The 144,179-nt window shown below is 39.1% G+C and overlaps 1 protein-coding gene across 1 annotated transcript; it reads right to left on the bottom strand.

Moving 5' to 3' along the window:
* Window positions 1–28,251: 28,251 nt before the first annotated feature.
* Window positions 28,252–128,505, bottom strand: LOC111165557 (uncharacterized). The gene is given in 8 exon segments (XM_089904595.1): window positions 28,252–29,223; window positions 30,038–49,044; window positions 53,157–53,325; window positions 54,507–62,249; window positions 83,501–83,647; window positions 125,658–125,755; window positions 127,825–128,405; window positions 128,407–128,505. Coding segments are annotated over 4 exon segments (795 nt in total). The 5' UTR covers window positions 128,484–128,505; the 3' UTR covers window positions 28,252–29,223; window positions 30,038–49,044; window positions 53,157–53,325; window positions 54,507–62,249; window positions 83,501–83,608.
* Window positions 128,506–144,179: the final 15,674 nt, after the last annotated feature.

The raw sequence follows: 144,179 nt of genomic DNA, 5'->3' as shown, positions 1-144,179 counted from the left end.
GTGTAAGAAAATGGAGAAAAGGGAAAAGAAATTGGAAATCATGTCTCCTTATTTACTCACTTCTAAATTTTATTCATTTCACCCATTTTCCTTCAAATGCAGTTATAATGAATACTTACTTTCTTAATAGTCCCATGCCCTTGTATTTAAGGAGTTGGGAAATTAAATTTACCTTCCAAATCTGCTTATTGAGTTCATGAAAAACATTTTCCTACAGTTTATTAGCAGAAATTTTTATTGCCCTTTAAATATTTTACAGCAAACAAAAGTACTATGAGGAACTTCCTCTTGTAGCCAAGATGGAGAACAGGGAGAAAATTTATCCTCCCATCTTAAACAACTAAGAAATTGGACAAAATCTATGAGACAATGGTTTCTAAGACATTGAACAGCAGGCAAATAAGAACAGTGATCCCTGAGAGGAAACAAAGGAAGTAGGCTCCATAATCACTACTACTTACTACCTGGAGAAGGTATCCAGGTCACAGTACAGGGAGGAGGAACTTGGAGGCGCAGCAGAAGAACCCTTGAGTTGAAGATATGGAGCTGAGAGTCCAGGGATATCAAGGCAACTGGAGTTCACAGTGTAGAGATAAGAAAAGTATATAGAGAAAAAACTCAGAAGAGCTGCAGAGGGCCCCCCTTAAGTATTCAGCAGAGTACTGATCAGTATGTGTGTGAGGAAACTACACAAGGCTGGGGAGAGAACCACCCCAAAGGTTTAGAAGGAACAGTGTCCAGTGGTCACACAGAGCCAGGAATAGTGAATAGTGCCTGTTCCTACCTGTCCGGAGATGGGTGTGGGGATGGGCAGGGCTATAAGGAGTGGAAAGGAGAGATTGTAAAAGGTCATGAGGAAAGTTTTGGAGGTGATGGATATGTTCATTATCTTGATTGTGAAGATGGTTTCATAGCTATACACATATGTAAAAATTTATCAAATTGTATACCTTAAATATGTGCAGCATATTTTATGTGAATTATACCTCAATGAAGCTATTAAAAATACAGCAGTTATATGGTAGAAGTATGGAGTTTCTATAGATAATTGTTTTGCTTTGAATCAATGATTTATGATAAACAGTTCACATAGATGGCCATTAATTCATTGATTTTAAAGTTTTTAATTCAAATGCAAATAATGCACTACATTTAAAAAATTAAACATCCAACTGCTAACAACAAAGAAAAACAAAAAAAATTACATAGCAAAGTAAAACATCGGCAGTGAGACAAGAATAAGCTGGAAGGAAAATGAAAGGTGGGCTGTTTCTGTCCCAGAGAGAACCTTAGGGTGGAAGAAGCTACCCATCTCTCAGCTCCTGGGAATGGGTGAGGTATAAAAATCTGACTCAAGCTGGGTCATCTCTGAAAAAAAAAATCTCAATGTTTTTCACAGATTTTCTCTTTTATGTGAATGGATAGCCCAAATTTATAGACAAGCAGATTGAGAAGCCTGGCTAATTCCCCAAATCACAAGTAGGGATGGAAAAAGGGAGAAATTAAAATTGCATCAATATCCAGTTTAATTTGGTGGGCAAAGTATTTGAACTCATCTGAAACTGCCTCATCTTGGAATTAGCAGGGGTCACCAGAGTGGAGGGGGTCTACAAACACATCTAAAGGACAAAGACTGCCCCAGAATTAGTGGTGAATATATCGACACACTTTTTTGGTGAGGGCAGATGGAGTATGAGGCAGCAGTGGAATCAAGTAGAATATAATTGGAATTACAACAAGTTTCCTAATGGCTTCACTGTAATCTATAGTCACTTCAGGCTGGGGTAGGGGAACAGAGGTATGTATGTGGTTTGGCAATGCTATGCTAGCTATTTTTTCTTTCATTGTTTTTGTATGGTGTTTTCCCACACAGGGCTCATAGCCCTTTACAATATTGAGGCTCCATTCCTTTGTGTTTTTTGAAAAGCCAGTTGTGGAAAGTTTTGATTTCTATTCTTCCAGTGGCTCTATCCAGTACCCACTAAGTATTTGGCCTTCCTTGGGCTGCTCCTAGAAGGCTGACCACAGGCATAGATACCAGATGAAGGATGGTATTTGCCTATGAGAAACAGTGTGGCTAGAAACAAAGGATAGTTTTCAGGAATTCTCTAGGAGACCTCAGTATTATTTTATTTGCTTTCTTTTCTTGAATGATAATCAGAACAAAAATCAGACTGATTATCAGAAATAATTTTATATTGGGGCAGATCAAGAAGAAAAGTTTGACCAAAATTTGGATGGTCAATTTGAATCAACATTTATTGAAGCCTGATATGTGCAAAGCTGTGCTTGGCATTATTGAAGATATACAGGTGGGAAAGATCCAGGCCTCGCTTTCAAGAAGTCAGCAGCCCAACATACAGTAAAGGTAGGAAATCATCCACACACAGCTAATAGGAAGGTTAAAAGACAAAAGTAGTAAAATCATCTACATCCACAATATGCAATTAAGGGATACACAGAAAAATAATTAGATGTAAAACATGATATCAAAAAGAGTAAATATAAGGGAAGAGAATGTGAATTCAGGGTTGTTAAAATGCATTTGAAATTAAGAGATCAACAACTTAAAATAATCACATATATAGAGAGATTGCTATATAAAAACTTCATATAGCAGCCACAAACCAAAAACCTATAATAGATGCACACACAAAAACAAAAAGGAATCCAAACAGAGCACTAAAGACAGTCATCAAATCACAAGAGAATAGAACAAAAGAAGAAGAAAGAAGCAAAAAAACCTACAAAACCACCCCCAAACAATTAACAGGATGGCAATAAGAACATACATACCAACAATTACCTTAAATGTAAATGGACTAAATGCTCCAATCAAAAGACACAGAGCAGCTGAAGGATACAAAAACAAGACTTGTATATATGCTTCTTACAAGATACTCATTTCAAATCTAAAGACACACACAGACTTTAAGTGAGGGGATGGAAACAGGCATTCCATGCAAATAGAAATCAAAAGAAAGCCTGGGTAGCAATACGTATATCAGACAAAAAAGACTTTAAAATAAAGACTGTTATAAGAGATGAGGAAGGGCATTACATAATGATCAAGGGATCAACCGAAGAAAATATATAACAAGTGTAAATATCTATGTACCCAACATAGGAGCACCTAAATACATAAAGCAAATATTAATGGATGTAAAAGGAAAAACTGACAATAACACAATAATAATAGGGGACTTTAACACCTCCCACTTACATCAATGGACAGATCATCCATACAAAAAATCAATAAGGAAACACTGGTCTTAAATGACACATTATCAGATAGACTTAATAGATATATATATACAGAACATTCCATCTGAAAGTAGCACAATACACCTTCTTTTCAAGTGTACATGGAACATCTTCCAGGATAGATCACGTGCTAGGCCACAAAACAAGTCTCAGTAAACTTAAGGAGACTGAAATAATACCAAGCATCCTTTTCAACTACAATGTTATGAGATTAGAAATCAACTACAAGAAAAAAGGTGCAAAAAACACAAACATGTGGAGTCTAAACAATATGCTACTAAACAAGCAATGGATCACTGAAGAAATCAAAGGGGAAATAAAAAAACACCTGGAGAAAAATGAAAACAAATAAAGTGACCAAAATCTATGAGACGCAGAAAAAGCAGTTCTAAGAGGGCTATTTCCCACTACCGGGCATATACCATGAGAAAACCGTAATTCAAAAACAGTCATGTACCACAATGTTTATTGCAGCTGTATTTACAATAGCCAGGACATGGAAGCAACCTAAGAGTCCATTGACCGTTGAATGGATAAAGAAGATGTGGCACATATACACAATGGAATATTAGCCATAAAAAGAAATGAAATTGAGTTATTTGTAGTGAGGTGGATGGAGCTAGAGTCTGTCATTCAGAGTGAAGTAAGTCAGAAAGAGAAAAACAAATATCGTATGCTAACACATATATATGGAATCTAAAAAAAAAAAGGTTCTGAAGAACCTAGGGGCAAGATGGGAATAAAGATGGAGACCTACTAGAGAATGGACTTGAGGACATGGGGAGGGGGAAGGGTAAGCTGTGACAAAGTGAGAGAGTGGCATGGACATATATACACTACCAAACGTAAAACAGATAGCTAGTGGGAAGCAGCCGCATAGCACAGGGAGATCAGCTCGGTGCTTTGTGACCGCCTAGAGGGGGGGGATAGGGAGGGTGGGGTGGAGGGAGATGCAAGAGGGAAGAGATATGGGAACATATGTATATGTATAACTGATTCACTTTGTTATAAAGAAACTAACACACCATTGTAAAGCAATTATACTCCAATAAAGAGGTTAAAAAGAATATAAAAAGGAAATATGAACAGAATGATCACCAGTAATGAATTTGAATCATTAATAACTTTTTAAAAACCCTCAACAAACAAAAGTCCAGGGCCAGATGGCTTCACAGGTGAATTCTCCCAAACATTTATAGATGAGTTAATACCTATCTTTCTCAACCTATTCCAAAAAATTGCAGAGGGAGGAATGCTTCTGAACTCATTCTACAAGGCCAGAATCACCCTGCTACCAAAATCAGATGAAGATATTACAAAAAAAAAATTACAGGCCAATATCACTGGTCAACATAGATACAAAAATCCTCAACATAATATTATCAAACTGAATCCAACAATATATGAAAAGAATCATACACCATGATCAAGTAAGGTTTATACCAGGGATGCAAGGATTTTTCAATAGCCACAAAGTAGAAAAAGATTTGACAAAATTCAACATCCATTCGTGATAAAAACTCTCCAGAAAGTGGGCATAGAGGGAACCTACCTCAACATAATAAAGGCCATATATGAGAAACCCACAGTTAACATCATGCTCCATGGTTAAAAGCTGAAAGCATTTCCTCTAAGATCAGGAACAAGATGAGAATGCCCACTCTCTCTACTTTTTTTTTTTTTTTTTTTTTTGCTGTACGCGGGCCTCTCACTGTTGTGGCCTCTTCCGTTGCAGAGCACAGGCTCTGGACACGCAGGCTCAGCGGCCATGGCTCACAGGCCCAGCCGCTCTGCTGCATGTGGGATCTTCCCAGACCGGGGCATGAACCCATGTCCCCTACATTGGCAGGCAGACTCTCAACCACTGCGCCACCAGGGAAGCCCTCTCCACTTTTATTCAACATAGTATTGGATGTCCTAGCCACAGAAATCAGACAACTAAAGGAAATGAAAGGAATCCAAATTGGTAAGGAAGGAGTAAAACTGTTACTGTTTGCAGATAATGATACTATATGTAGAAAATCCTAAAGACACTACCAGAAAACTACTAGAGCTCATCAATAAATTTGGTAACATTGCAGGATACAAAATTAATACACAGGAATCTGTTGCATTTCTATATACTAACAACAAACTATCAGAAAGAAAATAATAAAACAATCCCATTTACAATCACATCACAAAGAATGAAATACTTAGGGATAAACCTACCTAAGTAGGTAAAAGACCTGTACTAGGAAAACTATTTGACACTGATGAAAGAAATTGAAGACAACACAAACTGACAGAAATATACATCATTTTCATGGTTGGAAGAATTAATATTGTGAAAATGACCATACTACCCAAGGCAATCTAAAATTCAGTGTAATCACTTTCAAAATACTGAGGGCATTTTTCACAGAAATAGAACAAATAATTTAAAAATCTGTATGGAAACACAAAAGACCCGGGATAGCCAAAACAATCTCGAGAAAGAACAGAGCTGGAGGTATCACACTCCCTGATTTCAGACTATACTACAAAGCTACAGTAATCAAAACAGTATAATACCTGCACAAAAACAGACATATAGATCAATGGAATAGAATAGAGAGCGCAGAAATTAACCCACACTCTTATGGTCAGTTAAACTACAACAAAAGAGGCAAGAATATACAATGAAGAAAAGACAGTCTCTTCAATAAGTGGTGCTGGGAAAACTGAACAGCTATGTAAAAGAATGAAATTAGAACATTCTCTAATGCTATATACAGAAATAAACTCAAAGTGGCTTAAAGAACTAAAGGTAAGACCAGAAACCATAAAATTCCTAGAAGAAAACACAGGCAGAACACTCTTTGACATAAATTGTAGCAATATTTTTTTGGATTTATCCTCTAAAGCAAAGGAAATAAAAACAAAAATAAACAAACGGGACCTAATTAATCTGGAAAGCTTTTGCACAGCAAAGGAAACCATCCACAAAATGAAAAAACAACTTACTGAATGGGAGAAAATATTTGCAAATGATAATGATCAATAAGGGGTTAATATCTAAAATATATATGCAGCTCATACAACTCAACATCAAAAAAACAAACAACCTGATTAAAAAATGGGGCAGAAAACCTGAATAGACATTTTTCCAAAGAAGATATACAGATGGCTAATAGGAACATGAAAAAAATGCTCAGCATCGTTAATTATCAGAGAAATGCAAATTAAAACAACAATGAGATATCACCTCACACCTGTTAGAATAGCTATCATCAAAAGGAACACAAATAACAAATGTTGGCAAGGATGTGGAGAAAAGGGAACCCTAGTACATTGTTCGTGGGAATGTAAATTGGTGCAGCAACTGTGGAAAACAGTATGGAGTTTTCTCAAAAAACTAAAAATAGAACTACCATATGATCCAGCAATTCCACTCCTGGGTATATATCCAAAGAAAACAATTACACTAATTCAAAAAGATTCATGCACCCCAATGTTCATAGCAGTACTATTTACAATTGCCAAGGCATGGAAGCAACCCAAGTGTCCATCAGCAGATTAATGGTTAGAGAAGATGTGGTATATATATATGTGTGTGTGTGTATACACACACACACACACACACACACACACACACACACACAGTGGAATACTACTCAGCCATAAAAAAGGAATAAAATGTTGCCATTTGCTACAACATGGATAGACCTGGAGGTTATTATGCTAAGTGAAATAAGTCAGACAAAGACAAATACTGTATGATATCACTTATATGTGGAATCTAAACAGTAAAACAAACTAGTGAATATAACAAAAAAGAAAAACAGACTCACAGATATAAAGAACAAACTAATGGTTACCCGTGGGGAGAGGGAAGGGGGGAAGGGCAAGATATGGGTAAGGGGTTAAGAGGTACAAACTACTATGTATAAAATAAATAAGCTGCAAGGATACAACACAGGGGATATAGCCAATAGGTTATAATAACTATAAATGGAGTATAACTTAAAAAAAATTTTTTAGAAGATGTTGGGGGTAGGAGTTTATTAATTAATTTATTTATTTTTGCTGTGTTGGGTCTTCGTTTCTGTGCGAGGGCTTTCTTTAGTTGTGGCGAGCGGGGGCCACTCTTCATCGCGGTACGCGAGCCTCTCACTATCGCGGCCTCTCTTGTTGCGGAGCACAGGCTCCAGACGCACAGGCTCAGTAGTTGTGGCTCACGGGTCCAGTTGCTCCGCGGCATGCGGGATCCTCCTAGACCAGGGCTCGAACCCGTGTCCCCTGCATTAGCAGCCAGATTCTCAACCACTGTGCCACCAGGGAAGTCCAAACTTTAAAAATTTTTGAATCACTATGTTGTACACCTGAAAAGTAATATTGTACGTCAACTATACCTCAATTTTAAAAAGTCAGAAGCCTGATAAAGAGAAAATGATCAGTAGACAAATGGCTGGAACACAAAACACTGTAAAAGTTGAGACCTAAGAGTGGGTTGGCAGATTTAAGCTGGGGAAGAATTTGGGGTTCTCCCCATGTCTTGCGAGCACCAGGCAAATTGAATTGATCTCTAGGGCTGGCATCACAGACAGACAAAGTCACAAAATGGCTTTCAAGAACAGAGGGCAGCCTGGGTTGCTTGAATCCTGCTGGAACTATGTTGTGGTAGATTATTAAAAATCACACCTTCCTATGTCCATGCTCCTTTGCAATGTAACTCTGCTGCTTTTCCCCTCAAGAGGTGACATTTTTTTCCCTTCCTCTTGTGACTTGTTTTGATCAATAGAATGGTCAAATTTACATCACATGAGTGGGGTTTATTCAATGTAATAAGTACTTCTTAAATCCAGGTCTTCCTGAATCCAGAAAAAAAAACACATTTGTTTAGCCCTTCAATAACTTTAAGGTGTTACTTCCTCTCCTATCCTCCACTGCCAAACATTTGCTGTCTCTCTTGCTTCTGTGTGGGGCCTTGTGATTAGTTCTCATTGCTGGAAGTGCATGGAAGTAAAGGATCACTTTTGGGTTGAGGCATTAAAAATTAAGAGGTGTTGGGCCTTCTCTGTGTTCTTTCCACCTAGCCTCTGTCTGTAAGCAGACGTCCCAGGGTAACGGTGAAGCCATGTGAAGTTAGTTGGGCCCCCCAATGAAAGGAGTTGGATCTCTGGTTTTTGCCTGGAGTGGAGTCCCCTGTCAGCTGGCATTATATGGTGATGTGAGCAAGAAATAAAAATGTATTGCGTCAATTCACTGAGATACTGGGATTGTTTGTAAAAGCAGCTTATATAACCAGTTGTGTGCTGGTAAATGTTTAGCAACTGGATCTCTAAATGAAACAAAATAAAACAAAACAAAAAAAACATTGATTTGTAGAGTTTGCTCTGGTATAAATTTCCATGGTATAAATACTCCCACCATGGCCAATTTCAAGTTACCAAAGTGATGTCACTGAACACAGAGCTGGGAAGGGATGCTAACCATTGGCTCTTGTGAGCCTGTATGAACTAACTCCAGCACACCACTGTGTGTAACTTACCCTGACTAATTTACTCTGCCATCTCCAACTCAGGCTGGGTTTGGTGAGAATCCAGCCAGTCTGTCACATGGAGCTACAGACTGGATAACGCTTGGAGCATCCCACCATCCTGCCAACACTTGCTGACTACATGGGCCTGTGACTTAAGTGTTTAGTCACTGAGATTTGAGGATTGTTTGTTAAAGGAAATTCAATACCTCCTTAGCATCTGGCACAGTGCCTTGCACATGGCAGGCATCAATAAATGTCTACCGAATCAAATTCTTAAAGCTAGGGCTTTACAAAATTTTTGTAGCGTTCAAGCCTCATATCCATTTTTTTGGTATTATTCTTAAGAATGCAGACTAGGAATGTTCAGAGTCCAAATAGTCAAATTAGCCCATATATATATATATATATAAAATCAGATATAACTATATATAGTATATAGCTGATATATATACTAGAATTATATATATCAGATATAACTATATATAATTGTTATATATTAATATAATATATATTATAATTATATAGTTATATATAATAATTTTATTTTCTTCACATTTATTATTGCTAACATGTTCAAAATTAGATATATAGCTATATCATTTTGATACACTCGTGCTTATGATTACTACTCTTTAAAGTTATTTTGCCAATAGCAGACACATATCTTGGCTTACCAGCTGGATCTCAGTACTCTTATCTGTAAAATGAGGGCAATGCTCTCTATCTGTGAGTTGCTGGCACCCCTGGAGCTTGAAAAGGTAGTATTTTTTAAAAAGGAACTTATATAATATGCTCTAAAGTTAATTTTCTAATTTTTTAGTTTCTCCCAGCTATGAGGTTGTTTTGAAAATGGGACCTTAAAATAAACAGAGAAACCAACGAAACTGGTTCCTTGTAACATTGGAAAGTAGCCCAAAGACTTTAAACATATCTTAAGCATGCATAATGCAGAACAGAGGGCAAGTTGATTGTCAAATTCCTGTAGAGGGATTTTTTTTTTTTAGCTATAACTCTTCCAGCAAATGGCATTAGTATTTGAATTTTAAAACACTCCATATATGCCCTTTCTTTCAAGTGTTTTTCTTAATGTGATGTACAACTTTAGAAATGCATGCCATCAACTTAGATATGTATGTTACAGGTTGAAAATTTTCTTCAATTCTGTGTTTGGTCTTGGGACTGATTAAAATGTGAATACTAATGAACCATGGGCTGTATGTAGATTCAGTTATTGAAAGGGGATAAAAGAACATTTCTACAAGAGATCAAACATAAGCTCAAATGGTAACTTTGACCAGAGGCCATGTAAGCCACATAACAAACATCCAAAAAAAAATCCTCTTACACTCCAAAGCAGCAGAAAGTGTAGTTTGTACAGTTTGTTCAAAAATGTCAACTTGAAATTTGAGTCTGTGTTGTCTTTTAAAAGTCTGAAAAAAATGAATTTGAGGGTATTTTCTTACATTTCTGATCCAGAGTCCTAAAACATATAATACTAGTTACTAAGGAAAGAATTACATTAACTTAATAACAGCCATCCTGTAGGAAAGAACAAAATGGAAATGAACTTTGCTTACTCCTTAATATGAGGGCTCAGACTTAGACCAAACTCCTTGCAACTGAGCTGAGTTCAAATGAGAAAAATCTATTTTGCCAAAAGGACTAAATACCTCAAGAACTCGTAAAACTGCTGATTATTTAACTTTGACCCAACTGCCAAACATGCAGGACACTTAAACTTGCTAAAAGCATTTTCAGGGTAAGGAGTAAAATTTGGGGCATCTGAGCTAAGCCTTCCTTGGCTTATGGGTGAAAATCCTCTTTGGTGGCTGCTATCATAATGGCTACAGCTCACCAAGGTCTGCTGGGGTAAAAATTTCTGGGTTTATTATCTCTGCACCCAAGAAGTCTTTGTTTAAACAGCAATTTGGAGTGACAACTAAAAAGGATGGAGAATATTCAGCTTACTCCTTTTGGTCACGTATTATTTTCTTTTATGAATGAAAATGAATTATTTAGCTATTTATACCTTGGTGACACACTATCACTCTGTTTCCAATTATAGGCCTTTTGAACTCACTTATGTTTGCCATTTAGAGGCTTAAAAAGTGTTCTCTGTCAATAGACTTGCACTAAGCACTACGGTCCTTGTAGCATCTACTATAAGGCTGCATGAAGGTCTTGAGCACCTTATTTTACCTAGAACAGTCTTTGAAGCTTCTATAACTAAACCAATCCACACTAAACAGAGTCCTACTGCGCTCCATTACAAAGAAACAAAATGTATTACTGGGAGAAAGGCCATATGCAAAGTGAGAGGGCAAACTCTTTAAAATTGCAAGTTTCTGTATCATTTATGTAGATCAGTAATTGCTTAGAACTAAAAAGGTATGATGTCAGCAATAATATTACTGGTTGCAAGAGTAATAAATGGCTTTTATTTTAAAAAAAGACTCATTTGGACATCAACATTACTCTATCCCATAAACACTAAAGTCAAACATTTGGGAGGTTGTTTTAAAATTTAATGCTAGATGATCTTTTGACCAAACATAGGATCAGAGTCACTACAGCAAAAGGAGTATTCTATTGAAGGCTGTGGACAGACTGTAGGGAAACAGGCTTTCCAGGACACTGGGAAGATGGATACAGAGAATGTCCAGGGACACCTTCACACTCACTCTGTATTTTCCTTTAAATGAGTGTGGGGTCTTGCTGATGCTGAGTTTCCTCAAGAATCTGTTGCCCATCTACCCTCCAGCTTGCCTCTAATATTCTAGGGTATCTCTAAATATTTCCCTCTAAGGGCATACATTTGTGTAAATTCTTCTTCAGTGGTACTGTGGTGTAGTTTTTTTAAAAATGAGTTCCCAAGTCAAAAAAGTAAACAAAACACTTCAACTTTGCATGGTCAGTGTCACCTGCAGCTTCCAAGGGATGTTGGGGCAGAGCTGGAAGGATAGCTTCTCAAGTTATGCTGAACCTGCCTTTGTTCTGTTTGGCCAACTTGCTTCCAAGATGATTCTATGTTCTTCCCTAAATAAACAAGGAGTTTAACCTAATCATATTCTGTGTGTGTGTGTGCACGCACACCCATGCACACTCAAACACATATGGTTTTTTCCAACAGTTGCACTGAAATCTGCAACTGTCATTCAGAACCTTATGTGTATATCATGAATGAGATCTAACATTTGAACATATGGCTAGATTGAGGAGATAAAGGGATGATGGGAGCAATGGGAGGAAATAAATGTATCAGAAAAGCACAAGGATATTATATTGAATTCAAGTTAAAAGGAGGGCACTGTTTTGGATAATAATGACCAACTGAGCACATACATTATTACAACTGCCATAGAACCATAAGAACAAAGAGAAGAGGGAGAAGACCACAGCAGTAAAGGAAGGTGGATGACAGATGGATAAATGGTAACTGACTTAAGAGGCTCAATTCAGCTGAATTCTAAGCCAGCAGTGGGAAAGCCAAGAAACAACCCATTTTGCACTTCAGAATTTCCTAAGAGCTCAGGGATTGGTGGCATATGTAGAAATGGCAGCTAAGGTAAGGCTAAAAAAAGGAGGTTTCATTGAAAATCTGTGTAAGAAGTTAGATCCCAAAGTGTCCCTCCACTCCAAACAGCCAAGACAGATCTTACCTCATCCTAACAAAAGACTGAAGTTTTATTCATTTTAGTGGATGAGAAGGACAGCAAGTTTCTGGACTAGGGGACACCAAGTGCGGCAGATGGAAGAGATACTATAATGAACATAAGGAGAATAAAGGAAATTTTCCACACTAAATGTTGATGCCAGCCTTCTTTTCCCAATCAGATTCCCAAATGCTGGAAAGAGGTGATAGGGTCCTCTCTTGGGAATCTGACCAGTTCAAGGGGGAAAATATATTATCGCTGGGGATTTCCTAATGAAATAGATCAGGCAGATCATCCTATAGTGCTTCCCACAGTTGAAAAACCTACTCATGTAAGCAAAGCTTTATAATGTGTTCAAAGAGTCAAGGTCAGCAGATATGAGAAATATGAAACAAAGTAGACAAAATAACCAAACAGAAAAAAGCAGGAAACAAACTTTGCAGAGAGAAGAAAACTTTTTTTTAAAAAAAGGATTATTTATAGTCTCAGAGAGGTAAGATATTATATCCACAAAACAAGAACAAGATGGTATGAGAAAAGAACATTCAGAATACACAAAGGGTTGAAGAGCTATTGGAAATAAAATTAAAATTCAGTAAAATATTAGGAAGATAAAGTTGAGAAAATCTCTCAGAAAATAGAGCAAAATATACGTGATTAAAAATAAGAGGAAAAAAAGGGCTTCCCTGGTGGCACAGTGGTTGAGAGTCCGCCTGCCGATGCAGGGGACACGGGTTTGTGCCCCAGTCCAGGAAGATCCCACATGCCACGGAGCGGCTAGGCCCGTGAGCCATGGCCGCTGAGCCTGTGCTCCGCAACGGGAGAGGCTACAACAGTGAGAGGCCCGTGTACCGCAAAAAAAAAGAGAAAAAAGATAAGGACCAATTCAGAAGATCTAAATTTGAATAAGCTGAGTTAGTTTTGTAGAAGGAAACTGAGGTAACTTAAATCATTTGCTGAGGTATTCTAATGAGCTCTTAAGTTTCACAAGTTGTTCCTTTTAAAAAGTTTTAGTTTTTTTTCTTATTTATAGCTCAGTTTTGTAAAAGTTGCAGGGGAATGTATATAGTTTAAGAGGCAAATAGTTCCATAAGGCTTATAAAGAAGAGTAAGAGCTGTCTCTCTTTTGCATTCCTGTCTTCCACAAACACAGGGCAAAGAAAAACAGATGAGAAGACATCATCAACAAAATAATTCCAGAACATTTCTCAAAATTGAAAGACTTGAATTTCCAGTTTAAAAGAGCTCATCACAACAGAGAAAAATAGATCCACATCAAGGCAGAGTTTTAATCACTTGAGACAAAGAAAACATCTCTCCAGAGAGCAAGAGAAGAAAAAAAAGTTCTTTCATATAAAGGATCATGAATCATTATGGCATTTTATTTTTCCACAGCAATGCTGGAAGCTAGAAAACAATGGAACAATGCCATCAAAACTTGAAGGAAAAAATAATTTCCCAACTAGAATTCTACATTCAGTGAAACTAGGAGTTAAGTATGAGGGCAAAGTAAAACACCTATAGTCTCAAAAATTTTATCTCCCATGCCCTCTTTCTTGGGAAACTACTGGAGGATGTGCTCATCAAAAAGGACAATAAAATACAAAGAGGAAATACGAGAAAAAGCAATAGGAGAACCAAGTCAAGAAGAAGGCAAAAAAGCACACCTAAGATGGTGGTGAAGGGAGATTCTAGGCTGACAGTATTCAGCAAGCCTAGGGAGCAAGCTGTCCATATTTAAGCAGATCTTGGGAGAGACTTCTCTGAAAAAACAATAAACTGAGAGAATATCTAATGTACTCAAACTTATTGAGAGGAAGGATAGAGAAGAGTCTGGGGATGAAGTACTTGTAGATACCCAGAAAACTAAACAAACAAAAGAGACAAGAAAATTATTCATTCCAGGGAAAACAAAAAGTTACACAGTAAGGAAAAAGTAGTCGTCTTATACTTCATGGCTTGGCTGTGACTAGCTTTTATTACAAAGTCATAATAATTAAACACTGAATATTGCTCCAGTTGAGATTTCTATATGGCTACATTGGGAGAAGAGGTCATGGAAAGTGTACTTGTGTGGGATGGTGAGAGGGCAACTTTTAGCACTGACAAATCAAGAAATAGCAGTGTAAGGATTTTATTTAGAAATATAGAGGTAAATACCCCCCAGAAAAGAAAGAAAGCAGTTGAATGTGGTTGTCTCTGGGGAGTGGGAAATGTTGGGGGAGGGGAGAGTGGAAGGGGAGAGATCAGGGACCTTCTCCATAAGTCTTATAGACCTATTTGCCTCTTAAACTTTGTACATTTCCCCACAACTTTTAGAAAATTAGACTATAAATAAGAAAAAAACAACTAAAACTTTAAGAAAAGGAACGATTTGTAAAACAATTCATAAGAATACCCCAGCAAATGATTTAAGATACTTCAATTTCCTTCCACAGAATTAACACAAGTTATTGGTTTTTATGTGTCCAAATGAGGTGACAAAAATGCCACAGTTTAAGAAGAGTATATGGGAATTGCAGTACCCTAGAATAAATAAAACAAGATTATGTTTTTTTGTTATTTGTCTACTAGATTAACTTTCTAAATGAGAGGTTAATTTAAGATTAATAAGACCCAACGGAAATAAAGTATTAAAAACTACCTATCTTTAATTTCAAATTTTGTGTGAGGTTAAAAAAAATGATATACAGTAAACTGGCTTTCTAGAATACAAACTATGAAAAACTAACTATGAAAAAAACTCTGTTTCTCTCAGCAAATGGCAATAAGCTAATTTCAAGCAGAGAAGAGATTATTAAAGCATTGAATCTAATCCTTGTAGAACACTATACAATTACGGTTAAGGATCATATACATTACTAAGGAATTTCATAATCCTGATGTCTTCTAAATTAAAAATGGAAATAATTTAAATTTAGTGATAAATACATTTTGCTAAATTTTCATTACTTCAAAAATCCATATCCCATGTGGAGCGAATATAGTATTCAATTAGCCAAAATAACCCTTTCCTAAACATTGTGGATTAATTAAAATTTACAGCCTCTGTTAACAGATGATGGTTATCAATTAATAACCTCGTTCTAACAGCACATTCCTGCTAACTTGGCAATAACTAGTCACAAACACAATGAATTATTTCAAGAGTTAAGCATATTTTATGTAAGATCTCTAATTCCAGTTACTATATATGTTCTGGGTTACCTAAGTACATTTGCGTTAAAATCTGAAATTATATGTAAACTATTATTTACCAGATTTGCTTGTAGAAGGCAAGGAAGCTAAATGCCATCAAGTAAAACAGAAATTCACAGGAGACAAAAATAAACTGCATCTGCCATAAAGTTTTGTGTCCTTGCTAGCTAATTCAATCTCAATTTCTACAATTTGTGTATAACAAAGAATTTGTGTGTCCTTGGGAATGTTTTGGAAGACAGAATCAAACAAATTTAAATTAAGATTGTCATCTTCATACATGGAGCTTCGATAAAACTCTGTCCTTGGCCTTTAAAACTCCTACCAAAAGAGATAATGTTTTCATTATCTAGAACACCCTTATTAAGAGGAGGGAAAAAAAGAGGCAGAGTTCTGAAATAGAAAAACTTACAGCAATAGAGTACAATTTAAATCTAGATGTCCAAGAATTTTTTTTTAAAAAAAGGAAATTTCAATAGTACAGTCAGTTCATCAACCAACACTTTTTGAGTTATTCAGAGAGTATCTACCACATTACCATGTGCTTGAGTATAGAATCAAAGACAAAGTCATAGTTCATGTATATCAAAATAAGTTCAGCCTTACTAGTAACAAAATAAATCCAAATTAAACCAAGATACCAATTCTACCTGTCAAATTGGTAAAGATGTAAAAAGCGATATTATCGCGATAACGTAGCAAGGAAATTGGAACCTATGGGCTTGTAAGACTGTTAATTGGCACAACTGTCCCAGAGAGCAATTTGTATTAAAAGATTAGAAATATTTATATCCTTTGAACTCAGTCATACTTCTAAGACTCTTTTTTAAAAGCAAGGTAAACAAATCATTTTTATGTATGTCTCTTTGTATAATTTATAGTACTAAAAATTATTATGTAATGTCTAATAATCAATTGGTTAAGTAAATTATAGGGTAACCATATTACATAGCCAAAAATCATGTTTTAGAATAATGAATGTTATGGGGAAAGGTTTTTTTTTTTTTGTTTAATTGGGGCATAGTTGTTTTACAATGTTGGGTTTGGGGAAAGGTTTGTGATGGATTGTAAGCAAATCCAGACACAAAGCAGTATGTAAAATATGAAAATATATATTCATGGCCAAAGAGAGTGGGAAGATATGCACCAAACTATACTTAGAGTTTGGATTTTTATTTTGCTTTTTCTGCCTCTCCTACATTGAGTGTTACTACTTTTATAACCAGGGAGAAAAAAAAGGTTGCTTTTACTGGAATTATGATCTGTTAAATTTTTAATGTATTTCAATGAAACCAAATTTAAACTAAATGAAAATAGCCTTACAAAATAAATGCGAAGCAAGGGGTAATGAAGTATATGTATGCACTGTCCTGTTTATGTAAATGTGATAAGTAATCCATCAGGCGCTTTCAAATCAAATCCATCAGGCGCTTTCAAATCACAATTTCTTTATAGAGGTGATGGGTCTAAACAAACCAGCTATCTACAGCCGACCAGCACCCGAACCGCCACGGAGAGGGTACTCAGTGTCAGAGCGGCAATTTGCAACCCTGGGATATAGGTATTGTCCTTGTGGGATTCTGACTGAATTTCAATGGATCTTGACCTTATCATGGATTTCATCCATGTAAAGCTGCCCTAATAAATGCAGCCTTCAACTCTGGATGCTTTCTCTAATGTAGCATCATTACTCCCTTTCCTAGCATACATAAAAAAAGAACTCTCAAATATTAGGAGGGTAATAAGTTGATATATCTGAGATACACATATAAAAGGCATTTGTAAATTATATGTGGGGAGTTTATTTTTCATTTGATTTATATAAATGCAATAAACCACAGGATTAAAAAAATTCAAATATGACAGGAGGGTATAATCTGAAAAGGAAGTCATCCTCCTCCCTCCTCAACCCACTTCCCAGAAATAACCACTTTAACATTTTCTTGAGTATGTTTTCAGAAAATATTCATGCACACATACAAATAGTGAATGAGATTGTATTATACACATAACTCTACACCATGCTTTTCTCACTTAGTAATACATCTTTGGTGCTCTCTCACATTAGTTTGTTTAGATTGATCTATCTCATTATTTTGAACAGTTGCATGGATGTATTATTATTCACTTAAGGAATCCCACTTAGTAACTTTAAATATGCACATTGAAACAGTCAACACTGGGCCCTTAAACTGAAACCTCGTGAAGTAAGTCAAAGGAATAGGGAATTAGCTAGGTTATGAGATTACCTCAGTAGGAGGTCAATCTGTTCCCATGGCTGATGAGAAATCAGATATTCTGTGGAATCTCAAGGAGCTCAGAAGTCACTTTTTCCTATTTTCTTCACCCAGGTTCTTGGATTTTTAAATATTACATAAGCTTCACATTGAAGTATAATATACATACAAGAAAAATCTAGGCTCCTTCCACTTTTGAATATAGATGCAAAATTCCTAAAGACAATATTGGTTAAATTAATTTAAAAAGAAACAACAGCAGCAACAACAAAAACAGATCATGTTTACACCAGGAATTAAGGGATGGTTTACAACAAACTAAAGGAAAGAAATCATATATTATTTCAGTTGATGTAGAAAAATAATTTGATTTATTTCAACATTTATTTATGATTTTAAAAAACTAGCAATTTAGGAATAGAAGTGACTTTTCGTACTTCATAAAACTTACCACCAACATTATATTTATCATAGAAAATTTAAATGCATTCCTCTTAAGATCTGGAATAAGACAAAGATGCACACTAAAACTACCACTAATTAATATGGTTCTGGAAATGCTAACCAGAGGCATAGGAAAAGAAAAAGAGATAAGAGGTTAAGTGTTAGAAGGAAATATATGAAACTATTATTACTTTCACATAAGTTCATCTCCCTAGAAAAACCAACAGAATATAAACTATTAAATCTAATAAGTTGAGCAAAGTTGCCAGATAGAAGAACAACCTACAGAAGTCAATGTGTTCTCTACATCAGAAATACCACTGATAAAATAATCTATCTAGTAATTATTTTATCTAAGAATATATAAGACTCAGAGAAAACAAAAATTTTACTGATGATTATGAAAGATGATCTGCATAAAAGAGAAATTCATTTTCTTTGATGTGAAGACAGTATTATAATGATCTCAATTCAATCTAAATTGATTTATAAACTCAATACAATTCCAATCAAAATCCAAGGTGGATTTTTTTTTTTTAGAAATGCAGTATATTTACTCTAACATCTATACAGAAAACAGAGGTCATAAGAAGATAAGCAAACCTCAAAAAAGAAAAATTTAGGGATACACCCTACTCAATAGTAAGATCTTAACATCTACATGATATGCAGCGATGTTCCCTTTCATTTTTCACATAATTTGTGGCTTCTCTTTTTTGTTTGATCAATCTAGCTGGAGACTTTTCAATTTTATTGGTCTTTTCAAAAGCCAGGTTTTGGTTTAATTGATTGTTTCTATTGTTTGTCCATTTTTTTTCTTTCTTTCTTTTTTTTAGATTTATTTATTATTTATTTTATTTATTTATTTACTTATTTTTGGCTGTGTCAGGTCTTAGTTGTGGCACACAGGATCTTCGTTGAGGTGTGCGGGATCTTTCGTTGTGGAGCATGGGCTTCTCTCTAGTTGTAGCGTGCGGGTTTTCTCTTCTCTAGTTGTGGTGTGGGCTCCAGGGCGCCTGGGCTCTGTAGTTGTGACGCACGGGTTCCAGAGCACGTGGGCCCTGTAGTTTGCGGCATGCAGACCCCCTAGGTGAGGCACGCGAGCTCAGTAGTTGTGGCACATGGGCTTAGTTGCCCCGCGGCATGTGGGATCTTAGTTCCCTGACCAGGGATCAAACCTGTGTCCCCTGCATTGGAAGGCAGATTCTTTACACTGGGCCACCAGGGGAGTCCCTGTCCATTTTCTTATTGCATTGCCTTCTGCTCTTTTTTTTCATTGTTATCCTTCTACTTACTATGGGTTTACTTTGCTCTTCTTTTTCTAGCTTCTTAGGTAGAATTTTATATAATTGATGTTGGACCACCATCTTTTCTAAAATAAATATTTAAAGCTATACATTTCCATCTAAGCATTGCTTTTAACTGTATCTCACAAACTTTGATATGCTATATTTTCATTTTCATTCAGTTCAAAATATTTTCTAATTTTCTTTTTCTCCCTGGATTACTTAGATGAGTGCTAATTTCCAAATACTTGATATTTTCCCAAGTATCTGTTGTTTACTTCCAATTTAATTTTGTTATACCAGAAAACATACCCTATATGTTTTCAATCCTTTAAAATATATAGAAACATGTTTTATGGTCCAGAATATGGTCTATCTTGGTGCATGTTCCATGTGTATTTGGAAAGAATGTGTATTATGTTGATGTTGAGTGGAATATTCTATAAATGTCAATTAGGTTAAGTTGGTTGATAGTGTTCTCCAAGTTTTCTATATCCTCATTGATTTTCTGTATTCTTGTTCTATCAATTGCTGAAAGAAAAGTGTTGAAACCAAATCAAGAAAAAAAGTGAAAAGACAAAAATTCCTTGGAATATACAAATATGAAAACTGACTCAAGAAGAAACAGAAAATCTCAAGAATGGTACCTATTAAAGAAATTAAATTCTTAATTTAAAATCATCCCATAAAGAAAACTCCAGGCTCAGATTACTTCAGTAGTGAATTTTATCAAATATTTTTAAAAAGAAATACTACCAATCTTATACAAATTCTTTAAGAAATTAAAGGAGGAAGGAATACTTCCCAACTCATTTTATGAGGTCAACATAACCCTGATATGAATATCAGAAAAAAATATTATAAGAGAAGAAAACTATAGATTAATATCCCTCATGAACATATCTGCAGACATTGTCAACAAAATACTAGAAAGGATTATGCATCTTGACAAAGTAGAGTATATACCAGGAACGTAAAGTTGGTTTAACATTTGAAAAATCATTCAATGTAATTTACCTTATAGACTAAAAAAGATATGCCATAAGATCATCTTAATACATGAAAAAAAAAAAGAGAAAAAGAAAGTATGTTTGTTCTCACAACATCTATTCAACATTGTACTTGAAGTCTTACCCAGGGTAACAGGGCAAGAAATAAAGACATATATATTGAAAAGTAAAACTATCTTCATGCGCTGATAACATGACCATGTTTGTTTAAAAAAATCCTGAGATATCTACAAAAAGCTACAAGACTACTGCAATGGACTGAATATTTGTGACCCCCTCAAATTCATATTGAAATCTCAACCCCCAATGTGATAGTTTTAGAAGGTGGGACCTCTGGGAGGTGATTAGGTCATGTGGGTGGAGCCCTTGTGAAGGAGATTAGTGCCCTTATAAATGAGACCTTAGAGAGCTCATATCCCCTTCCACACAGCAGACAAGGAAGCAGACCCTCACCAGACACCAAATCTGCCAGTGCCTTGATCTTGGATTTCTAAGCCTCTAGAGCGGTAAGAAATAAATTTCTTATATATGTATAACTGAGTCACTTTGCTGTGCAGCAGAAATTAACACAATATTGTAAATCAACTATACTTCAATAAAATTTAAATATATATATATATAAAACAAATAAATTTATTTTGTTTATAAACCAACAGTCTATGGTATTCTGTTATAGCAGCCCAGACAGACTAGGACAAATATGTAAGTTTAGCAATGTCACAGAAAACACAATCAATATATAAAAATCAACTGTATTTCTATGTATGTAGAATTAGAAACTGATATTAAAAAGACCAGTTGCAGTAGCATTGAAAACACATGAAATACTTGGAATAAATTTAACAAAATATGGACAAGATCACTAGTCTTGCAAAATGGAAATCATTGCTGAGAAAAAATTTTAAAGCCCTAAATAAAAGGAAATATCCATACCATGTTCATGGATCAAAAGACTCAACATTGTTAGGATAACAATTCTCTTCAAATATATCTACAGGTTTTATGTAATCTCAATCTAAATCCCACTAGGTTGTTTTGTAAAAAATAAAAGATGATTCTAAAATTTGTATGGAAATGCAAAGGATCTAAAATAACCAAATAAGATTTGAAAAAGGAGAATAAAGTTAATGGACATACACTACTGACTTCAAGTCTTACAGTAAAGCTTCAGTTATCAAGACACTGGAATTGACATGAAGATGGATATACCTATCAACAGAACAGAATAGAAAGCATAGAAATAGACCCACACATATATGGTTAATTGATTTTTTAAAATGAGGACAAGATAATTAACTAGGGCTAGGATAGTCTTTTCAGCAAATGGTGCTCAGAAAAATTGGAAATCTACAAGGAAAAAAATATTTTACCTTTACTACAAACCACACATAAAAATTAACTAGAAATGGATCATAAACCTAAATACAAAAGCTAAAATTATGAATATTCCGTAAGGAAATGCAACAAACATTTTTTTCCCTGACTGTGTGGTAGTCAAAGATTTCTTCAATAAGCCATTAAAAGCATGATAATCTTAAAAGGAAAATGCATAAATTAAATGTCAAAATTAAAAACTTTTGTTCTTTCAACAATACTCTTAAGAAAATGAAAACGCATGCAACAGACTCAGGCTGGGATAAAATATTAGCAAAACAGGTATCTAATAAAAGATCTATACCCAGACTATATAAAGAACTCTTAAAACCCAACAATGAGAAGAGAAACAATCCAATTAAAAATGAGCAAAAGATAAAGAAATATTTAACCAAAGAAGATATATGAATGGCAGATAAACACATGAAAAGAAAGTCAACATCTTTAGTCATTAGGAAAGTGCAATTTAAAACCATAATGAAATACTACCATAAGTGTAACCATAATGAAATGAAACCGTAAGTGTAGCTAAAATTAAAAAGGACTGCCAATACCAAGGGTTAGCAAGGATGTAAAGCTAATGGAACTCTCATAAGTTGTAGGTGACAAGATAAACGATAAAATCACTTTGGAAAACAGTTTAGCAGTTTCTTATAAAATTAAAAATACAACTACCTATGACTCGTAGGTATTTTCCCAAGAGAAAAGAAAATATATGTCCATACAAAGATTGAATATTCATTGAATATTCATAAAGCTTTATTTATAACAGTAAAAAACTGACAAGAACCCAAATGTCCATCCACAGGTAAATGGATAAACAAATGTGTGATATTCATACAATAGAATACTACTCAGCAATAAGAAGGAACAAACTACCTATACATGCAACAGGAGGAATCTCAAAAACATCATGCCCAGTGAAAGAAGCTTAACTCAAAAGGCTGCGTATTGTATAATTCCATTTACATAAATCTCTAGAAAAGGAAACACAATCTACAGGGATAGAAAGCTGATCAGTGTGTGCTTTCTGTGTGTGGCAATGATGGGAATTATTTAAGAGAAGTACAAGGGAGATTTTGAGGGTAATAGAATGCTTTATATCTTGATTGTAATGGTTGTTAATGGGTATATACATTTATCAAAACTCTTCAAACTATACACTTAAGATGGTTGCATTTTAACGTATGTAAATTATACCTCATTAAAGGTGATTTTAAAAAAAAATCAGTGTAACTCACCACATTAACTAAACAAAAAAGACAAAAATTAGATGACCATCTCAATAAATCTAGAAAAAGCACTTGATAAAATTCACTATCTACTCTTGATAAAAACTCTTAACCACCTTGGAAGAGAGGCAAACTGTCTTAAAAGATGTCTACTCTACAAAGAAACTATAGTAAACATCACACCTGCTGGTGAAATGTTGAAAGCTTTCCCTTTGATACCAAGACAAGGATGCCCTCTATCTACCCTTCTATTTGACACTGTACTACATGTCCTAGCTAGTACAATGAGTAAATAAAAATAAATAAGAAGTAAAAAGATTAGAAAGAAAGAAAACTTATTCACAGATATATTTGTATACATAGAAAACTTCAAAAGAATCTATAGTTAATCTTGGCATTATCAAGTAAGTTTAGTAAAGTTGCTGGATACAAAGTAAAAACAAAACAAACAAAAAACGCATGTTTATATACCAGCAACAATCCATTACAAAGTAAAATTTTAAGAAGATACCACTTATAATAGCATCATAAAAGATCAGTTACCTCTGAATCTAACATATGGTATGCAAGAGCTCTACATGGAAAACTATGAAACATTGTAAGAAAATAAAGAAGACCTAAACCAATGGAGAGATCCCAATATTCATGTATCAGAAGACTCAGTAAAGTATAAATGTCAATTCTCCCAAAATTTACTGACTATAATTCCCATTAAAATCCTAAACTGTTTGTCAAAATTGACAACGGATTCTGAAATTTTATAACATAAATGCAAAATGCCTAAAATAAATATCCCAAGCAATATCAAACAACAACTCTAGTGGATATCAAGAGGGAGGGGATATGGGGATATATGTATACGTATAGCTGATTCACTTTGTTATACAGCAGAAACTAACACACCATTGTAAAGCAATTATACTCCAATAAAGATGTTTAAAAAAATTTATATGGCTTAGTAATAAAGACAATGTGGTATTGGCAGAAGAATACTCAAATAAGCCAATAAAATAGAATAGATATCTGGACACCTACATATATGGGCATTTGACTTACAACAAAAGTGGCACTGCAGAGCATTGGGGAAAGTCTTTTCAACAAACAACGTTGGGTAAATTGTACAACCCTATATTAAAAAGTGAAATTTGACATCTAACACACCCAATTTACAAAATTCAATTCCAGGAGAATTGTAGATTTAAATGTGAAAGGCAAAATAACAAAAATTTTGGAATAGGGAAAGATTTTAAGCAGGTACACAAAAACCAGCACTTACTCTGAAAGAAAAGATTGATAGATTGAATTACATTAAGAATTTTTGATCATTGAAACCACTGAGAAAATAAAAGGGAAATCAGAGTAAAATATATTTGTAATAAAATAACAAACAGCTCACATCCAGGATATATGAAGAATTCCTACAAGTCAACGAGTAACCCAACCCAACATAAAAATGAGCAGGAGATTTGAACAGGTACCTCACCAAAGTGGATATCTAAATGGCTAATAAACATATAAAAAGGTGCTCAATCTCATTAATCATCATAATAAATGCACCATAAATATCACTAAATACCTACCAGAGCGGTTAAAATTAAGAAGACGTACAATACTGTGTTGGTAAGGATGTGGAGCAATAGTAATTCCCATACATGGTTGGTGGAAGCGTGAAATCTAACAATCACCACGTAGCACTGGCATTATCTATTAAAGCTGACTTAGCCAAATTCCATGACCTAACACTTCTACTCCTAGGTATTCTCCAACAGAATGAGTGTACATGTCCCATCAGGTTGTAAGTAAAAGAACATTCATAGCAAGGTTACTGGATGCACAACTGGAAATATCCAAATGTTTACTAACATGGATTGAAATGCAGCAATGAAAATGAACAAACTACACCTACATAAAGCATGGATAAATCTCACATTTTTTGAGAAAAATAAGTCAAACACAAAAGATTATGTGCCATATAATTCCACTTATAGAAACTTCATTAACAAACAAAACTAAGCTATAATTTTAGATTTCAGGATAGGAGTTTCCTTTGGGGAGGGGGAGGGATAGTGACTGGGATGGACTCATCAGAATAGTGTTTCTGAAGCACTGGCAATATTCCATTTCTTAACCTGGGTGATGGTTACACAAATCTGTTCAGTGAGTTGTTCACTTATTTTATGTGCATTTTCCCATATGTGTGCTATACTTCAGAATTTAAAAATTTTTTAAATGGTAAAAGATATGAACAGGAAATTTACAGAAAACTCCCAAAGCTCAAATGCATATGAAAAGATGTTCATAATCATTAGTAACTAGAGAAATGAAAATTAAAATAATATATCACTTTACACCTTTTAGACTGGCAAAAACATCTCCAGTGAATCAATTATTGGCAGGGATATGCATAGGACATCTCATTCACTGATGTTGGGAGCAGAGACTGATCAGGCCATTCTGAGGGCTATGTTGTGTGTGCATGTGTGTGCGTGCGTGAGTGTGTGTGTGTGTGTGTGTACCTATGATGATCCAACAACTCCACTCATTATATATTCCAAATAATTTCCTACACAGATCCAGAAGGAGACATGTATTAGGATGTTTATTATGATGTAATTTGTGGTGGCAAGAAATTGGTTCCCATTTGGGGTCCATTACTAGAAATGGTATAGATGAAATGTGTTAGCTGCGACTCCATGGAGTACTATGCAGAATTAGAAGCAACAAATTAGACAGCAATGTGGACTGACCTTAAAAACATAGTGCTTAATTTAAAAAAAAAAAAAACAGAATGAGCTATAACATAGTACCACTCATGTAAATTAAAAATACCTGGGACTTCCCTGGTGATGCAGTGGTTAAGAATCCGCCTGCCAACGCAGGCGACATGGGTTCAATCCCTGGTCCAGGGAGATCCCACATGCCACAGAGCAACAAAGCCCGTGCACCACAACTACTGAGCCTGTGCTCTAGAGCCCGTGCGCCACAACCACTGAAGCCCACGCGCCCTAGAGCCTGTGCACTGCAACTACCGAACCCGTGTGCTGCAACTGCTGAAGCCCGCATGCCTAGAGCCCATGCTCCACAAGAGAAACCACCACGATGAGAAGCCCATGCACCGCAACGAAGAGTAGTCCCCGCTCGCCGCCACTAGAGAAAGCCCACGTGCAGCAAGAAGACCCAATGCAGCCAAAAGTAAAAACATAAAATTTAAAAAAATACCTGAATGCCGAAAACAAGATATATTTTCAAGAATGTATACAAATTAAATGATGTATATTAAACATAGTTAACTTTGGGTGGGGAGTGAAGGAAAATGGGAGTACAGGATGGTGATAAAGGAAATTTTTTTAAAGCAAGGAAGAAAAATGTAAATAGCCTGGATCAGACACCAACTTAACCAAATGATCAAAGTTAACGTTACCAGTAATGGAACAGACCAACATAAAGTGCCTTCTGATATGATGCACCAAGGACACAATGTCACTTGTGTGGTATTCTTGCCAAACACATGTAACCTGAATTTAAGCAGAAGGAACCATCAGGGGAAACTCAAATTGAGGGACAGTCTACAAAATAACTGGCTTGTACTCTTCAAAAGTGGCAAAGTCATGAAAGACAAAGGGAGGCTGAGGAACCGTTCTGGGATAAAGGAAACTAGAGATAGGACAACTATATGTGGTATCTTAGATTGGATCTTGAATGAGAAATAGGGCAACAGTGAGACAAGTGATGAAAGCTGCATAAGGCATCTAGATTATATTATCACATCAATGTTAATTTACTGATTTTTGTAACTAGTTACATGAGATATTAACAGCTGGGAAATTGGCAAGGAGTATGTGAGCACTCTGTATTTTTGATATAATTCACATACAATAAAATTCATCCTTTCAAAGTGTACAATTCAGTAGTCTTTAATATATTCACAAAGTTATGCAACCATTACTTGGACATTAATTCCAGAACATTTTCATCACTCCAAAGAGAAACCCTCTACCCATTAGGAGTCACTTCCCTCTCCCTTCTCCCCCTAGCCCTTGGCAACCATTCCTCTACTGTCTCTCTAAACTTGCCTATTCTAGAAATTTCATGCAAATGGAATCATACAATATTTGGCCTGTTTTGTCTGGCTTCTTCCACTTAGTGTAACATTTTCAAGTTTCATTCAATGTTGTAGCACCTACCAGTACTTCATTTCTTTTTATGGCTGAATAATATTCCATTGTATGTATAGAGCATCTTTTGTTTATCCACTCATCAGTTGACAGGAATTTGGGTTATTCCCAATTTTTGGCTATTATGAATATGAACATGTGTGCACATGTATTTGTTTAAGTATCTTCAGTTCTTTTAGGTACGTACCTAGGAGTGGAAGTGCTTGGTCATATACACGGTAATTCTGTTTTAACTTTTTGAGGAACTGCCAAACTTTTCCAAAACAGCTGCACCATTTTAAACTCCCACCAGCACTGTCTTTATATTATTTTGGTTAACTTTTTTAAGGTCTGAATTGTTTCAAAATGGAAAGTTAAAAAAGTGATCATATAGCCAGGGTGCTGTGCCTTTTCTAGGAAAAGCCAACATACCAACGTCCATCCTTTCCTGGGTCCCATAGAGTGAGAGAAAAAGTGAGAAAACAAGCCCCTAGTCATTTGCACCTTTATTCTTGCTTTGGGGATCAGTTCAATACTGGTCCATCAGACTTGAGAGGGAAATGAAAACCTGACCATGTAACCAGGGGGTTCTTCACACCAGCCTCCATTGTCAACACTGTCTTGTTTAATGACAGCCAAAGGGACTCAGAACATCACAAGTACAGGAGTGGAGATTGGAGAAAAAAAACTGTCCCTTTGATAATTATAATTTATTAAACATAACCATGCTTCCCAGAGACTCTTCTCACTCTTCGAAAGCTGTCAAATAGCTCGAGTAGAATGACTTTCTCTTAACAGGGCACAAAGGCCAGTGACTTGGGTGCAGAATAGACAATGGAACTGATTGGTGGATAGAAAGTCAAAAGACACACATACACACACAAAAAAGCACAATCTTTTAAAAGCTCCAAGTCATTGGCTTTATTTTTACTGAATTCAGCATGGGGTGACAAAAATACATTATATCGCTAAAATCGACTGTTACATGCAGACATTTATCCTTTCATTCCGTATATTCATTTTCTACTTTAAATCTGTTAAGTCATATTCATTTAAAATACATGTTTACTAACTAAATGTCTCCAGTTCATATAACCAAGAATTTATAACAGCTCCTTTAAAAGTTATGTTCCTTTATTACTGAGAATTTAATGGTTTAGATTGGTCTATTTTTTTTTTAATGCTTAGAGATTTAAATTTATTTACCAGGAACAGACAAACAAAACATAATGTAAAAAATAGTTTTCCAGAAGCTATTTCCATCATTCTTTTCTTCCTTTTCTCCTGCAAACTGGTGGTTTATCTTTACAAGTTCTTGGTCATTCCATAAGAAAGCTGCTCTTCTTCCGGTTTCGTAAGAGATGGTGGACAGTGGTAAAAAAAATCCAGTTTACTTAAATTCTAGAGTTCACTTCAGGGAGCAAACAATGGGGTGGGGTATTGGGACAGAGTGAGAGATATGGATTCTGGTGAGACTGAGAGTCCTTCACAAAAATTACAGGGCTGTGGTAAAAGGAGAACAAAAAGAAACCGGGTTCCTGCTGGTGGGCAGGAAGCCAAAATGAGTAGGAATTGTGAGGTAGCAGGGCAGTGTGATGAGGCCCATAGGTGCTATGACTTCTGATAGTAAATATGAATAGAAACCAAATAATAATTACTAATAACATGTAGGTGACCAATCCTTGAGAGTTGAGGCAGAGAAGGAAGGATGGCATTACACCTGGTCTCTGGTTCATTGAGTTTCCCGGGCTGGTGTGTGACCATCTTGGTGAAATCATAACAAAATCATGTTTTGCTAAGGTGATCAGCTTTCATGGGGTCCTTTCTCTGCACTCTGTCCAATGATAAAGCCCACTGGCTTATGCCACCTGGAAAAGTTATTCCAAAACAGTATAGGTGAAGCATTGATGAAAATAGCCATGAAGAACGTGTTTCCAGGTAGCCTGAAACCCAGCAGACAATGTAGCTGTTGCCCAACAAACACAGAAATCTACATTGTATGCCAGGTTCATGCCCTAGACCTGGATGTTGTGCCTGCAAGCCTTCCCACATATGATTTCAACATAAATGCCCCCTGCATTCAAGATTTCTGGCATTTATCTTCTCCAACACAGGGAAAAGACAACCACAAATCACAAGTGCACTGCTGGGATGTATTTACTACAAATGAAATTTCCTTAAATTACCACATTATTTTGAGAATGCCATTTAAACGTCAAGAGATGAAAAAGATGGATGGATGGATGGATGAAATAGGTCGGTAGGTGGGTAGATAGATATATAGACAGATAGATAGATAGACAGATAGTTTTGTGACCAAATGATACCTTCCACAGGGGAGGGAGAGAGAAAAAAACAGATAAACAATACACAGATAAAATATCTAGATTCCTCCCCTTTGTGGTGCTGAAATCAAATGCACCTCATTATTCATAAAACCCTGATGGTTCCCACACTCCAGCTAATAATGGAAGACTTACCACCCGCCCAAGAACTTAATCCTGTGTGTATATGTGTGTGTAAATCAAGGTAAAGCCTTATTATTGAGTGCTTCCCAATAACCTCACTCAGGACACTGTAACAGAAGGTAGAAGATGCCATCAGAGACCCAGTAGCCAGATGTAGCTACTGATTACAAAAGACAGGATCTACACTGGCTACTGAGCCATTGAGGGTACCTACACATTCCAGCAGCTAGATGATCCGCAGCCTTCTAGGGAGGGGTTCTGTGGAAGGAAAGAGAAGACATCAATCCTGGAAACTTATGTGGGAATGGTATTAGGAGGTTTCAATTGCATATTTTCTTTATTGACAGTCTGACACTAACCCCATGTCTGCAGTTTAAAACAACCTCTAGATTTATTTACTTACTCAACATATGTTGATTGAGTGATATTGAGGAAAGTACCAGATACTCTCTCAGGTGCTAGAGAGCCAGCAGCAAACAAAAAAGATGAACTTCCCTGCCCTTCTAGAGCATGCATGATTGTCTGTGAGAAAATCTACAGTTGATTATTTGGCATGTTTTTGCAGTAAAATGTAAAAAAAAAAAAATATATATATATATATATATATATGTATGTATATATATGAAAAACAAATAAACAAGCAAACAAAAAACCCAATCCACCATTTCATTGTGGTCTTGGAGCATTTTTGTCTGCCTTACTACACTTTAACTTGGGTAATCTAGCAATGATGCACATATGTACAATAAAGACTACTGTATATTGCAGTATATTGTTTCCTCTATAATCTGAGGATGATACAGCTATTTCTACCAAGTTTCTAAAACACCTAGCAAAACTGCAAAAAAGATACATTACAAAGTATCCAAAGCAGCATCTCACTGGTATGTCAGTCCCAAGCTTTCCTCCCATAATACCATGTAGGTATAAAAAAGTTAGAGGATAAGTGTCTTCCTCATTGATTCATTCATTCACCCCAGAAATGCCTGCTGAGAGCCTTCTCCTTATTTTCTGCCAGGCACTGGGGATGTGACACTGAAACAAGACCCAGCACTCATGAAACTGAAAGGTGAAGATCTGAGGTGCAGGTAGGGAAAGACAAAAAGCAACTCAACAGGTACGGATGGTTATTTCCACAGTGAAAAGGAATGCTATTTTTCACAAGGCTTTTCACGAAAAGCCTCGTTGCGGGTATGACATTTGAGCAGATTCTTTGAAAGAGGAAGAGGAGAACTGTGCACACACCTGTGGTGAGAGAACATGGCAGAGAGAGGCGAGATTCAGAACAAAGGCCCCGCCCAAAGTGGGAAGAAGCCTGGTGTCTTGGAGAAGGTGTTCTTATATTAGCATATGACCGCTGTAGCCAATTATTGTTTTCCACTTTTAGGATTTTTTTTAAGAATGTAAATGACCATGCAAGTTTGCGCCAAGTACACACATTTTAGAATCTGACCTTCTTATGAATTTAAAATGCTTTGGCTATCACTTAGAAAAGATTTAGGAAAGTTATCGTCAATTGGAAGGAAGTCTATACTTAGAACTTTACATTAGTACAGTTGGACTGAACATGAAGCTGGATCGGAATATTTATTGCCCAAAAGGTAGCTTTTAAAAAGATCTGTTAGGCAACATTGTAAATCAACTATACTCCAATTTAAAATATTAAAAAATAAATAAATAATTTAAAAATGTGTTAAGTGTAAGAAGAGACAACCAGCTTTCTGAGAGCTCTAAGTATATACATTTCAAGGGAATGATTTAACTATTTAATCACAGGTGTCTAATTTTAAGAGGGAACCCACTTGCCAAATTATAATAATAGTGTTTCACCAGGTGGTTAGCTCTTAGGAAAGGAGAAGGATGGAATTTATAAAGTGAAGTAGGTTTTTGTTTGATTGCTTGGGCTTTTTTTTCTTTTTAAATAAATTAAAAACAACTTAATCTATGAAGGACATTTTGCCATTACCTAAAAAGCCAGGGGATACATACCAAAGTAGGAAAAAAGACTGCTTAGACAGGTTTGGCTGAATCTTACCCTCAATATAAAATAAAGCATTTACAGAGCATACAAACTTACATTTCATAAACCACTAAAACTAAATGTTCGTAACTATTTTTATGAATAATAAGACTAACAATTAAAGTGAGGCAAGGGTTTAGCTTGGTTAGTCTTAACACCAAAATCCAAAGGATTATCTTTTATAAATTTTGGTCTATATTTAGATTAGAAGAATGGCATTTTTAATTCTCAAAGCTCACCCTATCTATCCTCTAAATCTTCCTAAGTCAAAAGAACTATAAAGTTAAGACAGTTTTTTCCCCTTACTTTTAAATTTATCTAGGTAATACAAAAAGGAAAAACTGTAAATAAAATTTTATTAAAGGTTACTCTATAGATTAGTGTCAACCACTAACCAATAATACACATTTTAAAGTTTATTAAAATATAGAGAATATATAAGAAATATACTATAGCATAGACTATTAACCAATAATACATTTTAGAAGTTTATAAATAAGTCAAACTAAAAATGGCAAATTACATAATTCTATTATCTAACAAGAAGACAATTAAACCCCAGGGACGGGTGAAAGAATTATAACCAAGGTGCTCAATGCTCAAGTCCTATTCACAGTACAAACAAACAAAACAAAGACAATCATAAACAAACAAAAAAAAAGCCCGTCCATGCTGGCTAAAGACCATTTATTTGAGGTACACATAATGGGAAAGAGAGTTAAAAGGGAGGAAAAGACCGATTAAAAGTTAAGCCTGCTACCTGCTGTTGGAAAGCCTGCTTGGAACTGGGATAAGGACCATTTCTTGAAACGTTAACCTAGAATTTGAAGAGCTTACCCTCCGGAATGAGAACAGGGGCAACCCATAAATCCAACCAAGAAGTAAAGAAACCCACTGATGTTTAAAACCAAGCTGACATTCTCATCAAAGTTTCACTAGAAATTAATGAAATGCTGCTTCGTGGGTCATTCAACGAAAGGAAGAGTAGACTTCCTTGTCTTTTTAAGGGATTATCTGGATGATTCTATATTGCCTCCCCAAAGCATCCCTAACTTTAGAAATTGTAGTTTTTGGAAAGAAATTATGACCCCAAGCACTGTACGTGGCAGTAAATGAAGAGGGATGAACAATTTCATAGCACTGCCAGAATGTTAACTTTACCAAGTCAAAATTGTAAAGTTTGGCTCTAGATGTCCCCTTCCAATCCCCATCCATGATTTTTCACATATTTTAGCACATGTACTAGCAGCCTTCTGGAACTAAATAGGAATATACAACAGCATATTTATGGATTTGACAGAACACACGCCAGTACATTACTCGAACAAAGATTTTACTTCTAACAAAAATTGCCTCCCATGGAGTAGATCTCATGTTAAGTGTTCTGACCACACACACATTAAAATAGACAAACGGAAGCTATGTTAGCTGTTGGATATGTCTATTACCTGGATTGTGGTGATGATAATGGGTGTTTGCACATGTAAACTCATCAAATTGTACACAATATGTGCAGTTCTTTGTATATCAATGATACCTCAATGAAATTGTGTACAAAAAACAAACAAACTGCCTTCCACGTGGTTAAGAACAAAAAACCCAACTCTAACTGTAGCCCAGGAAAGAAATGCACACATATATGTATACACAGTGTGCCGTGGGGTGAAATTATGCCCGAGGAAAAACCAACCTTTTAAATACAGGTGTCTAATTAAAGTACGTTCTTGTGAACTTGGATTCCTTTTGTGTTACGTTAGAGCATTTGAGCCAGGGTCTCACCATAACCAGCACGTGGTTGCAGCCCGTCCAAGTCTTGCATACCTGAGATCCTGTGACTACACTGACCAAAAACATTTATACCAGCTGATGGTCACTTGATTCTCATATCACTTATTTAGTAAATTGCTCGGGAAGTCAACTTGAAGATTGAGGTGAACGTTTTCTGAGATGTTTTTTTAAAAAAAAAAATTCCCTGCCAGATAACTCTAGTCTGAACAGGCCTGGGAAGGGATGGGGTTGGCACGAGGTCCTAAAACAAGCTTCTAAAGGCGAAACCACTCAGCCCATAAAGACAGACTCAGACCAGTTTTTAAAAAATAATATTTAGCAATTAGGCACATGCCTTTAATCCTTCTCAATGAAAACCAACTTTTTTTAAACAACCATTGGATGAAAACATGAATCACTTTACTCATTAAAAGCCCTCAGAGGAAAAGGATAGTTTTCACCTAAGTAACTGCCTTTTTAAGGACAAGTTCCAGAAATTAATTGCACTAAATCCACGTGAAAACATCTCTCTCTGTCACTCTCCCCCTCTCAAAATTCTCTTCATACAATGTTGGCAGTATGCAATAGTGGTGAGGAATTCATCATTGGAAAAAAAATGAAATAAAATAATCTGCATTCTTCTACCAATGATAAGTAAAAAAAAAGGTATCCAAGTAAGGTGACTCTTTTCTGAACCTGTAAATAGAAAAAACAGTTCTCCCAAGAATCCCTGATTCAGACTTTTAATAACAATTAACCCATTACTATTCTATACTATTACTGGGGTCCTTCTAAATTTGGTCTCATTTCAAAGCCTTGTGCTATTTTCTAAAGGCATTGACATCACATACGCCTAACAGTGCAGGTTTCATTTATAATCAAATCTCTACCAAGCCTCCGTTTTCACTACTATACAGAACTCCTTTTGTCACCAAATGTTCTCATGGTACAAAATTCTTCGCTTGGTCTTCCTTGACTCTTCCCATCAAGTTTCACTCAGCTCAGACGGACCAAGGAGGAGCAAATCCTTGGCCTCTACATACTGCTTGCCCAGCCCCTCTTCGCCCTCTGCTGGGCCTGGCTCAAAGAGATTCTAGAAGAGTCTAGAAGGATTCTAAGGGGCCTTCCCGGAGTCCCCCGAAAAGTTAGCTGCATGCTATTCAGGGCCAGCTCCCCGATCACTCAGTCTGTGTCTCAGGCAGAAACACAAGCCAAATTGTTCTTTAATTATTTGTTTAGAAATACATCTCCCTATAAGAATATGAGCTCTGTGAGGGTAAGAATTGAGTCCCGTTCTTTTGAGACTCCCCAGGTACTAGCAGGTACACTGGATCATAGTCATCTTTTAATAAATATTTGTCAAATAAAGAAGTCTGAGTGACGTGCCTGGCACCTGTACTGATATTCTTCAAAAAACAAAATAACCTAAAACAATAGGAGACTATCTCCATTTCAGGAAAATTCTTACATTTCTTTATCCTTTAAACATTACTCACTTCCCATCTTAGTTTCATGGTACTTTTCTATAATATCTGTGGGTGCTTATAGGATCAAGCTCTTTGTAAAAGAGGATATTTTCCTAACATAAGTGCAGACTAGTGAAAGCACTCTCTCAAGGTGAACATTTCTATACAGTCCCTTGTAGCACAAGGAGAACAGCCTTGTAGCACAGAAGATGGGGCTCAGGAAGGCTATCCTAACTGCCTTCATTCCATAGGACAAGTAAACTCTGATGAAATGGAAGAATTGAAACAATTGAACAGGTAATGGTGGGGGATGGGAGAAGAGGATAGAAGGAAGAACAAAGGGAACATCCATGGGTTACAATTTCCTTTGCTTGTGATGGCTATGAAATGAAGTATGTTGTGAGCAAATGAAGCCTCTTCCAAAACTCATACATGTCTACCAGCAGCTAACATTGGGCTTCAATTATTATGAGGTCTATGGTAGCGTGTTGATTTTTTTTAACATCTTTATTGGAGTATAATTGCTTTACAATGGCGTGTTAGTTTCTGCTGTGTAACAAAGTGAATCAGCTATACATATATATATCCCCATATCTCCTCCCTCTTGCGTCTCCCTCCCACCCTCCCTATCCCACCCCTCTAGGTGGACACAAAGCACTGAGCTGATCTCCCTGTGCTAGTTAGCATGTTGACTTTTAAAGTTATGTGGTTTGTGTAAATGGCTCATACCACAAAGGAAGAGAAGGGGAGACAGCTAACAGATAAGTGTGAAGATTTGGAGGGGCTAATAAAAATGATTAGATAATGGTGGAGTGCAACTAGAGATTATCATATTAAGTGAAGTAAGTCAGAAAGAGAAAGACAAATAGCATATGATATCACTTATATGTGGAATCTAAAATATGACACAAATGAACCTATCTATGAAACAAACAGACTCACACACATAGAGAACAGACTTGTGGTTGCCTGGGGGGCTGTGGGAGGGATGGATTGGGAGTTCGGGGTTAGCAGATGCAAACTATTATATGTAGGATGGATAAACAACGAGGTCCTACTGTATAGCACAGGGAACTATATACAATATCCTGGGATAAACCATAATGGAAAACAATATTAAAAAGAATGTATGTATGTGTATAACTGAGTGACTTTGCTGTACAGAAGAAATTAACACAGCATTGTAAATCAACTATACTTCAATTAAAAAAGATTTTTTAATTGAATGTGTTGACCAAAAAAAGAGAAAAATGGTGGAGGGCTAAATGTAGTATGTATCATACTTACTGATACTATCTGATGACCTAGCAGCTACAGCACCCACAAGACGTTTAGCAAGGAGGAATAAGGTGAAAACTTGAATGGTACTTGTGTAACAAAGAGAAAATGGGAACGTTAATTGAGATTTATAGAGAAAGACTGTTCTGATATGTGTTAAATAAAGGAAAAGGGGGTAATTGGCTATTTTGAAACTTCTAGAGAATGCATCAAATATTCGCTCCCAGAGCGGGCGCCACCCAGTGGATGTACGACCAGTTTGCCAACTGGTCGTAAGGAAACAGAAAGAGTTTCAGCGGTAATAACTCAGTACAAACCGAGGGCCATGAAAAGCCTTGCCAACAGCATTTTTCTCCACCTTCTTCTCGCCTTATTAGTTGATGATCCCAGTGAAGGGTTTTTGACAAGGGATGGACAGTTCTGTAGAACAAATGGAAGTGTTCAGGGAAACACTACCCATCTAATTAAAAGTCAGATTCAAAAAAATAATGGAGGAAAATATCAAAAGATTAAGCTCTCGGCTCACAGTTGGAGATGGATTTTTGAGATGGTCACAGAAGTAGTCTGGAATGGAAAAAGGAAAAGGGATACCAAAGAAGGAGGGCCATTGAAGAGAGCAAAGAGGAGAGATGTCGGTCAATACAGCCAAAAGGGAGTAGAAGAGAAGCCCAACACTCATTTACAACACTGAGGCACTCATCAATGGGGCAACAGCTTCATGGGCATCCTCTGTGAACTAGCTAGAAAAGGAAGTTTACCAGATGGAGAAAACCAGAAGGATACAGGAGGAGTGACCCTCGGGAGTTAAAAAAAAAAGAAACTTAGAAAAGGTGAGCATCCGGAGTCCAAGAGAAAGGGAAGATTATTCATAGGCCTGGGCAAAGTCAAGAGATGAAGGAAGGAAGTCTTTCTTCCTGTGCAGGGTCGGGGGAGCAGCAGTGGCAACCTTTATCACTAGGTTGAAAGGGGAATTAACAGAAACAAAACTACGGTTTGTATTGATGGTAAGTAACACAGGGGAAATCTGGTTCCCCTTTCTGTGAGTGGAGAAAGAGGTCAGGAGAGGTACTTGGCACTGAAGGATAGTATAACCTTGAAAGGACTGGCTCAAAGAGGACAAGAGAATGTGTGTGTGTGTTGGGGGGGCTCTAGAAGTCATTTTTAGTCAAAAAGGAATAGCAAAAGCCTCTCATTTAGAGAAAAGGGGGTCTATAAGGAGCTCAGAAATGAAGGGGAACCCTCGATGTCTAATGAGAACACACTAGATGTCACATGGCAATTCTAGAAGAGCAGTCAACCTCAAGACCCCAAGAGCAATCCAAACCACAAGGCTTTCCTGGGGTATCCAGCCTGTGGCTATACATCCCATGTAGATGTGACAAGCCAGGAATGATCCCAATTTACTAAGTCCAGCATTGCCTGCTCCCCTTCCTGACCCCATGTTCGTCCTCCTGCCTCCCATTTCTCGCTGGGAGGCAAAGGCATCAAACCTGTTGAAATTTCTCACGGACAATTACTATTCATTCTGACACTCTCTCTCTTTTAAGTCCTAGCCTGATTATTAAACTTTCTATAGTCTGGGGAACAAACTGTAAAGAAAAGAAAAAAAAAAGCCATCCATACGATGATAATCCTTTTCATGCTGAGAGTCAAACTCATCTTACTACTGGAAACACTAAAAGTTAATGCAAACCCTATGCTGACACAAGAGAGCTGTTATGTACATCACCACTCTTCTTTCATGTCTGCCCCTATGGAGGCCAGGACGGGCCACAGAATCAGGGATGAAATAAATGGAGATACTTAAAAGGGCAGAATCTAGAGGATTTGGTGGGAAAAAAAAAACCCCAAATAAAACAAATAGGTATTCCCTAGATTGAGTTTCATACTCAGACAAAACCTTACAATCTTTGTATGCTCTTATTATTATATCTCCTGATTTTCTAAGGTTAAATGAACCTCAATAAATTTAAAAATCATGAATAAAAAGTTGAGAAACTAGGATTCTCGAGGCTCGGTCAAGAAAACACGTCACGGGTTTCCCTGGTGGTGCAGTGGTTGAGAGTCCGCCTGCCGATGCAGGGCACACGGATTCGTGCCCCGGTCCGAGAAGATCCCACATGCCGTGGAGCGGCTGGACCGGTGAGCCATGGCTGCTGGGTCTGCGCGTCCGGAGCCTGTGCTCCGCAACGGGAGAGGCCACAGCAGTGAGAGGCCCGCGTACCACAAAAAAAAAAAAAAAAAAAAAAAAAAAAAGAAAAGAAAAGAAAACACGTCATGTTTTGTTTTAGATGTGACAGTAGGGACAGACAGAAAACGCTTAAGAAAATTGTCATTTTACCAATATATCAAATAACAGGTTACACGAAAGAGCATTACCCAAAGTGTGTTCTTTGGAGTATTAAACCAAGAGATGACTCAAAAAATACCCTACAGTTCTTGGAATCTATTAAATTTAGGAAATGTTGTAGACGTGCCATATGCCCCTCTTGAAGTTTCGATACAAACATGAAAGGTTCTGAAAAGTCCTGCAGGAGAGGAACTTATTTAATGTTGTTCAACCCAGCTTTTCCTGAACTTACTGGACCACAGAATTTTTTCCCTGTCTCCTGAAAATGTGTTTTGTACTAGACAGTACTAAAGCCTATACTGGTCCCCGCACAGTTTATCACATATAGTAGGGAGAAGTTTGGGTGGCCACAGACCTGTCAAGAATTCTGCTGAGGAAGCTGCCCCCAAACCAGGAATGTGAAAAGGAAGAGGGATACTGAAGACAGACGGCCACTGAAAGCGACAGAGAGCAAGGACACGAGTCAGTCAACACAACCAAAGGGAAAGGGGGTGCCGGGCATGGGCCAACCTTCTTGGCTAAGTAAACTCTAATGGCACCTGCGCCTTCAGCTCTATGCTGTTTCCTTTCAAAGCCACCAGTTTCCGTGGCCGGGACAAAACAAATGACTGTTGAGATCTTTTAAAGAAAAATTTAAAATAATCCAGCGCACCAGATTTCATTTATAATGAAACATGGCAATTTTGATGGAAGCCACGGTGCGAATAATGGAATTAAGCTCTCATGTTTCCTTGTTGGTTTTACAAAGCCACCCGCTCAGTACTGTGCCATCCGTAATCAGGCCGGATGAAGGCAATCACGTAGTAAATGTCAACACCCGCTGTGTATACAGTACTGCCCAACTATCACAGTTCTTTCACATCCAAGTCTTTGACCCTTACAACAACCTTGTGAAGCCTGTGGTTGTGTTATTATCTATTTACAGATGGCGAAACAGGATTAGAGGGGATCATTGCCATGAACACCTCATATACAAATAGAAGGGACTCTAGTAACTGCTTGACAAATTGATGAGCAAAAAGTCCAGGCCAAATACTCAATGACATGAGTTTGGGGGAAGCAGCAAGGTGCCATGGGGAGAATGGTGACCTCTGCCTAAGAAGAAGGGGGCTCTGTGATCCAGGCAAACAGCTTGGCTTCACTGGGTCTCAGTTTGCTCCCCACGCAAATGAGGATAATACTTACCCTACCTATAACGGGATCATTGAGATGACCCCACAAAATGAGGCTTATTAAAGTACTTTACCAATTTTCATGCATTCTGCAAATAGAAGAGATTTTATTTTTCTCACAGTGGTAGAATACGATGGTAGCGTTTTCATGTCTTTGTAATCTGAACCCTGCTTCAGATGTTTTAGCCCCCATCGTACAGTGAGTGCTACAGTAGCTGTGTTTAAGTGCAAATGCTAATAAACCAGGGCTGGAGCAGATACTTTCTGAGCCACTTGCTTCAAAACCTTGTAAACAGGAGGAACTGAAGCGATGGCAATTATTACAGTTTAACTTTGGTTTCTCAAAGTTTGGTTATATTTCTATCCCCAAACCATTAAAACTTCATCAGTTTTTTTTTCTCCTAAGAGAGGCTAAGCTTTTATTTTGCCAAATAAGGGCATTTTTAAACCCCTCCATCTATAAAAATGATTGCTCATTTTTTTAAGGTTTTTTTTTTTTAAATTAAGAACTAACACAATAAATTGCACATATTTAAAGTGTACAATTTGATAAGTTTTGGCATACATATGCACCAATGAAACCATCACCACCATCAAGATAGTGAAATTATCCACCAGCTCCAAAGTTTCCTCACACCCTTTTGTAATCACTCCCACCTGCCCCCTCACAGCTCCCCCACTCCAAGCAACCACCGATCTGCTTTCTGTCACTATAGATTGCTTAGCATTTTCTAGAATTTTATATAAATGGAATCATACAGTATGTACTTTTTTTGGGGGGGTCTGGCTTTTTTCACTTAGTGTAGGGTCATCTGTGTTGTTCACTATATCAGTAATTCACTCCTCTTCATTACTGAGTACAACCCATCATATGGATACACCACAATTGATTGATCCATTCACCTGCTGGTGGACATTAGGGTTATTTCCAGTTTTTAGCTATTACTTACAAAACTGCTGTAAACATTCATGTACAAGTCTTCATAGGGACACATGCTTTCTTTTCCCTAGGAGTGGAATATCTGGATCAAATGGTAGGTGTATGTTTAACATTTTAAGAAACTGCCAAACTGTCTTGCAAGATGTTTGTACCATTTTACACTGACCTGCATGTATTATGAGGGTTCTAGATCCTCCAAAACCTTGTCAGCACTTGGTATAGTCAGGCTTTTTAACTGCAGCCATTCAAATAGGTGTGTAGTGGTATCTCACTGTCTTTTTCATTTGCATTTTCCTAATGACTAACGATGTTGAGCATCTCTTAATGTGCATATTTGTCATTTATATATCTTCTTTAGTGAAGTGTTTGTTCAAACCATTTGTCCACTTTTTCTATGTTGTTTGTTTTCTAATTATTAAAAACCCCAGTTTTTTTTAACAGGTGGTACAAGACTGGTAACTAAGAACTCAATCAAAATTTTACATAATTCATGGGTACCCAAGAGGATAAAAGCTTCACAATGACTATTTCCTAAAACCTATGCTGAACTAAAATATTCTCTAAATGTTATGACAAACTTGGAATTCTTCTAAAGCTTGAAAAGAACTTTATTTTTTTATCACTATTGCTGCTAAGTCTACACAAGTTCTGAACTTAGTAAAAAAGTAATTATATTTCCATGTATTCTACTAGTACCTAAACCATCTTAGTTCTTCCTCAGTGCATTAGCTGAAAATCACCAAAGTTTCTGTCTCTAAACCACATTTCACACTTTGTACTAATTATATTCTAATCCCATAAGATCCCATTTTCCAAAAATACTTTTTTTATGTCAGACGTGTGCCTACATTCAAAAAGTGACGAAGGCCAAAACCTCTGTCACGTTGCTTGCGCAAACAGTCACAGCTAAAATGTGTTTTGCAAGCATGAAGAAGAATTCTCCTTTAAGATCTGTAGAGCAGGCTGGATTTGAGGGCTGCTACGGGCTTTCCTTTGAGGAAAAGCAGGCCCAGTTCTGCTGTGCAGGGCCATCGGTTCGCAGTTCAATTGTTACAGTTGATGTGGGTTTCCTTTTAGATGCCTGGAAAATGACTCTGCTGACCACATCCACATTCTGAAATACTTTTTGAGAACTTGTAACCAAACTGCAGGAACTGACTCATTTTGCAGTGCCCAGCTACCACACAATCGTACCAGAATAGACTCCAGTCAAAAGCAGAAATAGCAAGGTCTTAGAACACAGGCAACAAATTGCCTATTTATATGGGGGAAGAAAGGGGGAAATCCCAGGATGCATGGGGCAAAACGGCTCAAGCCCTGGGAGACCATGAGACGTGACCAGCCTGAGAGGAAGGACCGAACAGAACACATGACTTCATGGGCAATATATGTGCTTCCCTCAAAGCTAGAAGTCATAGGCTGATAGAAAAGGAACCTTAATGTCTAGCTCTCCATAGTCCACCTAGAAAGTAGATTCAGTTGAGAGAGATGTATGCAGGAGGATTTGGCGAGGAGATGGCGTCTTGAATGCCCATTCCTGAATTCCTTGCTCGGGAAGTCAGGAACATGCCCCTCATCTCCCAGGAGATGAGCAAAAATGGACATCCTATCAGGGATGCCAGAAAGAAGTCAGGCCAGAGCCCGGGGACACCAGGGCTTAGGACCAAAGAGATTTGCCAGTACCCTGAGGCTCCCCGACATCCTTCGTTATCCGTTTCTACAGCTCCCAACGCGGTTCATCCAAGTGTGTCAGCTTCCTCATGATGTGCCAACTCTCACTCCCTCTCTCAGTGCAGAGTTCCTACCTTAGGGGGAAGATGGAAAGGAGCAAACTAGGCCCTCCTCCACAAAACAATCTATGTTCCCAAGGTACTGATTTCTCCTCCCCACAAGTGAAACCGTCATTCTCTCAGTCAGTTTCAGCCAGAGGAGGTAAGGAAATCCGGTCCAGTTGAACTAAACTATAAATGACAAAAGCAATAACTCTTTTCTGCAGGTGGGTCCCTGGCTAAAAGAATATGAATGTTAACCCAAATGCATAACTAACTAGTCAGGCTAGGTCAGGCTAGGTGATAAAAGTTAGATGGGAAGTCTCAGGTGATGTAAAGTAAGATAAACCTGGACCATACCTCCAAAGAGCGCTACCAAGTCCCTGGCTAAGCCCTGGTTGTTATCAGGCCTGGTGACATGGTCCAAGGTTAATAAAATGACCTATATATACATTTTATGTCTCACCTCACTGAGGCCATGTCTCTTAACATGTAAACTCCCAGATAACAGAAATTATACCTACCTTATACAAAATGTAGGACTTTTAATATCAGATTATGAGAGTAAGAGAATGACAAGGGGCTGCAATTCATTTACACCAATCAACTCTATCTTTAAGAAACTGCAAAAGTGTTTTCTTCCCAACTGGTCAACTGCTTTTATTTTCCCATGATCCCCTTCTGCCTCCAACTGTGAAAATGAGCACTGTGTGACACGACTTTTTAACCCGTATCAAACAATAAATTTTCATACAGAATTCTAAGACGGAAACTATGAATTGATTGAACAGAAAACTAGGGGCTACAAAAACCATTTTGAACACAGAATTACTTAAAATCCACACAGTCCAAAAGTCTGAGCTATTTCTCACCGAGTGTAAAATCGGCAAAGACACGCCCCATCAAAAGTGTGCTTGGGGCAAGTATAAATAGAATCGAAGCATCCCACTGCGAGAAAACTGAGTAACCCCACGCCTCTGAGGAATAGATACGACAGGAAAAAATTATCCACTTTTGGATCTTTAGCTGATAAGGAGTTGATAGCTCAACTTTATCTTTCTTTACAAAGGTTTTCGTATCACCATAATTTAAATGAAAAAAGTAGCATTTTCCCAAAAGAGTGCCCTGCACAACTTGTACACACTCTGATCATGAGGCACAATGGGCTGGACTCCCCAGGTTCCCTGCAGAAATCACCTGTCCCTTTGGAACACCATCCTCCTTCTCTTCTGTTATCGTCTCCCACCTTCTAGCAGCTTCTTACTATGGCCAACAGGGCCCTACGCAATCTGCAATTCACTACCTCCCAGACCTCATCGACTGCTTTCCCACAGGTAAACCTCTGCACAAATATCACAACATCAGAGAGGACTTTCCTGTCAGCCCTAGATAAAGCAGCTCTTTCCTGGGCCCCTGGGGACGACCTCTCTGTTGGACCAGGTTTTATTTTTCTCTCTAGCACCTTCTAACGCCTGGCATCTACTTATTTGTTCAATCACTGTCAGCCTGCCCCCTCCATGCAATCAGGGACCTTGTGCACTGCTGTATTCCCAAACTAGGAACACCATCTGGCATGCAGTAGGTATGCAATACATTTTTGTAAAGTGAACATTTCCCACTTGACAGCTTTGCCAATTGTTCTGCTACAAGCTTATGAGGTCTGGTTGGCACCTGGGACACTTTTTGTTAACATCTTATCAAATACCCCATACTTAAAGGGCCAGGTGGACAGGAGCTATAGGAGAGTGCTCATTTCCCCAGTGTGAAGAGAAATTAGGCCGGGGTTGGGGAAGAAAGAACAGTTTCTTTATACTCTCCCTGCTACCCAAGGGTAGAAGATACAGGAGAAGCTTTCAGAAAAGGTAGAAATTTACTATCTTTATCAACCTAACTTGTCACCAACAGTCCTTACTTGATCTAGCTCAGAGAGAAAGAACCCTGAGATCAGGAGCCATCCTTTTAGAGGTTGAATGATTTTGTTTTTAAATTTACATTCACATTTCCTTCCATGGGGCCGTATATACCTACTGTTGATGTAGACTTCGCATTTCATGCTAAAAGATATAAAGCATTTTCATCGCCTTTGTTGCTGTGGCCAAACCTGTATCAGAAAACACACAGACAAAGTTTGTGCCATTACAAAGAGTTTGAATGGTTAGTTATGTGTTTTTCAAAAACTATGCAAAATAACACCCAAGTTTAAATCACATGTAAAGATGATGACCCTGTCTGCCTTGAGGAATAATATTCCTAACTGCAGCATGGTACCAAGTAACACTTCTTGAAGAGTTAGTAGTATAAACCCTCCTCCCTAACCTCGTCTCCCCCAAAGAGTGGGTATCCCTCATTTTTCCCACCTTTACTTGGAGATATTTTCAAAAACTCATAATAAATTTAATCGAGGGCAGAACAGGACTTTTTACCCTCCAAATTGGCTTAAATTCTATTTAAAAATGATTTTCCAAGACATCATTGTGGAGGCCTTTGTTGTCTCTTAATTTTCTTCAGAGAAATGAGTCAAAAGCTTGGGGGAATTCTTAGACCGGACTTATTGACAGATTCCTTACTATGAGCCCTTCTTCCACCACCATTAAAAAAAGAAAGAAAAACCACTTCTCTGCATTATTTTCCTGTCATGAGCCCTTTTTTCCCCCTTACTTTAAAAAGAAAAAAGAAGTCCGGCTGCCAAAGGAAGATGCTTAAAGTCTTTAATGAATGTCAGTCTGTGAAATGTGCCTTGCCTCCAAGATGGCAAAGGATCAAATAAAAGATGTAGTCACTAAGGTGAAAGGAACAAAGAGTGAGTTGGTAGTTACTCCTCCTTCCTTCCCCTAATGGACCCTCCACCCCATCCTTTCTTTCATGTGTCTGCAGGTAGGCGTTGAATGAGTTACATGAGAATACGGATAAATGAATGAATGAATGAACAAATGAAGACAGATATGCTTAATATATCCTCCTATGGGCAGGCTCAGTCCAAGGCCAAGAGAATTTTTAAAGAGATTTCTAAGCACTCAGAACCCACGGGCTACGGTGACATGCCCTTGCCTTCTAAACCAAATTCTTAACCTGTATTTGAAAGAGGAGGAAATTCTCAAGGTGAAACCCCTTTCCTATATTCTGAAAATTAACTCCTCATCCAAACAAAGGGCTTTATGCACATAGATGGCTTCTTATAATTCTTTACTTACAAATTCTGCCCCTCTAGATTACACCCAGAATGAGATGGAGATAAAGGAGAAAATATTAGTAATTACAGATTCTTACTCATTTTATTTTCTATGGATGAATGCTATACCGATAGAAAAATCTCCAGAAAGGTGGATGAAAGTGCATCCCCTCACATACTTCTCCCTTCCACCCCCACTTTCAAGTGAAAACATTAGAGAAAAAAATAGGGGAAGTTACATGAGTAAATGTGTTAGTGCATAAGATCAACCGAAAACAAGGAATTCCCCTCTTGGACTTCAGTGGCCTAATTAAAACTCATAAAACACAAATGACTAAAACTGCTCCCAGCGATTTGTGTAATAAGAGGCAGAAAAAGTCAATTTTGTATTTCAATATTGAGAGGGCCAGGCCTGGAAGATGTGATACTTCGCAGAATAGAGATGAGAAGACCATTTCTGAGACTTTCAAGTTCAATCAACTTTTATTCTGCTTTTCTGCCAGAAGTACTTACCATCTGTACTGGTGACATCTTGTTTGGATATAGATTCTGGTCCCACAGCTTATCAGCTGAGTGGCCCTAAGCACATTCCTTTACCTCTCTGTGCCTTAGTGTCCTCATCTATGAAATGGGCATAATAATTGCACCAATGGGTTGTCAAGAGGATTAAACAGGTCAATGTGGGTAGAGTACTCACAACTGTGCCTACCCAGAACATGGGAAGTGTGCCAGAAATGGCAGCCACCATTATCATCACTCTTTTGCTTAATCTGGTGTGAAGAAAAACATATAGCTTAGAATGGATCCACAGGCTTTGAGACTAAACTGAAGTCTGTTCCCGAAAGGATCTGGGAAGGAACTCAAGTGTGTTAAGTACCATTATTCCAGGGACCACAGTATGTGCTTTACATGTGTTATCTCATGCCACAGCCCTGGAAGCTAAATACCGATGCTCCACTCTCTGGGGCTTACGGACATAAATGGGATAACTTACTCAGCTAGCAAGGGGCCAAGTGAGCTTAAAGCACAAGTCTACTTATTTCCAAAGCCTGGGCCTCTTAGGGGGCAAACACATCAATGGATGCTGTGAACAGGTACCGTCTTGGGGTCATATGAACCACTGTCACATACTTGATACTCACTGGAAAATGTCTGGATGTCTGGAGGTTTTTTTCAGGTAATCAGAACTTTGAAAGCACCTTGTAACATTTTGCTGGGCCTGTACAAATTCACTCAGTTTCTCTCATTGTTAAGAACTCTAGTCTCACTTTATATATATCACACAACTAATTGAGAGAAATCAATGGGTTTTCATTTGAAAAGTCTTTATCCGTCTGCTTTAAGAAAGGTGGGGAAAAAAAAAAAAAGAAAGAAAAGGTGGGAAAACTAGGCTTTCTTCTAATACCACCACCAGCCATGGGCTTTCAGTAAAACAGGTGCTTAAGGAGAATTAAACTGTTCCAAGGCAGAAAAGGAAGATCATTTAAAATAAAACCTTAGGGACTTCCCTGGTGGTGTAGTGGTTAAGAATCTGCCTGCCAATGCAGGGGACACGGGTTCGAGCCCTGGTCCGGGAAGATCCCACATGCCGTGAAGCAATTAAGCCCATGAGCCACAGCTACTGAGCCTGCACTCTAGAGCCCGTGAGCCACAACTACTAAAGCCCGTGCGCCTAGAGCCCGTGCGTGCTCTGCAACAAAGAGAAGCCACCGCAATGAGAAGTCCACACACTGCAACTAGAGAAAGCCCGCGCACAGCAACAAGGACCCAACACAGCCCAAAATAAAACTAAATTAAATAAATTTAAAAAATAAAATAAAACCTTAGATTGCTTTTCATAATCAATGACTCCAACTTCTACCTTAAAGTAACCAGTTAAACTTCGTTTTTAAGCAAGTTATTACTTTGTTAGATTGACCTTTAAAAGAAAGCAACTAGAAACTATTTTGCTATTAAAATATAGCTAAGGAAAACAAAATGTCTCGATTATATTGACTTAACAAAAGTATTTTACATTCAACTTTTACATGCATCTAATATGTCCCTTTAAGAATTTAAAGAAAAAAAAGAATTTAAAGAAAATCAACTCTATGAGCGTTCTAATGATGTATATACAACCACATTATTTATAGTTAATAATATCTATGTATTTTTCAATTTTATATTTTAGATTATCCTAACTACTTTGGAATGTATAAACTAGAATAAATATAGGGTTGAAAGACAATAGGTTACACAGTTGAGAATTTAAGAACTTGAGCCAGGAAATGTCCAAGATTAAATCATTTACATTCTTTAATATGTAGAATGATTGTTTTATATTAATTTTTTTTAATTTTTCAAAGGAAAAGAATAGCAAGTAGGCGAGTTTAAGATGTTTTCACTGGAATAAATGTTATGTATTGTTCTCCAGTTCCTTATCTAAATTGAAGGTTTCATAAGATACAAAAGTATTTTACTTTGCATGTTTTCCTTAGTAATTTAAAATTGTCTTGATCTTAAAAATACTCAATGATTATATTCAAATTTGGCTAAGTTTCCTCTCCTGAATGAAGGCATGGGTTCTCCAAATTCTGATTGCACAATCGAAACAGTTTGTTTAAGAAAAAGAAATTCTCGTGGTTGTGAATATAAAAATAACTAACAGTAAGAAAACTCCAATGCGCAGAAAAAATTTCATTATTTATGATAGTCTGAGATTGATAGGAGGGAATGAGTTTGAATAAGGAGATCAAAGAGAAATAAATCTAGGACCCTTACATTTGTTCAAAGATAACATTACTGCTAGTATTTGACTGAAACGCCAAACAAATAAATAAGTAAAACATATAGTATGTCAGACAGAGGTAAGTGCTAAGAAGAAAAATTAAGCAGGATAGTGGGATAGGGAAGTTGGGAAGTAGAATGGGGAGGTTGCTATCAGCTTGGAATGAACTTTTATCCTTAGAAATATAGAGGTATTGGAGAGACATCTTATACACTTCTTTGAGAAATATTGTCAAAAGTATCCTTTTGTGGATTCAGGGTCATGCAGCACAAGGTCCACAGGGACCCTTGCTGTGGCCAGTGTGGCTCCCACGCCAAGGGGTTCACTCTCTCTGCAGTGACCCGTGTCCTTCTCAGAGCCCAGACGTCCTGCTGGGTTAAGGGCCCAGGAAATGTCTCCAGAAAGACTCTTCCCCCTATTCCAGATCATTTCCTTGGGGCAGAGGAAAGAGTTATTTTGTGCATCTTCATTTTTCAAGATAAAGAAGTCAGGCTGACTGCTGATGGAGATCCTGTTGGGAAGCCTATAAAGAGATAAAGAGCCTCTCAGAGCCCTGGAACACCACCCCCCACACCGAGAAGAACCTGTTGTAAGCATTTCGCAGCAGGCCCCTGGTAATGACCATGGTGGTGATGTCTGATGACACCAGGAGCGGGGTGACTAGGAATAAACAGCTGAAACGCCCCTGTGACTCAGTCAAGAGTTCCAGTGCCACATCTCCAGGCCTCCCTCATACCTGAAGCAGACTCATTAAGAGCAAACTTCAGCCAGACTGCTTGCTTCCCAATCTTGGCTCTATCGCTTCCTGGCTGGGACACTTTGGGTAAGTTGCTTCACCTCGTTTCTCCATGTAAAATGGGGATTAAAAACCATATTGGCCCTCTTCGGTTTTTGTGAAGATTAAGTAAGTTAATATATGTAAAGCATTTTATACCAAAACACATCTACTGAGCATCTGCCATGTGCCAGACACCGTTCTAGATGCCAATGATTCGTTTAGAGCAGTGCCTGGCATATAATGTGAGCTCAACGTATACCAGTAATGAGAGGTCTACAAACCCTTATCTCACTCTCAGATTGATTATTATGATGCTGATTTTATAAAGATAATAGGGTAACTATTCTATCTATATAAAACTCAGCACTCCATGATCAAACACATTAATAATTTCTACAGTAAAACATAAAAACATCCTACTAATTGGGATAAATAAAGACTATAAACACTGGCTTCATGTTAGTTTAGGTCAGGATTTGCTACCAAATTTTTTACATTAAAATCTTTTGGTTTTCAGACCTTTTTGGATTTCAGAAGCGAGCGATGGGGGACCTATATAGTAAATAAGGGGCAAAACCCACTGAAGTCTTCTTTTCCTTTCTAACTTCTGGACATGCTAATGACCAAATAAACAGTCAAAACCATTTAGGAGTAGAAAATAGGAAGCCCTTCAGGCATGGGAAATCCACAACTGCATAATTAATCTATGCCAAATATAATCTAAACAATCCCTCCTTCCCTCCAAATACAGTGCCATAAGCTTCTCAGTCAACCAATTCATTGCCACAAACAACAGGTCTCAAACAATCTTTAAGGGTTTTTAAAAGTAACTTTTGAATACAGGATAATATACTTAAGTTTTACCACTATTTTAATAGTACAACCCTATCTTTCCTATGGAAAAAAGACAAGCTATTAAATGATTTAAAAAATTGACTTAAAAACATGGACCTTCAAAGAATACAGGATGCTCTGTAGTCCATCTAGGGGAGATGAATAAACGTTATGCCAAAGTGGTAAACTATCCTGCTACCGAAGGAATTTTCTCCACATTGCATTTAAGGAAATCTTTGCAGCTCTTGAAGAGCTATATAATAACTAGTTCAAGATGTTTGCACTGCTGGTCAGCACTGGATAAAGGATTTGCACAAACGCATGGAAACCGACTTCTCTTGCCTCTTCATTACCCCCATATGTTGTTATTTATCTTCCCCAACTTCTCTGACCCCTTTCCACTTATTTTATACTCAAGTAGTGCTTTGTTCATGACCTATGTTTACCACTCCCATGGCGATCGGTACACAAAGGCAAGTCAGGAAGACATGGAACGAACGGAGATACTTATATTGCTTCATGGTTTTTTCCCCTTCTCATTATCCTCCTACTCAGTGAGACTGTAGTGGGAGGTCTGAATGACATTTGCAAACCGAGAACTTAAAGCTACATTTCAACACCCAACCCCTCAGTTGTTATAGGAACAACACTATGAGGCTTATCTAGGTTCTGACAAACAGCCACTTGTTCCGCTAGTGATTAAAGTTCCCCCTTCCAATCAAATATATACACATATACATATCCATACCTCGAAACATTTAGTTGGGCAGAACTGTATACCACACCAAAAATGTAAATACAAGCCCAAAGGGAAAGTGTTTATATTCCCAGATTTGCAAATATCAATAGTACTTAAAGAAAGTTATTCTGAGGTCTGTCCCTTGACCTGAGTCCCTTCCGTTTGTAGCTTTACATGCCCACAAAGACAAAGACATGTGCATACCATTAATGTCTTTTAACAAAGTATACAAAACTTTCAAGACTCTCCATAACCCCAGAGAATTTATTTATTTTACATGTATTTTTTTAAAATTAATAAATTGCAACAGAGAGGAGCACAAAGAATTGAAAACATGAAGATCTAAAGAAATGCTTTTGGAATATACTTTTTAGCATTTACTGTTTCAACCTGCTTCTGTCATATTTTTGTCATTCAAAACAATGGCTTCTAAATGGATGAGTAAAACCTAAAAATTATATAGAGGCTTTTTTCCATTAAGCATGGCAGTGTTTAGACAGATTATTAAATCACCATGTTTCTCCCAAGTATTTCCATGAAATACAGAGCTGAAAACAATTGTGAATCACTGAACACAAACTAGCAATCAGATATAAATTACCTGTAAATATCTTAATGTTTTGTTACCACTTTTCTGTCTTCAAGACTTTGAAACCTATAAATCCATGTACTTCAAGAAAAAGAGTAGCATTTTTCCATATCCTTAGCCACACTTTAATTAAGTCAAGTAACTTGTAATATTAACAAGTTTGGATCACCAGTCTGATTTATTGGAGGACCTGCCCTTAACGGCCATGCTTACCTTGCTTTTTATCTATTTCTTTGAAAATAAATACTTCTACAGAAGTCTTGAGAGCTATTAGTCTGAGAAAAATGCTCTCAAAAATTCTCAAAGTATATAAGCAGGAAAAAAAGACCAATTAGCAGATCCCACTAGATTCATCTTCCTCCCCTCCACCCTCATCTCACTCTAGTGCCAACAAGAGAAACTGTAGAACTGCTATCCTGTTTTTTATTATACATTTTCCCCTTTCGAGTTAAGGATTTCAAGATTTTTGAAAGAAACAGAATGAAAACCCAAAGTCAGAAATGCAGATTTATCTCTCAATTTGAAATAATGTACTTTAAAAAGTAAATAAATAATATTGTATCCTCTATAACCCTAACCTTACAATTCTGTCACTAAGTTTTAATTATATATATTCATATTCATAAAGGGAGATCACCAAAATGACCTACATGTTTGCTAGCAGTTAAAGGACAAAATATTTTTCCATCTGATTCCATAAGTGGACATCACATGATTACTTCTATTGACCAATAAGAAACTGATAAAATCAGGTAGCCACCCTCCATTCTAGTTTTATTTTCTTATTTTATTCAACTTTTCCACCACAATCATTCTTAAGAAGACAAATCAAGAAATCAGACACTCATGCCTAATATAAAATTGTGTTTCCTTACAGTTCATGAACAAGAACCTATTATATATATATATAAAACACAATTACTCAAAGCATTATTGTATTTTTCTGGAAATTTAAACATAGGGGCAGCTCAGATTTAAGATCAGAAAACTGAATTTAAGGTTCCGGAGAAAGAGAGACACAGGCACACCAGTAAGAACTGCTAATCACGATATCTCGAAACATCTCTCAAAAATGAACCATGTAGAAATAAACCACCCTTCTACCGTACTAATGTAATCAAAGAGAACAGTCTTAAAATTCATGACACAAGTGTAAAAAAATATCTGTTACCATCTTAATCTGCCCTTCACAATCAGTAGGAAATTTTTCCAATGCATTACTTAAACTATCATTTCGTAGAGTTCTAACTAAATTCTTGACATCCTAGTATAGAAGGACGGAAAGGAGGGCAAGTTGACTAATTCTGAAAACATCCCTTTAAATATCTATCACACATACTGTTCGGACGAAATGGAAATCTATATCCATGGAGTGTTAATGCCACAACTCTACCAGAGAACCCATTTTTATTCTCTTCGCCCTCATAAAAAGAAAAAGGTGGCGAGGTGTCGGGGAGCCAAGCTAGTTGTATTACATATATTTGGCTAACTGGTAACACTCAGCTCATCTTTGTTAATTACCTGGCTTCTTCTCAGCCTTTATGCTGTATTCTTGGGCTGCTCCTTTTTTAGAATTCCTCACTCTGTTTATGTGTTCTTTGGTTCAACACAGTTGTTAGGGGTCTGTGAACAATTTTACAATTCCCACACACACCATATGATATCTATTAGGGAGCAATGCCACTTTTCACTTACCAATTCTGGATAAAGCAGTATTTCCTGGTGACAGAATGCTGCTGCTTCCGTTCGCTAAAACTCCCTCTTCACAGCTTGATAAATCTGATTAGAAAATGTCTTTGTTCCAGATCACACGAGGCGCTTTTTTCCTACGAAAGTTTTCTAAAGAGTTATCTGCATTTCATTCCTGTGACAAAACGAATAAGAACAAGGGGGGTAGGGAGGGAACAGGGAGTAAGTCCACACAAGTTCCTGGCAAAGATTTTTAGCTGCATTTTTCTGAGTTTAATCAGTAAGCTACATTAAAGTGACAGTTACCAGTTCAGGGAGCCAGAGTTTGATCAAGGCAGCCACAACCAGTTTGGGTATCTTCCACTGATGTGCAGACCCCAAGGAAGTAGTCCCTTGGTCATCTATCACATGTGGCTGAATCACTGGACACCCGTCGCCCCCCCTCCTCCGCCCCTGTTGAGCAGCAGCCCAGGCAGGAGAGTGGCTGGTCGCCCGAAGCGGGACCTCTTATAGGGACCCGCCAATTAGCTGTTGACCAATCGCAGGCAGCACCTAGTACCTAAGTCACATGACAGGGCAGTCCCTATGACTACAGGATTTCTGAATTACTGGGGTTACACAAAGGACACTCATTCAGGAAAAGAGAAAAAAAAAAAAAAAAAAGCCATAAGCCGAAACAGAAAACGCCCAGGCTGTGACAACTCCGGCTTTAAAACAGGGAACACCCTAGCCTCACACAGACAGACAAAAAGCCACAACCAAGCCAGGATGGAAATCAGCGGAATGCCTGGCACATATTAAAAAATAATCGCAAAGCAGAGGCTGAGCTTACAAACCCGCTTCAGCTATAAATCTACTCCTCCTTCCCCTTCCTCTTCAGTCTCCCCAGCAATTTTACATTCTCAACTTCTTTATTCTAAAAAGCTCCGGTGAGCCTCTGCAAAGCCGCTGGAGGAAAAATGGGTGAGACACACGAGCCCCAGCTCTTCTCAGCCCCTCAAAATACCCCTGAAGGAGATTCAAAGTCTGCCGTGAAAAAGTTCCTTACACGAAATACACGTCTCGCAAAAAGGTTGCATAAATCAGGCAAAATTAAACATGGTCAGGACAAATTTGCACGGTAACGACCAAGTCATCTGTCTCTCCCCCTTTCTTTCTCTCTCATGTAATCATTTTGGACTGTTCACATCAAGAACATTCTTGTTAAGTAAATGAGCCCCCCGCTTAGCGAACTAGCTACCAATTTACTTATTTTAACACCCCCAACGTATTTCTCAATTTTTTTTATATCTTAGGAAAAATTCAACTGTGAACACCCCTACCATTTCTTTGCCCCCCACCCAGAATGGTACTTACATTTTTCCTTTGTTTGGGTCTGTCAGTTTTTCCCCCTCCCCCGACATCTGAAGCCAAAATATGGGCTCAGCTTCAACCTTCAAACCTAAAAGGCCCTATTTTGATCGTGCAAGGCTGCAACAGCTCCTCCTCTGAGGCAAGCCTGGAACATTGTGCTGCTTGCCATTCCCAATTTATGGAAGGAAGCGTATGTCAAACAAACCAGGTGATGACTCAGACTGCCTCCCCCAGCCACGTTTTCCCTAGAATGGGAGGGTAGCGTAAGTGCAGCCCATTTGGATGTGACTCAGTTTTATTAGACTGGTGATTGTAGTTAATCTGACAAGCTCACATTTTTCTTTTATAACTTGTACATTTCAGGATCACAATGCACGTTCCAAATGGTTTCAAAGAACTGGACCATGTAAAAGAGAAAGTTGTAAGACTGTTTTGAAGGTATGGCAAGGCTCTGGTTCTACTCCCAAATATTTAAAACTTCCTAATTATTTGTTGAAACTTTTACAACTGAGGCAACCGAACGTTTGAGTTCATGTGAACAGCAGTAAACAGGTTTTATAATTTTAGGTCTACTGGAGGCTTTTACCATGGGAACTCGGACGCTTTCCATCCTGAGGACCCAAGTTTAACTCTCTAAGTCTGCAGCCCACGTGGCAGGTTCTTTAGGAAGTGGTCAGGGGCATGAGAGCCATGTTGCAGCTTTCACTTTTGCATTTACTGCAATTCACATTATAACTTGAGCCACTCACACACAAGCACACATGCAGTACAATCACATTCTCTCTCTCTCTCTCTCTCTCTCTCACACACACACACACACACACACACACACAATCTGTACTGTCCTTTAATCCCAACTGGCCTACAAGCTGCAAAATAAAAACTTGAAAATCTTCAAATGTCATCTGAGAAAATTCCGATAAATAAATTGGCATGCCTAAAAGTCTTCCTCTTCAGTAAAACAAAGTTTACTACCAAGATGGGGGTGGCATTACATGGAATAAATTGTTCCCAGGTATTACGCAGACAGGAAGAATGCAGTAATAAGAAGTGCAAGTCCCCACACAAAAAATCTGGAAGGCTCGGTCTGAGCAGTTTAACTACAGTTATCTCCTTTCAGCATACTTCCTTTAACCCTGACAAAGTCAGCAACTGCTTGTACCAAGGCTTGACATTTATTGTGGATTATGCCTTGACAGAGAACTAATTTTGTTATAATATAAAAAATAGTCTATTTCTGTAATATATCAAAATGTTCAAATATCTAATTTTCAAATTGGTAGAGGAGGGCAGAAAAAAAGTATACACCCTGAAACAATGAAATCCAGTTAATTCAGGAGCTGACTATTCACGTCACAAAAAGATTCCCTTTAGGGTTTTACTGGAAGAAATCCCACAATAAATTTACATATAGAACTGACTTTCAGAAGTTAAATCCACACAGAACAGTTTAGAAGTGCATTTCCGAATGAAACATTTCTATGTTAACTATGTACACATATTTCTCATTCAGATATTAAAACTTATTCATACTTCCACAGGGATGTATTAATTTAGCCACTGACTTTTTTTGTTTTGTTTTGTTTTGTTTTTTTGCGGGACGCGGGCCCCTCACTGTTGTGGCCTCTCCCGTTGCGGAGCACAGGCTCCGGACGCACAGGCTCAGCGGCCATGGCTCACGGGCCCAGCCGCTCCGCGGCATGTGGGATCTTCCCGGACCGGGGCACGAACCCGTGTCCCCTGCATCAGCAGGCGGACTCTCAACCACTGCGCCACCAGGGAAGCCCGCCATTGACTTTTTTTGAGTAAAATTTTATTGGCTTAAAGAAAGTTACCTTCCTACAATATATAAAGACCTTAAAATCTATAATTATATGGCTTTCAATGGAAATAAACACAGACTATGAAAACAGCATATTAATAAAATCAAATACCTAAAACTCTGGCATCTAAAAGAATCTATAATATATTTTTAAAGCCTGGGGCCAGACTTGCTGGTGGTTTGAATCCTGGCTCTGCCAAAACTAGCTGTGGCACCTGGGTTAAAATTATATGTATGTGCAGAGGACACTGCCTGATGGACAGTACGTACTATGTAAGGATTGGCTGTTCTGTTACCATTATCATCCAATCTCTACCCTTTAACTGCCCTTTGTACCATCATTTTAGAGTAATACGTACCTTAGTCAGTTCCTAAATAACATTTCTACGTGAGAAAAATACAATTCCATAACTTTTCTTAAAGAATCACTTTTTAACAATTTCACTAACGATGACAGACACCTAGCCAATCCATATTTTCCTTCCCAAAGTTTCAGTGGTTTAAATACTTGTCTGGTTTTACATATGACATCTGTTGGGGCCTTTCTGTCCAAACTTCTTGGAGTTTCCGAAAGCCAATGCAGAATCGGGCTGGGGCCAGCTGGGGAGGACATTCAAGAAGAATTTCCATTACAGTCAGCCCAGATGGGTCAAGACATGGAAACTCATCGGCCACGAAAGAAGGCAAAGAAGGTTTGGTCAAAGACTGGGGGAAATACTATAGCCCTGTTGGCATGGAGCACCACCCTTGACATCAACATGGGGCCCCCAAACAGAGGCGTAAGGAAGTGGTTTCAGATCCAGAAAAAAGTACCTGAGATCCACTGTTTATTCTCTCCACAGGGTCATGACATAAAACTTCACCATAGTCACCCTAAGGGAAAACCAAGGAGTGAGGGTGTGTGTGTGGGGGGGGGGGGGGGGATTCGAAAAGAAACCTCAGCATGCATTCTCTCCCATGTTGTCTTTCATTAAGCAATCTCATTTCTTAAAGGAGAAAACTACATGGATTTCCATCTGAAAACTATATGAAGAAATTCAAGCATCCCACAAACCCTCCAGTAACAAAAGCTAATCATTTCCAGCCAGCATAGAACATATTTGAAGAATGATAAAAAGGACAGCAACCAGACATCGCCGAGGTGCAGGCAAGCTTTATAAATATGGAACTCCTCAAATATGGTGCTCGGCACTGCTCTGGGGGAAAAGAGAAATAATTCTATGTTTTGTTGGAGGGCGAGCAACTGCTCCAACTTGTCTTTATCCAGGCAATGTTTCTGAGACAGATGGTAACAGAATGGGGGGAAAGCCAGCAAAACGGAGAGAAGGTGATTAGGATTACAAATGAGTGTTTGGGGGAAGGCTTGATTCCATTCCCCTCCATGCGGGAAGTCAGTTCGAAGACGCACAGAGACCCGTTTCAGTTAAAGGCAGGTTTGGAGCTCGGGCATAGAGCTTCCTCTCGGCCAACGCTCCTCTCTCCAGGCAATCTCTAAAATACCAAATGATCCAACTGTATGGGAGTCTCACAAACCAGAGCTACAGGTCAGGGTGCAGACAGACAGCCTGGGTTCCGATATTGGCTCTGGGACTATTATCTGTGGGGACCTGGGAAAGTGACTTCATTTCCCCAAGGCTTTGGTTTCACCTGGAGAATGCGAATAACTGAGAAAATATGAGGAAGGAACAGAAATCACTGCGTCCATAATGTTTGCCACCACCATCAGCTACTAAGGGGGAGCTGCCACCCCCAGTATCAGTCTCACGACTCATCGTGGGTAAGAAAACAACAATCTTAGGCTTCTAAATCACACTGTTCATTTGAAGGTTGACAAAATGACTTTCTCACCTATGTTTTACAATGATCAAAAATCTTTGGCATACACAAGGTCCTACTGTAGAGCACAGGGAACTACATTCAATATCCTGTGATAAACCGTAATGGAAAAGAATATGAAAAAGAATGTCTATATGTGTATAACTGAGTCACTTTGCTGTACAGCAGAAATTAACACAACATTGTAAATCAACTACGATAAAAGAAAATCTTTGGATAACTACGAGATTCACTTTTTGGTTATACCAAAGTAATATACTTTGAGATCAGAAGATTAGTTTCATATACAGTGTAGGTAAGATTCCCAATATTAGAAAATGTTCATAGAAACCTGCCTATGTGGCTATGTGTGTGCTTCTACCGACATGCATACAAACTATGTCTAGACTTACATAAGACACTCAACATTTCTTTATGAGAGTTTGCCTCTGTTCCATGCTTTTCCTATTATATAAGCAGCCACTCTGCCCGTCTTTCTGCAATGATTTCAGATCTAAGCAGTACACTTCGCTCAGAAAAGTTTTTATTAGTTGTCTTCTTTCCCCACCCATTTTAAAGAACGAACTGACTCAGTTTTTTGATGGCAACGCCACTGGGTGGGAGTGAATATGGGAGTGGGCAGGGTGGGAGAAAGGGAGGAGGAGGTGAGAGCCAAGAGCTGAATCACAGCCATGTGAGTAATCTTAGGCTTTTTTTTTTTCTTCCTAAGGGTATGAATCAAATTAAGCTTGTTTTGCTGTGGGTGAAGGAAGAGGAATATAATAGTGTGAATCAGAGCAATTATCAAATATGCGGCACTCACTAAAAATTAATTACAATCACTGCCTTCTCTCACATGTCTGCCAGAAGATGCCGGAGAGCTTTTGTTAATCAATATAATCCTTTACAAAAATTCTTAAGAGTTTGAACTTCATTCTCGCCCTCTTCCCTTGAAAAATTTCCTTTTACACATGCATTGCAGACCCGGGAATTATTTCGGAGCTTCTGTGAGATAATCTTTGGCCCTTAGAGATAAGTGTGAAAACAACGTGGCTAATACTGGGTAGAGACCAGGTTACACACTATCAAGCCATGAGTACTGGAAGCAAAATTCTGAGTTGATGAAAACAATCGCTCAGATGTGAGTTTAACCTCTTAAGAGCATGCCGATGGGAATGCAGCAAAAGCCATGACAAACTCGTGGGGAAAAGGGGGCATGCCTTTTACAATAGTCTTTGGTGAGAATAAAGTTGTCACACAAAATTTTTGAACTGCCTTATGCTGAAATAAGTGGATCCTCATCGTGTAAGAATTTATTAGGAGTGATATTGAGAAGGGGATGGATCAAAACATATGAAATCAGGTTTTTTTATGTTTTTGGAATTTACATAGAGAATAAGAACATAGCTCAGTTATTTATAGTCAGGATACATATCTAACCAGACTTACAGAAAGGCACTTCCTTTTCTGCCATATTTTTTAACCCAAACTATTTAGTAATTTGTGGAATATAAATATTACCATGGGGAAAAATTTGCCTATCTAAACAGAAAGGGCTCCAATGACCAAATATTTTCTACTCCCAGGCAAGTCTATGCATTAGGAAGTCAAGAGGGCATATTTTGAACTTTATTGACACATTTACATTTTTTACTACACCAACAGCTAAAATGCATTGTTCTTTGGGTTATCTACCCATGGTGGTTTTTTTTCTTTTAAACATGGGTATGGATATTCTGTAGATAGGCAAACTCTCCCTATGGAGTTAGGACCCTTTCAGAATATTCTACACACAGGAGCTCAAGGAGAACAGTATCTTTATCACACTGTCAGGTTTTCCAAAGTTCATTTCTATTTATGGAACAGTGTTTTTTGTTCTAGCACAACCTTTCATAAGGTTGCCAAATAAACTCTTTCAGGACCACTCTGAATAGGCAAAACCTTTTAACTTTTCCACGTCTGTGTGTTTCTCAATTTGGAAATTTTCATCTGTAATAATGAGCTCTTTAGAGATGACAATTGGTATGCCCAGTTTTACATATCTCCAAATCTGCCTATATAAAGGAACATTTTGGAGATTTTAGTCAAGAAATATTTATATCATCTACAAAAATATATCAACATTGGGTCCATATAAAGTGAGCTAGATCTGCTTTCAGACTAGATGAACTGGCTGTCTACCCCCCAGCCCTCAAGTTCCCTGCCACCTGGCTCCCTATCTCGGTATTTGACTTTCAAGTCAGTACTCTCCCTACTTAAAATCTCTCGTTTCTTATGCAGTAGAAATAATACTCCCAAATCTAATTTTCTCACACCCTGACCCGTGTCTGTTGCAAGGGAAGAAGTGTCCAGAAATTGTCAAGAAATATTTTAGCTCTTTCTCTTTCTTTAAATGTTCTAAGTAGTAATTGCAGGAGAAGACCCTGAAAAATAGGTCTTATCACTTCTCAGAGTTTGAGTCCTCTGAAAAGAAGAGTCCTTGGGGGTACTCTGCATGGGCTTTTTCTGCTTCCCAATATACCAAATGTTTGGGGTGGGGCTAGGGGCGCGATGGTTACCATTCTGATATTTTCCATGGAGAGAACAAGAATTTTCAAAAGCATAATTGATGCTAAATGTAAGTGAACTTAAGACTTGGTAAATCAGTCACTAACTATGCTGAGGTGACCTGGTTCTCATCTAGCAATAGGGGAGAAAAACCAAAAACAGCACCAAAGTAAACCTGGAAGCCAGGCATCCAGGAAAGGCCAGTGGTGGAGATGAAAGTGCTGGTGGTGGTCTTGGCTGGGACGTGATGAGATAAGGGAGCCAGTGAGGCAGAAAACAGTGAGTAGGAGGCTTGGGCTGGGGAGGAGGGGGTGTAGGGACCCCTCGCAATGCAGACCACCCCCTAGAAGTCTGGCTTGTGAAAGTGAACAAAGAATAGAAATGGGAAAGAGAAACAAGGAAAGGAGGGCACCGTTTCATTTGAAAAGTATGATTTTAATAGCGAGCTTTTGTTTCCAATCTGGTACTAAATCCTCTTTGTCATTATTTTTCCAAAAATGTATCTCTCAGCTCCCTCTCTAATTTATCTGATCCATCATTATCCTCTCTCCAGGATGTGGCCAAGCTCTCAAAACACTGCAGCCTGTGGAGGAGCAGTAAGCAGGGTAGTGAGGGAAATTGCTGAAACTACTACAGGATTAAAGGATAGAGACTGATTTAAGTAGAAGAAAGGAGAGAAAGCACCAAGGTAACTGTCTGTTGTCTGAGGTGTGGATAAGAAAAGTCCTATCATGTGGAAACTGGACGGAGGCCCTAAGCAGAGAAAGGCCTTAAGAAGAGCTGGAATAGGAACCTGGCAGGGATGGTAAAGGGGAAGTCACCCTATCCGATGGGTGGTTGACCTTAAGTCTCTTCCGACTCTGTGATTCTAGAACTCCAAGTTGCTCTATTTCAAGAGTTTTGTAGAATATTTTAAATCGCTCTAAAACAACTTCTTTAAAAGAAACTTGTGCTGAAACAAAAACAAATCGATGACGACTTCCTCTGTTGGAGAGTTTTAGGTCACAAATTAGTTTAACCTGATTACTTCCTCTGTGAGGTGACAATCAATGTATGACGCCCTCTAGAACATCTCTGCCTCCGGTCTCACTTCTGGTGACCAGAAACCCTCCTAAAGTGAGGTGGCTTGTTGTACAGTATGACAAAGCTACTTTTCCTCTCTATTCCTGCCCCAACAGGTCATTGGAAGAGTACAAGATGATCCATTAAAAACTCTAGCCATGAGTTTTTTAAAAGAATGAAAATATGCCATTTGCAGCAACATGGATAGACCTGGAGATTATCATACTAAGTGAAGTTAGACAGAGAAACACAAATATCGTATGATATCACTTATATGGGGAATCTTAAAAAAAGGATACAAATGAACTTATTTACAAAACAGAAACACACAGACTTAGAGAACGAACTTATGGTTATGGGGCAGGGGGCGGGGAAGGTTTGGGGGATGGGATAGATTGGGAATTTGGGATTGACATGTGCACACTGCTATATTTAAAATAGATAACCAACAAGGACTTACTGTATAGTACAGGGAACGCTACTCAGTATTCTGTAATAACCTAAATGGGAAAAGAATTTGAAAAAGAATAGATACATGTATATGTATAACTGAATCACTTTGCTGTACACCTGAAACTAACACAACATTGTTAATCAACTATACTCCAATATAACATAAAAACTTTTAAAAAACCGTAGCTATGCTATAGTTATGATAACTGAGATGTCACCATGGGGGAAAGCTGGGTGATGGATATTCAGAGCCTTCTCCATATTATATTTCTAACTTCTTGAGAGCCTGTAATTCTTTCAAATGAAAAAGTCAAAAAATAGAAACCTTCAGCTGTCAAAAAAATTTATCTTCAAACTAATCATAACAAACCAAAGTCAAAACTCATTTCTGGATAATTATTCCCAATGATGCTAGCTCTCTACTTAATGCTGGGGAAAAACATTCAGTGGGAAAACCAAGAAACCATAACACAAGTACCTGGCCAAGCTTCTCCCTCTTTGTTTAATGCATATGGAAGAGTAAATTTGGTATCATAAAATCTAAAATGTAAACTAATAACTATAGATGACAAAATAAAGATTTATATATTGGTTTTATAGTTTTAAGGTCTAGAAAGGAGACCCAGTCTATTTCATACAACCTGAAATGTCGTTGATTATAAGACACTCCATTCTTTTATGCACCATTAGGAAAGAAACAAACTTTGCCAATTAACTATGACAAAATCCCTTAAACACAGTCCTGAGTGACAGTCAAACTAGCTTTTCATTGCTTTGTTCTGTGAGATTTGGCGATTTCTCCTGCCTTCAGTTACACTGCTTGGCGTGTGACTGGCAGTCCTCCTGCATGTATCTCAGCAACAAATAACATAGCTTCAACCACTTGTATTTTTCTAGTTGTTGCTTTGAAAGAAAATGTGGGATTTCAGTAATTTCTCCAACAATGAACATTTGCTTCACTAATATCAAATTTAGCCCATGCTGTTCTCATGCCTTTCTTTCTGGGTACACAGTAACATTTTGTTTCAGTGCCAATAAAATTTTATTTCAATAAGTGTAACCTCTTTTTTGAGGTATAGTTGATGTATAATATTATGTAAGTTTCAGGTGTACAGCAATAGTGATTCACAATTTTTAAAGGTTATACTCCATTTATAGTTATTTTCAATACTGGCCATATTCCCTGTGCTGCACAATGTATCCTTATAGCTTATTTATTTTATACAAAGTAGTTTGTATCTCTTAATCCCTTACCCCATCTTGCCCCTCCCCTCTGCCTTCTTCCCACTGATAACCACTAGTTTGTTCTCTGTATCTGTGAGTCTGTTTCTTTTTTGTTATAATCACTAGTTTGTTGTACTTTTTAGATTCCACATATTATCACTGTAGTGATATCATATGGTATGTCTTTCTCTTCCTTTCTTCACTTAGTATGATAAATCTCTAGGTCCATTCATGTTGCTACAAATGGCATTATTTCATTCATTTCATGGCTGAGTAATATTCCATTGTGTGTATGTGTGTGTAACACAACTTCTTTATCCATTCATCTGCTGAAGGACAATAAGTGTAATCTTATTGAAAGCATATCAAATGGTGGGTACCTTTAGCCATATATAGAACCAACAATACAACTCAACTAAATTGTTGGCCATGTAAACAGCTATGGCCAAGTTTGTAAATGCGTGGGCAACAGCAACTGCATCATGACCACCGCCTGGCAGATGGCACCTGAGAGAGGCTGTCCATTCTAATATGCATCCCAATTTTAGAAATGGTTAAATATGGGGGATGGGTAGAGGGGATCTCTTCGAACACCTGAAATACTGTAGCTGCTGTAGGTCCCCTTCCAGCCTGAGAAAATCTTTATTTCCCATAGCCTGTTTCTGACCACCTTGTTCAGGTGATTAATTCACTCATTCATTAAAAAATTTGTATTGAGTACTACTAACTTCCAGGTACTGGGCTACGTTCAAGGGATACAGCAATTAACAAAGGAGACAAAGTCTCTGAACTCATGGAGCTTCCAGTCCAGAGGAGAAGGACAGACAATCAAATAAATGCAAAATATGCTAGCTGGTGATGAGATCTCTGGAGGGATAGAAAAGGCAAACAATCCTGGGGTGCAGGCAGGGGTAGGAGTCTGGAGGTGGCTGTTATTTTGTTTAGAGTGATCAGTGAATAAAGGCCTCTCAGATCAAGTAGGCATTTGAACAAAGTTCTGAAGAAAGGGAAGAACTGGGTTCCAAGGAGATCTAGGCAACAAATGAGGGGGTAAGGCAGAGGAGAGAACTTGTGCAGGGGCGCTGAGGTAGGATTATACCTGGTCAGTTACAGGGACAGCAAAGAGGCCAGTGTCACTACAGTAGAATGGGCAAGGGAGAAAGAAGGAGATGACACAGATTCAGTTGGGCAGGGATGGGGGGAGCAGATCACATAGAGCTTCCAAGGACATTATCTTTCAAGGACCATGGTCTTTACTCTGAGAAAAATAAAAACCATATGAGGCTTTTGATCAGGAGAGTGGAACAATCTAAAAGGGCACCCCCTGGGGCATGAGTGGAACAGAGGGCCTAGTTGATTAATTCAGATGAGATGTCAGTGGCTTGGCCTGGGTGGTTATCAGTGGAGATAATGATGACTGGTCAGATTCTGGATATATTTTAAAGGAAGAGCAGATAGGATTTGCTGATGGGGGATATAAGCTAAAGAGAGGCGTCAATGGCTACTCCAGGGTTTCTGGTCTGGGCAATTGAAAGAATGAAACTGCCATTTCCCAAAAAGGGGCAAGCTAGGTATGGCAGGGGTAGGGAGGTATGCAGAGGGGGATGAAGAGTTGGATTTTAGACATGCTAGGTTTGGGGTGCCAATTAGACATCCAAGCAGAGAAAAAGTTGAAACTGAGCAGAGAGTTCCAAGATGAAATCATCAGCATTTAAGTGGTATTTAAAGCCAAGAGATTAATTTGACTTTGTGAGAGAGGACAGACACAGAAGTGGTAGGAGGACAGAGGCACTTGAATAAGAAGAGGTTGGGGTGATGCCAGGAGGAATCAGCAAAGACTGGCAAGGAGCACCCTCTGGGAAGGCAGAGTATCAAGTGTGGCATCAAGGAAGCCAAGGGAAGGAAATGATTTCCAGGAAGATGGCAGGAGCAGCTGGGTCAACTCCTGCTGGCAGGCTGAATAAGATAAGGACTGGGGACTCAACAATGAATTTGAAATGTGGAGGTCCTGGGCACTCTTGATGGGAACCATTTGGGGTGGTAGTGGGTGGGGACACAAAGCTTAACTGGAGTGAAGACAATGGAGCGTGGGAGGAGAAGTGTTCGCCGCAGAAAACAGAGACAACACTTTCAAAGAGAAATGGCGGGAGGGAGGGAGACGCAAGAGGGAAGAGACATAGGGATATATGTATATGTATAACTGATTCACTTTGTCATAAAGCAGAAACTAACACATCATTGTAAAGCAATTATACTCCAATAAAGATGTTAAAAAAAAAAAAGAGAGAAATGCACGGTGGCCGGAAGGGGGTGGGGGTGGGAGAAATGGATGATGCTAGGGAACCCACAGTAATTGCAGGAGCCTCAATTAGGAGACAGATTGATGGGACCCAGTGTGCCATGGAGAGGTTAGCCTTTGGTGAGGCAGTACAGGAAAACAACCCCATGAGCAGCCATGGAGGTATGCCAATAGGTCCAGAGGCAGGAATGTGTGGAAGGTCTAATTTCTAGTGTCGTACGACTAAGAACTTCTCTTTAGACATGGATTAGTTTGTTCTCCTTTGGGACTTTTTGTTGTTGCTCTTGCCACATTGGATCTAGTAAGCCCATAGCCCCAATCCAAATTTTTTTTTAAGTGACTAAAGAAACAGAAGCTTTAGAAAGGAAACAGAGACTTTGTTGTTGTCGATGTCACCCAGAGTGATCTGTGGCTATATACTGGAATACCTGGCAAACGTTAAACCACAAACATTAAATAGAACTGTGAATGATAAATGGCGTTTGCTTTTTGTTTACACAGCTAAGAAACACAATGAACTCGAAGCAAAGTACATCAGTACCAAATAATAATGCAAAGGCACTACAGCAACTATAATATCAGTATCTTTTGTATATGAGTCACATTGTTTGAAAACACCCAACTACATGGTTTATACAGATCCATCACCTGGAGTCGTGAGACAAACTTCAGATGGAGTGTCTCTCTAGCAGCGACACTGATCACCCCAATCAGAGGCACTCCCTGTGTAGCATCTCTCAGAAGCTGACAAGTTGGTAGTCATCAGGTAGAGTCTATCTGTGGCCACAGAACTGAGGCTGACCAAGTTCTTGGTAATGGAAGACATCAAGCCCAACCATTGAGCTTCCTGAGCTCTAGACAAATTAGTTATCTGTAAATGACATTAAAGTTTATTGCAAAAAAAGCTGTGCGTCAGGTAGTGGCTGTGAAAAGCAGCACCAAAATTCCATATCAATGACAAAAAAAAATTCAGTTGGTCTACCTGAGTCAACTAACTCTAGAGGCAGACAGCAGAGTGAGGTTAAGAGCACAGACTGGGGAGCCATACTGCCCGGGGCCAAGTCCAGGCTCCACCATTAACAAACTGTGTAACTTTGGGCAACTAGTTGAACATCTTTATGCCTGTTTTCTTGTCTGTAAAATGAAGGGAACCAATAGTACCTACTTCATAGCGTTACTGGGAGGGTAGAGTGAATTGCTCTATGCAATAATTATTATAAAGTCATAATCTCCATCTTGGAATTTAAAACTGACCACAAAAAAAATTACATAGAATTAGCATGAGAACCCTCTTGGGAATTTGCAAAACCAGGGACATCAACTGTATTCCAAAATTTGAGGACGATAAATAATGTACTCAGCAAAAATAATTTTTAAACTGTTTTAATGTGAAAACATAGACCTCTAGTGAAGATTAAAATACAATCTTCACATTTTAGGATAAGGCAGAGACTTAATAAATTCTATGTCTGCTCGCCTCAGGGCCTTTCATCCTCACACGCTCTGAGTTTAGTATTCTCTTCTGAAACTTAAGGGGAACACTGGCGTAAAACCTCGTCTGAGTCACAGGGGAGAGCTACAGCCTATGGGGGGATCGTGTTGTGAGGGCTCCACCATATTTAATCCCTAACATTAGATAAAACAGACCTAGAAAAGTTCAGTGACTGCTAAAGATTAAATAAATAGCAAGTGGTGAGGTTAACAAATCAGGGTTCTCAACTGCCAGTTCAGTCATCCTTCCACCTTGCCCTGGGATGTAGGATCTCCCCTAAAGGGTACTTATTTGCCCAGTGACTGGTGCCATGTTGTAAATAAGTGTTTTCTGCGGGAGAGTCTGGGAATCCCCCCGGGTATTTCTGAGAGGACTGTGGTCTCCACCCTGAACGCTGTCAAAGCGCCCATCCCTCCCTACCTCCCACATCAGGTGGCTTGAGGCTCCTGGGTATGTTCCAGCCAGGCCTGTCACCACCTGTCCCTTACCTTTAGCCTGAGACTTAAAGAGACAGAACACAATGGATGAGGGAAATAAAGAGAGGATGGTATACACAGATTCCATTTTCAAAACTACATACATTTTAAGAGGAGCAAAGGAGTGTGTGTGCCTTCAGAAGGAGAGGGATGTCAGGGTATTAAAATTTTAATTTGGACCATCTATAAACTCTATGCTCTGACAATCTGTAAATGAAATATTGATTTGCTTGTGCAACAAGTATTTATTTTTGACTATGTGCAGTCCCAAGCTGGGCTCTGGGACTGTAGAACCGTATAGGACAGAGACCCTGTCCTCCAGAATTCAAGATGCAACTGTAGAGACCAGGTAACGCAGGTTAGGAAAGATAATGAATACTATGAAGTAACAGGTAGCCTCTAAATGAATGAAGAAGACAATACCTTAAGCTTTGGAATGCTTTCTTCAAAGGAAATTCACAAGAAATGTAAAACAGATCAAAGCAAGTGATCTGGCAGAAGCTAGAAAGCGGCTCTGTTCCCTGATGCCCACCCTCAACCTTGAACCCTGCCGGTGCCCAGCCTTCAGAGCTCTAGAGAAGGCGAGGCAGGGTATGCTTTCAAAGGCGAGCAGCACCAATGAGCAGGTAGGAAAGGGCTAACTAGGTAGGAAGAATTGCAAAGACACGGGTGTGGAGGCAGAAACAGTGCCACAAGTGTATTTAAGGAAGAAAAAAAGAACACAACTGTCAGGAATGGAGGCTTCGTGGACTGGAGGGTTAGAAAAAGCTGGCGCCATGATTTCCCCTTTCTGACTTATATTCGAGTCCTGAAGAGCACTCAGCAGCCATGCAGCTAGTAAGCTGTGCAGCGGTGGCTTGGGCAGGGATGGATGAAGGGCATAACTCAAAGAGCATCACCCAAATGGCAGGGAGAGCAGCGCGAGCCACACTTCCCATCCCAACTAAGAAGCCGGGCTTCTTGTCCCGGCTCTCACCCAAGCCTCCCCATCCCACAGCATGATCCCTGTGAAAAGGCGGGACATGACTACAGGGGATCCCAACCAAGATGCCCCCTGGGGGTAAAGTATCAAAAACAAGTGAGAGGCGGAGGCCACGGCAGGTTGTAGAACATGTGCCTCTGCTTACCATGGCAGGCATTTCCCCCTCCACCCCCCAACTTCCCTGACTTTTACCATGCTGGGATATAGGTCCAGGGGGCCAAATCTCCCCGTTTTTCAAGAGAAATAAACATTGCAGCGTTTATAACACTGCGTGTGCCAAAGAGGTAGGTACACTGTGTGTATGCACAGGCCATGGTGCATTCTTACATTAGAAGAGGAGTCTGAATCTGTCTTGCCTACTGCAGTGGCCTCAGCATCTTGCCCAGATTAGGCAGCAAATTGTAACCCAACTTCTTTTGTCTCTCCTCCATTAGAGAAACACCGCAGCTTAGGGGAAGTATATGGGGTAGCAGGTTCTAAGTAAAGGGAAATCTACGGATAAATTATTCACAAGTCACTATTAACAGTGCCAGCGCGACTGGATTTGCCCTCTACACCTCAATTCTTCAAGCTCTTTTGTTGTGCTGTTATGATTACCTCAATCTCAATCTAATTCTTTCCTTCCTCTTTTCCCTTCTCTCCCTCTTCCAAGATTTCACTCGGGGTTTTACGAAGAAAATAAATCAAAATCACTACGTAAATGGGAAGTGTATGTGCAGTTCCATATGAGGGTGGCAGGTGGCGCTACATCTATTTCCAGCCTCAGAAGACAGCTAAGACCTGGGCTGCGAGTCTCCGCTCTTCAGAGCCCTGGTCTTCGCCGGAGAACAAGAAGGGATGTATGTGTACTCATGGGGTTGCTAGGAACATCTTTGGAGCTCTTATATTGAAATTTATTTCCGGTGTTTTTGAGATATCCCAAGTCTCTCCCCTCAGTAGCTCTCATTGGGACTTTACAGAAAGTCAAGTGTAAGACCTGATGACCAGTGAGTTGCAAGACAGAGAGGGTAAAAGTTCTACCTAAGGTGTATCCTGTACATCAGACTAAAACAGCTCTTGCAAGGTAATAAGGAGATGGCTCCAGAAACCCAACCACTGAAGTGAGGCACTTAATCAGAACTTCAGGACAAAGACCAAAGTGTTCCAGAAATTCACAGCTCCTAGAAGTGCTGAGACAGAAGAAATTCTTGATCATCTTGCTGAGAGCATGCAAGACTCTGGGGATGGCACCATATTCAGCATATGAACATAAACCATTGTTCAGGGCAATGGAAGGTTTGGACCAATTTATTGATGAAAGGGGGGAAAATGGAGCTGAAGAGGATGAGCGGAGGACAGGCTTCATTGGAAAAGCCCCTTTACTGGAAGGTTTATAAGAGCCAGGTCAGGACTCACTCATCACAGCTAAGGAATTTCTATCTGCACCCCTCCTCAAATTCTCTCATCTACTGCCTCCATCTTCCACTGACCCCAGATAGCTCCTGAGCTGATCCCATACCACACGTGCCTGCCTTTGAACTTGGCCTCTGGGTATATTCAGCTCTTCCCCCGGACCTTTTAAGAGCACCAATGGTAGTCCTGGAACAAGATTTAGTGTCATCTATTTCTGCTGCCTCTTTTAAAAATATTTTTGTTGTGGAAACTCTTAAAAGCATCTCCAAAAGTAAAGAGAATAGTATAATGACTCCTACATGTCTTGAATTGTCTGCAAAGGTTATTTTTGCCAAGCTTATTTCATCTATCCCCATCCACCACTGTTTTTTCTCCCTCATTTTAAAAGTTAATAAAATTGATGTTAAAGAGCAAGTGCCTCACTCAGAGCTGCCTTGTTAAAAGCAGATATAAGATTATAACTTGGCCAGATTTTTTTTAAAAAATTGTAAAAGTTTCTTTTGAAAGATTAAAACTAAGGGAAGACAAAATATAAAAGACCCTCCCAGAGTGAAAGTCACATACCACCCTTTCCAGTAGATTCTCTGACCTCAGGAAGTTAAAAAGATCAGCTGGAAGATAGATAAGCAATACAATATGTAAATCTTTTCAGGCCAAGAGATGTATTTTTAAAATATGACTTTAAATGGTTAGGTTGTTTTGTATTTTCCTGTGGAGTTTAAATTATTAGCAGACGAAAGGTTAACGTTCAGGGAACCACAACAACAAAAATCTGTATGTCTACCGTTTGACATTTTTTAAAAAGGTAATATGGGGGAAAATCTTTATTTTTTAAATTGAAATTCCATGTCTATAATTGAGAAGATAGCTCCATTTGTGTGTTATTTATACCCATATACAGCTCTCTTTTTTTGGTAGAGATGGTGGTGGCATCTTTGTAAAATATAATTTTAAGAGGGCAGAGATCATTTCCTTTTCAGGTAACTAAAGCACACTTCCTAATTAAAACTGAGAAGCAGAACATCTTGTCTTCTCCTAGGACTATGAGAAAATGTTTTATTTTATAAAATCAGCAGCCTAGATTGTCGTGTCTGCTGTTCCTTCCATCTGCCCTTTCAGTTCTAAGCTAAATCCCATCCCTTCTCTCTCTCTGTCTCTGTCTCTGTCTCTGTCTCTCTCTCTCCCTCGACTACATCCCCAGTGCCTAAAGAACTCACATTTGCTAGGCACCCAAAATATTTCGGATATGAAGCACCGTTGGTTTATTTTACAAACCTTACCTTTCTCAGCTTTCCAGCTCTCTTATCCCAGCTGTATTCCATTTTTTCATTGATTTCAGTGTTTTGACATTTAAAACAGTGGTAAGTACTCCAAAATGTCTAAGAATGACTTCTCGCGCCAGATACTGTGTGTTTGTTACCTTTTACAAATCTATGGCCACTTGGAATGCTGAAAAAGGGAACCTGTTTGGATGGCAGGTGGGAGCACAGGACTTCTGAATTGCTGAAGCCTTGAAACTCAATCTCTGAGTCTCCAGGTACAAGCGAAACATTTAAAAATAGAATTTAAGTGTTTTATTAACAAGAACCACATATTTACTGCCAGTCGATGCTAACAAAGCCGTATCGTTACAGTGCATTATATTTTGACTTGGCGACCCTACTATTTTTGACGCTTAGTAACAATCTGAACAATGCCGATACACTGTAGCACTCCGCAGTACACCCGCGGTGGATGATGGTATCTGAAGCTCAGGGGCAATGTAACAGTAGCCTCTAAATACCCTGGACAAAAGAATACTTCATGCAGAATGGCTGCCAGCTGATTATTACCTCCATGATGGAAAGATCAAGTGCAAGTGGAAGAAGCCAAAATTATGCTATGAGAAATTCAGGATGGAGAAGAAGAAGTGTATCCTGAAAGTGAAAACCTAAAAAATAATGGACCCCAGGTAGATAAACAACAAGGACCTACTGTACAGCACAGGGAACTATACTCAATATTTTGTAATAACCTATATGGGAAAAGAATGTGAAAAAATATATGTAATATATATATTATATATATATGAAACTGAATCACTTTGCTGTACACCTGAAACTAACACAACATTGTAAATCAACTACACTTCAATACAAAAATAAATTAATAAATAAATAATGGCCCCAGAAATCACATGTAAATCCTTTTCATTAGTAAGCTATAGTTTCCACTCCTTGAGATGTCTAGAAATAATATTTAGATTTAACTCCTTGCTAAGGTGGGTGCATCAGGCTAACATTTGTTCCACACATCTCAGTGAGGCAGGGAGAACACTGGGTTTAATCTCTTTTCTATGTTCATTTTAAGTTATGTTGCTCAACACCTGCATTGTTGACATTTGGGGCCAGACCATTCATCGTTGTTGATGGTGGCGGGGGTGGGGGGTGGGGGGCTGTCCTGTGCATTGTAGGATGTTTAGCAACATCCCTGGTGTCAACCCACTGGAGGCCAATAGCATCTCCACTCCCCAGTTGGAACAACAAAAAAAACCCACTCCAGACATTGCCAAATGTCCCTAAGGTGCAAAGTTATTCTCAGTTGAGAACCACTGTTTTAAGTCCCCAAACACACCCATCTGTCTAGCCTCTCCTCCTTCTTCGCAGCCCCTATCCAACAAAGGCCAAACTTACCAACCTATGCATTGATATTCTTTCAAAACTATAAATTTACCTCAATGAATAGTTGTGAAAATTAAAGGAAACCATAAGGAGAATGGATGGCCTGCTTTCAGGAGGGCACACAACTGGCGCTCAAAAAAAAAATGTTGAGGGTTTCCCTGGTGGCGCAGTGGTTGAGAGTCCGCCTGCCGATGCAGGGGACATGGGTTCGTGCCCCGGTCTGGGAAGATCCCACATGCCGCGGAGCGACTAGGCCTGTGAGCCACGGCCGCTGAGCCTGCGCGTCCGGAGCCTGTGCTCCGCAACGGGAGAGGCCACAACAGTGAGAGGCCCGCGTATCGCAAAAAAAAAAAAAAAAAAAATGTTGGTTCCCACTATCCCTTTCTGTTAAAAAATTTGTAGCTTCTAAATCAGACACCTGTCCGTTTCAAAGGCAAGCTCACATATTTTGAATATGGCATTACATTCAAAATAACATAACTCAAGATTATGATTTCTCCTATCTTGCAAGTCTTAATTTTTAGGAAGAACACCGGAACTAAGGAAATACGTTTTACACTTCAATGAATTCTTGCCAGGAGGCATGGTCTTAAAAACCCAGTATCTTCACCATGATACCTAACAATAACAGCCCAAGGTACTTCCAGCCTCCCACCCAAGTTTCTATGGTGATACTTGAATTCAAAGGGTTTGAATTCAAACTACCCGGTAATCTAAAGAAAACCCCTTGCCTCATTCCTCAAAGCAGTTTTAAATAATTTGTTAGGGGAGGGACAAGATTCATACTTTATACTTTTTAATACAAATTTTTTTCCTAAATTAAGACATTAATTTTCAAGTGAGACCTCCACAAATCCTAATGGGCTGAGGATAAGGATTCTGACCAATTTTCTAAGACCAATTTTATTTTGGACAATCAGGAAATACTAGACATTGTTCGACTAGAGGCCAGAGTTTAAGCTTTTGCCACGTAGCTGAAAAATCATCAGCAAAATGATTAATCACAGCTGAAACCTGACATATACTCTCCCATGTTCCTTAGGTACAATACATTCCAGCGATTAAAAATACATTCCATTTCCTCTAAGTGCACATTCAATCTGTCAAACTGGATGACAACGCCATCAAGCTGCTGAAATCCTGAAACCCAACCTGCTAAACATCCTGAATAGACCTTTTCCAAAGAAAAGTTACGAGAAATGTATGTATCCTTTTCAGATGTGAAAACGTCTTAAAATTACATAAGAAGGATTTCAAAATAACACCCTAATAAACTGCTTAACATGAAGAGCATTTCAAGTTTCCAGCTACTTATAATTTCCGTATTCATTGTCAATGGTACTCAAATAAAAGTTTTCCTTGTGCTCCTAAGAATGCTGAAGGGTTTCAGATCCCTTTAGCAGACATAGGCATAAACCCTTGCAAACCGTGGGTTGTATCTTTAAAAGGTGTCAAAGGAAAAGCAGATGAAATGCTGTAATCTCCACCCACTGTCACTTAAGACATAGCAACCCACGCGCTCCACACGCCCAGCCAGCATCCTGCATCCACCCTTTCTTTCAAGCCCACTGCATTAGACCATGGAAACTCAGGATGTGTGGCCACAGCGGCCCCTGCTCTGGCTCCAGCTGGCCCACCACGTGGCGTGGCCGTGACCTTAGTCACACTTCCCCCTAACATCCTGTGAGTGGGCTCAAGCTGGAGCCAGACCTTCCCACTGCGCTGCCAGCCCTGCTCCTGGAAATGACAAACCCCCACTGCCTAAAACATTCCATTCTCCCTACCCCTCCTGAACAACGGGCCTTTGAACATCATTCACCACCTTGGTAATACCTTTAACCATTTAGCTATCGAGGGAGGTATTTACAACTTCACTTCCAATTTTCATAGACGCTTGTTCTCGGATTTTTTTTTTTTTTTTTTTTCTGCAGTACGCGGGCCTCTCACTGTTGTGGCCTCTCCCGTTGCGGAGCACAGGCTCCGGACGCACAGGCTCAGCGGCCACGGCTCACGGGCCCAGCCGCTCCGCGGCATGTGGGATCTTCCCGGACCGGGGCACGAACCCGTGTCCCCTGCATCGGCTGGCGGACTCTCAACCACTGCGCCACGAGGGAAGCCCTGTTCTCAGATTTTTAACTCAACTATTTGAACTATTAGCACAATAATCACTCTCCAGGAGTTATTAGCCCAGTTAACACTCAGAACCTAAAACAGGGCACTGAAAAATCTGCACGACAAAGCTCTCCTCATTCAAGAAGTATTTCATTTACTAGAGAGGGTGCTTGCTGGATTCAGATGTACAGAAGCACTATCTTCCTGGTCTTTTTCTAGTTGGACTAAAAGGATTTCAGAAAGCTCTGACTTGTATGTATAACTCTCGTGTTTGAAAAAGAACTTTCATTGTAATAGATAGGTCAGTGAGAAAAAACACTCCCCCGTTTAATTTTAGTTGTAGAGTCGAGAAGGAAGCAAGTTTTGTTTCATCAGATGACAGAAATAATGCTACTGACTGGCAGTATTAATCCCACCTTCCTCCTAAAATGAGCATCTGGGTCCTAAAGATGGTTCTTCAAGCAAAGATGTGAAGATGGTTTTTCAAGCAAAGAGTAACACTAAGGAGACAGTTCGTGTATCCATTGTTTACATTCATACTATTCCACATACTCAAAAACAGACATAGGGCTTCCCTGGTGGCGCAGTGGTTGAGAGTCCGCCTGCCGATGCAGGAGGCACGGGTTCGTGCCCCGGTCCAGGAGGATCCCACGTGCTGCAGAGCGGCTGGGGCCGTGAGCCATGACCGCTGAGCCTGCACGTCCGGAGCCTGTGCTCCGCAGCGGGAGAGGCCGCAGCGGTGAGAGGCCCGCGTACCACAAAAACAAACAAACAAAAAAACAGACATAGAGCTTCCAGGTCTGCATAAGATGGAGTGAGCACACTCCACCCTGTCTTTCCCAGTAAACACAAACTATAAAACCTGGAAAGGCAGTCTGGAGCAGCTCTTTGAGGACTGAAAAGTAAACAGTAACAGGCAAATTAGGAATGACCAGAACTCAAAATACCAGCAAACTGCCCATGAGTTTACCATGACTTTTTCTTCCAGTATGCCCCAAGCCTGAACTCAACACATTGCCAGCAGGCATTGGGCACTGACAGAGAGAGAGCCAGGACATGTCCTGTAGCTCTGGCCCAGGAAGCAGGACAGAAAACTCCTGATACTCAAGAGAGCGGGGGCCTCCCCTCTGTTCTCTCAAGCCACAGCCCCCAAGTGGCAAGAGCAGCCTGCGGCAACAGGAGCCTGCAGGACCAGAACTCTGGAGGGGGAGAACGTCCCTCTGGGTTCAGCAGAACTATGGCCAAGAGGATGGGGCCAAACCCCACGATTTTTTTTCTCTCTGTTTTTCTCTACTGCTTGGCATTGGGGACGTGGGCACGGTTGTGTAAGTACGCAGCAGAGCAGGATAAGGAAATCCCAAGCTTTCTGGCTAAATAACCAAAAAAACAGAAGCCCCGTGGAATTGGAAAGTATCGGAAAACAACAGGTCCTACTGTATAGCACAGGGAACTACATTCAATCTCCTGTGATCACCCATAATGGAAAAAAGTATGAAAAATAATGTGTGTATATATATATATATATATATATATGTAACTGAATCACTTTGCTGTACAGCAGAAATTAACACAACATTGTAAACCAACTATACTTGAATCAAATAAATTGTTTTAAAAAGTATTGGAAAGATCACTGAGAGGGAGGAGCTCGGGAAAAGACCCCATAAATTGTTTCTGAACTCTCAGACTCACCTGCAAGCTTTACATGCATGGATCTCATCCTAAAGAGCCTACTGAAGACTTTGAGAACTGAACTGCCTAAGTCCCAGACGGGTTACTGGGGCACGTACTTATGAGACACATCCAAGTAGCACTGCCAAGGCTTGGAAAATTGAACTGACATTGGGACCACACCTCACAGAAGGTGGGTTAGAACCTAACCAAGTCAGCTGTCTGCTAAAACAAAAATAGCAACGTTCTTCATGGGCTTTCAACAAGATGCAGAGTTTCATAACATAATATTCAAAATGTGCTGGATAAAATCCAAAATTACTCAGCATGGGAAAAGACTATCAACAGGTGCCAATGTCGAGATGACAGAGATGTTTGAACTATCTGACAAAGACTTTAAAGCAGCTATGACAAAAGTGCTCCAGCAACCAATCTTGCAATCTTGAAACCTACAGAAGAATACAAAGTCTGAGCAAAGACAGAAAATGTATAAAGGGGAACTGTTGCAAATTTTAGAACGGAAAAATATAATAACTGAAATAAAAACTCACTGGATGGGCTCAATGCAGCAGGGAGATAAGAGTCTGAACTTAAAGATGAAACCATAGAAATTAGCCAGTCTGAACAACAAAGAGAAAACAAACAAAAACAAAGAGAAAAAAAGTTTTAAAAACAAAACCACAGCGCCCCAGGGATGTGGGGGACAAGAACAGAAGTCTTCCATTTGTGTCATGGGAGTCCCAGAAAGAGGAGAAAAAATGTAGTGCAGGAAGAAAATCTAACAATATAATAGCTGAAAACTTCCTAAATTTCTCAAGAGACATAAATCTATACATTCATAAAGCTACCCTTTAGGAATGAAGGTGAAATACAGATATCTTCAGCTGAAGGAAAACTAAGAACATTCATTGGCGGCTGACTTCCTCTAAGATAACAGCTAAAGAAAGCTCAAAGGGAAATGATACCACAAGGAGCATGAGGGATGAAGAGAGAGCAAGAGAAATGGTAGATATATGGGTAAATATAAAACACTACACTTCTCCTCTTGAGTTCTTTGTTGAAAGCAAAAATTATAACATTGCCTATGGGGTTTTCAAAGTATGCCAATGTAATAGATCAGATGAAAGTAACAAAAGAAGGGAGGATAAAGGGACCTATATGGTGGTAAGATTTCTACAGTCCTCTTAAAGTGGTAAGCTGTTGATTCTAAACTGACAGTGAAGTATATACATCTCAATTCCTAGAGCAGGGACTAAAAAATGATACAAAAAGATACACAAGAGATCAAGTAAAATAAAACACTAAGAAATATTCAAATAACTCAAAAGAAGGCAGAATACAGAAAACAGACACCTGAAAATAGAGGGAACAAACAGAAAACAATAATGAAATGATAGGCATAAATCCAACATCAATAATAACTATGTTAAACTCAAACGGTCTAAAATAAACATGAATGAAAAGACAAAGACTACGAGAATGAATAAACAATATGAACCATATGCTAACAAAAACATCACTTGAAATATAATACTATCGGGTAGATAGGTTAAAAGTAAAAGGATAGAAAGAGGTATACCATGAAAACACTTCAAAAGGAAGCTGAAGTGGCTTTATGCAGACAAAACAGACTTCAAAACAAGGACAACTGCCAGGGACAAAGAAGGACGCTACATAAAAGGGTCCATTTGCCAAGAAAACGTGACAATTCCAAATGCCAAATGCATTTGTACCTAGCCACAGACTTTCAAAACACATGAAGCCAAAACTGACAGAACTCAAAGGAGAAATAGGTAAACCTAAAGTTATCGTCAGAAGCTTCAACACTCCTCTCAGTACTATGTGGAAATTGTAGACGGAAAATACCACCAACCAACTGAATCTCATATTTGTAAGACATTCTAACCAACAAAAGCAGAATACACATTCTTTTAAAGCACACGTAAAACATTCATGAGGATAGACCATACCCTGAAGTATAAAACTTTAACAAATTTCAAAGAATTGAAATAATGCAAAATGTGTCATCTGATCGTAATGAAATTAAACTAGAAATCAACAGCAAAGAGAGAAGATAAAAATTTCCAAACACTTGGAAATTATATAACACATTGTACTTCTAAATAATGTATGGGTCAAAGGGGAAAGTCTCAAGAGAAAAAAATTGTTGAATTGAACACAATGAAAATACAACATATCAAAATGTGTGTGATGCAGCTAATACAGTGCTTATAGGGAAATTTATAACAAATATTTATAATAGAAAAAGGAGAGAGGTCTCTAACCAATAATCTAAGCTTCCACATGCAGAAACTAGAAAATGAAGAGCAAAATATACCCAAAGCAAGGAAGGAAATAACAAAGATAAGAGCTGAAATAAATGAAATTGAAAGCAAAACAAGAAAGAAAAGAAAAGAAAGAAAATCAATGTAAACAAACACTGGTTATTTGAAAATATCAATACAATTGGTAAGCCTGTAGCAAGACTGACAAAGAAAAAAAAAAGGAGAGAAAAAACACAGCTTACTAATATCAGGAGTGAAAGAGGGAACATAACTTACAGTTCCCACTGACATTAAAAGGATAATAAGGGAATATTATGAACAACTCTATGCATATAAATTTGATAATTAAAATTGCTAATATTTTTTATGATTTTTAAAACCTACGTTCTTGAGGTATATTGGTCTGTGGTTTTGTCTTTGTTGTTTTTTCTTTTTACCATCTCTGAGAGTGATGCTGGCCTTATAAAATAAATTGGGAACTTTTCCCTCTCCTGAAAGATACTGTCTAAAATTGGTGTTATGTCTTCCTCAAATGTTTGTTAGAATTTACCAGCAGAACCACCTGGGCCTGGAGATTTCTTATTCAGAAGATTTTAAACTATGAATTCAGTTTTATTAATGATTATAGAACTACTCAGGTTATTGATTTCATCTCAGATAAGTTTTGGTAGGTTGTAGTTGAGAATCGCTGTTGTAAGTTCTTGTTGAATTCTCAAGTTTGATTCCCCTTGGATTAAAGAAGAGACCATTTGATCCAGGATTTTCCAGATTGTCACAGAGAGGTTTCCAATCTTCTTGGCAGTAAATCAGATAGTGGTAGGGGGAGGGGGGAAGGGGGAGTTTACAGGGGGATCAGAGGAGAGTGTTGATAGGGTGAATTTCAGGCTCCTATCTTCTGAGACTGACCTGTCACACACCTCTGTAGTTACTACAGTCATCTGAATCCCTATTACCTGGCCAGGGCGGAGGATTTGAAATGTTACAGTGTCTCCACCACCCCCGCTCCCCACCACCAGAGCAACTGCCCTCTGAACCACCTCCTGGGATTCCTCCATCTTACCAGCAGCAAATACATACCCATGCACAGGTTAAGGGCTGACATGGCTTCTGCCCACACATAACCAGCAGTCTTTTTAATTCGTTTATTATTTTGAAGAGAATTGAGCTGCTATAGAAAAAGTGTGGAAAACACTGCCCCCAGATGTCCCAAAGGAGGTGACTCGGGTTCTGGCCTGGGCTCCTGGGGAAGGCCTGGGCCAGCTCTTCGCAGCCCAAGGCAGGGCACTTCAATAGTCATCCTGCGTTTGGAAACAAAGTCGTGGCGTCCAATTGACTGGCTGCAATTCTTCCTCCATTTAGTCAGACTCACAAACTGAGATTCATAAAGCTGAAAGCAACCTCATGAATCCCCCTGTCTATGACCTTATTTCACAGATGAAGAAACTGTGGTCCAGTTATGGGTACTAGCTGGCCCAAGGTCGCCTACCTTGTTGAGGCAAAACTGGGCCTGGAGCCCACATTCCAAGGGCCCAGCACAGTGTTCTTTACCCTACACGTAAAAACAAGTTTTGACTGGACAGCTACTATATATATATGAGGCAGTGTGACAACAGTTCCTGTCATCGTGGAATTGAACTTCAGTGGGGAATATAGACATTCAACAATTGCCCAGATAACTAAAATGGAAATGCGTAGTAAACCACTAAGGGGCAATGCAAGGAGTGTAAATATCAATATATTGCCTTGGGACTTCCCTGGTGGTCCAGTGGCTAAGACTCCATGCTCCCAATGCCGGGGGCCCGGGTTCAATCCCTGGTCGGGGAACTAGATCCCACATGCCACAACTAAGAGTTCACATGCCACGACTAAAGATCCCACATGCTGCAACACAGATCCCGCGTGCTACAACTAAGACCCGATGCAACCAAATAAATAAATAATATTTTTCAAAAAAAATACATTGCCTTAAAATTTTTTCCCAAAATACAACCCACCACCACCATCAGCACCACAGTCATGGTGATTCCAATGGAAAAGTTTCGCCTTGGAAAATTGGGGAATTATCATATGTGATCTTTCAGTGATGTAGTGAAACTGCATGTTTAAGTCTGCCACCCAGAGGGTGCTTTTGTCCCCCATCTGAAGCACAATCTTAGACAGGTAAATGGAGAAGAATGTCACATTTAGTATACTAAGGAGCTAGACAAAAAGACAGACATTGAAAGGAATAATGATTCTAGCCACGAGTCCTTTCTTGGACCAGGATGAAAGAGCCACTGTAAGGTGACTCAAGCCAAGCATCATGACCCAGATGCTGCTGGTGAGGTAGCACCGCAGCCACAAAGGCCCTGAAGCAGGCTCCAATCACCAGCATGACATACTCCAGAGAGCGGGAGTCCTCTGCTGAGTAAACTGGATAGTTCTGCAAGCAGAGAATGAATGAATGTAGGAATCTGTTTCAACAGCTTGCTAGTGAAGAAAGAGCATGATGAAACATGCACAGATAAAGCTTCTAGCTTTATCTCAGAGTCTGATCAATGTTAACATTTTATATGGGAAACTTCTATGAAAGTTTGACAAGTTACTCTTTTGGGAGATGTTTCCCCCACAACTTGTGCTCTCATGATGGGAGCATTTAAAGGGTCTCTGATTTTCCCCTCTACTTTCAAGGGATAAACAAAATCGTGGAATCTGAGACTTGAGGTGACAGTGGCCATCACTGAAGCTTTGCACGTAGTAAGTTACCACATGAGAGAGTTGAATAAAACAGACTCAAGTCTGTAGCCCGTGAACTGAGAATTCTATTGTATCAGGAGGTCAGGCTCTTTAAACCATAATGATAATGACTGAAATCGGTATGCAATTCTACATGAAATATAGAGCCTTCTGGAAGAAAAAACAAGGTCAAGTCACCTACGAGGTGGCTGAGAAAACTCCTAAAAGAGATGTTTCCAGAGTCTTCTAAACTACATTGTGAAGTGAGGTAAACGGAACACATAGTTTCGGACAGAAAAGCAGGAGTAACTGTCAGAGACTGTCACCAGAATGGATAGGATTCAGGCCACAGTTGCACCAAACAGGTGTCTGACCACCCACCTGGGCTCTCTGCTCATCATTTCAAAACTCTAAAGGTGCTTATTTTGGTTAAAGGTATAGAATTTAAGATTTTTTTTTAAACGTCTACTGTACTCAGCTTAAAATTCAGATTCATACCTGCCAACTGTGCTTGGGCACAAATAATGAATCATCATCACAATAAGCTGTAAAAGTGCAAAGCGGCAAGTAACACAAAGGCCTAATGGAACCTCCGTCCTTGGAAGTTAATAGAATGGCTTAGTTCACATGTCCCTCAGACCCTCAGGAGCTGGCAAAGTAACCTCAGAAGTACCCTGTTACTTCAATAATTCTGTGAGTCAGTGGAAAAATGACAAAGACTAATCTTGGGCTCTGTGTCTCAAAGCCTTGATAGAAGAAAGGACAAGATGAAATACGCACAAAACTTCTCATTGTATCTCAGGGCTTGACAAAAATAACACTTACTTTTATACATGTTCACTGCTGTATCCAGAGCACCTACTACAGAGTCTGGCATATAGTGGGACCTCAAAAAGTGTTTTTTGGAATAAACAGACAATCTCATTCTTAGACAAAAATTCCGCCAAACTACAAATATATGCACTGAAAAGTCACTATTTTGTTATTCACAGTGATATACAAGGAAGGGAAGAAATAGCAAACCGAACATCCATTTTGTTATTTTTTTCTTGGTATGGTTTGGTGAAATCAGAGAAGTGAAGATAATGCATACCTTTTATTGTTTACTAGGTATGTGATTTGGGGCAAATGATTTGAATGCCTCTCTTAAGTATCTATGGCCTCATATCTAAAATAAGGCCAATAATCTCTTCCTCACAGTAAAGATTAAATGTGGTCATACTATTTCAGAGCCTGGCACACAACAGCAGTTCTAACAAATGAAGACCCATGAGACAGTATGAGAAAGCCTCTCATGTTCTTCTTTGACCTCAAGCACAGAGCCCAAGTAGAGGTGTGTATCATCCATGTCACTTTCTGAGCTTCTTCCCAAAGAAACGAGTCCATCACTCATTACAGCAAGAATTCTCTACCCTAACTGCAGAGCGGAACCCCAGGGAAGCTTTCCCATCAGGTGACCTGCTTGCTGTAACTCTCCAGTAGTGGATGAGAGGATAGAGCTGCCTGATGAGGTCCTCTACATAGCCCTGAACCCCCAGGCCCTGTGCCCTTGAGGAGGGAGCCTAGGTACTTGGGAACAGAGGGGCCCCAGAAAGGATGCCATCAGTAGACAGGGAGCATGATGCTTGAGAGGCAGGTGACAGGCAGGCACAGCATAGGGAGCACCAGGGAAGGATGGCTGGCCCCAATTAGGAGCATACGACCTCTCCCTCAGAGAAGCAACCTTCATTTAACCAGTAAGTGAAAGGACGTTTCAAAATAACTTCTACAAGCTGTGATTTGACAGAAATTTCGAGTTAATGTATACCTAAGCTTTCCAAAAAACAGCTCTGAAATTGGCTGGTTAATTTGGCCTAAACCGTAAGACATGGATTGATCTAAATGCTGCTGAAAGCTTCCATTTTAAAAGCAACATATGTATTTTTGCAATATAGGTTTAACATTTTTTTTTAAAATTCGTAAGTGATGTAATCAGAAGGTCAATACTCACCAAGCTGAGCAAAAGTATTTCTCTTCAAGAGGGCGCCAATCAAGCAGAAGCCGTTCCCATCTTTACCTCCTAGATAAGCCATATGCTATTTTAGTTCTTTATATAACTTCAAGGATGTTGCAACCTTTTGGCACTCAGTTTCTCCATCTGTTTAAAAAAAAAAGCAGGGAGGGATGGATCTAGCGAACTCTAAAACACTATGCTTCTCTTCTGAAAACAGCAATTATTGGTACTTCCCTCTAGGCTGGGAATTTTATTACTAAATATGCTTATCTTTTAAGATGTGGTTCCAGAAGAGGGACCAGAGTTTAAAAAAATAACACGATGAGTTAACACAGGCTTAAAGGAAAATTTTCTAGACACCTTGTTCATCCTAGAACAGGACAGACCACATCATCTCCTTTTTCTTTTAATCAAGTTTCTATAACCCCCATCTCCCAGATGCCAGAAACCTCTCTCATATTAGCCAAGGCCTGTCTTAAGATAGAATAAATCTACTTATAGGCTGGGAACTCTTGCTAAGTATGTGGTTGTTATAATCACGAAAGATGAGCACAGTATTGAGTCAATAGCTTACTGGGGACCCAGTGCTGCATACTAATCTCAACACCCTTGCTTAGCCCATAGCTAGGAGTGCAAGATGCTGACCAAAAAAAAAAAAAAAAAAAAAAATCCAAGGCTTAAAAGAGTGCTCTCATTTAGTATTGATGATGGAAGAATCACATCTATTATTGTGATATATGCAAATTATAATCAAGTTAACATACCAGCAAAGGCCTCATTTTGTAACATTCTCGATAATAGAGGACAAGTCATAAAAACAAATATAGCCAAGAACAGCCTGTTTTAAAAAGCATGGGATATTTAGAGTACATGAAGAAAAATGGATTTTTCGTAAGTTCCAAAGCAGAGAAAACCTTAGTATTCATTAAACACTGCACAAAATCTCTCATAGGTCTTAAATTCGATAATAATGCATACTCTAAGAACCCAATGTAGCTACAGAATATTCAACATTTGTCAAGCACTGAGAACTGTACAGACTGCAAAAGCAGAGTGCTCAATCACAGGACATAAGGATTCAAAAGCACATAACAATGACCAAGCTAGGGAACAGTTTAACCGATTCATTCATTACAATGGCCCTGTTCTATAACCACTTGAAGTGTGTTTGGTTTGTAATCATACAAGTCCATTTCTTAAAAGTGGAGAACTATTATTGTAGCCAAAGGTCAACAAGCACCTGTGTTCAGAGTCCGTAAACGAAAATCCGTTAGGAAGAAGTACATTCATATTAATGTAGTGTCTGCAAAGTGAAACTTCAACTCTTGATTATTTCTAAGGGGAACATAAAGCCCTCTTTTCTCACTCCAACTCGTTTCTTTGGACCTTAACACCATGCACAAAATGTCTAACTTCTACCATTTTGAAAGGGTTCTCCTAAAAAGCACAAAGAAATTTTTAATTACAAAAGAATTAAAGAAGAAGAACCAGTAAGATTTTTTCCACTTACTATAAGAAATATATAAAGGAAGACAAAATGTTATTAAAAATGCTTGATAATAAACTCACGTTGTCAAAATAAAATGTGGAAGCTCATGAAAAAAATCACAACCTTGCTAAATATTAACATAAAAATTATCTTAATGTAGAAATTATTTCTTAAGGGTCCAGCCTCGAATGAACATAAAGAAATAAAATTTTCTACAAGTAGATACCTGAACAGGTAAATTCTTTATTTCTCTCATATTTTTCACAGTATGTTCACACAGCTCTCAAGTTTAATTCAAAAAATATAATATGATCTAGTCTATTGTATAAATGGATTCATTTGGAAAGCCTCCTTTTGTTCATAGGCGGGAAACATGCTTGCTTCCTGTATTCCAGGAGACCATACTTATATAATTAGTAGTTTTTCTAAGATTTACTTTGCATGCTTCTCATGTGATTAAGACACTGGCAGGGCCAGCCCCCGTGTGGGGTAGCAACTGAGCAGGGGCAAAATGCTCACTTGCTAGAATGTTCACAAGCCTATACTGGTAAGTCCTTGGCCTCCAGTGTTTACGACCCTGAGGCTTTGGTTAGGTTTCAAGTTTTACCAGAAAGGAATAATATAGCTAACAGCCACAAATATAATAATAATTATGACATGCTAATTTATTTCTATCAGCAAAGAGGACACCAGGTGAGAGGAATTTTTTTTAACATCTTTATTGGAGTATAATTGCTTTACAATGGTGTGTTAGTTTCTGCTTTATAACAAAGTGAATCAGCTATACATATACATATATCCCCATATCTCCTCCCACCCTCTTTAGCCCACCCCTCTAGGTGGTCACAAAGCACCGAGCTGATCTCCCTGTGCTATGTGGCTGCTTCCCACTAGCTATCTATTTTACATTTGGTAGTGCATATACGTCCATGTCACTCTCTCACTTCGTCCCAGCTTACCCTTCCCACTCCCTGTGTCCTCAAGTCCATTCTCTATGTCTGCGTCATTATTCCTGTCCTGCCCCTAGGTTCTTCAGAACCATTTTTTTTTCTTTTTTTAGATTCCATATATATGTGTTAGTATACGGTATTTGTTTTTCTCTTTCTGACTTACTTCACTCTGCATGACAGACTCTAGGTCCGTCCACCTCACTACAAATAACTCAATTTCATTTCTTTTTATGGCTGAGTAATATTCCATTGTATATATGGGCCACATCTTCTTTATCCATTCATCTGTCGATGGACACTTAGGTTGCTTCCATGTCCTGGCTATTGTAAACAGAGCTGCAATGAACATTTTGGTACATGACTCTTTCTGAAATATGGTTTTCTCAGGGTATATGCCCAGTAGTGGGATTGCTGGGTCATATGGTAGTTCTAGTTTTAGTTTTTTAAGGAACCTCCATCCTGTTCTCCATAGTGGCTGTATCCATTTACATTCCCACCAATAGTGCAAAAGAGTTCCCTTTTCTCCACACCCGCTCCAGCATTTATTGTTCGTAGACTTTTTGATGATGGCCATTCTGACTGCTGTGAGGTGATACCTCATTGTAGTTTTGATTTGCGTTTCTCTAATGATTAGTGATGTTGAGCATCTTTACATGTGTTTGCTGGCAATCTGTATATCTTCTTTGGAGAAATGTCTAGTTAGGTCTTCTGCCCATTTTTGGATTGGGTTCTTTGTTATTTTGAAATTGAGCTGCATGAGCTGCTTGTAAACTTTGGAGATTAATCCTTTGCCAGCTGCTCCATTTGCAAATATTTTCTCCCATTCTGAGGGTTGTCTTTTAGTCTTGTTTATGGCTTCCTTTGTTGTGCAAAAGTTATTAAGTTTCATTAGGTCCCATTTGTTTATTTTTGTTTTTATTTCCATTTCTCTAGGAGGTGGGTCAAAAAGGATCTTGCTGTGATTTATGTCATAGTGTTCTGCCTATGTTTTTATCTAAGAGTTTGATGGTGTCTGGCCTTACATTTAGGTCTTTAATCCATTTTGAGTTTATTTTTTTGTATGGTGTTAGGGAGTGTTCTAATTTCATTCTTTTACATGTAGCTGTCCAGTTTTCCCAGCATCACTTATTGAAGAGGCTGTCCTTTTCCACTGTACATTCCTGCCTCCTTTATCAAAGATAAGGTGACCATATGTGCATGGGTTTATCTCTGGGCTTTCTGTCCTGTTCCATTGATCTATATCTCTGTTTTTGTGCCAGTACCATACTGTCTTGATTACTGTAGCTTTGTAGTATAGTCTGAAGTCAGGGAGCCTGATTCCTCCAGCTCCGTTTTTCTTTCTCAAGATTGCTTAGGCTGTTCGGGGTCTTTTGTGTTTCCATACAAATTGTGACATTTTTTGTTCTAGTTCTGTGAAAAATGCCAGTGGTAGTTTGATAGGGATTGCATTGAATCTGTAGATTGCTTTGGGTAGTAGAGTCATTTTCACAATGTTGATTCTTTCAATCCAATAACATGGCATATCTCTCCATCTGTTTGTATCACCTTTAATTTCTTTCATCCGTGTCTTATAGTTTTCTGCATACAGGTCTTTTGTTTCCTTAGATAGGTTTATTCCTAGGTATTTTATTCTTTTTGTTGCAATAGTAAATGGGAGTGCCTCCTTAATTTCTTCCAGATTTTTCATCATTAGTGTATAGGAATGCAAGAGATTTCTGTGCATTAATTTTGTATCCTGCTACTTTACCAAATTCATTGATTAGCTCTAGTAGTTTTCTGGTAGCATCTTTAGGATTCTCTATGTATAGTATCGTGTCATCTGCAAACTGTGACAGCTTTACTTCTTCTTTTCCGATTTGGATTACTTTTATTTCTTTTTCTTCTCTGATTGCTGTGGCTAAAACTTTGAAAACTATGTTCACTAATAGTGGTGAGAGTGGACAACCTTGTCTTGTTCCTGATCTTAGAGGAAATGGTTTCAGTGTTTCACCACTGAGAACGATGTTGGCTGTGGGATTGTTATATATGGCCTTTATTATGTTGAGGTAAGTTCCCTCTATGCCTATATTCTGGAGGGTTTTTATCATAAATGGGTGTTGAATTTTGTCGAAGGCTTTTTCTGCATCTACTGAGACGATCATATGGTTTTTCTCCTTCACTTTATTAATATGGTTTATCACATTGATTGATTTGCAAGAGGAAATTTAAATGGACTCTCCTCCCCCTCTTCCCTTCCTCAGTGGCCCAGCTGGGTTGCCTGGGGTCTAGGAAACGAAAGGCGAAAAAGGCGGAGGGTTCCTAATAGTTGAGAAACCTGAAAGACTGATTTATCTACTTCCCTACGTTGCCTTAAAGGCCAGCAATTCTGATTTGCATTTGTTTTAACCCTCAAATAACGTTACCAAAGTACACAAGTAAAGATAGAAATTAAGATGTATAAAGAAAAAAAATGTAGAAGGCCCAGTTACACAATTCATGGAAAAGCAACACATTTGCATCTCTCAGTCAAGAGATGCATTATGGGAAAGCAGACATTCTGGCTTCCCAAAGCCCCACAGCCTCTGCAGCTTGGCTACTTTAGGGGTGGACCACTTCTCAAAAGACCTTTCAGCATTTTGGAACCATAGCACATCCCTCCTTCCCTCATGACCACGTCAACCCAATGATGAATTTTCCACGTAAGGTGATTCTGTTGGCCAAAGGAGGCCCTGGCCGCATCATTTCTCTTTGTTTGGAAGGCAGTTTCGTTTCATGTAGCATCACCAAATTGGGAGTTGATCTGGGAAAGGTGAATGTGAAATAGCAGTAAAGGAAAATGTTATGGCCTCTATGGAAATTCCAGGCCTTTCTGCTGCTTTCAGGTCCACCACAGTTCACGTCAGTCATTATATTCAAGGGGATGCTCACACGGTGCCAAAGGCAATATTCTGGGTAATGAAGCCATAAACCAATAAAATGAGCCTCAGACTGTGTCTCCTCAATTTGTTATTCTCATCTTTCATATACAGCATCTTCTAAATTTAATCATGATTTTTCAAACCATTATATTACTTTGGGGCAAAAAAAAACCCTGATTTTGTTTTAGGATAAAAATCACTTGTATTCTTAAAAATAACTTGTAATAGAATATTTGTTTCAATATACAAAGCAGCAAAAAGTTAGTTTAGAACTCTTGAAATAGATAGCTCAAACTACTACTTAAAAAAAAGAAAGATAAGGGCTTCCCTGGTGGCGCAGTGGTTGAGAGTCTGCCTGCTGATGCAGGGGACACGGGTTCGTGCCCCAGTCCGGGAAGATCCCACATGCCGCGGAGCGGCTGGGCCCGTGAGCCATGGCTGCTGAGCCTGCGCGCCCGGAGCCTGTGCTCCGCAACGGGAGAGGCCACAACAGTGACAGGCCTGCGTACCGGAAAAAAAAAAAAAATATATATATATATATATATATATGATGTTTAAATGTGACAAATATTTTGAGAGCATCTGAAAGTATTTAAGATATCAACTTTTAAAGAATAAAACATGATTTATTAGACAGTGTAATTTCAGAAGATTTGTCTTTCATTTTAAAATTTCAGTTAGTGTCATAATAAAATTGTTGGGAAAATGAGATTTACTTTTCAATTGCTGCGTAATTTGTCGTCCTTTTTTCTACCTGCCAGTGTGCATGAGACTGCTGTTCCAATCAAGGGAAAATATGGAACTCCCCTATGGCTCAATTTCCTTTTAAATAAAATGAGAAAATTGTCAACTATTAGTTCCTGCCTCTCGCTACTTTTCAGAACAAGTAAAACTTATAAAGCACTTTGCAAATACAAAAAAAACCAGCTATTTTAAAAGATTCTGGGGAGGAACTCTGCTCAATACTCTGTAACAACCTAATTGGGAAAAGAATTTGAAAAAGAACAGATGCATGCAGATGTACAACTGAATCACTTTGTTGTACACCTGAAACTAACACAACAATGTTAATCAACTATACTCCAATATAAACCAAAAAGTTAAAAAAAAAAGATTTTGGGGGGTAATGAAATGTATAAGCAGTATAAATATTTCTAGATGAAAATTCTTATTTTATAACTACCTTTTAATTGTTTATCTCCCACATAATCAAATGCATTTTACAACAGCCACAATCCCTAGAGAAATATTTTTCATAAATCCTCTCTGAACTGAGGAACCATCTCACATTAGAGACTATAAAGGAGACATGATGACTAAAAGCACTGTGGTATCCTGGATGGGATCCTGGAACAGAAGAAGGACATAAATGGTAAAAATTGGTGAAATGTGAAGAAAAGCCTGGAGTTTAGTTTAGAAGTTTTGTACCAATGTTCATTTCCCAGTCTTTTTTTAATAATTAAAAAAAATTTTTTTTTTAAATTTTTGGCTGCATTGGGTCTTCGTTGCTGAGCATGGGCTTTCTCTAGTTGCCGTGAGCGGGGGCTGTCTTCGTTGTGGTGCACGGGCTTCTCATTGTGGTGGCTTCTCTTGTTGCGGAGCATGGGCTCTAGGCACGTTGGCTTCAGTAGTTGTGGCACGCGGGCTTCAGTAGTTGTGGCGCACGGGCTTAGTTACTCCATGGCATGTGGGATCTTCCCGGACCAGGGCTCGAACCCGTGTCCCCTGCATTGGCAGGCGGATTCTTAACCACTGTGCCACCAGGGAAGCCCTCATTTCCCAGTCTTGATAACTGTTCATGGAAGATTGAGGAAGCTGGGTGATGGGGATATGGGACCTCTCTGTACTGTTTTTGCCACTCTTCTGCAAATGTAAAATTAGTTCAAAAGAAAAAGTTTAAAAAAACACTCTTTGAGACAGAAAAACCATTGTTACATGTTTTATTAAGAATCTAAGCAACAAGGATTTACTATATAACAAAGGAAGAATATTCAAGATCTTGTAATAATCTATAATGGAAAGTAACCTGAATATATCTGAATCACTTTGCTGTATACCTAAAACTAATGCAACATTGTAAATCAACTATACTTCAATTGTTTAAAAAGTTATATAATTAGAAACAAAAGAAGAATCTAAATCTTCTAAAATAGTGTTTAGGGCAATACATATGATTTGCTTCCACTAGTGAAATGATTCCACTAGATGGCACCCTATTTTCTTCAGTGATCAGAGCCACCTCTCTTCACAGAGCTACCCATCCATCACCTGATATAAATGTTTCTTGAGCTTATAGTTGTAACAGGCATCATCTCTTTGTATAACAGATTCTATGATTTGACTCCCTGCATAAAACAATGTTTGCTTTCTTTTCTTGAAATGTCTTCTTTCAGGATATAAGCTTTGTTATCGTTCCAGAATTTTAAGGTAAGTTTGATGAATTCGCAGTCATTCAACACATTTCTCAAGCCCTTACTTTGGGCCACATCATCTCAACAGTCCGAGGCAACCCATCCTCTTTAGTGGTGACCAACATTAAAGATTTCACATCCTCCTGCACACTTGAAAAGTGCATCAGATCCAGAGAGCAACTTTGAAGGAGTGAACAAATGCATTCCACTTTGTTTTCATGACTCTGATGCTGCTTCAACACCTCATTGATCTTTACTGCTCAAAGGAAAGGATAGCTATTCTAGATTCCTTTTTTTTTTTTTTTGTCAAAGCTAAAAATCTAAGCTTCTTTTCAAGTTAAAACCAAACAGCTAAGAGTCTACCGGCTCCAGTATGGTTTGGCTTCTGCTCTCCAATTTTATTTATTTGCAGCATTTCCTGGTCCAATCAATAGCCTCCTTATAAAACATTCCTGCTATCTATGTTCCTCAGTTTTCCAATGCTCTCTGCTTAGAACCTCTAAAAAACCCAAGACACCATGTTCCATTCCCTTCTGAAGTTTCATTTTAGGAAAGCTATTTCAAACATCACTAATGTGAATTTTTAAAAAAGGATTAAACCCATGGGGGTGGGGTGCTTATATGTCAAAATGAAAAAAGAGTCATGCTGTTTACTAACCTATTTCCAAAGTTCTAAACTTAGATGAGATTGGAAAACATTCAATCTCTGAATTTTATAGAATAAGCATTTATAGTACTTCAGCATGAACTGGAAACAGTGATTCTACCTAAGAGAGACAATACTTATGTAACACCTGGCCAAAACCAGAAGATATAAAAAACAGAAGACACCCTCAATTTGGATTAAGGGTCATGCAAAGGCCTGAGACAATTCTTAAATCAAATGTCCATATAAATCCCTCTATCTCCATCCATTTCTCATTCCTGTATACCAACAAAACCTAAAAGGATAGACTGCAGTAACCAAATTGTATCTTAAAAACTATTCCCTTTTAAATGCAATTTGCTCCAATTGTGAATGCAAAATTTTAGATGAAATTTCCTCTAAATATAACACACAGCTCTACAGTATAGCTTTTCTGGTGCTCTAAACCTAACTGAAATGTACCACCAGTTTTGAAGGAATGGTATTATGTGAGCCTGCTCTCAGCACCTCTAAGTCTGAAAAATGGATCTGTTAAATTTAAGGCAAAATTACTTAAATCATCTCCAATTTTAAATGCAGTGATATACCTTTTCATGTTGAAGAAATTAAACTGAGGGGACTTCATAATACATGCTCTAATGAATGTTTCAATTCATTATTTCTAAACCATTAGATTTCTTTAGAAAAAGCAAAACTGCTCGTCAACTTGACTATGGATTCCCCTTTATTTAACTAAATATTCCATTTAATTAATTGTTCAAAGACCTTCAGATAATATCTTTACCAAGGAAACCTGAGGCTCTTTCCTATTCATGCCATTCAAATTCATGCACTTTGAGATAATTTTCTTACTTATTTATCTTACTAAACAGAGGAATTATTTATTTATCGAAAGCCTTACCCAAAAGAATAGAACTTGAGATTACCTTCCATATATATGGAATATATTTATATTTCATATAAATTTTATATATAAAATTTAAGAGTGACCCAAGTCCCTGGAAATCCCAAACAACGAGAGAAAACAAAACTTAACAGAAAAAACAATGGGAAAATAAGTTCATTTAAAGATTTTACCTAAAAACTGAATACCCCAGCATGCCCTAGGTGTAGCTGAGTCTGATATCCTTTTCAAGAAAATATTAATCCCCAAGACACAGCTAGATAAATCCATCTTTAATGTATGATTCATGATCTTCTTATTTCTTTGACCAAATAATAAGTGCCTGCTATACGTTAGCTACTGCGTTAGGTGGGTGTTGGTATTACAATAACAACCCGTGGTATCCTTGTCCTTAGGGAGTTTAAGTCTAATGGCGACAAGAGACCAGTCAATAATCAATGTCGACTGATGCTATGATAAGAAATTCCCTATCTGGCCTAGGGTCAAATACTGTTGGGAAAAGGAGTTTCAAGGAAAATAAATTAACATTTAAAAATATTTTCAACAAGAATGAAAACAAGGGCTTCCCTGGTGGCGCAGTGGTTGAGAGTCCGCCTGCCGATGCAGGGGACACGGGTTCGTGCCCCGGTCCGGGAACATCCCACATGCGGCGGAGCGGCTGGGCTATGAGCCATGGCCGCTGAGCCTGCGCGTCCGGAGCCTGTGCTCCGCAACGGGAGAGGCCGCAACAGTGAGAGGCCCGCGTGACGCTAAAAAAAAAAAAAAAATTAAATTAAATTAAAAAAAAAAAAAAGAATGAAAACAAAACATTTTCTGATTAACACTCAAATAATTGGAAACTCCACAACAGACTATCCTGTCTTTGCACATTCTGGTCAGTTGTATTTTTGCCCTAACTATAGCCTATAGTCTTCCATTTTAAAAAAGATAGCATCTATGTTTATGAAAAGGATGGTTTGTCGGTTCTTATACTTTTATCCCATGATTAGAAACAAAAATTAAGAAAATAAATTCAAACAAACCTTTTGTGTTTCCAGTTTGCAGACACCGCCACCAACCTTTTTGTTCTTGCTTACCACTGGACACCTATGCATTTCTTCAATGCAAAACCACAAGCAAGCTCATCTGCCAAGAACTCCCCCCAGGAAGCAAGTGGAAAGGGAGCCATATTTGAAAGACTCCATCTAACTTCCCTAAGAGGACTCTTTTACAGAAAGGAAAAATAGAACTTTGTAGAGGTGAACTGAACTACTTCCAAATTTCCCAGAGGGAATCCTTACTTGTGACCAATTCAGCTGCCTTTTGTATTACAGCAATCTTTAAATAGTTCTCCTTCTACTTATATCCCTTCTAAATTCACTACTGTTACTCATTATGAGTTCACTGGTATTAGTCAGCACAAGTCAGTTAGTCACTATATTTTTTAAACCACCAACTCCCTCTGCCCTTTCTGGTTTTCCTATCCCTTCGGTATTTTGCAACATTTAAAAGATGAATAACTATACACAAGAAATTCTGCTGGGCATTTTTTGCTCGTTTTTGGTTTAAACAGTGACCATATCTCCATTAATAAAAGGAGCGCATAGTCACATTTCTTCTCGTGAAAAGGTGACCCGTGTGTTTAAACCTTAGGATTAAAATTTTATTTTGCATATATTGCTTAATCATCATTTCTCATAAACTTATTTAGAAGAAGTTCACACAAATTCTTTCTTTATTCAAACAATAAATCGGTGAATGGATACTATTCTTTCTTTCAACAAAAAGACCCTAGTCTAGTATGATTTATGTTAATCACAGGTGGGGAATGGAAAATAATCCAAGAAACTAAGGGGCTGTACTGGCCTTTTATTTTATTATTATTTTTTTAAGATTACTGGTTTTTTGTTGTTGTTTTTTTAAGTCTTTATTGAATTTGCTACAATATTGCTTCTGTTTTATGTTTTGGTTTTTTGGCCACGAGGCACGTGGGATCTTAGCTCCGCGATCAGGGATCAAACCGCACCCCCTGCATTGGAAGGTGAAGTCTTAACCACTGGACCGCCAGGGAAGTCCCTGGCCTTTTTAAATTATCTGTCAAAGATGAATGGATAAAGAAGATGTGGTGTACACACACACACACACACACACACGCACACACACACACACTGGAATATTACTCAGCCTTCAAAAAGAATGAAATAATGCCATTTGCAGAGATTATCATACTAAGCAAAGTCAGAAAGAGAAAGACAAATACCATGTGATATCACTTATATGTGGAATCTAAAATACAGAAACCAACATACCTATGAAACAAAAATAGACTCATAGACATAGAGAACAGATTTGTGGCTGCCAAGAGGTGGAGGGGGTAGGGGAGGGAAGGAATGGGATTTTGGGGTTAGCAGAGGCAAATTATATATAGGATGGGTAAACAAGGTCATACTGTATAACACAGGGAATTATATTCAATATTCTGTGACAAACCATAGCGGAAAAGCATATGAAAAAGAATATATATATGTGTAACTGAGTCACATTGCTGTACAAAAGAAATTAACATTGTAAATCAACTATACTTCAATAAAATTAAAATAAATAAAATAAAATTATCTGTCAATTAAGGCCTGACATAATCACCCCAACTTATCTTTTCAACCTTATGTGTCAAGACTTCCTCAAATCTGCCATCAATTCATACTGCATTGAGGGAAAAAGCACCTCTGCTTTCAGCAATTGAGAGACCTTGAAAGCCCTCTCCCCTTCCTCTCTCCATCCACACCCAACCACCTCAAAGCAGATGCTCCCCCCAAGAAACCTTCCCCAAACACGGTAGCTGCCAGCCACTGCCTGCTCTTTGAACTCGTGCTACACTTACTAACCTGATCCTTCCTGACCTATCACATACCTCCATCCTCTCTTCCCAAGTCAACAGTATGCTCGTTCTAGAGAATCTGTCCTTTCAGTTCTCTCTTTAACCCACAGCACCTGGCATTTGGACATACACACTAAATATTTACAAAACCAAATATTCTCTATTTCCCCCTTTTCAGAGACATGACATCACAAAGAGCCAGAACAAATTCTTGTCCTACCTGAGTTTGGGTTTTCTTTTCCATCATTCATGCAGCTTGGCACAGCAGTGGTATAAAGACAATTAAAAGAAACAATGCAAGTAAGGATTCCCCAGTGAACCAGTAATACACAGAAACCAACATCTGCATTTCCCCATTTTCCTAATGTGCATGACAAATGTGCCCTTCATAATATTCAACTAAACCGCCACTTCATAGGGACCTTTAATTCCACATGGACACACAAAAAAATCTTCACCAACCAGTTGCTTTATGTTTTTCTCTCCCCTGTGTATGTGGGGAAGGGAAGGGAGAGGAAGAGAACCAAGAGAAGGGCCAGGGTGTTTACTAAAGGGACAAACTCAGTGTTATAGTGAACATCATCTTTCCAACACACTCGTCATATGCTATCATTCCCAACTACTTTCAAAACTGTGTTTCTTAAATAATTTATGGCAATTCTGTGACTAGCCAGAAGACCAATTTTGTAAAAAAGAAAAAAAGTTTGCTTTTGTAAAATCTGACAAAATGATGGAAAATACAGCACTTTATACTTAAGAAGTGTATGTAATTTTTATCTCAAATTTACATCGTATGTAAATTTTATCCCAAAAGAAAAATACTGAACTTATAATGCAGGAGCGTTTACGTGTAAGTGTCTCTTTAAATGCATCAGAAAATGAGATGGGTTAACAAATGACTAGGTGGCTTAGCTATCTGATAAAGCAAGTGTCATGAGATACTAGTTATCTAGGTGGTAAGCATATTATGTGTTCACTGGAAAATCCTTTCAATTTTGCTGCAGACTTGGAGATTTTCATAAAAAACGTTGGGGGACAAAATCAACAACGTAAACTTAGTTTTTGAAGCCAGACACATACAAAAAATGACTTGCTAAAGATCTTTTAAAAATATTTCTTCTCGCCTCCAAATTGGCATCCACAAAGCAGAAAGCCCTCGACTTCCATCTGCCTCGTAAAGCACAGCCCTCACGGCAGAGGCCAGATCTGTCAGGGCCCTCACCTGACTCAGGCCTGAGAATCAGCTGACTACCCCATCACTGAAGTGCCAGAGGGCCCAGGGTCTCCGGGGAGCCAGAGTCCAAGCACACAAGCGTTTCCCCAAACACCTTAGGTTTCTCCATAAACCACTGGGCATTTCCATAAGCTTTTCTTCTCCCCTCACCCACCCGGCAGCACCCTGCCTGGCTTTCCTAGAAGTCAAAGGAGACGGAGAGATAGGCAAGGCACCCCCGCAGTTCTGAGCCCAGCTAGGACTGGGACATTTTCGATGATACAGAGTGAAGACCACCCACTCTGTGTGTAGGTCCCAGGCATCTGCAAGGAAAAGAAAAAGAGGGGCTCTGCCACCTTCTGTGGTTCCTCACCCTCACCCAAGAATAATAAAAGAGCCAGGGAGGAAAAAAGACAGGAGACTACTGACACTGCAGCAGCTGTGAGGACAGGGACCCCAGTCACTACCCAAACCAGGCCTTCCTGTCTGCCTCATCATGTTGCTCCCAGGAAGAACAAAAGACAAGAAAAAGTGAAAGCAACACTCTATGATTCAGTCTCCCAAACCCCGTGTTCTTTATTTTACTTTATTTTATTTTTTATTGGAGTATAATTGCCTTACACTGTTGTGCTAGTTTCTGCTGTACAATGAAGTGAATCAGCTATAGGTATACCTATATTTCAAGTCAAACTTTGTCCTCTGGTTCTCTGGCAACATTTAGACTAAATCCAGACCACAGAGTGTATTGTTTATGTGGTTTTGCTTGAGCCAGAGCTGCTTCAACTCTGAGTGTGGGGCTGGAATCCCCAAAGAAGCTCATCTGTGAGAAAGGCCCACACAGTCCAATGAGAAAACCCATTACTAACCCTAATGATCTCATAGGTCATCCATCCTTTCACAACTCCAAGAGTTCCCTTCCCGCCCTGCCCCTTTTCCCTTATCTCTTCCCTCTAGACATTTGAGTGAAACACAGACAACTTGAGGAGAAAAATGCCACCATTTATCATGCTCTCCAGCAAGCACTTGAGTACATGCCTTAGTCAGTGCAGGCGGGACCACAGGACTCCCAGCTCCAGCAGGGACAGTCTGAGGGGCTGTAATTCTAAGAGGGCTGTGGTTGCGGTGCAGGGGGGGAGTGGGAACCTAAACCACTTACACTAGAATTCCAGTTGAGGAAATTCCAAGTTTTGCAAGTATGAAAATGAAAGTCTCATATTAAATATTACAAACAAAAATTCTATTTCTTACCATACGTGACTCGATTTGATTTTTCTGTGTCCTCTGTGGTTGGGTTGCTTTAACTCCCAAGCAAAGCTTTCATAAGAACACTTTACAAAAAAGACACACTACTTCCACAGATATATGGACAAAGAAAATGTGGTATATATATACTATGGACTATTATCTAGCCTTTAAAAAGAAGAAATCCCCGTCATATGCTGCAACATGGATGAACCTTGAGGGCATTATGCTAGGTGAGATGAGCCAGTCACAAGAAGACAATACTACATGATTCCATTTATACAAGGCATCTATGCAGTCAAACTCTTAGAAAGTAAAATGGTGGCTGCTAGGGGCTAGGAAGGGGGTGCCGGGGAGAGGGGAGATGTTGTTTAATGGGTACAGACTTTCAGTTTTACAAGATGAAAAAGTTCTAGAGATCTGTTGCACATTTTTAAATGGTTAAAGTGGATTAGAATGCATAATGTTCAAGCGCAAATAAAGAGGCAATAAGAAAAAGTCAAATTTTTCTTAGGGCAATTGATTCTTAATTTAATTCCAAAAATTCCTACAGCTATTTTTATTTCTTATTAGCCTCGATTTAAAAAAAATTATCTCTCCCCAAATTTATCTTTGTAAATAAAACCTGTAATTCCTGACTTTAATCAAAAAAAATGGTTAAAGTGGTAAATTTTCTGTTAGGTGTTTTTACCACAATATTTAAAAACTACACACTGCCTCCACCCTACGTTTTGGATATACTCTAAATCTCCAATTCAACATTCTGATATTAAAAACCAAAACAAATATTTGAGTGATCTTTTTCTGATTGAAGATGAAACCCCTCAAATTAAATGGCTTTGAAGATTCGAGAAGAATAAAAAGCACTTGCAACCACTGCTTGCGACAAAAGTTTGTCGTTTTTAAGCATGCATGACATTTTCAGAGCAGGAAGGATCCTGACATTCTTCTCGAGTGGTATGTGTGGTATGCTGAATTGGCTTCTAAATCAAACGAGGCTGCTGATATGTAGCCTTTTAGCAAAAGAAGGATATATCACAAGACAGTCTTCAAGACCAAACACTGTGGCTCTTATAACAAAGGCAGCAAAATGAATAATACATGCATAGACGGAGTGTACAAGCGTCATGAGCAAACCATGACCGCATGAAGGGTTCCCACAATGGCTCTCCCTCTAGCAAACCTGTCTTATTACTCTGAACATTGACCCATCATCCATTCCTCTGAAATATAAAAATTAATCTAAGGAGACACATTGCTAAGAAGAACAAGAGCTCTTAAGTTGACTGAACAAAAAGGCAGGGCAAACACTTAATTCACCCAGTCTTCCTTTCAGAAAAGGCTAAACTCAAAGGTAACTACACATTTTCTAAAGCTCATGATTTCAACTTTCCATGGTAACAATGATTACATAAGGGAATGGATTAGAATGCCCAAGATTATTTCCCCTGTAATAGGAATGTAATGAAAAAACAGGTACTATATAACTGAAATTCCCAATAGCTTGTGATTCCTTGGCTTTTGGGATCTGTGATTCAGAAGAACAGTCTCCTTTGATTTCACTAGAGGCCTTATTCAGGTATGTGAAATCAGGAACAAGATAGGAAATATATTTGCATAGTTTTGATGTGATCTGTATGCTCGGCCACAAATTGCAATCTATTAAGAAGGAAAAGCTAGTTTCCAAAACCCACTTAGGCACTCCAAGTTCTTCTTTTTTTATTTATTTATCTTTTTTGGCCATGGCACACAGCATGTGGGATCTTAGTTCCCCAGCCAGGGATCGAACCCACACTCCTTGCAGTGGAAGCATGGAGTCTTAATCACTGGACTGCCAGGGAAGTCCTGCCATGTTTTTCTTACTTCTGCCCCATCCCACCAACATGGAGCACTGCCCCAGAGGTAAAGGAGATCAAAAACCAAAGAGAAGCAAACCTGTGAGGCTTAATCCTGGGTGAGCCCTCAGTGGGGATACTGGTCTAGGAAAAGATGAAGGAAGTATATACCCAAGCACATTCTGGTGGGGGTCTGAGGAATAAAGGAGACAGGAGACCAAGCAGCGTAAAAGGTCATGGTTTAAGCACTGATGCTCATGTTTTAATAGGAAGTATCAAAGCTCTTGGAGAAACCAGGAAGAAATAAGAGCTAATAAGAGCACTGGGAACTTCTGGAGGCCAGAGATGACTTCTCTTAGTGGCCAAATCTGTCCCTTCCCATCTCATGGGCAGCACCAGGCTCCCAACACCAGCCCTGATACACCAGCAGCACAACCAACATATATGAATTGCTTCTCTCAGGTACTGCACAGAGTCCTGCCCCCTATAAGCCTCCTCCCACCCCCCACCCCCCCACCCCCCCCACCCCGTCTCAAATCAGACAGGGTGGGCCACGTGGTGATAAGAATGGACACCTGGAATCCTCAGCCCAGGGTTCAAACTCAACACCAAAGCAGCCAGCAGGGCCTCCTCAAACCAGCCCTCTCCTGTCCCCGTTTAAAGAAAGAAACACAAGAAACACATTTAACAACTCTTCAAACTATCTGACCCCTGTGGCTTTCTAGAGACTGGACAACAATACAGGGCATCCTTATAAACAGTTCCAGAATTAGAATCAGCATCTGTACTTAGAAACTGCAAAGAGAGAATGGAAGCTTTGATTGAGTACCCTTTGGGACATTACTTTAGATCTAAGTGGTCTGGAAGAGGCAAACTATGCATATAAAACCAACTGGAAGAATTAGGGACAATTCCTACCATTAATAGCCAACACTCGCTATTCAAGGGTGGGGGGAAAGGCAGGAGGAGTCAGAAAAAGGGGGGTAGGGTGTGTGAGGGTCATGACAATTCCAGGTTATTGTGTAAATAATACAAGTAACCTCAGGCTTCAGTTTCCTCACTTACAACTTGGAGAATTCACAGATTATCTAGGGGGATGATTTATACTTCTAATGGTGGGAGATTTGGGCTTACGGATCCAACCCCTGGGTCTCATTCTGAATTGTGGTAACTCACCCCACCCAGCTCTCTTCCTTCCCAAACCTGCCCAAGAAAGAGGCAAACCCCACAATGAAACAAAGGAAAAAACAACAAAGACAAAGGAAGGACAAGGAGTATCATGGTCGAGCCTTAACCACAGATGACAGTCCAGGTATTTTAAAGAGAAGGACATAGGAAAAAAAAAAAAGAGAGACAAAGGAGGGAATAAAAGAAAAGGAAGAGCCCCCCCTACGGCAGGGACTTCATGAGGCACAGGGGATAAACATGGCCATACAAGAGGCCTTCTTCTTATCCTTCCAAACAGAAGAGCTGGTCTGTTTTATGGCCAACTTTTCTCATATTCTTCCATGTGCAAAAGTGCTTTGTAAACTTTAAACCAACCTCTGCATGACACGAGTTTGACTTTTACTTTGTCTCTCAGTCTTCATGTCAACTACCCTAAGAATATGCCTGAGGATGATTAAAAGTCCTAAAAGAATATGCTAAATAATCACCCTTTTGTATGTATCTTCAACTCCCTTTCCACTCTCTCCCTTTGTTATCCTCTCCTGGCAAGACCTGACACCTCCTTAGATTCAATTTTTTATCTCCACCATGTCTGTGCCCACTCAGTCAACAGCAATGGAAGAAAAACATACCCACTCACTTGATTCATGGCACTAGTCCCATTTATAAGGGCTTTGCCATCATGACCTAATCACTTCCCAAAGGCCTCACCTCCTAATGCCGCTACAATGGGAGTTAGGATTTTAACATATGAATTTGAGGGGGGCAGGACATAAACAGTCCATAGCAGGTGTCTAATAGGTATAAGAATGTTGTTAAGAAATGGATGACTCAAATATAAAAATCATCTAATGTCCAGTCCCTCATTTTAGAACCCAAGGCTCCAAGAAATAAACTTAAGTTCCCAAAGGTTAGAAGAAAGCAAGAATTCTGGTTACTTGATGCTTTTCTCACCACCTATCCACCTCTGCTAAAAGAATAACACTGCAAGTCATAATAATGATAAATATAAATGGGAGGGAAGTATAACAAACAGTAAACTAAAACAGTAACAAAAAATAAAATAAAACATTAACAAACTTAAGTATGTTTCCAGTAAGGTTAAAATGGAAAACAACTGGAGTAATAAGTAAGAAGCAATCTATAAAACCCTAATTTACAAAACAGAAATCCTATTGACTTTACTTACTGGTCTGTGTAGCTTTCAGATAATTCTAGTCTGAAGTCAACTCCATTCTCAAGACATTCCATCCACAGCCTGAACACCAGAAAAGGATGTTCTCAGAATAGGTAGTTTGGGTCTCTGGAGATGGCCAATTGGTAGGAAGGCTTGAAACGGATTCAGCATTCCTAAGAGTGGTTTCTCACACCTTGGGCTGTCATATGATCACCTCAGTACTTTTTGTCTCATCTTTCCCAACAACATGACAAGGTTAGTTTCATAGCAAGAAACACACCTACTCTTTCAAATCCAAATGGACAACTTACTAATAATTTGAAAGCTGATAGAGGAAAAAAGTAAAGTTCAGCTCATATGCTTAAGGTCCCCTAGAGTGCTATTACACACAGCTCAGATCATTTTCTTCCAAACAAGTTACAATACTATAATGTAATAGCATAGACAGATTTATAAATAGGCATTTATAAATGTAATCATACCAACTGTACCTCAACAAATTAAGTTACAACTTTAAATTCAACATACTTAACCATCCCCATCTTATGTTTCCTTGTATGAAAAATGCAGTAATTGGACCAGATTATTTTTAATAACTTCCCACAGATTATTTGCAGGAGCATGAGCCACATAATGAAAAGCAATGGCCTACATAGTCACTAGGATGTTCTAATGGTCTTATGATTATAAAATAGTTTAAAGATGAGGCAAAACACAGGAAGCCAACCCTGACCAGAACAGAGATTCAACTAGGGGTAAGACAAGTTGTCGGTCCTCCAAGGTCAACATTAATATGTATTACCTCTATGTATAAAGAATGAATATAAAACCGAAGGAATAAACTCTGAAAGGCAAACCAATACTAAAAATTATGGCAACTTTTACTTTCCATGAAGATAGACCAAATAATTGGGGCCAACACTCCCACTGAAGATAACTAAAGAAGCAGGGCAAAGTAGAAGAAAACATCTTAAAAGGTATCAAAGAACTATTAAGATGGTGAGGAACACTGAGAACCAAGTCTGAAAGTGGATGAGAGAATATACAAGAGGCTATTTTTGCCAGGGGTATGTTTGCTGATACCCTAGGAACATGAGAGAATGAAGGTTATTTCTGATGGTTCTGGGGGAGAAAAAACTTACCAAAAGTAAGTCACTTCATTTTGGAATGAAAAAAGTAAACAGAAAGTAATCAGCCCTCATATGGATTTACAGCCAAGCTTCAAATCATGTGGGTGGCTCAGATGACCTAGATTAAGATGATTCCAGAAAGCTAGTACCTTCAGGCAACTGACAAAAGAAAACAAAAACATTCTCTAGAGGCATAGGACTTCTCAGCTTTTCAAACACAATATCCAGACACAATCAAAGATAACCATGTATGCAAGAAGAAAAGAAACCACGAGCAAGAAAAAGCCCAACAGAGCTCAACAAGACAAAACAGAGGGAGAAAAACACCAGAACTCCAAATATTAGAATTGTCAGAACTGGACTGTAAAATAACTATACTTAATATATTCAAGGAGCTAAACACAGACTTACTTATTTCAGTAAGGAACTGGAAACTTTTTTTGATGACATAGATTTGAAATAGAAGAAAATATCAATTCTAGACCTGAAAATACAATTTTTTTTAAATTAGAAACTCAATGGATGAAGAAAGAATTAGTGAACTGAAAAATAAGTCAGGGGAAAGTGTTCAGAATGAAATACAGAGAGGCATAAGGATGGACAAAAGTACAGGGATAAGCAATATGGTAGCAAGTCTCAAAGATAGGCCACAATGAACCATGCTTCTCAGTACTCATAAACGTGTATAGTCACCTCCCACATTAAATCTGGGTTAGCTCTAACTAAAGCTTTGGTTAACTTTAACTAAAGGAGTAGAGCAAAAGTGATAACTATGTCAGTTCTGGGCTTATGTCTTAAGAGAGCCTGGGAGCTTCCACTTCTCTGGAAGCCCTTTTGGGAGCCCCAAGTCACCATGTAAGAAGCCCAGCTGCCCTCCTGGAGAGACCACATGGAGAGGCCATGATGAGACGCCAGTAGAAGACAGAATCCTGAGACTAAGACCTGTCATCCCTGTTGACACCAACTTCCGGCTGTCCCCATCAAGGGCTCCAGATATGTAAGTGAAGGCATCTTCAATGTTTAAGTCCCAGATGTCTTCTGACTGCAGCCTCATGACAGACACTAAGCAAGATAAGCAGAAGAATCATCCAGCTGAGCCCTAGTCTACCCACAGAACCATGAGAAATAATGAAATGGTTGCTGCTTTAAGCCACTATTTTGGGGGGGGGCGGTTTGTGTGCTGCGATAACTAAAACAGGATATATGAAGAATACACTAAGAATATTTAAGACACATTTCACTGGAGCCAGAGGGAAGAGAAAATGGACTAGAAACAACATCGAAAGACAATAGCTGAGAATTTTCCAAAATTCACTAAAGATAGCATTCTCAGATTCAAGATATCCTAATAACCCCAAAAAGGATAAATGAAATCTATGGTTAAGCACATCATAGTAAAAATACAGAAAACTAAAGAGGCAGATAAAATTTTAAAAGTAGCCAAAGCAAAAAAGGCAAATTACATTCAAAGGGGCAATAATTAGACTGACAGTTGACGCCCTCCCCCACTCCCCACAAAAGTACTAAAATCTGAAGGCGATGGAATATCTAGACTTGAAAGTGCTGAAAGAAACAATATGAATAGAACAGTTCCAACCTAGAATTCTATAACCAGTGAACATATCAAGAACGAAAGTGAGAAAGACACTTTCAGACTAACAAAAACTGAAAAACTATCACTAGCAGAACTTCACTAAATGAAATAGAAATGATGTTTGTCCAGCAGAATTAACACCCCAATGTGTTTAAAAATTAAATAACATATCTAAGTAATCCACGGGTCAAAGAAAAAAAAAACAATAAAAATTAGAAAATATTCTAAACTGAATAACAAATTTACTACATATTAAACTTGTGGGATGGAGCCAAAGCTACTTAGAATAAAAAATATATGTTAGAAAATAAGAACAGCTGAAAATTACAAAGCTAAGTGTGAATCTCAAGACATTAAAAGCAAAATAAACCCAAAGAAAGGACAAGGAAGGAAATATTAATAAGAGCAGAAATGAAATAGAAAAAAAGCATAAAATAGTGATGATAAAGGTATAAGTTGGTTGCTTGAGTAGATTAATAAACATGCCTAACCTTTGATGAAGACTGATGAATAAAACAGACAGAAAGACATAACTGCAGATAATAAAGATAATTAAAGAGCGTATTTCAATCAACTTTATTCCAAAAAGTTGAAAATTTTGGACAGGTTGGAAAAATTCTCAAAAAATACAACTTATCTAAATGGTCACAAGAAATATAAAACGTGAACAGTGCTTTAAGAAACTGAATCAGTAATTAAAATCCTTCCCACAGTAAAAAACAAACTATATGCCCGGATGGTTTCACCAGCAAGTTCTACCAAAATTAAGAAACCAGTAACACTTAATACAAAGTTTTAAGGATAAATTATACAAATCCTGCCATAGAACAGGAGCAAAGGACATTTTCCAAAGCTTGGAGTTTATACTGAGCCAAATACAGAAACAGAACTAGAACTATACAAGTGAAAACTATAAACCAATCTCATTCATTATCATAGATGCAAAAATCTTAAAGAAAATATTAGCACACCAAATCCACATTATTTTAAAAGAATAATATACCCTGATCAAACTGAATTTAAATCTGGAATCCACACTAAGTTTAAAAAAAATTTTTTAAGTCAGTCAAAATAATCACATTAAAGGAGAAAAATCATATTCTCATCTCAATAGATGTAGCAAAACTGACATCTATTGATGATTTTAAAAAGAACTTAAACAACAGAAGGAAATTTCCTATCCTAAAAAAAGGTACATAACAAAAGCCTATAATAAACATAATATGATGGTAAAACATCAAAAGCACTCCCTTTTAGAAAACGGAATGAGACAGGATGTCCACCGTCATCTCTTCTACTCAACATTGCACTAGAAGTCTTGGCCATGGCAATAAGGCAAGAAAAAGATTGAAAGATTGAAAAGAAAGAAAAAAATAGTATTATTTACAGATGAGATTGTATTCATAGAAAAGGAATCACTATTATTACAATTTTGAAGGGTTTTTGCAAGATTGGTGAAGATAACGTTAAAGCTCAAAAATAAAATTTACTTTTATATATCAGCAATTGTTAGAAATAAAATTTTGAAAAATATGCCATTTTGATAACACCAAAATATAGCAAGTACGTGGGAATTATATGTGTTAAGATCACTATGCACAAAATGGCATTACTGAATATGTTGAACAAATAAAGCCAGGCACAAGAGTATATACTACATTAATCCATTTACATAAAGCTCAAAAATCAGCAAAACTACATAATTTAGGGATAAATACTTAGGTAGGAAAATTAAAAAGCAAAATAAGAAAGTGGTTTGCATCAAGTCAGGATACTCCTAGGAGAAAAGGAAGGGGCTTCTGAGGTCCTGGAACCATTCCATTTCTTGGCGTTGGCAGTGGTTAAATAGGTGCTTGTTTACAATATTTCTTTCAGCTGCACACTGTTAAAACCACATTTCTGTACGTGTATTTTATTTCATATGTGTACATACATGAATAAAGATTTTTAAAAATCCTCAAAGAAGCAGCTACAAGACAGGGGTGGGAGGGTGGAAGTGGAATCCATATGGTAAACGGATCTTTAAGACATAAGGATAACCAATTTGGAACAATCACTGAAGAAGTTTAGTGAAACGCCATTATATATATATATATATATATATATATTTTTTTTTTTTTTTAAACGGAGTACTAACAGAAAAATAGTCTCCCTAGCAAGATAGCTAAAAGCATGGGTTTTAGAGTCAGAAGACTTGGGTTTCGATCTTAGCTCCACCACTTACTAGCACTGCAGTTTGGGGCAAGTTCTTTAGCTAAGTCTAGTATTCCCTACTGCAAAATGAGAATTCCACTGAAGTCATGAGGATTAGAGAGAATATACTTCCAGTGTCTTGTCACATAATAGTAGGTCACTAAATGGAAACTGCTTTTGTAATTATCGTTGCTATAACTAGAAGGTGGGTAGTTTGCTATTTTTATTAATAAGTTTACATTCTTAAACTGACATGTAAAGTTCTGAGCAAAGGCATTACCAGCGATTCAGTTAATAAAAATTGACGACCAGGAACTACCTCACCTGGAATCATTAGTAGATGACAAGTTTAACAGAACTCTCACACAATCAATAAGTAAGACTTTAGTAAGCTACTCCAATAGTTCTTTTTCTGAAAAGAATTATAAGAGCCCCTTTTCCATGTACATGGTAGATGACCACACTATAACTTGTACATAAAAATAATAAAGAGCCTTCACAGGCTGAAAACTTTAAGGATATGTATGTCACCCATCAATGATGATCATTCATTCACATTAGTCTAAATGTGTTCAAACACATAGGTATTCACTGTGGCAGCATGAGCTGCTCGTGAGCTCTTTTGTCCTCTCAGGCCACCTTACTCCTACACACTCATAACACAAGCAACTAAGGCCATGGAAGATCCACTCAACGTGTGAGAAACAGTGTGAGAAGATGAAAAAAGAATGTAGCTAAGAGACAAATAGACCTGCTTGCAAATCCTGGCCCTGCCACCTCCTAATTAGGTATCCTCTCTTTAAGCCTCAGTGTCCCAAGTTGTCCCAACAGAATAAAACCAATCTCATGGGATAGTTTTATGGAAACTTGTTACTGCAAAAGGGTGGGACCATCATTCTGCTGAGTGAAGCTACCTCTAACTCAGATATCCCACCCCACCAGATCAGGCCTACTTCCTCACAAACGTTATTTCCTTGCGAACAACTTGGCCAATACAGCCATTAATCAGACATCTACTGTGGTACATGGATTAGAATCCCAGAAACTCAGAGCTGCAGGGAGCTCTGACACCACCATAACGGGCTGCATCTACTTAAACTTACATTTTTCACATTATTTTACAGATCATCAGCACGATGTGGTTAACTGTTGTGGAACAGTAATTCTCAAGCCTGGCTGCATATTACAATCTCGTGGGTAGTTTAACACACACACACACACACACACACACACACACACACGGCCTATCTCAAATCAACTGAATCAGAAATTTGAGGTGAAGCACAGTTATCTATATTTTGTAAAATCTTCTCCAAATAAGTCTAATGTGAAGCTAGGGATGAGAGCACAACAGTAGAAGAAAAGATGGCAAAGAAGCTAACTGTCAGTACTTCGTTATGAAAAAATGGCTTTAATAATTATGTGGACGTTCTTCTATCCTACTAAAAAATAAAAGTCAAGTCAAGCAAAAGGCAACTCAAGAGATCCAGGCTGTATTTAAAGAATTTCATGGTCAAGAGAGTTATTTGATATAATAGAATTTAAAAAGATATAAAATTACCTTTTTAGAACAATATATTTCATATGAAGAGCATATTTTGGTATTGCCATGCTAAGAAAAACAAATGAAAAATGGAATGACAGTTCTCTCAGGGCTTTGTACCTTCTCTTGATTTTATCCAAACCAAACAGAGCATTAGAAATTCACTCACAATGTAACATTTTAAATTATTCCATATCACAAAGAAAAGTATTCTTAATAAAAAGTGAAATCAAAAGCATGACTTTTCTTCTTATGTATTCTCCATTTTGTGCAAAATATATTTCTACCCAAGTTCCAGGCATTCTTGCTTTATTTTCCAAATTTCTCCTGTAGAAAATAAGTCGTTACTATAGTAATATTTACCCACCCTGATATTATTTCCCAGTTGCTTATTCTAGGGCTTTTGCACATAGCAACCACACAAATCTCTGTTGCAAGCTGCTCGTAGCACTCGGATCCTTGGCAACATTCAGGAATGAATATTATCTTTAAACTATGGGGACATTTAGCTGAATACCATAGTTTCAAACGTCTCTAAAATGCTATTTATGCTGAATCTATCCCAGATCTGTCCGTTCTTATGAGTACCACTTCTCTCTTTACCTTCATCCAGGTGGACTAGTGAAAGCTACAGCAGAATAATCTGGTTCATAATTTTGCTCATTATTACTGTATTTTAGAGCTAATGACATTAATTCCCAGCATGTACAGCCAAATGATTATTTAGTACATATGCATTTTCTCTGACAATAGTTGTAAATAAATGGTATAATCTTTATCCGGATTTTGAGAACATTCTAGTCTTTAGGTAAGAATTTAGCAGTTACTATGGTAGCTATTTGAATCAAGGGAATATTGGTGGACTGCTGTGCTTTGTCAACGTATTTCATCGAGAAATAAGTGGAAAGTAAGACAATGGATATGATTCTTTGCATAAATTTTCTGTTTGTTGATTAATGAATAAGTGATGAATTGACACCTACCTGAGGACAATTCATCACAGATAGGCAGGGGTCCAGATACAGAAAGAGCTTGTAAAATGTATAATCGCAGCCTCTTCTCTTAAAACTCTTTCAGTAACAAGGCTTACTAGAAATGAGAATTAGTTATATACATGCATGCATGCACAAATATGTGGATATATACATAAATGTATATACATACATTATTTTTAAAATATATCTACATATACAACTATATAGGACAAAGTGTGAAGAATTAACTAAAATGTAAATTAAGATTAAATCCTTAAAAAAGCCCTCATGACTAATTTCTGTATTCTTTTTTTTTTTTTAATGTTTATTCTAAGCCCATTTACAGTGGGAGGAAAAGGGTTTAGGATCAGAATAGGGGATTTTTTCCAAATTGTAGCCACCAGCTGGTTGTCCCAGTCTAATCATTCATAATCTCTTAGGTACATGATGGAGCTTCTGACTCTGAGTGGGGTTTGCAATGAGTCACCCCATGGCTGATTCAATGTTCCTCAATGACTAAGCCAGGCAGGAGTTCGTCAGTGAAGGGCCGACAGCCCACCACAAGGCAGCACCCCAGGGAAGGAAGAGCCTAAGATCAGCAGGTTTGGAGGGAAAACAGTCACTGGGCTGCAGGAGGGAAGTAGCATACATCCACGAAACATATAAAAATACACAGTTCATTGATGAACTACTGCATTTGTGTAGTACAGTCAGTATCTGATCAGAGCATCATCTTCAGTACTTTGAAAAGGATCGGTTGAAAGACTTAAAAATAGGTCCAAAAAGCGGCAAAGTTCATTTAACCTGTAGTCAGGGCCCTAACACAAATATGTAATTTGGAAGAAGAAAAATGAAAACTTATTAAATGTTAGATTTTTTTTTCTTCATCAAGACTCTTCAGACACTTTTCTCAAGAATTTCACACACCTGCAAAAAGCTATCTTTCACTACTGATACCAGGGGTTGACAAATTTCTTCCGTTAAATGGCCAGATAGTAAATAGTTGAAGCTTGCAGGCCATACAGTGGTCTCTGTCACTCTACTGCCATGGTGTTGTACAATCAGCCATAGACAATTAAGTTAATGAATGGGGCGAGTTCCAATAAAACTTTATTGACAAACACAGGTGCAGATTTGCCCTAAAACCAGGCAAACACCTTACATTGGTTGGGCATCTGAGTTTATAAAGGATTTTTAAATACCACTTCATTCAGTGTCCACACCTTCTCTTCAGTGAGGTAGGTCCTCAGACACAGAATCTACACATAATGAATCTCAAGAACAAGATTACTATCAAAGAACAGGGACAAGTAGCAACAACAATTCTTTAGTTCAAGAATTATTTTGTTCCAAAGACTCAAAGTGTTACATTTTAGATTATCTGTAATACTGTTTGAGTTTGATCTCCTAAAATCAAGACTTCTGAAATTCAAATCAGCCCAACAAAATGTCCTGGACCTACAGCTTGTAATCAAGATTAAACATTTAGACAAAATAATGTTTTTTTTCTTAGAAGTTGAAAAAGAAAAACTAATTCTAAATAATTACTGTTCTAACTATGCCTATTTTAAATACTGTATACACCAATTTTTTTAACCTAATTGTTACTGATTTATTCTTTAGGGTCAAATTGAAAGGCAAAGAATAATTCAAAACGAAAATGTTTCTTTTAAAACAGCATTTCTAAGGACCAGCTATATCAGTGCTATTCAGATTTTAATGTACATACAAATCCCCTGGTGATGTTATTGAAATGCATAATCTGATTCAATAGGTCTGAGGGGGGAACCCAACATGCTGCATTTCTAATAAGCCCCCAGGTGATGGGGATGCTGAGGGCCCATGGGCCACCCTTTAAGTAACAAAGAATACATAATCACCTGGGAAATGGTGATTGCCGCCCCATGGAAATTCCTAGGGGCCAGGAATTTTAAATTAGCTCCCCAGTGATTATGAACTTTTTAAAGGGATTTAAGGAGAATAATCCACAAATTAGGCCTATCTTTTCTTTAATGACTAGAAAATCCACAACATTGTATATATTTTGAGTTAAAACCCAAAAAACTCGAGTTCCATCCAAACAGGGGCTCTAAAATAGCACATTCAGTACCTTAGCAAAATTACATCTTTAAAGGAAACTAACACTGGCTGGCAGCCTATTACATGTCAGGCAAAGTGCAGCATACTTTCAATACATCATTTTTTTAATCCTTCCATTTCACAGAGGAGGCACCTGAAGACAGAGCCTCTGCTCAAGATCAGAATCTGGATTCGAAACCCACCAGCCTGTCTGTCTCACCTACTTTTACTTATTTCTATTTTTATGTTCTACTCTAATCACCTCATTCCCTTCCAGGTGGTAGATAGGACCACTATTCCCTATGACTTCTCCCTCTCTATGATAGGATTGCTCATCCTGTGGATCGTCATGGGAGAAGTATATGTGCCCACTTCGTTGACTTTGGGTTTGGCTCCGTGACACACTTTGCCGAATGGAAATGTGAGCAGATATGATACCAACCACCTCCAAGCAGAGGTTTTAACTGTGTTGCATGATTTGGATCGCGTTCCTGCTCTCTGCCAAAAGAACAGCATGTCCCAGATGGTAACTGTTCTTTCAGCATTACTTTTAATCAAAATTGGCAACAATCTATTGTCCATTAAGATGATAAAGACACATGATACGAAAAATACATGATATAAAATGAAAAAAGGTATATGACCAAGATGACAGCTGTGGGAAACTGCAACATGCATATGTACAGGAATGAAAGGACTGAAAGGAAGTATACCAAAATACAATCAAGATTTCGTTTGGGAAAAGAATTTGAAAAAGAATAGATACATGTATATGTACAACTGAATCGCTTTGCTGTGCACCTGAAACTAACACAACATTGTTAATCAACTATGCTCCAATATAAAAGAAAAATTTAAAAAAAAAGATTTTGTTGGACTTTGGGTTAATTTTTGCCCTCTATTTTCTACGTCTGTTACACTGTCATATTGCTTCGACAAAATCCAAATTAATCTTTAACTTTCAAATTTTAAGGCAAGACTTTTTAAAAATATAGCATTAGTATAAACCATGAGCATGCCTTGCAAAAGGGAAAACGTCACACCTAAGAATTTTTCTCTTTAGGTGCAATTAAATCTCAGGGTCACCAGTTACTAGCAGTGTGACCTTCTGTAAGTTAACCACTCTGTTTCCTCATCCATAAAAGGACTTAATAATATCTACTTCTTGGGTTATCTAGCACATTCAATATGGTAATAGATATAAAGCACCTGACTCATAAAAGCATTCGATAAAAGTATATTTCTTTCACTACATCTACTATCACAGAAAACTGATAGAATTATATCTATTATAGAAAGGAATTTATCAGTGAAGCATTAACCAAAGATAATATTCAAGACAATTTGAGACCCTCAGCAGTCCATGAACTTAGCTATAAGGACATCCTACAGTACATGCCACTTTTAAGGACCCTTGTGATTACACTGGGTCCACCCATATAATCCAGGACAATCTCTCTATTTTCAGGTCAGCTAAGCAACCATAAATTCCATCTGCAACCTTAATCCCCTTTGCCATTTAACAGGTTCCAGGGTTCAGGGTATAGACATCTTTGGAGGGCCATTATCCTACCCAGCACACTGTGGTACTTCATGTAAAATAACTCAATATTTAATAAACTAGCTGATACCATGGATGCCCACAAGAAACAATGTGAACCTCTCTTTTCTGATTTCATACCTTGATGTTCCCCATGGTTGATCAATATTCAGCCTCTTAAATCAGAAAAGCACTTCTCTGTAGGAAATGTACTTGAATGAATGAATGCTCTCCTTCACTGATTCAGTGCTGAGGGCCAAGGCTGATAGAGAAGAATCCCCCACAGCCCCTGCCCAGGAAGCACTCACTGACTCGGAGGGGGACAAAATGGAATCCACTGACATTGAAATCAGGGCTGCTAGGACTTCCAAAGTTCTGTGGAGCTGCTGGTGAAGACTTCACTGAGGGAGGCATTTGGGCTGAATGTTTATGGAAGAAAAGAGAAGCAAGGGGCTGAAGGCATGAAGGCTCAGCGTGGTGTGGGTCAAGGGTGTGAGGAAACAGGGAAGGAAGCCAGCCTAGATTCTGAGAAGGGATGGAAGAGGCCAAAGAAGGAAGAAAAAGTGCCCAGAAGCTGGGTGGCAAGTTGTCCCCAAGAGACAGAAAACAAACTGCATCAAATGGGGGGTAGGCAGAGCAGGGGGACAAGAGAGGCAGAGAGTGAAAAAAAGGAAATAAAAAGAAGGACACCAGGGAAGCAGAGGAAGTAGGGTGGCAGAAAGGTAACTTTCAGGGCTACCACCAAGCACCAGTCACCATGCCTGTACATTACTGCATAAGGAATACATGTAAAAATCATACAGACAGAAAGTAACAGGGTGGTTGCCAGGGGTTTGGGGGCCATAGGGAGTTATTGTTCAGTGGGGATAGCGTTCCAGTTTTGAAAACTGAAAAGGATTCTGGAGATGGATGGTGGTGATGGTTGTACAACATTATGAATGTATTTAATACCACTGAGCTGTATGTGTAAAAATGGTTAAAATAGCAAGTTTTATGTTCTGTGTGTTTTACCACAATAAAGAAAATGAAGAAAAAGAAAAGAAATGAATGAAAGTTAAGAGAGCAGTGACTGCTTACCAATTTCTCTTTCCAGTAGCCAAGTATTGAAAAGAAGTAGTATGTAGGACGAAGTAAAAAACAAAAAAATTCCACGACAAGCTTGGGTACCTTCACAGAACCAACAGAAAGAAAGATAATATAAGACCCAGATAGGATAACTGCCAGAGTAAATCCGGGAGGAGGCAAACGGGGCCAGAATCAAAATCACGTGGGGGGCAGCTTTGGGTGAGAGGTGAAGGACCCTCTTCTCTGAAGTGGGGAGAGGTACCACCACCAGACTGGGAGTGGGGGCTGTGAAGTAGGAAAGAAGTGAAAGATGTCAGAAGGTGAAGGAGAAGGGAAATGGAAAATCCCAAGGTTTGAAAACAAAAGCAATCTCTTTTATTTCAGTCCTTGACCAAAACTGTAGAAGTAATTGCGCAAATCAGGGTTTAAACAGAGAACATTTACTGGTGTTAGTTGCGGTTTTACCTTGAAGCAGCTCTGTTACCTTAAGCAAGTCAGGTGAACTTCCTAAACTGCATCTTTAAAAGAGGGGGATTTGCTAAAATAATCCCACCATCCCATCCGGCTCTACATTTCAATGGCTTCAAAGAAAGAGCTTATACCTTGAACACAGTGTCAGCTTACCTAGCCCCCCTTCTCCCCCAAAAAGTGAAATGGGAACCAAAGTCAAGGTGTATATAATTTAAATACCCTTGGGCTGTTTTCACATCTCACTTTTGATAGTGACAGCCACAACAAACAGATGGTTACTGCTGACAAGGGCTGTGTCATTACAGTCCTAATGATAATTGATGTTTTTACAGCTCTTTACTGTTTATAAAGAGCCTTCACACATGAAACGTTTTAGTTCAGCCTCACAACAGTCCTGTGAAACAGGTAAGGCTGCTGTATTCTATCCATTTTCCAGTTGAGAAAACGGATGCTTATAGACGTTGATGATGTGCCCGAGGCCCCAGAGCAGACGAATGACAAACCTGGAACTTGAATCCTGGTACTCAGGACTCAAAGATACTATTTTTTCATTGTTTCTTAGAGTGACATACCGCATTTGGTGTCACAAACACAGAAAATTCATGAGTCAAAAGAAATTTGCATAGTTTGATTCTTTTAATTGATCCCGGCAGTATAGTTTATTGAAATGCAAGTACAATCTTAATTTCCAAGTGATGAATGATTTGAATCCAAAGGGCAGAGGAGGAGAGAACTAGGGTTCAACTATTTCAATGTCTTCATTCTCAGGATGAGAAAACAGGACTCCCCTGGGACAAATGACTTGTGGGAGGCAGAGCCGATACTAGAACTCATGGCTCCCACCAGCCCTGGGGCTCTCAGCACTGGCCAGGTCTACCCGGCTTCTGAGAAAAGTTAACAACAGAATTTCTCCTTAACAATGAAATGGTTCCAATTTAAATAATCTGAGGGGCTCCTTCGCTCCTTTTTCCATGTGCAAACCATATGGATGCTGCCTATTAATGGTACTAGAATTCTTTGGAGCAAATTCTCCTCACGAATGGGAGGGGTGATTATGACAGTCATGCGTTTTAGTACAAAGCAGAAGTAAAATGGATCCAGTAAGGAATCCACCCGAGAGGGTTTTAAACCAACTGAAACTGCCTCCATTTCCATCTTCTACCTACAAAATGTTTTCTAGACAAATTAAATTGGAAAAAACTAAAAAAAGAAAATACAATGAAAATATTTTGTAGAGGACCATACTGTCGAAGTATTCCCATTCTCCTCCTTGGGAAATATTGTAATGAGTCAGCAGGTGCTTACAACCAAAAATTACTTTTATCTTGAAGATGAAAAATGTTTACAGTTTAAACAGAAGATTCCACACGGAGAATAGATGTGGATGTGAAAATGATGTATTATGAAATTGCAGATCCCATTTTATATGTTTTATGCAAGAAAAAAAAAGTATGAGTCTTTCATTAGACTCTAAAGGACTCAAGAACAAGAATATCAAAGGAAGGGAGCCCTTCTGAGGTGAGCAGATAATTGCTGATCTTCTTCCCTCAGGGCACTTGGGAACTTTGGGTTCATACTGATGAGACCAAGAGAAAGGATTTCTACTGAGGAAAAGAAACCAGCAAAGCTTTTTGATGAACATGCAAAGGCTAATGGGACAGATGGAAAATACACCCATGTGTTCAGTTCTGGAGCTATGAGAAGGAGGCTGAGATATTAACCTCAAGGTTTCTTTTTAGAGTGAACTCTCCAGTTTCACGGTGTTTCGGAGATGAAGTTTTTACTAAAATAGGTATGCAGCCTCAAATACTTAACCAAGTTTCTCCTCAAGACAGTTGCAAGAATTTAAAATTAAGGGGATAGGAGACTAATAAGCCTAAGACTGCCAAAGGGGAAAATTTAATCTCCCACTAAGTTTTCAATCAGAAGCCCAGGAGAGCCAGGCCTGAGGAGCACAAAGAACCATAATTGGATTGAGTCTTCCTAAAACTGCAACCTGGCCTTAGCTTAGCTCAATTCCTGATGGAGTGAAGGTGATCAGCTCCTCACTGTATTTACCAAACAGAGGAAAAGAAGGAAATCCTCTCCAGAGGAAGATGTAATCCAGAACTAGTAAGATTCTTTCATACACTGTGTCTGGCACAAAATAAAAAAATATTAGACATGAGAAAAGCTGCAATATTTTATATAATATATATTTTATATTATATTTTCTGAAAGACATGAAGAAAAGCTGTAACCAATATTCAAGAGAAGAAAAACAATAGATGCAGGCTCACAGATGATTCAGCCTATTGGATTCAGTAGACAAGACCTTTAAACTAACTGATTAATTGGTTAAAAAAAAAGAGAGAGAAAAAAAAGAGAAGGAAATGGATGAAAAGATGTTCTCTTCTTTCAAAAGAGAACTAGAATCTATTTTAAAAAATCAAATGGACATCCTAGAAAAATTAAGTATCTGAAACTAAGAAAACTACAACGCCTGATATTAACTCACTGGATGGGTTCAATACCAGACAGAGCAAAAGACAGGATTAGTCAACTTAAAGATAAAGGTCAATGGAAAACACTCACGTTAAAACTCAAATAGAAAAGGGGAAAGAAAGAAAAACAATAGATTGTAAGAAACATGAAGAATCTCCTGACCATGTAATTGGAGAGCCAGAGGGAAGGAAGTGAGGACAGAAGCAATATTTGAAGAGATAATGGCTGAGAATTTTCCAATACTGATGAAAGACATTAACCCTCAAATTCAAGAAAGTCAGCAAACCAAAGCAGGATGAATATAAGGAAAACCACACCTGGATTTGTGAATGTCAAATGCTTAGTACAAAAACATGGCAAGCACTGAGGAAGTCATGTAGCCACCCCCAAACTTAGTCTAATACAACTTAGCCCTCCCTATTCTTGAAGAGGTTATGATAAAGAGGACAGTGTGGGTGTGGAAACCCTACTCAACAATTGTGTACATTCTTTAGTGGGATTGTAGTCACTCTGCTCTTGACCAAGTACAGGAAAATTCCACAATAACATAAATTTGAATATACTATGATGGATCCTTGCCTCCTGGTTTCCACCTAGCCACTGATCTCATTTCATTAACCTTGTAATGTGATTCTACATTTTATGCGATCAAAAAATTTTAATCCCAGTAAGAGTTTTATGATAGTTTACTAAAGTCAGGGGGAAAAAACACAACCATAGTATTAAGACTGACGGAGTGTCAGAAAAAGATAGGACTCTAAAAATAAACAGTCCAGGGACTTCCCTGGTGGTGCAGTGGTTGAGAGTCCGCCTGCCGATGCAGGGGACACGGGTTCGTGCCCCAGTCCGGGAGGGTCCCACATGCCGCGGAGCGGCTGGGCCCGTGAGCCATGGCCGCTGAGCCTGTGCACCCGGAGCCTGTGCTCCGCAACGGGAGAGGCCACAACAGTGAGAGGCCCGCGTACCGCAAAAAATAAATAAATAAAATAAAATAAAATAAAATAAACAGTCCAACCCTTATGTTAGAGATGACAAAACAAGCCGAGAGCATTAGAATGATGTGCCCGGCCCCACAGCTATTTAGAAGCCTACTGGGAACCAGAACAGCAGTGTTTCTCTCTCCACATAGTATAGTACATATAGACTATGTACTTATACATCAGTAAATATATGTTAGGAAGGAAAACACACATTATGCAACATATTGGGAATATAATATATAAAATATTTTAGACTATTGTCTGAGATATTAAACTAGCTCTTTTAGAAAAACAAAGCATGAGTAACTGTAAATGCTATCTCAATTAGTACCCTATTGCAAGCTGTTAAAATTCCTTGATTTGATAAATTATGAACAGATAAAAATATTGATTATTCTAACTCAAAATTGTCATGGTCTTCTAAGACAACTGTGGCCACTTGAATTTATGTTGTCATTTTAAGTAGCAAATGCAATACAGAGAATCAATAAGAAACTGATATATAAATAAGTGAGATGTGAACTAAATCTTCTGTTCTCTGAAAAATAAAAGGAAAAGCATGCCATAAGAGAAAAACTTCTAGAAGATATTTTTTAACATAAGTTAAAGTCCTATTTTCATAAATAGTAGCACACCTGTTATTTTGACAGGATTACTCGAGTTGTGGATTTTTCATGGCTCTGTGTCAATGGCCAATCTAGAAGTGGCACAAGGCAGGAGGAAAACACATGAGAGTTCATAAAGAGGCCAGAGGGGGTCTTAAGGCCCTTGAAGTGCTTCCTATTCCTTTAGGCTTTTTGGTCACTTAATAGTTCATTTGTATCTCTAGGATTAGTAGAAATAAGCTTGAATGAGGTAAAATGTTTATGTTTTCTTTAAATACTTCAAACAGCTCTCTTAAAACATACAGATGTGTGCTAAAATAAAGTTCTGGAAAAACTCCAATCTATCCATGGTTACTATATTACCTCTGGAAAATTGGAGTCACTTCACGTATGTTTCAACTAATCTACTACCTGTATATTGGAACAATACTTCCTCCTAATGAACTCTGGTCCTTAAAAAGGATCCTTTAATAGGTAGTAAATCAGAAACTTTTAAATTCATGTTTCCACTCTGAATAGTTTGTAGAAGCTGGAAAAGCACACAAACATTAAGATTGGGTAAACTACTACTACTGTTTCTCAGTAGGACAATAGCTTCAATTTTCACACATGGTGAGGGAGAACACAGATGAACAGCCTCAATCAATCAGATCTCTTTTCACTTCCTGACATTCTCCTTTTCCAAAAATGCCTCTTAAATCAGATGCTAGAGACAAATCAATGGCAAATACTCAAGGGTGCTCCATAATGAGAAGGTTCCCCAATGCCCAAGGGTATCTACAGCAGCTTCCAGAATGAAGGAGGAGGAGAGACGTTTCTCCTTTCACCAGGACTGAAGAGCAACTTTCCCATCCCACAGCAACAATGGTACTTCATCACTACCAAAAGGAAACTGGGGCTGTCTTAAACATGCTTTGGATAAAAGGATATGGAGAGAGGACTTGAGGGGAGAGCCAAAGGAGGATGCTAGGAACCATTGGACCATCTTAGTTAGGCTCATCTTAGATGCAAATAGACGCAATTTGTCAGGGTCAAAACTATTTTCCCTACTGGGGACCTACGTGTCATCAGCCCTCTGGACCAAGCCTGGTCTAATCTCATATTCCTGCTTCTAGGTAAGTGTAAAAATGACTACAATTATTCTCCTCTATCTGTGCTCCTTGCAGCATGACTGCATCTCCTCCCTCAAGAGAGGGAATCTACTTCCCCACCTCCTGAATCAGGGCTGGCTTTGTGACTTGTTTCGGATAACAGAATTCAGAGGGAACCACCTTGTGCCGGTTGCAAGCCTAATCCTCAAGAAGTCTTGCATGCCTCCGCACCCTCTCTTAGAACTCTGCCACCCACAGTGTTAACAAGGCCACACTAGCCTGGTTAGATTAGAAACCATGTGGAGAGGAGCTGAGGCCATCCTGGAAGATCCAGCCCCCAACCCGCCCAGCAAAAAACCTGCCCAGATCCAAAGAACTGCCCAGGTGGGTCCTGCCCAAATTGCCAACCCACGGAATCAAGAACTAACTAAATGCTGGTTGTTTTAAACCACTAACCAAGCCAATACTGTGGTGGTTTGTTGAGCAGCCAAAGCTAACTGATATAGTAAGGAATAGCTTCTTCATGAATTATTCATTCAGTGAACATTTGTTAAACACCTTCTATATTTGAAGTAGTGCTCTGGGGGTACAAAGATTAATATGCGATAGTGCCTGCAATTATGGAGTCATTCCCCTAACTGTGAATAACAAGGTCTACTTAGAGGATACAGAGGCTCAGTCAAAGAAGAGGTCACATTTCAGCTGGTTTTTAATGAAAAACCAGCAAGTCACCAGTGGACAGGAAAGTACATCAGAAGTAGAAGAAACAGCACGTGCAAAAGCACATATGCAGGAAAAGAGCTCAAGGAATGTTCTAGGAATGGAAAACAGTTTAAGACAGATGGAGTGCAGGGAGGAAATGGCAGATGACAGAGCAGGAAAAGCAGGTTGAAGGCAAATAATGAAGGGTGTCATACTGTAGATCATGCTACGGGATCTGAATGCCTCTTGTAGGCATGGAGAGCTACACATCATTTTTTAAGTGGGAAATGACGTGATTAAATCTGTTTTAGGAAACGAAAGCTGATGACAAGTGGGGGATTAGAGGCAAGAGTAAGAATCAGGGAGATGAATTGGGAGGCTATTATTACAATCCTCAAGGAGACCTGAACCATGAGGTAGCAAATATAGGGAAGAGAAGATGCCTCTGAAAGATGTTTCAGAGACAGGAGACGGATCCAGCAGCCTTGACAACCACCTAAATATGGGCTGTGAGGGTGATATAAGTTGCATGGGAGGATCAGAGACAGTGTCAAGATTTCTACTTTGGGATCCTAGATTTATAGCAAATACATTCATTAAGGCATAAAAGCAGAAGAGCGGACTGGAAAGGAACACCACAGGTTTTTTAGAAAGGCACCTGTGGTTGTAAAGCAACTATACTTCAGTAAAAAAGGAAGGAAGGAAAGAAGGAAGGGAGGGAGGGAGGAAGAAAGAAAGGCACCTGTGGGATACCCAGTGGGAAATGTCCAAGAGGCAGAGAAGGATACAGATCTGGACCTTATGTTGAGGAACGGGTGGTGGGAACAGTAGATAAAGACCTGGGGAGTCTTTAGAACACAGGTTAGGAAGAGCGGGCCAGCTCAAGACAGGAGAGTGAATGTGAACACAGGGCCTTCAGCGAAAAGATGGAGATGGAGAAGAGCAAAAGCTAATGAATGACAGAATCCCCAGGGACATGGATATTTCAGAGGCAAAGGAAAGAAGCAGCACCAAACAGCAGCAACCCTCCTTGGGGATGGAAGAGAGGAGAGGAAGGATCATTCAGAAAGTATGGATTACCAATTAAGGAAAAATAGAAAACCATCCCTTTTGCCACATTCTTTCCCCTAGCCAAGTCATCCACGGGGCTCTTCCCTAGGGTTCCTCCCACTTTAGAGGGGCCCTGAGGTCGTAATCAGAGCGGGGATGGGGGGAGATGGCAACAGGAGCCGCTTGAGTAAGAGCATCTGTGTCCATGTATTTTACAGAAAAACACACTTTTTTTCAAACCCCTTCTGGCACCTGCTGCAGCAAAGAACATCATTAACTTTCATTCTTAGGGTACTTTTGAAATCTGCTTCTGGTTAATTTATTGTATCTTCCAAACAGGTTGCCTTTATATATTGTCAGTAACTAGAAAGGAAGTTTTTAAAAATAACCCCAAAGTAGGTGAAGATTTCATAAATAGAACATAAAAAGCAGTAGCCATGAAAGAAAAAAAAACTGATAATTGGATTCATTAAAAATCATCAAAAGATACTGTGAAGACAATGAAAAGGCAAGCCAGACTGGGAGAAAATGTTTGTAATACATATATCTGACAAAGGACCCATGTGCAGAATACAAAAGAACTTTGACAAAGAAATAAGAAAAAATCAATCCAATTAAAAACTGGGCAAAAGATTTTAGCAGGACTTTCACAAAAAGATATCCAAATGCCAGTAAGTATGTGAAATGGCATTTAACAACATTACTCATCAGGAAACATAAATTAAGACCTTAAGGACCACCTCACACCCATTAGGATGGCTTCTGTCCAAAAAAATAATAACAAGTGGTGGCAAGGGTATGGAGAAACTGAAACCCTTATACACTGTTGGGAATGTAAAATGGTGCAATGTCTATAGAAAACAGTATGGTGGTTCCTCAAAAAATTAATACAGAATCACCATATGATCCAGCAATTCCACTGCTGGGTATGTACCCCCCAAAATAAAAGCAGGGTCTCAAAGAAATATTTGTACACCCATGTTCTTAGCAGCATTATTCATAATAGCCAAAAGGCGGCAGTGACCCAAGTGTCCACCAACAGACAAATGGAGAAATAAAATGTGGTGTATATTCATACAATGCAACATTATGTAACCATAAAAAGAAAGGAAATTTTGACACATGCTACAACATGAATGAATCTTAAGGATATTATGCTAATGAAATAAGCTGGTTACAAAACATTTAATGGGTACAGTTTCAGTTTTGCAAGATGAAAAGAGTTCTGGAGATGGATGGTGGTGATGGTTACACAACAAAGTAAATGTACTTGACACCACTACACATTTTTTAATTGTTACAATGGTAAATTTTATGTATATTTTACCACAGTTTTAAAAACCCACAAGGAGATACCACTATGCCCCCACAAAAGTAGCTAAAATTAAAAAGGCCAAAACAAACCAAGTGTTGGTGAAAATGTGGAGCAACTGGAACTCTTGGTCGAATTTAAATTGGTACAACCATCTTGGAAAACCATTTGACAATATCTACTAAAGCTAAATATAAGCCTACCCGTGATCTGACAATTCCACTCCAAGGTATATGCTCAAAAGAAGTGAGTGAGCATGTGCACCAAAAATCATAAGCCAGAATATTCATAGCTGCGTTATTCATATTAGCCACACACTGGAAACAATCCAAAAATCCAACAGGAAAATGGATAAACAAATTGTGGTTTATCCACACAATGGATATACTAGTCAACAACAGACTGGAATGAACTACTAATACAGTAACATGGATGAATCGCAAAGACTATGTTATATGAAAGAAGATATACACACACACACACAAGTCCCTTCTATATGATTCTATTTATATGGAGCTTAGCAACTAACAAAACGAGTGGAGTTTAACAAAAACTACAATGTGAAAACAAAATCACCATGTGGTCACCTTCAGGTTGGAAGTGGGATGAAAACTGACCAGAAGGGGAAAGAGAAGGACATCTTCTGGGGTGCTGTAAATGTTCTATATCTTGACCTGGGTGGTAGTCCCATGGGCATATACACATGTAAAAATTCATTGAGCAGTACACTTCAGATTAATGCATTTTACACACTTTATTGTATGTATGTTATATCTCGAAAATAAAATAAAATATCTCTAAAGCAACTGATGTCTCTTTAATGAGAATGCTATCATTCCGAAAAGGAATAAAATCTCATCTTTGCTCCTTTCCTTTCTGACTTAGAAGATTAGACCCTATTCCTCTTAGTCACATTGGGCAATGATTAGTTACTTCCCAGTTTAGAGTCAGATAATGAATCTAAGTCCCACGCAGTGCAAATTTATGTGTTCCTAAATGTCCAAGAGCTTTCCTGAAGCCACTCCATACCCATGGGATCTTTCCAGTAAACAACCTTTCAGTCTTTAGTTTAGTCTATACTTTTTGAGTCAGAGCTCCCGATTTGCTTTCTACTGGTAAGTGTCCAATTTGATCTTTTTAAGCTTCAAGAACAGCATCTGACTTTGTTTTACACCCTCATTGGCAGGGGCTAAACAAATCCCTCCTCAGCCATAAAGGCAGAATGTCAAAAATCAAAAGATATCTCCGCATTCTGGCATTGGATGAAAGCATACACCCCCTAAGGAAAGAGAAAGCTTCATCCTCTTTAACAGCCATTTTGATGCCTACTCCTTATACAACCAATATGATAATAACTTTAGCTTCCCTGTGAAAACATCATTAGCTATGGCCCACAAATCTAAGGAAAGAAAATAAAAATCCACAAAGGTGAACTTCCCCCACCCCCATACCCACTTCCTCTACCACTCATAACATACCCAGTGGTTGAAAAAGGGCCTTAATGTGCAAAACCTTATATTTTAATGATGACCAAAGGCAAATTCTTTTTTTTTTTTTTTTTTTTCCCCGGTACGCGGGCCTCTCACTGTTGTGGCCTCTCCCATTCCGGAGCACAGGCTCCGGACACGCAGGCTCAGCGGCCATGGCTCACGGGCCCAGCTGCTCCGCAGCATGTGGGATCTTCCCAGACCGGGGCACGAACTCGCGTCCCCTGCATCGGCAGGCGGACTCTCAACCACTGCGCCACCAGGGAAGCCCGGCAAATTCTTTTGAATTGTGTCACAGTGAAAAACTTTCTGAACTTGAGAACTTGACTGTCTTTGATCCCATATTAAACCTGTCATTAGTTGAGTCAAGTGGGTGAATTATGAAGGTACCTGTTACATATTGGGCTTGGAAAAGCAGCAAGGTAGGAGGAGAAAAATGACAAGTTGGTTAAAAACAGAAGGGCTGTTTTAAAAGAAGCAGCCTAGGGAATTCCCTGGCAGTCCAGTGGTTTGGACTCCGAGCTTCCACTGCAGGGGGCGCGGGTTCAATCTCTGGTCTGGGAACTAAGATTCCCACATGCCACCCGGTGCAGCCAAAAAAAAAAAAAAAAAAAAAAAGAAGCAGCAGCCTAATGCATCGGTATTCTGATAAGTGAGATGTCAAGTCAACAGTGAGACAGTTTTTATAAAAAGCAGATACTATTATGCCGACTCAATAGGGTGGCTTGGGTAACAGTGCCCCAAATTATTCAGAACAATTTGCAGTTTTATACAGTTTCAGGAAAAGTGTTTTTAAAAGCAAGCATCAAGCAACAACTAGTTAAATGCAAAGCCACGTGATCACAATGGGAAACACAATGCCTCTTTTTTAGAGCAGTAAAAAGTAACGCAGTATAATGACATGCAGTATTTTTATTTAAATACAGCGTCTGCAATAGAATACACTTGTTTTCTCCTTTGAGAAGACCTCAAAGTACATTTCACTTCATAAAAGTTGATATAAATGTCAAGATAGTGGAATGCAATAATTTTAAAGCCACATAGGTGGATTAATTGTTCTACATACCTGTGGTTTTTCAGGTCCCTGTGCTTGCTTACTCGGGTTCACTCTTATTTTTCCGAAAGCACTTCTGGAAGCTCCCATCTTGGCTTCTACACTGCCACCTGTAGACATAAAAGAGAAATAAGCCATGTATTTATTCATCAACCATGCATCTTTTCTAGGCATCTAACAGGGACAATTGAAGGGAAAGTGGCAAAATATTTGCTCCAAGAGATAAAAGTGTTCTCTCTCTTTTGTGTGGAAAATTTGTAAGGAGTCCCTCTCCCCCAACGGTTTGATACGTTATTTAGAAATCGAACCATACATAAGTCTTAGATCAACACCACTCTGATCAGTTCATTAAAGAGATGGAGTCACAGAACCCATTCTCATGCCAACCCTACAACCATTTCAAGACCTGTCTTTTAATATTAGAAGACAACTTGACCACTTTGTTAATTGGGTAATTAAGAATTCTGTAAATTACCACAAAGAAAAGAAAGAGGGAGAGATCCAGGCAAAGATTACTCTGTCGCATGGTTGTAAAATGTCTATTTAAAATAATAATGTTAATTCTAACACCAACTAGAGCTTTGTCCAATCTAAAACAGTTAGGTGGGGTATTTTCATCCTAAAGCCCTATTCTTGATTTGAATGTGGGTGAGTGCTGAAAGGTCTTTCTGACACCCCACAGATTCTCATACAGGTAGGTCTTTTTTCTTAAAAAAAGAATAATAAAAATCCATGAGCAGAACAAGTAACGAATAAAATCCATGAGCAACTATCAGTCAAAGCAGCCATGAGGTGAGAGGGATGTGTCTGTGTGTGGTGTGCGAGAGACAGACAGACACACACAGACACACACACACACTGAGATTCCGGAGTTGATTTAGAATAACAGACCTAACCAGGGTGTGTGTATGGTGTGGATGTGTGTGACAGACAGAGGCAGACAGACAAGCAGACTACGCCAGTGTGTGTAGTGTGAAGTGTGTGTGTGCGTGTGTCTGAGAGAGAACACAGAGAGAGGACAGAGACACAGACAGACAGACACTGAGATTCCAGAGTTAATTGAGAATAACAGACAGCACCGCACAGCTGTTTGCTTCCTCCTGGTCCCACAGTCTATCCAGGACAAGTGCCCCAGCTCCAGCACCTTAAGCCAAAGACACAGGCACCACTCCCTCCCCCCCCGCACTCCCATCCCCACCCCCACCCCTAGGCGAGACAGCGCCAGAAGCCACCCAGCAAGCAGGCCCACCGAGCCCGCTACACGGCAAACCCCGGGGCCTTTTTAGCCCCACCAGGGCCCCGTCCCCACTTACCGGTAATTCACTTTAATGCCCCGAAACTCTGGTCTGGTTTCAGGAATTGCAGCCAATCCATGAAAATCAAGTCTCCTTGATCCACTCTCCTTCTCCTCCTCCTCCGTAGGACGGACATTCACACACACTCACACTCTTCCTTCCCAGCCCCAAAGGCACGCTGGGCCATCCCAAGAGGCTCTTTGGGGGGCCCACCAGCGACCTATCCTGCTCCCACGTGCCTCCATGAAACCCTCGTCCAAACCTGCACAAGGCGCCAAGTGCATGCACACAGTCAGCCTTCGGAGAGAAGTTCGGCAAACCCGCTCTCCCACCCCCGTCCCCCCATCCACACACCCCCACCTCCACCTCTGGCCCTGAAAGGGCTAAGGAGCGCGCGGGCTCAGGCACCCGCCCCGGCAGACAATACTCGAGCAACTCCTGCCTTCCCCGCACACGCCCCGCCTGGTCCTGCCACCACTCTCTTCTCCCAAGGTTCCTACAGTCCCGCGGGCCCCGAGCAGGGGCGTCCTGATGGATGCTGGGTGTGGATTGGGAAGAGGGGGGAGAACTGCACGCACCACCGAGACTGCGGGCAGGGGAAGCGGGTCGCAGTCCTCCGAAGCCGCTCGGGGGGTCAGCTCGTCAGGGGGGGGGGGGTGGGGACCGCGAACCCCGAGGGAGTGACTCCCGAGGGACGCAGCTTTTCCGCGCCTCTTCCCCACCTAGCACAGCGCGCGCGCACAAGCGTGCACCCCGAGGGGCCGTGCACCTTCCTCCGGCCCCCGGACTTGTCCAGCCCTCGTCCCTGAGCTCAGCGGCCGGGAAGGGAGGGCATCCGGCCCGTGGCGGCCCAGGAGGGGACAGAGCGCAGCGGGGTTGCCCACCTGCGCGCAGGGTGGCCGTTGCGGCCGGTGCGCCCGCCGGCTGCGCCGTCTCCGCCGTGTCCACTGCTGGAGGAGGTGGCGGCGGCCTGACCCTCGGCCTCCAAACGTCTCCTCGCTCCTCGGCAGCGGCGGTCCTCGCTCTTCTTCCTCCCTGACGTTGAGCCTCCCACCTAGCCCGCAGGTTCTGCCACCGTCCTTCAGCCCGCCCGAGCCAGAGCTGTCCTCCCCGCCCCTTTCCCGCCGCCCCGCGCAGCGCAGCGCAGCGCTCCGCCCCCCGCCCGCCCATCCTCGCCCGGGCCCAGCCGGGGGCTGCGGGCCCCGCGCCTCCTGTCGCAGATCCCCAGTCCCGGGCGAAGGAGGGTGGAGGGGTTCCGCCTCCACCCCGCGTTCCTACCCCGCTCCCCTCTTCCCCGGCCCACGGCGGCCGCCCGCACTCAGCCAGCGGCCAAGGGCGTGGGCACCGCGCGCTCTGCCCTCGCTCTTCCGGTGTCTCTTCACTCCCCGCGAGGCACCTTCCACGGCCCAGAGGGTACCTCGTGTCTTGTGGGGAAGGGGGTGGGTGAAGCGGGGTGGAGTGTGCGAGAGAGAGGAGGCGAAGAAATTAGCATGTCAACTGCCGCGGGATACAAGTTGCTGCCTGTGCCTTGTCTCTGATACATTAAATACCTGGATGTGCTGCTTTCCTTGTTACCACCGCAGCAACATTCAGAAGCATGAATATGAGATTTCCAAGCTAATTGGTTGTAGGGGCTTTTTTCAGATTTAATGATGTAGAAGACAACAGATTCACTGTTTTTTTAAAAAAGTTACTTTATATATATATGGCCACATCTCTAATTTTTAAAAATAGCCTAATATAAATAACAGAACAGCTGTGTTTTCCAGAAGCAGATCCGGTGTGTATGCGTTATTTAAGCCCTCTGTAATTATTAATTGGGTTCTTTTTAAAGTGTATCGTAGGTATTTCTTAAGAAAACGAGCTCGGGATTTAGGGATTAGGAACCCAAAAGTTTTAATTTGGCTTTTTGCCCTAGTTCTAAAATGTCAGTTTCATGGAAATTATTAAATGTGGTTATGTAGAAAAAATGGATCCTTTTTCTTCCAGGTTGGCAACATTGTTAGATTTGGCAAAGAACAGATTTTTTTTTAAAGCCAAGAAATAATACAATTCTTATTCATTTTCTAGTGATGGATAGCAGCTTTTTCTTTAGTGCTTTTCTCTTTGCGGCAAACTTTGTTTCCTCTTACACTTGTTTTCTTCAAAAATTTCTCCTTAAATGTAAATAAAGCTGTGGATACCATGGTTCTTGAGCCTTTGTTTTCTTAAAGGGATAGGAAATTAATTATAATTGATGATCAAAATCAACCTTAGGCTCACGACACTAAATTTCATACTAATTAACCCTGTTTTTGAATTCTGCTTTTAGTCATTTAACCTAACACTTGAGAACCAAGAGTTTTTTTCAGTTTTATCCTTATAACAATGAAATGCACACTTTTTAATTAACATTTTGAACCAAAATTAAATTCATTAAATTGACTAATGAAAAGCATATTCGTCGTGCATTTGTTGCTAGGTAAATGAGGACAACATGGATGATAAACAGCATGCTGGAGAAGAGGCTCTGAAGCAAAGAAAACAGTCTTTAGAAAACCTGATGATCCCCTTTTCAAGGCAAGGATGACAAATACCAGTAATTATGCAAAGAATGACTGCTGCCTCTCTTCCCTCTGCTTTGGTTTTGTGGCCAGGCCTGCATTTATCTCTTTTGATCATCATAATAAAAGTAAAGTAATTCAACATTCCAGTGGCATTGCTTAGTAAATTAGCAATTTGAAAATGCTTTTATTACCTAATTAATCCAAGTAAATACCTCCGATAAATCCGATTTTACTCTTACATTTTTTTGTGCCTCCGGAGAAACACTTGCGTGAAATAAAAACAGCTAAGGCAAGCTCAAGAACAATTGCCAGCCAGATTTTTCTGTGCTTGTGTGTTGCAATAGAGTTGATATTAAGTAACCTTTGGGTCTTAAATTATATATCAGATATTGGTTATGAATTGCTCATTGGCTGCTTCTTTAATGAGTTCCTGTGTGTTTGCTTTGCCTTGCTTATTCCCCAAAGCATTTTTGTCTGCCTTATTGAATCTACCTTTGCCTAAACTATTTTCATTGAACTTCTACCAAAGAATCAGACCCTAATCCATAGCTCACTTGACAGTCATCTTTATCCCTCAAGTCTCCCTTGAGGTTTCTGGTAGGAATCCAGCATGATCAAACATCCAAAACTGGAAAGAGTATTTCATCAGGCCTGGTTCTAACTAAGAGATAACGATCAGATTTCTCAAAACCAGGAGGGTGTGTACCATTTGAATAAAAAGGAGAAACAAAACCAGCAAATCCGTTTTGTTCAGGTCAAAACTAAGCCAACAAAATCACAATTGAGATCCTTTCTAAGCCCGAATTATGCTAAGAGATGTATAAAAAGCATAATCCAAATAACTTTATCTGTATTTTCTTTCACGGCTACAAATCTCTTGCTCCACTGATCAAACACCATTACACCATTACATTTCACGTTCCCCTTTTAGTTCCTGGGCTACTGAGAATTTTTCACTGATCTTTTAATAAGAAAGTGCATCTGGACACTCATGATGTCTCCAGGGAATCCTGTGTCACCCTCCACTTGTTTTCAAAAGTATTTTTGTGACATTGATAAGAACAGATCTGAACATCCCATGTAGAGCCAAGGAGAAGGAGTCCCAATGACCAGTCCAAATTCAAAACAGTGAGGTTAAAACAAAAAATAAGTTCGTTGTAACAGCTTAATCCTATTGGCATCTCCCATTCTGATCCTCACCCGTATAAAGAGTTTTACAACACATTAGCTTTCCTCTCTTGAGAAAGTTTCTCCTGATGATTATTTTAATCATTTTTGTTCACTTACTCTTTGGGCTGTGTTATAATTTATCGTGAGCCTGAGCCTAGTGCATGGCTTTCTCTCTTTTCTTTCCTATGATAACTGAGAATTGCAGACCTGGAGATGATTTACAGGAGAAGGGAAGATGATGGGACAGCTCTTTTTGCCAAAATTTCCTATTCTGGCTCTAAGAAAAGCATGAACTAAGTTTCTTCACTTTGGCTGATCAGGATTAGTGAGCAAGGCATTGGTTCAGATTTGCAGAATACCAATTACTTTAACTGGTCTCCTTGTGCTAGGGAAATATGCGACCAGTTATCTCACAAGACAATGGTGATAGAGACAATACCACCCATGGAATGCTCAGAATGAAATGTGGATGCTGTCAGCTAAGTTACTTAAAAATATGTGTGTGTGGATGTGTGTGGATGTGTGTGGATGTGGATGTGTGTGTGTGTGTGTGTGTGTGTGTAATTCAAAGCTAAATATAAACCTGAATACTTGTAACAGATCCTTCAGTTACAAAACCCTAGGTAAGCTCTCTCTTATGGTATGGGGGTATGTGATAAACTGATGAATTCCTCAGTATTTCCTCAGTATTTACCTTACTCACAGGAAAGTACCTTTTTCTGATCCAGATCTTCCCATAAATTTCACAGCACCAAATATTTAACCATATCATTCCATGATGAAAGAAAGAAAAGAAAGGAAGGAAGGAAAAAGGGAGGGAGGGAGGAAGGAAGGGAAAGAAAGAAGGTGTTACAGCCGGTGTGATAGGGTAAATACATTTAGGACTGGTTAGCACAACTGATTAGCACATCAGGCTAGTCAGATCATGGTTTACTACCCCACCGACCATTTTGTTTTGGTCTGTTTCATGGCTGCCAATCAAAGCCTTATTCCTAGGCATGGACAAACATTGTTGGTCACCAGATGTTGTGGGTGGAATTGTGTCCACCCAAAAATATGTTGAAATCCTAACTCATGGTGCCTGTGAATGTGACCTTATTTGGAAATAGGGCTTTCCAGATGTAATTAAGATGTAAGTTAAGATGAAGTCATACTGGAGTAGGGTGGGTCGTTAGTCCAATACAACTGGTGTTTTTGCTAGAGGAGAAGAAAAGACACAGGCGGGCTTCCCTGGTGGCGCAGTGGTTGAGAGTTCGCCTGCCGATGCAGGGGACACGGGTTCGTGCCCCGGTCCGGGAAGATCCCACATGCCGCGGAGCGGCTGGGCCCGTGAGCCATGGCCGCTGGGCCTGCGCGTCCGGAGCCTGTGCTCCGCAACGGGAGAGGCCACAACAGTGAGAGGCCTGCGTACCGCAAAAAAAAAAAAAAAAAAAAAGACACAGGCCCAGAGGGAAGTCGGCCATGTGAAGATGGAGGCAGAGTTATGCTCCCACAAGCCAAAGAAGCTGGAAGAGGCAAAAAAGTATCCTCCCATAGAGGCCCTGCCAACACCTTGATTTTGGACTTCTAGCCTCCAGAGCTGTGAAACAATAAACTTCCGTTGTTTTCAGCCATCTAGTTTGTGGTACTTTGTTACTGCAGCCCTAGGAAAGCAATACACCACGGAATCATTAACTCCTGGTAATGCCAGCCCATCATCTTCCGTATCCAGCACGGGGGAAATGTTCAAGTGTAGAATGTTCAAGAGTGAAAGGCAGGGCTTCCCTGGTGGCACAGTGGTTAAGAATCTGCCTGCCAATGCAGGGGACACAGGTTCGAGCCCTTGTCCGGGAAGATTCCACATGCCACGGAGCAACTAAGCCCGTGCACCACAACTACTGAGCCTGCGCTCTAGAGCCCGCAAGCCACAACTACTGAGCCCACGAGCCACAACTACTGAAGCCTGGGCATCTAGAGCCTGTGCTCTGCAACAAGAGAAGCCCCAGCAATGAGAAGCCCGCTCACCGCAACAAAGAGTAGCCCCCTCTCGCCACAACTGGAGAAAGCACACGCACAGCAACAAAGACCCAATACAGCCAAAAATAAATAAAATTTTAAAAAATAATAATAATTTTAAAAAAAGAAGAATGAAAGGCAGAGTCATCTCAATACATGAAGGACGACAGAAGGGTAGAATCATCAGGAACTGAAAGGAATCTTGAGAATGTACCTAATCTAATTGCTCCTCCAAGATGGGACTTGGCTACAGCTGAGAATCATGGAGTCACAGAATCTTAACCTGTTCAAAGAATCTTGGAGATTTTTCTCTTCTTTTGAGATTACATGATACATAGGTGGTATGACTTTAAAAGGTGCAGGATAGGGTCCTCTGCACACATGGCGCCCCCCCAACACCCAATGCACCCCACTGAATCAATTCCACCTCCAGCTGTTGGGTTTAAATAGCTTCCACCCTTTATCTTAAAACTTTTGGTCTTCAGTAATCCCAAATTAAGATGTAAATAAGTCTGGAAGAGTTCCCGGCCTAAACTCTTGTCAGTTCCCAACGTGTATGCTTATTAGTTCATCATTATATTCCCCCCATTGCCTAGTCGAATGCTGAGCTCATAGAGTATCCTCCATAAATATTTGCCAAGTTGAACTGAGAAGCAGAGATTAGCTGGAACTAGATGAAGGATTGGGTAGGGTGGGTAGAGGAGAGATGGAGAAGAGGAAGAAAAGGAGAGTCCAAGACAAACTTAATTTCAGAGCTCTATGTAGAAGTCCCAGACCTGACTCTGATAGTGACATGGGACATAGGAGTGAAAGGTCAGCTAGGAGCTTTTTCTCTTTACTCATCCCAGTCTGGTAAGCATTTGTGGTGAGGAGGTGAGGCAGGGGGTTTTCATCCTCTCTAATAACCACCAGCTCTCACCCCCTCTCCAGCCAGCCCCCTAAAATACCTAAGCTGAATAAAAATAATGTATTTGATATGAGAATGCAACATCAAGCAAGCCGCATCGCAAATCCCATTGCCTGCCCACACCTCCAAATTCCACTTAGATGCAGCTCCCGTGTCCTTCCCGAATAGAAACGCCGGAGCTGCCACTGCTAGTGAGGAACTCATTTTGAAATGTGTGCCTCGGACAGATATCAATATAAAGCCACAGTCAGTATCAGAAATCCTCCCCCTTCGTATATTATCCATAAAAGAGAACCCAATACTTTTGAGAGAAGTGTGCACCACTTGAAGATGAATAGAGTGGTTCTTTAGTCAGAAGTGCCTGGGAGAAATAGGAAACTGTCAATTTTCTGAAGAAAGGAAAGCTGGAATAATTCTCTGTGTGTCTGTTATTGGATCTTGATACCTAGGCTCTAACACCTTTTGAAAATGTTTGAAACAGTCAGGAGCTGCTTAAGGCCCCACGGATTTATTTCTTCATGAAAATGTGCAGGTGTAATTCTACTATAGCCCACCCATTGAATCACAGTGTTACAATAGAATGAAAACAAATTTTATATTAGCTTTTGTAAAAAGTGGGCTCATGAAGAAAAGTCTAAAATGTTGGTAGTCTACTCATGGTATTTTTGTTATGATATCCTCAGTAAAGGTCGCTCATCTTTACAATGCATGAGAATTCCATCAACCGCTAAACCTACTTGATGGTATAAATAGGGTGGCTGACTCCATCTCTGGAAGTGCCACCCAGCAGTTGGGTCCCGGAGAAGAAACCTTCTCTGGCTCCCTAGGGTAGTGGTAGCCAATCCCAGCCAGTAGTGAGGATGAAACTTTCCCAGTGCCCAAGACCAAGGTGATCATTTAGATATTACCTGAACCCCCAACCCCTATGGACCTTAACCTCCAGCAGCTCCATTTCCTGCTTTATATTTCTCTGTAGCATCTGTTTCCATCAAACATCCTATATATCTTACTCATTTTTATTGTCTGCATCTCCCCACTAGAATATGCATTCCCTAAGGGCAGGGATTTTCGTAGGTCTTATTTACTGCTGGAGCCCCTGCACCTACAACAGTGTCACAGTGTAAGTGCTCGATGAATATTTTTTGAAAGAGTGATTGATGCAAACATTATAGCTTCATATATTTCACTGAATAGAACTGAAGAATGTTCAAAGCATTCTCCCGTTTCTTGATAGGAAAGCCAGTTCATTTTTTGACTACTTTTATTTTTTTGAAACAAAGACTTAATAATGAAAGATAGTGTACAATGTGAAGAACATTTATGATGAGCACCCTGTGTTCTCTTTCTCTTCATCAGCTCAATTTTCATTTCTGAATATAGTAACAAAGATAAACCTGATCAGTTTTGAATCATAGGACTTATCCACCCAAGACCTTTCTTTTGCATCATTTGGTCTTCCCCTGGTTTCTGTGAAGTAGCTCAAGTGTTCCAATGATAAAGATGCGAAAGGGAGTTTGACTCAAAGAACACAAGATTCAGCAAGGGCCACTCTGGAGAGTGAGGACAATAAGGGAAAGCACTTAGGACTTTGGGTTTTCTGCCTACTTTTCTCTCTAGCCTCTGGGTCACTCCTTTTGGTGTCTAGGGCTCAGAGACTTCTACTAGTGGATGACTCGCTAAGGGTCTCACACGGTTTCAAGACCTCACTGGGTACCTGGCTGAAAGGAGAAAGTAATGGTGGTTCTCCTACCTCACTGACGCAAAGGGCACAAAGTAAGCCAACTTCTCAGCCTGTTGATTTGAAGAGCAGTGGACCAAGAAAAAGGCAGTGCCCATCCCTATTTGCTTAAGCCTGGGTCCTAAGGCTGTATGTAGGAGATGTGATGGTAGATGCTTCCTTCAAGGTTCACATGGCTTGACTGCTTGCAACTGTCCATTGAGACAGGACAAGTGAGTGAGGTCAGGCCCTTGTAAGTTCAAGGCCCCATGGAACTGCATATGTCATGGACCCACGAAGCCCACCTGCTCGGACTCCACTCCCAGAAATTTAGATTTCACTAGTCTTGAGTGGGGTCCAGATACTGGAATTATTTTAAAGCTCCTTAAATATTTTTCACATGCAGTTAGAATTAAGAACCATCATTCTAGGGCTTCCCTGGTGGCCCAGTGGTTGAGAGTCCGCCTGCCGTTGCAGGGAACGCGGGTTCGTGCCCCGGTCCGGGAAGATCCCACATGCCGCAGAGCGGCTGGGCCCGTGAGCCATGGCCGCTGAGCCTGCGCATCCGGAGCCTGTGCTCCGCAATGGGAGAGGGCACAACAGTGAGCAGCCTGCGTACGGAAAAAAAAAAAAAAAAAAAAAAAAAAAAAAGAACCATCATTCTAGCTCTGGGAATCATTAAATTCAGAAGATTCTTACAGTTACAATTGACATCTGCATACAAACTGATCTCTAATTCAATAACTCACAACCCTCACTCTGAAACCCTTTCAGCTTACCCAGGGTGAAATCATCACGACAACGTTCTTTAGAAAAATGTTCAACCCATACATAAGTTAAAAGCTGTAGTCATGAATCACCTTTTGATTCCCTTTTAGAAAAACAAAAATGTCACGAACATGGCATATTTTCTCATATAGAAAATTGATGTAATTTGAAGTGTTATTACTCATCATCATTCACATTCGACTTGAAATAAAGCTAAACAAGAATATTGCTAAATGGAAATTTATTAACACATCAATAGAATTCACAGTAACACTTTAAGAAAATTCAAACTCATGTCAAACATCTTTTCCTTTGCCTCCTCCCTGAAGAATAAGGAGCATGAAAGCACTAGTCTGGAAATTTTATCTGGGAGAAACCTCTCAGGAAAGGTCAATGGAGAGTCCTGAGCCTGAGCTAGTCCCACTACTATGAGACTCTAGAGAATCTTAGCACCCTCTCCTATCCTAGGGAACCAAGGTCTTCCTCAGAAGTGCATCTTGAGAAGGACCCTTCTTGCTGCTTTGTGTTGTAAAAGCCATTGCCATACCTGGATTATACCAACCATAATCCAGAGTTGAAGCCCTCTCCCTCCTCTTCTGCAGTCTCCACATCCCTTATTGAGACTCAGTTTCTTCCCAGATTTCCAGACTCTGTGCAGCTCTAGAAACCACTGAGTGCTACATCAGGGGAGGTTTGCAATCTTCCTATACTTAACTGGCTCTGCTTGGGTTACATCTTCGGTGAGATAACCTGAGAGTTCTTCACTGAGTGGCATTTCAGGTAGAGTCACAGGTAGAGTGACCAACCGTCCCAGGTTACACAGGACCATCTGGGCTTTAGCACAGAAAATCTGGTATCCTGGGATCCCGTTGGTTACCTTAGAGACAAAGCATCACTCCAGATCTCTTCCAAAGCCTCCAGAACCTAAAAATGTACATATGAAGAAAGTTGTGCTTGTTTTGCCCCGGGATTTTGCCTAACTGTGTGTGAAATAGCTGCAGATGTGCTTCTGGAAGGGCATGTAGTAGATCATGCTGGTGCTCTGGTCAGATTCCCTAGACTCACCTCTATGGGTTCTATGTATCCATTCCTTAGCATCCACTTGCTTGTCTCCTAACTACTCTCACCTGCCACTGTCTTCAGAGACCTACCCTTGGGCTACTGGATCCACTTCGCTGGATCTATTGGGAGGCTTACATTGCTCTCCAACCCACCCCCCACCCTGGGCAGCTCATAAGCAATAACTAACTGGTACGGAAATGCGAAGGCTCTCCCTTCCCTTGTCACAAGGGAAACAACTCTGAGATGCAATTTATACTTCTGAGCTCCCTTTGGGATTAAGCTGAGGCTGGGATATCACCAGATTTCAAACCCTTGGCTTCTTCCCCTTTCTTGTCTTGTTTGCCCCACTCCCTTACTTGTTTCTCCTAGGAGGACCTCCTTCATAAATAGCTTCTACCTGAATTGTCATCTCAGTCTCTGCTCTGGGGAACCTGACCAAAGATAAGCTTGATTCAGGAAGGGCTTACATGATAAGGATATCTTTGCTTAGATGTCTGCTGGGGAGAAAATGATATCTTTGTCTTTACAGAGTTAAGGGAAGACAATCGGTCATCAATCCGGGAGTGATTCCTTCTTCATGTTGCCAATAGAGAATTTTCCTGAAAACCCCAAGTGAACTTGGGTAATTTTTCCATTTTCCCATTACATTTCCCAGCACTATAGCAATTCCTTCACAGTGTTATGCTATTTCGTGTGCTCGGTCTTGTAATCTTGGCGGACCATAAGCCACTAAAAGGCAGGAACAAAGCATTTTCTTCCTGAATCACAAGTCACATGAAAGGGTGACTTACAGCACAGAATACAAACTTACATAACTGATAGCAACACCACTCAGAAACGTTTAGAATTTTTGCCAACTCTAGTAAATATCCATTTCACTGACTATCAGTTGGGGTTTCAGCAACAGGAAACAGAAGGCACACCCAAATGGAATTTTTTTTTTTTTTTTTTTTTCCAAATGGAATTTTGAAGAAGGGAATATTTAGAGGTGACGGCAGGGAAATAAGAACCCGCAATGGATGGTGAAGCACCTTGGAGCTAGTAAGGGTGGAAAGCTACTATTATACTTAGGCCTGAGGGGGCAAGTGGGAAAGCAAAATTGTAGCAACCCAGTGATACCTGCAGCTGTTGGAAAGAGCCACTAAGCAGGAGCCAAGGCTCCAGTAGAACTCAACCGCTGCCAATCTGCAACTCAGTAGGGTGGGTGTCGGCACGAATAAATACTCTGCTTCCGTTGGCCAAACCCAACTGGAAGACATATAGTAAGAGAACTTGGATGATGGAATCTAAAGGGGTTCAAATCAGGGCAAAGAAAGCTAGAGAATGGATATGGAAGGGCAAATGGGGAATAAAATGAACACTGAACAACTCTCCAAACTCCACCCCATGCATGGCTCTTGACAGCATGTAAAAGCGAACTATGGATAGTAGCTCCTGTTCTAAGTCTTTGCTCCAGAATACTCTCCATTTACTCTTTTCCACCCATTTCCATTTCTTCCCATCTCTCTCTTTCTTAGGTTCCTGGCTCTGTACTTATACCTGCTTCTAGCTTTGACATTCAGGACACCCTTTGGATTCTTCCAGTTTCTTAGACTTTAGCTTTCTAGCAGGTTCTTGGCTCTCTGTTAAAGACTCCCATTTTTGCATCTCCTGAAATTTCCAGTGAGAAACTTCCCACTGTTGTTCAGCCCCGTGGAACTTCACTAGGCATGGCCAGTTGCCTGACCTGTTGGAAATCCAGTATTCAAGGAAAAGTAGCTTTTATAACCACTCAGAGACCAACATAAGATGGCGACTTTGAAATGGGGCAAGTGCATAAAAATTATGAGGGTTGCTAGCTTTGAGAGGGTCATTTATCAGAAAGAACTCAGCCTAAAAGTTATTCGTTTGTTTCTGCTAAACATTAAGTTGATGTATGAAACCCTTCTGTGCAGGCAGAGGATGGGCATACTTTTTCCAAAGGGAAAATTAATGTGGAGCCTTCTATTTCTGTTTCCATTTTTGCATGTATCTCCCCATTAGCAAGTGGAAATAGCTATAGAACCATCACTGATGTAGACATTGTGATGTGAATTTATAACTGAGCACTGGTAGTTAGAAAACAAAAGTTTCCTGCAATTCACCTATCAGTTCTCATACGAAAAGGTGAGTACTGCAACATGACTCAGCACAGGTTGAGACAGGAATTGGCCACCCTGTTCAATCAATGGCAAGAAAATGAAGATACAAAATCAGAATAGGATCATTTACTTTAGCCAGACCTGGCCAAGGGTTTTAGTGAAGAGAAACTGAAGGTGAATATCAGAACTCTACTGTAGTTAGCTGAGATATTTATACCTCCTTTCCTTTAATAAACACACTATTGGGAAAAGTCCTTTGATATGTGGTGAGTTTTATCATTTGTGATACAGAAGTATAAAAATTCCTAGTTCAGAAGGAGGTCAGTGTCAGATCGCTGCCAGTTGTCTAGAAATCTCTTTTATCTTAACACGAGCCAGCATAACAAACACCATCCAACAACTTCACTAACCAAATGATTGTGCTCAGAGAGCAAACCCTCTGGAAAGAAAACACTTTATTATTAATGGATTATTATTTGCAACTTAAAGGCGCCACCTGATGAAGGGAATTCATACCCAATATTTTCATCAACAATACAGAGATTCAATTTATTCGACACACATTATTTGAAAATTTACTCTGTGTCAGGTACTGGGCTAAAGCCTGGGAAGGATAATTGTCATAGAATTTTGCTGTGAAGAATTAGAAAATCAGATCAGGACTCTTTCACAAAAGCCTGACAATTAGAAGTTGTACCAAGCTAGCTAAAGGCAAGATTAAGCTGACAGTCATGGGATGAATAATAACATCCAACTTTTAATAACAATTTCAGAAGCTATAAGAAACGGATATTGCATCTGGTTTGTTTAAGAGTTTCTCTTTGGCCAACAAATCATAAAATCTACATTACAAAGCAGTACATGATAATCACAGGGTTATAAAGACAAGTGATCTATTGCTTCCCAAAACACAGCGGCGGTAGGCAGGGTAACAATTCTCCAAAGATGTTCACATTCCAATCCCCAGAACCGGTGAATGTATTACTTTACATGGCAAAAGGGACTTTGTAGATGCAAATAAATTAAGGATCTTGAGATGGGGAGATTATCCTGGATTATCCAGGTGGGTTCAACATAATCACAAGGGTTCTTATAAGAGGGAAGCAGACTTCTGATCCCTAGAATTATAAAAGGAGAAATTTGTATTGTTTTAAGCCAATAAGTTTGAAACTAATACAATGGCTGACTGAGGAATGTCCATTGGAAATGACAATGAACTCGCCTGTGTAGAAATCTGTGTGGATGGAGACTGCAGACACAGCAGGCCTGAAGGAAGCACTGAGGCACAAGTGTCCATCATGCAGTATGGCCATTGTAAAAAACGGTCACAATTTTTTAATAGATTTCCCCAGAAGAGGTAGGGCCTATGTGCCCTACCCTTGAATCTGGATTCCCTTTGGGACTGCTTCAACCAATACAGTGTGGAAATGCTGACATACAACACTTGAGGCCCAGTCAGTTTCCAGTGAGAAACCGGACAATTCTTAAGTTCTTTTATACTCTGCGGAACTACAATTTGATAAATGTTCACATCTTTTAGGGAGAATACCAGCAAGAGTAAATGCATTTCATGAAAGAAAGAAATGGAACTGCACTGAGTTTAAGATTCCAATTCAAACAAATTATGGGCAATTTTCTTCCACTTTTTTTTTTTTTGAAAGGCATTGGGCCAATCTTTGTGCTCATTTTCTCACCAGGTTTGGACATATTCCTTCTTTCACCCTATGTTTTGCCATTTTTATGTAACAAGAATTATTTTGAATGCCACTTCCTTCATTTGTTACACTAAAGGGGGAAAAAGAGTTCCTACTCCCCAATCTGGAATATAAGACTCAGGGATGGCTCCAACAATGATGACATTATTATTGTTATCGATTATTATTAATTATTATTATTTCCATATGTTTTTATCTTCCAGCCATTACTCTGATCCTTCTTAGACCTCCCTCTTCTACCTTATCAGCTTTCAAATATTTATAAAATTAAAGATTCATCCTCTAACAACACATTTAAACAAGATTACTCGTCTCCGTCCATTCTTCTCATTCCTTTCTAGTTTAGAGATGCCATTATTTTCCTGGGGATAGTTGGCCATATCGACAGGCAACTCCAAAATTATTTCTGATAAAATGTTTGTTCAACTTTGCTTAATTAAAGAGATGAACTTTGCTTGAAGCTTCAGTGAGTATAATGAGTTCTTTGTGAAGTCGTAATAGGTGGTGGCTCTATATTAAGAAAGTCACTTGAAACCTCATATATAGAGCTCCAGTTAAAGTTAAAAAAAAAAACCCACTAAAATGTGATTTTTACAGGTAGCTTACATCAGTGACTATGAAAGTTATATGATTCAGACAGACATTTTGGGGAAATTTTTTAGTTTGATATACTTTCAAATTTAAGGATCTCTCATATACCCTTTACCCACAGTTTATACTTTGCCCCATTTGCTTTATCATCGTCTGTGTGTGTGTGCATGTGCATGTATAATTTTTTTCGGAACCATTATAGAGTAAGTTGAGGATATTTTGTCCCTTTATCCCTAAATTCTTCAGAGTGCATTTCCAAAAAGGACATTCTCTTACATAACTATATGGCTGTCAGTGATTTAGACAGACTTTTTTTTTTTTTTCTATTTATTTATTGTTTTGGCTGTGTTGGGTCTTCATTGCTACACGTGGGCTTTCTTCAGTTGCAGCGAGCAGGGGCTACTCTTCATTGCGGTGAGCAGACTTCTCATTGCAGTGGTTTCTCTTGTGGAGCACGGGCTCTAGGCTCACAGGCTTCAGTAGTTGCAGCACGCGGGCTCAGTAGTTGTGGCTTGCAGGCTCTAGAGCACAGCCTCAGTAGTTGTGGTGCACGGGCTTAGTTGCTCCACGGCATGTGGGATCTTCCCGGACCAGGGCACGAACCCGTGTCCCCTGCATTGGCAGGCGGATTCTTAACCACTGCACCACCAGGGAAGCCCTAGACAGACTTCTATCATCCATTTCCTCTTAAAAGTCTGAGTGTCTTTCAAAGGAAGTCTCAATTAGAACACATTGCTATAATCAGGTCAAACTTATAGGAGTCGTGTTCTTCTTATACCGGTAGCTCCTGAGGGTAGAAAAGTCCTCTCTCCCTTACTACAGAGGTGCAGATTTTGTCCTAAATTCCTTTTGTCCCTGTAAGTCCTAGGTCAGGGGTGAGGGGAGAAGAGAGAGCTTCTGAATTCAAGACTGAAAGGAAGCCAAAAATTTAACTCATGTGTCCACTCTGTGCCTGATCTCCACATTCTGGTCTGATTAGGTTCACGAAGTCTTTCTAGATGTTTCTGAAAGTATGATCAAAATGGTCTTAAACTGGACTTAGATCTCTGTTGTAGCCACACAAAAATTAGGAGACTGTCACTTTTATTTAGTGATGCAATTTTTACTTTAGGCAGATCTCTTTAAGACTTATTTTTCTGAAAAAATGATACAAATGAACTTATTTACAAAACAGAAACAGACTTACAGGTCTCGAAATCAAACTTATGGTTACCAAAGGGGAAACGTCGGGGGAAGTGATAAATTAGGAGATTGGGATTAACATATACACACTACTATATATAAAATAGATAACAAGGACCTACTGTATAGCACAGGGAATATTTAATATTCTGTAATAACCTTATATGGGAAAAGAATCTGAAAAAGAATGGGTATATATATATATATATATATATACATATATATGATTCACTTTGCTGTACACCTGAAACTAACACAACATTGTAAATCAACTATACTCCAATAAAAATTTTGTAAAAAAAGACTTTTTTTTTCTGGACTCTGGAAAAGTCCACTTCATGCTACACCATGCTTGTCCAAGCTTTTGAGAATCACATCTTACTATCACCTTCCAGGAAAACAAGGCCTCATTTCTAATTTCCTACAGCGTTCCTACTTTCAGCTCAACTCCCTAATATTATTATTTCATTTATTTCTATATTTATCTGGACATATAAAATTCATTTTAATATCATTTATCTATTCTTTAACTTCACTTGAGTAACTTAGCCATCAAAACTCGTAGAATAACTGTTTCTAGTGTCCATGTTTTGGCTATTTGACGATTTCATAAACTTTGTTTCCCCAAATGCCACAATTTTTAAATAATTATTTTAAATGCCAAAATATAGTTTTAAAATGTACAATAAAGTAAAATACGTTATTACTGGATATATTTCATTCTACTTTGTATGAGAAAGATGCAAATTGTGTGATTAATTGAAGGCATTTGATAGATAGCAAAAGTGCAATTGGAAGCACGGAGTAGATAGGAAATCACTGGGTTGGAGGATCTATTTTATTAGTGAAATTGTTGAAATTCATAGCATACTAAATTGGGAGGTACTACAATCATCCATAGACTTAGATTTATTCCTAAGTGTATAATGGTATCTGAGGTTATTATAGTGATTTGATTTGATTTTCCAATTGTCTATTGTAGTATAGAGAAGTACAATTTATTTTTCTATATTGACCCTATACCATACAATCTTGTTAAACTCACTCATTCTACTAGTTTTTTGGTAGAATCCTTAGTGTTTTCTATGTAAACAGTCCTATCATCTGTAAATAATGATAGTTTTATCTTTCTTTCCAATTTGTACACCTTTTTTTCTTGCCTAATTTCACTGGCTAGTACTATTTAAACAGTGCCGAATCAAAGTAATGAAAGCAGATCTCTTTCCCTTGTTCCTGAACTTAGGAGGAAAGTGCTTTGTATTTTACCATTAAGCATGGTTGTCACCATAGATATTTCATACATGTTCTTTATAAGGTTGCAGAAGATTCCTTCTATTCTTAGTTTGTATAAAAACCATCTAACACAAGGCTAAACAATTAGCCAAAAATATAAATCAAGACTGCCTTGGAAAAATTTGGAGTATGTGAGGTTTCTATATCTTTTTCTTTTACCTTTGAGTCTCACA

This window comes from Delphinapterus leucas, chromosome X, assembly GCF_059928025.1.
Source record: "Delphinapterus leucas isolate spDelLeu-1000000601 "Yukka" chromosome X, BTC_Dleu_Yukka2, whole genome shotgun sequence".
NCBI lineage: Eukaryota > Metazoa > Chordata > Mammalia > Artiodactyla > Monodontidae > Delphinapterus > Delphinapterus leucas.
The sequence above is the reverse complement of the archived record's forward strand: the minus strand, read 5'-3'. Positions and strand labels throughout refer to the sequence as shown.